The sequence below is a fragment of the Rutidosis leptorrhynchoides genome, chromosome 1 (assembly GCF_046630445.1).
Source record: "Rutidosis leptorrhynchoides isolate AG116_Rl617_1_P2 chromosome 1, CSIRO_AGI_Rlap_v1, whole genome shotgun sequence".
Lineage (NCBI taxonomy): Eukaryota > Viridiplantae > Streptophyta > Magnoliopsida > Asterales > Asteraceae > Rutidosis > Rutidosis leptorrhynchoides.
Window position 1 is genome coordinate 318,773,543 of NC_092333.1, and position 144,179 is coordinate 318,917,721.

Genomic DNA, 144,179 nt, shown 5'->3' on the forward strand with positions numbered 1-144,179 from the left:
AAAATAATTTTCTCAGAATAACAACTTTTAAATCAAAGTTTATCATAGTTTTTAATTAACAAACCCAAAACAGCCCGCGGTGTTACTACGACGGCGTAAATCCGGTTTTACGGTGTTTTTCGTGTTTCCAGGTTTTAAATCATTAAGTTAGCATATCATATAGATATATAACATGTGTTTAGTTAATTTTAAAAGTCAAGTTAGAAGGATTAACTTTTGTTTGAGAACAAGTTTAGAATTAACTAAACTATGTTCTAGTGATTACGAGTTTAAACCTTCGAATAAGATAGTTTTATATATATGAATCGAATGATGTTATGAACATCATTACTACCTCAAGTTTAGTAGTTAAACCTACTGGAAGTGACAAGAAATGATCTAGCTTCAAAGGATCTTGGATGGCTTGAAAGTTCTTGAAGTAGGATCATGACACAAAAACAAGTTCAAGTAAGATTTTTACTCGAATTAAGATAGTTTATAGTTATAGAAATTGAATCAAAGTTTGAATATGAATATTACCTTGAATAAGAAAGATAACCTACTGTATATAACAAAGGTTTCTTGATCTTAGATGATTACTTGGAATGGATTAGAAAGCTTGGAAGTAAATTAGTAAACTTGAAGGGATTTTTGAAGTGTTCTTGAAGTGTTCTTCCTATGATGATTATAGCTTGATTCTTGAAGTGATTTTTGATGAAGATGATGATTAACTACTGGAAAAATACGTTCATAATAGTGTGTGTGTTGAGAGAGAATTAGAAAGAGAATTGAAAGTGAAATGGAGTGAATGATGAGTGGTAATTGGTGAGTGGTGAGTGGGGTTAAAAGGAGTTCTAGTTAGTTGACTAGCTCATGGTAGTAGTTAAAATTGATTAGTCATACATGACATAATCAAGAGTGAAATCCCATGCTAGTTCCTATTGGTATATACCTATAGTAAGTACGTTTTGAAACTGTGTATAATACGGGTAAGAATACGACTAGAATTCTTGATGAAAGAAAAGAATGGGAAAGTAACTGTAACCATTTTCATTAAGTATGAGTGTTTTGATATATGTCTTGAAGTCTTCCAAAAGTATTTTAATACATCTAAATACACTACATGTATATACATTTTAACTGAGTCGTTAAGTCATCGTTAGTCGTTACATGTAAGTGTTGTTTTGAAACCTTTAAGTTAACGATCTCAATTAATGTTGTTAACCCATTGTTTATTATATCTAATGAGATGTTAAATTATTATATTATCATGATATTATGATATATTAATATATCTTAATATGATATATATACATTTAAATGTCGTTACAACGATAATCGTTACATATATGTCTCGTTTCGAAATCCTTAAGTTAGTAGTCTTGTTTATATGTATTTAACTCATTGTTAATATACTTATGGAGATACTTACTTATCATAATCTCATGTTAACCATATGTATATCCATATATATATCATCATGTCGTTTTTACAAGTTTTAACGTTCGTGAATCGCCGGTCAACTTGGGTGGTCAATTGTCTATATGAAATATATTTCAATTAATCAAGTCTTAACAAGTTTGATTGCTTAACATGTTGGAAACATTTAATCATGTAAATATCAATCTCAATTAATATATATAAACATGGAAAAGTTCGGGTCACTACATAACCAATCATCTGGACTCTGTGCTGCAACTGCAGAAGCATCAGGAGTCTATTCTTGCTATAGCCCGTAAAGATATAACTGAAGGTGCAAATGCTCGTAAGAGAGCTGCTGATGCTGAGCGTGCCTTGAGTGATGCTCAGAAAATAATAAAGGCTAGAGAAGTTGAGCTAAAAAGTGCTCAAGATGTCGCTGTTGTTCTGCAAGGGGAAAGGGATGCTGAGAAGAAAAGACTTGAAGAGGAGCAGGTGAAAGTAAGCGAGCTGGAGAAGCAGCTGAGTGCAGAGAGGGAAAAATCTGCTGAGCTTCTCCGGAGGGCGGAGGAAGGCAAGGGTAATTTTGCTGAGCTTAAGAAGGGGATACCACGTGGTCATGGGTTCGAGTCCCACGGATGGCGCCATTGTTAACACCTATTTCCTTATGAGGTAAGGCTTAGTGTGTCAACAAGATACTGGAAGTAATCTAGCTTTAGGAGGGCGGAGTGTTGCCGATTGATTTTTACCCTTGGGAAATAATCCCTGCAGACCCGGTTCACAAGTGTAGAAACTTGTGGGGTGGATTAATCAATCTGTCGTCCGTAGAACGTAAAAATGCTAGCCGGATGACTTCTAGTGAGAGAAAGTAGAAAGAGAAAGAGAAGTGAAGTCTCAGCTCTCAAAGTTGTCAGAATGTCTGAACTGTGTAAAATGATGACCCAAGGGGTCTATTTATAGTGTCAGATCCACCAGATTGTTCGGGGACACGTGTCAGATGATGATACGTTCTGTTATTCGTGATCCGAAATTTATGCTGAAGGTGGCATTCTCAGGCCAGGGCTTACGCGCTAGGCGGCCTTCAGGGCTTACGCATGACGGAGCAGCCTGTACAGCGGAGAACGCTGGACGGACAACTCCACAAAACTGTTGTTTCCAGCCTTCCTGATGCTACTTTTATGCAACCATTATGCCTTTTATATGTGTATACGATAGGATACACCATTAGTTACGTTGCATCAAAATACATCCGAAACCTTGGTTTGAGGCATCAAAATAGATTACAAAATTGTCAGTGCCATCAGGTAATGATAGAATCGGGGTTGTGGTTAATTTATCCTTTAGAACCTTAAAAGTAGATTCCTGTTCTTCAAACTACTCAAACTTCTTCCCCTTGTGAGTTAGCTTGGGGAGATGTTTGGCTAGAATAGAAAAGTCTTTGATAAACCTTCGATAATAACCAGCAAGTCCCAAAAAATTGGCGAATATGTTTTGCACTCTTAGGCACTTCCCAGTTCTAAATAGCAGTGATTTTCGCCTGATCGACATGTATTCCTTAACCATCAACTACATGTCCGAGAAATTGTATGGTTCGCAGACAAAATTCACACTTGGAAAACTTGGCATACAATTGTTCCTTCTTTAAGAGTTCTAGAATCAATCGTAGGTGTTGCTCATGCTCTTTCTCGCTATTGGAATAGATTAAGATATCATCTATAAAAACGATCATGAATTGGTCAAGATATGGTTTGCATACACGGTTCATAAGATCCATTAATACAGCAGGAGTATCAGTTAAACCAAAAGGCAAGACAAGAAAATCATAGTGTCTATAACGAGTTCGGAAAGCAGTCTTAGAAACATCAGCTTCCTTGACCCTCTGTTGATGATAACTCGACCTAAGATCAATCTTCGAATAGATGCTTGACCCTTGCAATTGGTCAAACAGGTCATCAATATGCGGGATTGGATAACGATTCTTGATGGTGAGCTTGTTGAGTTCTCGGTAATCAATACACATTCCCAACATTCCATCTTTATTCTTAACGAAAAGAACGGGTGCACCCAACGGAGATGGGCTAGGGCGAATGAAACCTTTTTCCAAAAGTTCTTGGAGTTGGTTGTATAATTCCTTCATCTCAGATGGAGCTAATCGGTATGGTGCCTTTGCAAAAGGTGCATCACCGGGAATTATATCAATTTGAAACTCAACCTGTCGTCGGGGAGGGAGACCAAGGAGTTCTTCAAGAAATACTTCGGGAAAGTCTCTAACCACCGGCACATCTTCAATCTGTTTCTCTTCCGATTCGACTTCTTTAACATGAGCCAAGATGGCTTGATATCCCTTCATTAGATACTTATGGGTTTTGATACAAGAGATAATATTAAGTTTAGATCCCCTCACCTCCCTTGGAACAATTAGGGTTTCACCATTCTCTAGAGGGATGTTAATGGTTTTCTCATAGCACATGATTGCAGCTCTTAATGGACGTAACCAATCCATCCCTACAACTACATCAAAGCTTCCTAACTCGACTGGTAATAGGTTGATCTTAAAGTGTTTGTCTAGTAGAATCAGATCACAGTTTTTATACACGTTGTCTACTTTCATAACCTTACCATTTGCTACTTCTACAAGACTCTTAATTTCTAAGGCTTGTGGTTTTTCAGTGAATAAGGCACAAAATTCAGTAGACACATAACTTCTATCAGCACCAGAATCGAATAAAACAGTAGCATAGAAGTTGTTAACAAGAAACGTACCCGTTATCACTTCGTCATTGTGACAACCCGGAAATTTCTGACTAAATTTAAACTTAATCTTTATATGTTTCCGACACGATAAGCAAAGTCTGTAATGTTGAAATCTTAAAAACTTTGAACTGTGTTCATGTATTCATTTACTCTTAGACTGCTCTCGATGATTCACGAACAAATATGTGTAAATAGATATATATGAATATATATATATATATATATATATATATATATATATATATATATATATATATATATATATATATATATATATATATATATATATATATATATATATGTGAATATTAAATTGAGAAATATTAATAAAACATTAAACGGTTTGATTGATATGAAAATAAGTTATGAAGTCTATTATATGACTTGAGAACGTTAACACAGTATTAGATAAAATATACTTTACATGAACGAAATTGTTTCAATATAATTATCGACGGAAGTAAAAGATAATATCAAATGATTGAATTATTAGATACATTACGATGTGACTATAAGTCTCTGTTGAGAGGTCCACTATGATTTATAAAACCTTGCCTTTTTTAACGGTATTCGGAATAATTGATAAATCAAATTACATGTAAGAACAAAAGTGTCAATTAACGAGAACTAGACAAAGGTTAGTGGAGATTCCTGTTTGATTTCAAATTCATTATTTACAATATTTTCTCGTGATTTTGTCAAGATAACTATTTTCATTTTCATTTTATTTAATGTGAATGTAAGAATGTAGAATGTAGAATGTAGATAAGTTAGATGTCGGATAGTGGCAAGTTAAGTAATCAACGTTTTACATTTAGATAATTTTATACATTTAAATAACCTTTGGACTTTATCCCATGTTTCATCAATAAATGGTAATTTAAAAACTTGAAACTTATTAAGAGTACATATAATTTTACTTTTCTAAAACGTTGTATGATATAACGAATTCCATAATTTTAACCTTTTAAAACGATTCTTATAGATATTTAGCTTTGAAAAACAAAAATTATATTATGTGTGCAAATTTATATTTTAAATGATGATATATACATATATTTTACAAAATTTAATATTAACCTAAATATAAAACGTTTTGAATTAATTGTACTTTAATAAATAACGAGACTTTGATTTAAAGAAGAAAATGACCAAAACACTCAAATGAATAAGTTATACTTCGAGTAAAATAGTTTATCAATAATTTAAGTCTAAATATTGACAAAGGTACGTATCGCAAAACGTAAAGTACCAGTTTTCTAAGCGTACAAAAATGTGTTCGAGAAACCGAAAACGGGAGATAAGTCGAGCTTCAACGAACAATTCATCGGAACAAAAATTACAAGTTAACCATGCACGCGAATATAATATAATATTTAAATAATTATATAAATTAAATAAATTATATTAAATATTATATAAACAACCACAAGCCACGTTTTTTTTAATTCATATAAGATGTAAAATTTAAGCCCGCAATTACGGAGGCATGGGGTCCAGGAATGGGTCTATATAAATGACGTGATCTAGTTTCATTTCATATATCAAATTCTCTATCTCTCTAATCTTATACTCTGTAAATATTTATTTAATTTATTTATTTTTATTATTATTATTAAAGATTATTATCTTATGGTATTATTATTATTAAGCATATACATAAAATACTACGACGAAGTTATGGGCGAGTTATTTCAAACGGGTTTTGCGAGGGGGAGAGAGAGCTAAGGAAATTATGGGTTATAGCTATGGAGGTTATGGGTATGGTTCAGGGGTATGCTCGTGAGGTCAACCTAGTGTTTATCATCTCCGTTGCGTCTATGTACTTTCCTGCAATATTGAATCACAATATTGATACGCGAGTATTTATATCTTATTTTTTTTATATTAATAGTGTATCCCTGACTAGTGCTTGAGTATATAGGATTATGCATGCTTGTATAATTAATATTGTCGTTATATAGTTTACGATAGATCATGAATTAGATACATATGCTACTGAGATAAGGTATATTATATGCATGTCGTTGGAAAGCTGGCGAATAATTAGGAACTTTTCATTTAGAACTCGTGTGATTTCGATGAACGGATTAAAAGATACAACCAATTGAATTTTAGTATTGTTATTAAAATGATTATTATTATTACTATCATCGTTATTATCGTCGTTATTATTATTATTATCTAATAATTATTATTATTATCATTATTGTTATTAATATAAGTATTATCATTAAAAATTATTATTATTATTAATCCTATCCTTATTATCACTAAGGTTAGTATTATGATTATTATGATTATTATGATTATTATTATTATTATTATTATTATTATTATTATTATTATTATTATTATTATTATTATTATTATTATTATTATTATAGTAGTTATTAGTATTATCATTAGTATTATTATAATTAGTATCATTTTCATAAAAACTAATATTAGTATCATCTAATTATTATGATTAATATTATTACCATTATTATAAATGCAATATAAAAGAGAACTAAAAGCTATTAAACAAATTGATTAGGAAATAATGAGTATAAGTATCACGATGAAATTAAAATATTGTAAGGTATTGATTTAAGAGAAAAATATCGTTTTCATTATTTTTATCGTTATTATTGTTATTAAAAGTATCATTAATATTAAAACTATTATTTTTATTAAAATTATCATTTTTAATAGAAATATCATTGTTATTATAAAATATCATTATTATCATTTTAGTATTATTTTTAAAAATTATCATTTTAATTAGAATTAATATTTTATATAAAATATTATTATTAGAAGTTAATGTTAAAAAGTATCGTTATTATTAAAATTATCATTATTAGAATTATCATTTTATTATAATTAATATCATCATTAGTAAATATAAACATTGTTATTATTATTAGTAGAATCATAATAATTATTATTACTACAAAATAATACCACTTTTACTTATTATGATTATTATCAATATTAATTTATCAATTGAATATGTGATACAAAGATAATTTACCTCATGAAATATAATTACGTTATTAATACATACCACTATACTTTTATGATATTAAGTGAACTTTATAAATTTTATTACTTAAGATATATAAAAGTATATTTTTATTATATATAAATTTTAATATATATTCCTATTTATTAATAAACGATTTATAGTATTTTACTATAATAAAATCTGTTAAATATATTTAAAACGACTATATTTAAATTATATGATAATCACGTATAGATTTTGAAAGTCATTTTGAGTCAAGTTGATTTTTGTTGACTTTGCATATCAGTCTCGAGTATTAGGATGGTGATACACTACGACTTAAACTAAATTGTTAGACAGATATTGACCAACATATAAATATATATAATTAATATAGGTTCGTCAATCCGAGGCCAACCTTACACTTGTTCGATGACGTCATATGTATTTTTACTACGAAATACAGTATTGTGAGTTTCATTTGCTCCCTTTTTAAATGCTTTTGCAATATATATTTTTGGGACTGAGAATACATGCGCTGCTTTTATAAATGTTTTACGAAATAGACACAAGTAATCTAAACTACATTCTATGGTTGGATTATCGAATCGAATATCACCCCTTTTAGCTTGGTAGCCTAAGAATTAGGGAACAGACACCCTAATTGACGCGAATCCTAAAGGTAGATCTACGGGCACTAACACCCCCCATACTGGAAAATGGTATGCTTTAGTACTTTGAGTTTATATTATACAGATGGATTTCTGTTTTGGAGATATTCTATATGCATGATGTTAATGTCTGTTGACAGGTGTTCAATCCATATGAATGATTTTTAAACACTTGCGAGTGTATGATTATTGAATAAAGGAAATCTTGTGGTTTATTAAAATTATGGAAATGATCGATATGATAAACTAATGAACTCACCAACCTGTTGGTTGACACTTTAAAGCATGTTTATTCTCAGGTATTAAAGAAATCTTCCGCTGTGCATTAGCTCATTTTAAGGATATTACTTGGAGTCATTCATGGCATATTTTGAAAGACGTTGCATTCGAGTCATTGAGTTCATCAAAATTATTATTAGGCTAATTTTAGCTGGATGTATTATGAAATGGTATGCATCCAGTCAACTTTCGATGTAAAGAAAGTTTGTCTTTTAAAAACGAATGCAATGTTTGTAAAATGTATCATATAGAGGTCAAATACCTCGCGATGTAATCATATGTTATTGAATTCGTTCTTATGGATTAGGACGGGTCGTCTCATGTGGTATCAGAGTGGTGGTCTTAGCGAACCAGGTCTTGCATTAGTGTGTCTAACTGATAGTTATTAGGATGCCTTAGTGAGTCTGGACTTCGACCGTGTCTGCATGTTAAAAGTTTTGCTTATCATTTCTAGTCGAAAATCATCTGCTTATCATCCTTAGGAAATTACCTACTTATCATTCTTAGTCTAGACACATCTTACTGCATTGATTGCATGAATAGTGTATAGACAAAATTCATATCTTAGCGTATCTGCTAATTCATATTTTAGCGTATCTGTTACCGTAAACTTTGCCTAACATATTCCGTAAATTCCTCCGTAATCTACGAAATCTCTTGCTCTATATATAAAGATATCCTACATAATTAGAATATCATCCAATAGTCGAAAATCATTTCATATCGACAAATCCTTTATTCAATCGTACGAAATGGAATTCGCCACTAGTTCAAGTTCCTCGGATTCCGACATGGAGTTTCGCTCGAGTTCCGAAAGCAGTGTGATCGGAATGGATCAACCAATCAACCATCATCTATAATGAAAGGTTCAATTCTGTTGACTTCTTAAGTGAACGACCCTAGGTCATACTGAAGGTTTTTCGTATGCCCGAGAGGCATATTAATTTAATGTGGCTAATATGTTATGATCCAAGTCGGGTTATACCCAATAACAAGCTTACCGACACCCTAAACGTATTCAAGCTTAACGATTAAATCATTAAGTAAATACGCGACACTTGGATTTTAGAAAAATCGGTTTTCTAAAATGTTATCACTTGAGATAAATTATTTGGATAATTTATATATAATTGTTTATAAGTTTTAAATTATTATATTGTGTTATATTTTATAAAAGGTTTATAAAATATGAAAGTAACATAAAAATATACATGTTTTATATATATATATATATATATATATATATATATATATATATATATATATATATATATATATATATATATATATATATGTATATCAAGTTGATATATATGTAAAGACATTATTATATAAAATATATGGTGGTAGATTTTGGGTCTCCAAGACTCATAGGCATGCCATGGTATTGTTACTTTTAAGAACATAAAAAGTCCATATAAGCATGGGGAACTCTTGGACCAAAGCTAGACTTATTCTCTCAAGTGTAACTAGTGTTTCAAAGCTTGAAAAAAAAACTGATTTCAGCATCATGCTGCTGTCCAAAACCGTGAGGTTTTATACATCAAAGGAGGTTCCAAGTTTGATTTTCAAGCTCACATTAAGTGTCTAATTAAATCCTAACTAAAGGCTAGGGTGTTGGTCATAAGTTTGGGGTATAATCTCTTGAGGTTTCATTGCTTTGAAGCTCCATTTTCGCATCATCTTCATCCACATTCTGCTGTCCATTTTCAGCCCTCAATCTATATTGAGGAGGTAAATTCTTATTCCCTCTTTTAGTTTGTAAGTATATGTTCAAGTCTTGATAACACATAATGGAATTCACTTAAAAGGGTTTAACATATACACTTGTTTATAAATAACATAATGCTTCCGCTTGTCTTAATATTCATGAAATCGGTTTTGTGATTATATACACATATGAATTTATTGTTATGTTGAATTCCATCAATGGTATCTAGAGCCGAAGTCTTGAAATATGCTTCGAGATGGTTTTTTGAACTCACCATAGCTTTGCATTTTATGTACATGCATGAAAATAGAATGCAAATATTATTGGTTTTGGGTGGGTTAATCTATGTGCCGAATTGTTTGGGGCTCCAAATATGGTTTTGGTTTGCCATTTGGTTCATATTTTGTTCATATGTTGTTGTTCACAATCATAGCCAAGACCTTGTGATTGAATGCATGTGTGTTTGAATGATTTGTATTATTCATTTGGTATGTAATAATTAATTCATTCATTTGGTTGTAATATTCATTCATTTGGTTATGTAATTTATTTTATATTTGGTATGTAAAATAGATTAGGTTGTAATTTCATTTTTAGACAAAATGTATTAGGATATTTTTTTTTTGTAAAAATGAAGATACAAGATGAAGACTTGGAAGATGCATTTGGATGCAAGATTAAGTGGGAGATTTTGAAATCTCCTACTTAGTGTTATAACCCTTAACCGGTGACATTTGTTTTTGGCTAAACAAATGTCTACCAAATCTGCTTGATTGTGAACACATTTGTTTGCATGCGTGGTTGTTTTATTTCTTGTATGATTGTGGATTGTGTATGTTACTACAACAAGTTATCACACAAGTTAACAACAAGCACAACTACAATTTAATTGGTTAAAATTATTAACGACATGCAAAACGTCAATTTAAATGGTTAAATTAAAAACGTTTATTAAGAACATGATAAGGATCATATATATAAAATGGTTTATATCAAGTAATTGGCTAAAATTACTAGACTTGAAAATGGATTTCAAATAAACCATACACTAAATGCATGTTGGTGTATGGCATATATGTTTTCTTAAACTAGAATAAAGAAAGTCGAAAATCCCTTTAAAACTAAAACAAGGCAAACAAGTTTAACGCCATCCTTTTGTGGGACACTTAAACATAGTAGGGAACTCATAACAGGATAAAGGTCACCTAACCGTTATGAGCTAACTAATATAGCTAAGGTAAAATTCGCATGCTTGTGGGATAAAGGTCACCTAACCACTTGTATGTTAATTTTACATGTTTACACAAGTAGGACGACTTGATTTGGGAATCATGAACTTAGGGTCACCGAAGCATGAGGAACAAATAGGCGTTGATGGGATAAATATGCCATGCAAAAGGATTGCATGATCCCATAATTTAGAAGTTGCAAAAGGATTGCAATTGTCATATAAATGACTACCTAGCTAAATCAAATAACGGGATAAAGGTCACCTAACCGAAATTTGATTTACCGTTGGATTCTAATATTTAATAAGTCAATTAAAATTTAAAAGGGTATTGTTTATTAAATTTAAAATCGATACTTAAATGAACTTTGTTAAATTTTGTAGATGGCCGCCAACAACAACAACATGCAAAACGCACCTATTAACTTGAACAACCTATCGTTAAGGTCTCTCCTCGAGAAAGACAAACTCAACCATACGAACTTTATGGATTGGTTCCGCAATCTTAGGATTGTCCTCAAACTTGAGGATAAGGCGTATGTGTTGGAAGACCCCATTCCCGATCAACCCGACGAGGATGATACGGAAGGCATGGCTTATTGGGATAAGTATTGCGCCGATTCGGTGCAAGTCGCTTGCCTAATGCTTGGGACTATGATACCCGAACTCCAAAAGGATTTCGAACATCATAGTGCATATGACATGATTACGCAATTGAAGGAGATGTTCCTTCAACAAGCACGTGTCGAGCGCTTCGAAACGGTTCGAGCGTTACATGCATGTCGTATGGATGACACCCAATCCGTATCCTCTTATGTCCTCAAAATGAAAAGCCTCATTAATCGCGCTAACCGTCTAAATCTCAACATATCCAATGAGCTAGCCACCGATCTTATCCTAAACTCCTTGTCAAAGAGGTTTGACCAATTTGTAATTAATTACAATATGAATGGGATGGATAAGACCATTGGTGAACTTCATGGCATGTTAAGGACGGCCGAAACTAGCATGGGTAAAAGGGCTTCACCCGTGCTAATGATCAATGATGGTGGGTCTAAAGGTAACAACACCTCTAAGCCTAAGGCGGCTAAGAGGAAAGGACCCGCTCATCAAGGCAAGGGAAAGGGAAAGATGGCTACCCCAACCAAAAACAAGAATAAGAAACAAAAGGTTGCCGGACAAGCAAACCCCAAGGAAGACCCATGTTTCGGTTGCGGTGAAATGGGTCACTGGAAACGAAACTGCCCGGTCTACCTTAAGGAGTTGAAGGAAAAGAGGGATGCGGGGCAATCCTCAGGTAATATATATATATGGTATATATAGAGCTTAGTATTACTTCTTCTAATACATGAGTATTGGACACTGGATGCGGAACTCACATTTGCAATTCATTGCAGGGGTTCAAAAGAAGTAGCAAGCAAGCGGGAACATCAAGTCTCTTTATGGGTAATGGAGCCAAAGTGCAAGTGAAGGCTCAAGGAGACTTTGTGTTAAAACTTCCAAGTGGTTTGGAACTTATTTTGAATGATGTTTTGTATGCACCCGATTTATGTCGAAACATTATTTCCGTTTCCCGTTTGAAACAATGTGGTTTTAATCTTAATTTTGTTAACGATGATATCCACATTTATTTAGATAATGTATTCTATTTTAAGGCTACGCCTTCAAATGGAATTTATGAATTGGTTCATGATGAGGCATCATCTAGTAGCTCAATATACCATACTAGCACCAAGAAACTCAAAAGGGATTTGAGTGATTCCTACTTATGGCATTGTCGCCTTGGTCATATAAACAAGAACCGAATGCATACACTTCAAAAGAATGGACTTTTGAAATCAAATGAAATGGATTCGTTTGATGTATGTGAATCTTGTTTACAAGGCAAGATGACTAAAGCACCTTTCAAAGGGACCTATGAAAGGGCTAAAGACTTATTGGGATTAATACATTCGGATGTATGTGGACCCTTTAAGCCCATGACTAGGAATGGTGAAAGATACTTTGTTACTTTCATTGATGACTTTAGTCGTTTCGGATATGTCTACTTATTAAGACACAAGGACGAAACTTTTGAAGCATTCAAAGAATATCAAAACGAAGTACAAAATCAACTCAATAAGACAATTAAGGTACTTCATACCGATAGAGGAGGTGAATACCTAAGCGATGCTTTCCAAGATCATCTTAGGAGTTGTGGGATTATCTCACAACTTACTCCACCTGGAACACCCCAACCTAATGGAGTTTCCGAAAGGAGGAACCGAACCCTAATGGATATGGTTCGATCTATGATGGCTAGAAGCACGTTACCTCTATCATTTTGGGGTTATTGTCTATGCTCCGCGGCTCGTATTTTAAATATGGCCCCAACCAAGAAAGTGGAACGAACTCCTCATGAGATGTGGTTTGGAAAACCTCCATCTCTATCATACTTAAAGGTATGGGGATGTGAAGCTTATCCTAAGCGTTATGTCCCTAATAAGTTGAATGCTCGATCCACGAAGTGTATCTTCATAGGATATCCCAAGGATGATATGGGATACTATTTCTATGATCCAACCGAGCAAAATGTATTTGTTGCTCGAAAGGCTGAATTTCTTGAAACTAAATTCCTATTGGAAGGAAATAGTGAAAGGAAGATAGATCTTGAAGAGGTTCAAGATCAAGTAGATGATACACAATTGGTTAACACTAGCACTCAACATGAAAATGTTGAGAATGATCAAATGGATGATCAAAGTATACAAGACATTCGCAGATCTGGTAGGATTAGTAATCCTCCTGAGAGATATGGGTTTCTCATGGATGGTTGCTATGTGGTTGATTTGGACGAACCAACAAACTACCAAGATGCTTTATCAAGGATTGATAAAGATAAATGGCAGGAAGCCATGAACGCTGAGATGCAATCCATGTATGACAACCAAGTTTGGGAACTAGTTGTACAACCTGCTAACTCCAAGTTAGTTGATTGTAAATGGATTTTCAAGATGAAAACCGACATGCATGGAAACTTAAATACATATAAAGCTAGACTTGTAGCAAAAGGTTTCACTCAAACTCAAGGGGTTGACTATGATGAAACCTTTTCGCCTGTGGCAATGCTAAAGTCTATTAGGATATTATTTGCCATTGCTGCTCATTATGATTATGAAATATGGCAAATGGATGTCAAGACCACTTTCCTAAATGGATATCTTGAGGAAGATGTCTATATGGTTCAGCCTGAAGGTTTTGTCGATCCGAAACATCCTAACAAAGTATGTAAGTTAAAGAAGTCAATCTACGGATTGAAACAAGCATCTAGAATGTGGAATCATCATTTTAATGAGGAAGCCAAGAAGTTTGGCTTCATTAAAAATGGTGATGAAGCTTGTGTATACAAGAAAGCTAGTGGGAGCACTATCATGTTCCTTGTATTATATGTGGATGATATATTGTTATTTGGAAACGATATTCCGACAATGCAAGGTGTTAAAACTTGGCTAAAAAGCTGCTTCTCCATTAAGGATCTTGAAGAAGCACAATACATTTTGGGGATTAGGATCTACAGGGATAGATCCAAGAAATTGATAGGTTTGAATCAAAGTGCATACATTGAAAAGATCTTGAAAAGGTTCAAGATGGAAAACTCTAAGAAAGGTTTGGTACCTATTCAAAGAGGAACGCTCCTTAGTTCATCTCAGTGCCCCACCACGAAAGATGAACAAGAGAAAATGAAGAGAGTCCCATATGCGTCTGCCATTGGGTCAATCATGTATGCAATGATATGCACTAGACCGGATGTGTCATGCGCTCTTAGCCTGACAAGCAGATACCAGAATAACCCAGGAAACAGTCATTGGATTACTGTTAAAAGTATATTGAAATACCTTAGGAGGACTAAGGATATGTTTCTAATATATGGGTCTGGTGAGGAGGAACTCGCTGTAAGAGGTTACGTGGACGCGAGTTTCCAAACTGATCGTGATGATTCTCGATCACAATCCGGTTATGTCTTCACATTAAATGGAGGTGCAGTCTCTTGGAAGAGTTCAAAACAGGATGTTGTTGCATTATCCACTACAGAGTCGGAGTACATTGCCGCCTCATTGGCAGCTCAGGAAGCTGCATGGATGAAGAAATTCATCGACGACTTAGGAGTAGTCCCTTCCATTCAGGACCCTCTTGAGATCTTTTGTGACAACGAGGGTGCGATTGCTCAAATCAAGGAACCTCGTGCTCACCAAAAGACCCGTCACATTGAGCGGAGATTCAACTACATAAGGGATGAAGTTGAAAAGGGAAAGATATGTATTCGCAAAGTTCACACAGATCTTAATATAGCGGATCCACTCACGAAGCTCTTACATGGTGCGAAACATCAAGGGCATGTTAGCGCATTAGGGCTTCGATATTCTAGTGATTGGTTGTGATATGTTTTAAGTATTGTAACGGAACGAAATTGTTCAAACTCATCAATATAATTATGGTATTAATTTATTTTGAGTCAAGTTCCTATTTTGCATATTTTATCCATGAATAAGTAATTATTCTAAATTTCGTAGTCGAACACATTTGTGGGAACAAGTGTGAGGTTTAGACTATTATGAACTTGGATTGGTATACATTCACGGGATGAATGTAGGGCAAGGTTGCAACCAAGGTTCATAGATATTTGTGGGATACAAATATTGAAAGACCCGCCCTCAAGATTTACTAAATGGAGCCTTTGTGGTTGATCACATGTAATCTTGAGTAAAGGCGAATATCATTGTATCCTCTGATCTGAGATACATATTGGGTTCGGATATTTACCAAGTATCGTGCCTTGATTCTTTCCTTCGCTATTCTGAAATATGGTAGTTCACAAGGAAGAGCTCAGGCATAATGCAAGGTACATATTTAGGACGTATGTAGTCAAGATGGAATTTGTCCCTCTTATTCGTTGAGAGTCAGATGTCTAAGGCCTGATAAAGTTAAATCTAAAAGAGAGTGATCATTCTGTGTCTCTTGGGTTTAACATGACATCTAGGACGAAAGGACATAATGAAAAGATTCACCTATTGATATTCGAGATGGGAACTCGAAAAGGATGATGTTATTGAATGGCACAAAGTCATAACATATTGGGGGTGATGGACGGTCGTTAGGTGGTATCCATCACTTGCATTAATTTCTTATGTCTCTCGTGCAAGTGGGAGATTGAAGGTTTTTCATATGCCCGAGAGGCATATTAATTTAATGTGGCTAATATGTTATGATCCAAGTTGGGTCATACCCAATAACAAGCTTACCGACACCCTAAACGTATTCAAGCTTAACGATTAAATCATTAAGTAAATACGCGACACTTGGATTTTAGAAAAATCGGTTTTCTAAAATGTTATCAGTTGAGATAAATTATTTGGATAATTTATATATAATTGTTTATAAGTTTTAAATGATTATATTGTGTTATATTTTATAAAAGGTTTATAAAATATGAAAGTAACATAAAAATATACATGTTTTATATATATATATATATATATATATCAAGTTTATATATATGTAAAGACATTATTATATAAAATATATGGTGGCAGATTTTGGGTCTCCAAGACTCATAGGCATGCCATGGTATTGTTACTTTTAAGAACATAAAAAGTCCATATAAGCATGGGGAACTCTTGGACCAAAGCTAGACTTATTCTCTCAAGTGTAACTAGTGTTTCAAAGCTTGAAAAAAAATAACTGATTTCAGCATCCTGCTGCTGTCCAAAACCGTGAGGTTTTATACATCAAAGGAGGTTCCAAGTTTGATTTTCAAGCTCACATTAAGTGTCTAATTAAATCCTAACTATAGGCTAGGGTGTTGGTCATAAGTTTGGGGTATAATCTCTTGAGGTTTCATTGCTTTGAAGCTCCATTTTCGCATCATCTTCATCCACATTCTGCTGTCCATTTTCAGCCCTCAATCTATATTGAGGAGGTAAATTCTTATTCCCTCTTTTAGTTTGTAAGTATATGTTCAAGGCTTGATAACACATAATGGAATTCACTTAAAAGGGTTTAACATATACACTTGTTTATAAATAACATAATGCTTCCGCTTGTCTTAATATTCATGAAATCGGTTTTGTGATTATATACACATATGAATTTGTTGTTATGTTGAATTCCATCAAGAGACACCATGTTCTCTCTCATTTCCAGAGTATCTCGGCACGATTATATACTATCTCACATTCTAGACCTTATTCACCCACTCGTCTGAACCACCAATCATCCCGGTGTAACAGAAGAAGTCAACGAGCTTCGCGCTCGAGTAGTGACTTTGGAAAATATGGTGCAAAGGTTACAAGCACCAGCAGCAGCATCGGCAACAACGGTACCACCATCTGCAACACCAATAGTACCATTACCACCACCAACAACAACATCCACATCCCACACCTCAACATCACAATCTATACCTCGAACATCATACGCACCGTAAATACTAAGGAGTACCAACAACACCAAACGATGAAGTATTGATTCATAACTTCATCGAGGGAATATTCTGCAGAGAATATGTAATTTCTAAAAGTTTTAGAAATTATTTATTCTAGTACTAATTGTAAACCAAATGAGTGAGCAAAATGATGAAATGACACCCTGACTGGAATGGTGCACGATTTACAAACTAGACTTGTTTTACCAGCAGCATCAGCAGTACCATCAGCATTACCAGCACCGTCAGTGCCGTCAACAACGTCAGCACCAGTAGCACCTATAACATCACAAGTTCAATCAGATCTATAATCACTACGAACAACATCACTAACCAACAACAAGTAGGTCATATCAACGAGTTATGAACTCATTTCCACTGAAGAAATTATATGTATAACTTATATATATAAATTTTGGAAACCATAATATATCTTTTCATATTAAGCTATTATGAATGAATTAATAAGGGTAGATACTACTCGGTAAATTCATATTACTAATATGCTATGATGTACATCCTTCGTTAATAACTTAACCATCGTTAGCTACAATATCCCTTTCAACTCGACAAATTTCATTTCATAATAAACGAAGTGTATTATTCAATTATAAGTTTGATTTTACACTTTTATTTTCGATATGCTCGAAATTCCCTAGAAAACATCATCGTATCTTACGAAGTTAACGAGAATTCCACGAGCATCAACATCCTTCACCGAGGAATATCAATTAGTATCGATAATGAAGTACTAATTACATTAGTGAAACACTCCGCGAAAATTATGTAATCTTTAATGTTTTAAAGATTATCCATTTCCAATTTCAGTCGAAAATCAAATGAGTTTAATATTATATTAACTCAATAAATCTGTATTACATCTGAAGAAAATATACATATATATTTTCATAAGGACTGTAATAAAAATTCTCTTGTACAAGATATTACTTGTGAAACTTTTAACGGGTAGGTAATACCCGAGAGATATATAAATTCACAATTAATATGTTACAATCCTTGATTCTGATTCAGCAAATCATCAACTATACTTACTACTTCCACAATAATATACATTCTTTATTTGAAATCAAAACAACCATACTCATTCAAAATCTAATTACATCTTTCAAAGCTATACTTTGACTTCAAAACTATGCTAAAACATCATTTCTATTCATAGAACCAAGAAAATATTTGTATCATTCAAAATCCTAGAACATTATATGTATATTAACGATTACAATCTGTGTTCAAACCCTTCGAAATTCCTGAAGACACTTCAAATAATGAACAATCCAGATGATGATCCAACCACATATTACCCACAGTCTTGTACCTGAAAAACCCTCGAAACCAAAGTCATATTTTAAAATATATCCGTGTCAGACCCTTTGGCATTTATTAGCAAAAATAACTTTGCAATTTCTTTTCAAATTAGCCAGTTTTGTCACAGCTCCAGCAAGTCAACTTCAACTTTTCAGTTGAAACAGTCTTATTATAACCTCGATATAGACGTTACCCTTTCGTCATCGTTACCAGAGAACCTTTTATATCTCATCTCCAGCAAGTCAACTTCGACTTTTCAGTTGAAACAGTCTTATTATAACCTCGATATAGACGTTGCCCTTTCGTCATCGTTACCGGAGAACCTTTTATATCTCATCACATTAGCAATAAACTTACCAACAACTTCACTGATCTTTGACTTTCTAAAAAATCATTATATTTATCGAAAGCCCATCATTTACTCATTCGCATCTTGTAACGAGAATTGTCATGAAAATTATTGGGAATCAGCAATCAGTATTTTGAAATCTTGCAGCATGTCTACGCCAACAGTTATATGTGTACATATAACGTCTATCTCCTAGACTTATATACTTTGAATGTGAAGTTTCTGAAAAACAACCCAATCTACGATTTAGTTCTCCGAATTTTTAGAAAAGCTGAATGAAGCAGCAGAAACGGAAGACGACCTTAACAGTCAAAAGTTTGATGATAAAGAATAATGTGTTGGCAAAGCTCAGAAAAAGAGAAGGTTTAGAACTGAAAAACAGATTGAGCAAATCATGAATGGGGCTGTGGATAAATCACAAAAAAAAAAAAAACTGAACCTACCTTCAAAGAATCCAAATGATTCCGTGTCTACTGAAGTCTTTAGTAAATACATTACTTCTGACTCTAAACCTTTACAAACAAATCTTATTCATCATCCATCAATGTTAGAAATTCTAAAGATATCATCGTATCTTTCATTATAAATATCCTCGATGTTTCTGAGGATATCTTCATAACTATTCTTATCTGAAATCATTTATCTCTTCGCGTTATCTGCAATGAATCATAAAGAAAACTATTTAGTTTCTAAATTATGAAACCTTCGAGTTTAAAATATGAATGTTTTTGAAGTAGTGTTGGGAATTGAAGCATGAGTTAGTATAATATAATGACACTTGATCAACGTGATTATATTACAGTAAGTCATGCTGAGTTTCTAATGGGACATGACGATTCACAGACCATACCATCATCATGTGCCATGTTACACGACTCTGGTATTCTATTTAACCTCTAAAAATATCAAGAAAATATTTTATTGATGATTCAGTCTTTTTCGGATATTCTGGTAATTTGACAAATCAAATCGTGCTATTACCTTTTCTTTCTAAATGGTATATTATGATAATTCTGAAATTCATATCTACGAATTCTGGACATTATTCGCTTGATTTAAAGTCGGGAAGAGAAAACAAAAGAATGAAGCTCCGAAATAAAAATGGGAGTATAAACTGCAGCAAATAGGAGAGAGTATTAACTGTGGATGACAATGATTATAGGAGATAGAAGCAGGGACATCGAAATATAAGGGAAGATACAAAACCGAACAACAAACCAGAAATTACAAACCGTATATATCGATGCATATAGCAATATAAAGACACGGGAGAACTAAGAACACTATAAAACCAAGAGTATAGTAGAAGTAAATAGATTCTTCTGGTGGCAAATAAAAAAGAAGAATGACAGATATGAAAGTTAGGAATATATCAAGAAGCAGAACTGGATGGAGCATATTGACAAATGCTTTAAAGTATGAATTGAGGGAGAAAGAATAGAAGGTGTGAGCTGTGGAAATAAGAAAACGAAGGGGGTGGATTTATAGTGAAATATCCAACAGAACAATCAAAACAGATTATCGCATTTAACCAAAGAAGATCCTAATTTCCTTAATTATCGAAGAACCAAATCTTATTACGAAGATTTTCTCTAAATCCATTGAAATTCGGAAATCAATCCTATCTACGTCAAAAGATATGACGAATCTACATTTAAAAAATTCACTCTTTTGTGATAACTTCACTCGTACTCTTCACATAAACGAATTGTTTTATCCAAACTACTCACTGATGATAAAACTCTAAATTTCAACTAGTATGAGTCATGAAAACATACTTATTGTCTGCCATGACCATCCCAATCAAATTTCGGGACGAAATTTTTTTAACGGGTAGGTAATGTGACAACCCGGAAATTTCTGACTAAATTTAAACTTAATCTTTATATGTTTTCGACACGATAAGCAAAGTCCGTAATGTTGAAATCTCAAAAACTTTGAACTGTGTTCATGTATTCATTTACCCTTCGACTGCTCTCGATGATTCACGAACAATTATGTGTAAATAGATATATGAATATATATATATATATATATATATATATATATATATATATATATATATATATAATATTAAATTTAGAAATATTAATAAAACATTAAACGGTTTGATTGATATGAAAATAAGTTATGAAGTCTATTATATGACTTGAGAACGTTAACACAGTATTAGATAAAATATACTTTACATGAACGAAATTGTTTCAATATAATTATCGACGGAAGTAAAAGATAATATCAAATGATTGAATTATTAGATACATTACGATGTGACTATAAGTCCCTGTTGAGAGGTCCACTATGTTTTAGAAAACCTTGCCTTTTTAAAGGTATTCGGAATAATTGATAAAGTAAATTACATGTAAGAACAAAAGTGTTAATTAATGAGAACTAGACAAAGGTTAGTGGAGATTCTTGTTTGATTTCAAATTCATGCTTTACAATATTTTCTCGTGATTTTGTCAAGATAACTATTTTCATTTTCATTTTATTTAATGTGAAGGTAAGAATTTAGAATGTAGATAAGTTAGATATCGGATAGTGGCAAGTTAAGTAATCAACGTTTTACATTAAGATGATTTTATACGTTTAAATAACCTTTAGACTTTATCCCACGTTTCATCAACAAATGGTAATTTAAAAACTTGAAACCTATTAAGAGTACATATAATTTTAATTTTCTAAAACGTTGTATGATATAACGAATTCCATAATTTTAACCTTTGTGCGAACATTTGTGCGAAAATTATAAATCAGTAGCAACATGAGGATACAAAGTTCAAAATTGAATAAGTGATGGAAAAGCCCACTTAGTGTTTGGTAATAAACATATGGAATGTGTATGCGAAAAGGTAAATATTGGAAATTTTGCCCAAAGTATTAGATTTAGCCGTACTTGGATGCTTCGCAAAAAACACAAATTTATATGCCTAAGGATCGTTTCGGCGGACTTAGAAGATTCATAATGTGCAGATTAGCACGCGCATACAGGTTGTTTCGCATAAAGTAATTGTTTATTATGTGCACAATAATAAACAGTGAACATGCAAAGGACAATGCTAGTGGTTATGAATATTAAAAAGTACTTAAAGCGCTATAAAAATTAAAAGTTGCAACTAATATGAACATTTTCTATTAAAAAACCGCATGACTGCGGTCAAGTGTTACAAACAAAAATACACGCAATCATTATTGCGGATTAACTACATCATTACAAATTAAGTTCCATAATATCTTGCATGGTAACATTTTCCTCTTGGCAAAGCGCAGAAAGCGCCGGAATGTCAATACACTCGATGCCTTTACTGGTTTCATCATAAATCTACTTCGCAACCTCTATATCGCATACTTCATTGTCGATGACCTCTGGATACGGTGGACCAATCCCATAAGCTTTTTCAATTATCGACAGAAATTCGCAACGTTCAAAGAGTTTAGCCGCATTAAGGTACTCTTGGAATTTCTGCGATACAGGTTTGGAATCCATTATCTTATGGCTAAGGGTGGGAAGATATGCGACGAGTTGTTTAAATTGCTCATCTGTAGCTTCAGCTTGCGGCTAGGACTCAAGTGCGGTAGTCAGTGTGGTCACTTGAGCTTCCGCGGATTGAAGTGCGGTTTGAGAAGATCCAAAATCTTTCATTAGTGTTGCGTTTTCCTTCTTTAGATGCGCAATCTTCTTATCAGCTTGCTTTAAAGCTTTTTCTTGAGCCATAAGCTGAAAGGACCGTCCTAATCCACCTGGACGAAGTCATCAACATTTGGTCCCATTGCGATGATCGGCTCCAAGTAATGTCCTTATATTGAGCAAATGCACAGCGAAAGACTTAATTCGTACCTGAGAATAAACATGCTTTAAAGTGTCAACCAAAAGGTTGGTGAGTTCATAGGTTTATCATAACAATCATTTCAATATGTTAATAGACCACAAGATTTCATAATCATAAACATAATACACTCGCAAGTGTATGTAAAACATTCTAAGTGGTTGAGCACTTGGTAACCATACTTAACATTTAATCAACGTCGCATATTTCCTTTATTATGAAATCTCACTACACCGTACCAAGTGTAGTCACCAAAACGAAGTACTGTGCAACCGTTGAATACTGGTCGTCCAGTCCGGTTGGGGTTGTCAGGCCCGATAGATCTATCAACAGGATTCGCGTTTACAATACCCATGTAAATAGTAGTTACCAAGCTACAAGAAAATATGCCAGTGGTATAACTCAACGTAGAATATATTTTTAAGTACTTGTGTCTATTTTGTAAACATGTATAAAAGCAGCGCATTATTCTCAGCCCAAAAATATATATTGCAAAAGCAATTAAAAAGGGAGCAAATGAAACTCACTTTTGCCTTGAAGGTATTTAATTTGACTTGGTCTCCGATAGATATCACGAACCTAACCATATATATAATATATCAACATATTTTCTTTTTAAGTAATCGTTACATATATATATACTTTTAATATTTTCTTAGTCCGTAGTTAGCAGTCCGATGTTAGTGGTCCACAATTAGTTGCTTAAATAAAATAAATAAAGACCCCATCGTATTTGTATTGATCAGAATTAATCTCGACCCATGGTACCATGTTGTCAAATGACGTATTGCGTACAATCATGAGGTCTTATGATTAATCTTCTCGTGTTGTTTACGGGTGGTCCTGAAATATATAAAATCAAATCATAAGTAATTATATATAAAATATCATATTAATTAGAAAAGATATGATTAATTTACTTTTTCTCCAAATATTTTCGTAGCTAAACTAGCTTCGGATACCCAATCTTGTTTTAGTCGTAGTTTCTTCATTACAACTCCGTTTTTGTTGGTTCAACTTGCCACTTCCTTGGATCGAGTCAAATTTTAAGAATATGAACTGAAAATACCTTAGTTTGTATTCGAAATCATAGGTTATAGGTTAAACGTTGGTGAAACTTATGAAAGCGATCATTTTCCATCATAAAAACAACATTTAATGATCATTTTTCTAAAAATACTTACACTTTGAGTTAAACCATGAAATTTTTATGTGTTAACATATTCATAAGAAATATCATTTTTCCAGAACATGAACTTCCAATTCAAAGTTCAAGATGGTTTTTAATTATCCAACCCAAAACAGCCCCCGGTTGCACTCTGACGACGTAGATTCAGTTTTTAAGATGTTCTTTGTAAAACCAAGTTATATTTTGTTAGGTTAGCATATCATTATGATATATTACAGGTCTTGAAGTGTTTTAAATGTCAAGTTAGAAGGATCTATTTAGTTTGCGAACAAGTTTGAAATCATTCAAACCATGTTCTTGTTGTTAAAATTTTATACCACAAAATAAGATAGCTATATGAATATGAATTGAATAAGATTATGAACAAGGTTACTACCTCAAGTTACTTGTACAAAGTTACTGCAAAAGATAAGAAATAATCTTGGAATCAAAGAGTGGTGGAGTTAGATCAAAAGGTTGGAAGTAAACTTCTTCAAATGGGTGGTTATTTTGATATGTTCTTGAAAGAGTTTTCTTATGGTGTTTAAGGCTTGTAATTGAAGCTAAATGATGGGGAAAATGCTTGGAGATGATCAAGTATGAAGTTAGGAGTATTTTGAGAGATAAATGAGGGTGTAGATATGAGAAAATGGAGTGAAGAAATGGTGTTCATTTATAAAAACGTTTTTAGTTTATAAAGAAAGAAAAGGATTCCTAATTTTGTTTTCTTACTAATAATTCATACTACTTGATAAATCCTAGTTACCTCATATCTAGGGCAGTAATAATGTTGATTAAGATGTTGATTTGATGTGTATATACCAATAGTAAATACGTATAGAAGCTGGGTATGATACGGTTACATATACCCTAGATATACGTATAGAAATCTTGAGGAAACGGAACGAGAATTCAAATATAGCTATCTTTTTTGAATATACTTATATTGTTTTATGTATTTAAGTCCTTAAAAAGTGATTAAATACATTATATATACGATACATGTATATCAAAGAATGTTACGTATAGTTATCGTTTTGAAAACTTAAGTTAGTAGTTTCAAAATATACTTATAACTCATTGTCATTAGTACACAATGAGATGTTAAACCATCCTTAAATCATGTTAAATATATATAAATACATATATATACACAAACGTATAATTATCGTATGTTATATAGTTCGTGATATCATCGGTCATATTGGACGGTCAAACGTTGTGTAAAACTCTTTTCAAAAACACAAGTCTCAACAATTTGGATTGCTTATCATGTTGGTATGGTTTAATTTATGTAAATATTAATCTCATAAGTATAATTTGGTCGGAAAATTCCGGGTCATTACAGTACCTACCCGTTAAAGAAATTTCGTCCCCGAAATTTGATAGAGGTTGTTATGGATAACAATAAGAAGGTTTTCATGACAAATATAAGGTGATAATGGAGTTTTATCATCATTGAGTAATGTAGATAAAACGATTCGATTATACGAAGAATATAAATGAGACTATCGTAAAAGAGTGAGATGAGTAAAATATATTCGTCTTAACCGATGACGTAGTTATGATTGATTTTCGGGATTTAAGGGATTTAAAGAGAATCTTACGTAATAAGATTTGGTTCTTTGGTGATTAAGGAAATTAGGATCTTCTTTGATTATATGCAATAATCTGTTTCGATTGCTCTGTCGGATATTTCACTATAAATTCACCCCTTCGTTTCCTTATTTTCCACGACTCACACCTTCTATTCTTTCTCCCTTGATTCTTACTTTAAAGCTGAGGGAATTCAATAAATATATATATGTAAGTTTCATAACCAAGTATGAATCAAAGTTAAAGCGGAAGCATTTTATTAAACCAATTTTTTTATGTGTTTAACCATTTAAACTTGAATTCCAAAATAGGTAAAGTCAAGAACATATGCTTAAATGTAAAAGAGCTAGATTAAGGTTATTACCTCCTCAAATCTATGAGGGTGAAGAAGCTATGTAGATGATGAAGATGAAGATGAATATGTAAGTTTCTAACTTGAAACCTCAAGCTTGTAATACCCCAAACTTGTTGCCAACACCTCCTTGTGGTTAGGATTTTTATGATACTTGAATATCCACTTGTAAACACTTAAGAACACCCTTGTTCTTCCCTCAAAACCTACGGCTTTTTAGAGGAGTATATGCCAGAATTTTTTTTTTCTTTCAAAGTGTTATTATGTGCATTTTTGTTTTTCTCACTTGATATGTATTTTTAACAAGACATTCCCTTGGTCTTTTGTGCCAAGCATGCTCCCTTGTTCTATGTGTTAACTAGTACCAAGAAAGACAAGTATGGGTGGCCTAGAAGACCACCAAAAACGTCCACCACCATGGGCAATTTTGTCAATACATAAATTTTATAAAAGCTAGCTTAAAATCCTTGTATTTGATACTAGTTTTTTTTTTTTTTTTTTTTTTTTTTTTTTTTTTTTTTTTTTTTTTTTATATTTTACAAGCCTTTTATAAAATATAACACATACTAATTATTTAAACCCATAAATAATTATATATAAATTATCCAAATAATTTATCTCAAGTGATTAACATTTTAGAAAACCTATTTTCTAAATTCAAGTGTCGCGTATTTATTTAAACGAACCAATCGTTAAAATAAAATACATATAAGGTGTCGGTAAGTTTGTTATTGGGTATGACCCGACTTGGATCATAACATATTAGCCACATTTAATTTAATATGTCTCTCGGGCATATGAAATACCTTCAATCTCCCACTTGCACGAGAGACATAAGAAATTAATGCAAGTGACGGATACCACCTAACGACCGTCCATCACCCCCAATATGTTATGACTTAGTGCCATTCAATAACATCATCCCTTTCGAGTTCCCATCTCGAATATGATTAGGTGAATCTTTCAATATATATCCTTTTGTGGTTAGATGTCATGTTAAATCCAAGAGATACAGAGTGACCACTCTCTTATAGATTTAACTTTATCAGGCCTTAGACATCTGACTCTCAACGAATAAGAGGAACAAATTCCATCTTGACTACATACGTCCTAGACACTACACCTTGTACCATACCTGAAGCCTCCCTTATGAGCTACCTTTTCAGAATAGCGAAGAAAGGAATCAAGGCACAATATTCGGTGAATATCTGAACCCAATATGTGTCTCAGGTCAGAGGATATAATGATATTCTCCTTTACTCAAGATTACATGTGATCAACCACAAAGGCTCCATATAGTAAATCTTGAGAGCGGGTCTTCCAATATTTGTGTCCCACAAATATCTATGAACCTTGGTTGCAACCTTGCCCCACATTCACCCTTTGAATGTTAACCAATCCAAGTTCATAATAGTCTAGACCTCACACTTGTTCCCACAAATGTGATCAACTACGGAATTTAGAATAATAGTTTATTCATGGATAAAATATGCAAAATTGGAACATGACTCATAATTAAATTAATACCATAATTATATTAATGAGTTTGAACTAGTTCGTTCCGTTACAATACATAAAATAGATCATGCCCAATCACTAGAATATCGAAGCCCTAACGCACAAACATGTCCCTCATGTTTTGGCCCATGTAAAAGCTTCGTGAGAGGATCCGCAACATTTTGATCTGTGTGAACTTTGAGAATACATATCTTTCCCTTTTCAACCTCATCCCTAATGTAGTTGAATCTCCGCTCAATGTGACGAGTCTTTTGATGAGCACGAGGTTCCTTGATTTGAGCAATCGCACCCTCGTTGTCACAAAAGATCTCAAGAGGGTCCTGAATGGAAGGGACCACTCCTAAGTCGTCGATGAATTTCTTCATCCATGCAGCTTCCTGAGCTGCCAGTGAGGCTGCAATGTACTCCGACTCTGTAGTGGATAACGCAACAACATCCTGTTTCGAACTCTTCCAAGAGACCGCACCACCATTTAATATGAAGACATAACCGGATTGTGATCGAGAATCATCTCGATCAGTTTGGAAGCTCGCGTCCACGTAACCTTTTACAGCGAGTTCCTCCTCACCAGACCCATATATTAGAAACATATCCTTAGTCCTCCTAAGGTATTTCAATATACTTTTGACAGCAATCCAATGACTGTTTCCTGGGTTATTCTGGTATCTACTTGTCATGCTTAGAGCGTATGACACATCCGGTCTAGTACATATCATTGCATACATGATAGACCCAATAGCAGATGCGTATGGGACTTTCTTCATTTTCTCTTGTTCATCTTTCGTGGTAGGACACTGAGATGAACTGAGAACGGTTCCTCTTTGAATAGGTACCAAACCTTTCTTAGAGCTTTCCATCTTGAACCTTTTCAAGATTTTATCAATGTATGTACTTTGACTTAAACTTATTAATCTCTTGGATCTATTCCTATAGATCCCAATCCCCAATATGTATTGTGCTTCTCCAAGATCCTTAATAGAGAAGCAACTCATTAGCCAAGTTTTGACTTCTTGCATTGTGGTAGTATCATTCCCAAATAATAATATATCATCCACATATAGCACAAGGAACATTATAGAGCTCCCACTAGCTTTCTTGTATACACAAGCTTCATCACCATTTTTAATGAAGCCAAATTTCTTTGCCTCCTCATTAAAACGATGATTCCACATTCTAGATGCTTGTTTCAATCCGTAGATTGATTTCTTTAACTTGCATACCTTTTCAGGATGTTCTGGATCAACAAAACCTTCGGGCTGTACCATATAGACATCTTCCTCAAGATATCCATTTAGGAAAGCGGTTTTGACATCCATTTGCCATATTTCATAGTCATAGTGAGCAGCAATGGCAAATAATATCCTGATAGACTTTAGCATTGCCACAGGCGAGAAAGTTTCATCATAGTCAACCCCTTGAGTTTGAGTGAAACCTTTTGCTACAAGTCTAGCTTTGTATGTATCCAAGTTTCCATGTATGTCGGTTTTCTTCTTGAAAATCCATTTGCAATCAACTGGCTTAGAGCTAGGAGGTTGCACAACAAGCTCCCAAACTTGGTTTTCATACATGGATTGCATCTCGGCGTCCATGGCTTCCTGCCATTTGTCTCTATCAATCCTTGATAAAGCATCTTCGTAGTTTGTCGGTTCATCCAAATCAACCGTATAGCAACCATCCACGAGAAAACCATATCTCTCAGGAGGATTACTAGTCCTACTAGATCTTCGAATGTCTTGTGTACTTTGATCATCCAATTGATCATTTTCAACATCCTCTTGTTGAGTGCTAGTGTCAACCATTTGTGTATCATCAACTTGATCTTGTACCTCTACAAGATCTACTTTCCTTTCACCATTACCTTCCATTAGGAATTTGGTTTCAAGGAATTCCGCCTTTCGAGCAACAAATACAGTTTGCTCGGTCGGATCATAGAAATAGTATCCCATATCATCCTTGGGGTATCCTATGAAGATACACTTTGTGGATCGAGCATGTAACTTATTAGCTACATGGCGCTTAGGATAAGCATCACATCCCCATACTTTCAAGTATGAAAGAGAAGGAGGTTTTCCAAACCACATCTCATGAGGAGTTCGTTCCACTTTCTTGGTTGGGGCCATATTTAAAATACGAGCCGCAGAGCATAGACAATAACCCCAGAATGATAGAGGTAACGAGCTTCTTGCCATCATAGATCGAACCATATCCATTAGGGTTCGGTTCCTCCTTTCGGAAACTCCATTAAGTTGGGGTGTTCCGGGTGGAGTAAGTTGTGAGATAATCCCACAACTCCTAAGATGATCTTGGAAGGCATCGCTTAGGTATTCACCTCCTCTATCGGTACGAAGTACCTTAATTGTCTTATTGAGTTGATTTTGTACTTCGTTTTGGTATTCCTTGAATGCTTCAAACGTTTCGTCCTTGTGTCTTAATAAGTAGACATATCCGAAACGACTAAAGTCATCAATGAAAGTAACAAAGTATCTTTCACCATTCCTAGTCATGGGTTTAAAGGGTCCACATACATCCGAATGTATTAATCCCAATAAATCTTTAGCCCTTTCATAAGTCCCTTTGAAAGGTGCTTTAGTCATCTTGCCTTGTAAACAAGATTCACATACATCGAATGAGTCTATCTCATTTGACTTCAAAAGTCCATTCTTTTGAAGTGTATGCATTCGATTCTTGTTTATATGGCCAAGGCGACAATGCCATAAATAGGACTCACTCAAATCCCTTTTGAGTTTCTTGGTGCTAGTATGGTATATAGAGCTCGATGATGCGTCATCATGAACCAATTCATAAATTCCATTTGAAGGCAAAGCCTTGAAATAGAATACATTATCTTTAGAAACATGAATATCATCATCAATAAAATTAACATTGTAACCACATTGTTTTAGGCGAGAAATAGAAATAATGTTTCTACACAAATCCGGAGCATACAAAACATTTTCTAAAATAAGTTCCAATCCACTTGGAAGCTTCAAAACGAAATCTCCTTGAGCTTTAACATGCACCTTTGCACCATTGCCCATATAGAGACTTGTTGTTCCCGCCATATGATCACTTCTTTTGAACCCCTGCAAAGAATTGCAAATATGAGTTCCACATCCCGTGTCTAATACCCATGTATTAGAAGAAGTAATACTAAGCTCTATATATACCATATATATATTACCTGAGGTTTGCCCTGCATCCCTCTTGTCCTTCAACTCCTTAAGATAGACCGGACAGTTTCGTTTCCAGTGACCCATTTCACCGCAACCGAAACATGGGTCTTCCTTGGGGTTTGCCTTCTCGGTGACCTTTTGCTTCTTGGCCTTGTTGATGGTTGGGGTAACCATCTTCCCCTTCCCTTTGCCTTGATAGGCGGGTCCTTTCCTCTTAGCCGCCTTAGGCTTAGAGGTGTTTCCTTTAGACCCACCTTGATCGATTGCTAATACGGGTAAAGCCCTTTTACCCATGCTTGTTTCCGCCGTTCTTAGCATACCGTGAAGCTCACCTATGCTCTTATCCATCCCATTCATATTGTAATTTATTACAAATTGATCAAACCTCTTTGATAGGGAGTTAAGGATAAGATCGGTGGCTAACTCATTAGATATGTTAAGGTTTAGACGGTTAGCACGATCGATAAGGCTTTTCATCTTAAGTACATAAGATGAAACCGATTGGGTATCGTCCATACGACAAGCATGAAGCGCCCGAACCGTTTCGAAACGCTCAACACGTGCTTGTTGGAGAAACATCTCCTTCAATTGTGTTATCATGTCGTAAGCGCTATGATGCTCGAAATCCTTTTGGAGTTCGGGTATCATAGTCCCAAGCATTAAGCATGAGACTTGAAGGGAGTCGTGGCAATACTTATCGTAAGAAGCCATTGCCTCCACATCATTCTCATCCGGTTGATCGGGAATGGGGTCCTCAAGCACATACATTTTATCCTCTTGTTTGAGGACAATCCGAAGATTGCGGAACCAATCCATAAAATTTGTATGGTTGAGTTTGTCTTTCTCGAGGAGAGACCGTAACGATAGGTTGTTAAAGTTGAGTGGTGCGTTGTTCATGTTGTTGTTGTTATTAGCGGCCATCTACAAAATTCAATCAAAGTTCATTTTAAGTATCGATTTCTATTTTAATAAACAATACCCTTTTAATTTGTTTTATTAAATATTAGAATCCAACGGTAAATCAAATTTCGGTTAGGTGACCTTTATCCCGTCATTTGATTTAGCTAGGTAGTCATAATGACAATTGCAATCCTTTTGCAACTTCTAAGTTATGGGATCATGCAATCCTTTTGCATGGCATATTAATCCCATCAACGCCTATTTGTTCCTCATGCTTCGGTGACCCTAAGTTCATGATTCCCAAATCAAGTCGTCCTACTTGTGTAAACATGTAGACTTAACATACAAGTGGTTAGGTGACCTTTATCCCACATATATGCGAAGTGTACCTTATTCATATTAGTTCACTCATGACGGTTAGGTGACCTTTATCCCATCATGAGTTCCTTAACACTCTTAAGTGTCACACAAAAGGATGGCGTTTAACTTGTTTACCTTGTTAATAAGGGATTTTAAGTTTTCCTAAATTCTAGTTTAAGAAAACACAATTTCCATACACTAACATGCATTTAGTGTGTGGTCCATTTGAAAATCCATTTTTCATGCCAAGTTTTATGTCCAATTTAAACTTGTATAAACCATTTTATATGCATTGTCATCTTGTCATTATAACCATTTATTAGTGACTATATAGTCATTTCAATTTAACCGTTTAAATTATCGTTTTGTCGTTTTTCAATTTAACCTTTTAAATTGTCGTTTTGCTTGTTGTTAATTTAACCTTTTAAATTTACATTTTGCTTGTTGTTAACTTGTACTTATAACATGCACAATCCACAATCATACAAGAATTAAAACAACCACGCATGCAAAACAAAATTGTCCACAATCAAGTCAAGGTGGTAAACACTTGTTTAGCCGAAAACAAGTGTTACCGGTTAAGGGTAAACACAATAGTAAGAGATTTACCAATCTCCCACTAGCTCTTGTATCCATATGCTCCATCTTTGTGTTCTTCATTTATCATCTTGGATCTTCATTTCTTTTTACAAAAAAATATATAACCTAATACATTTTTTTTTTTTTTTTTTTTTTTTTAGTAAAAGGAAAATACAACCTACTCTATTTTTACATGCCAAAATAGAATAAATTACATCACCAAAATAGAATAAATTACATCACCAAAATAATGAAATAATCACAAATTATTACAAACCAAATGAATGATCATAACAACCATGAATATGCAACCAAACATACATAAGGTCAAGGCTTGATTGTGAACAACATCTAACAACAAATTTGGCCAAAATTTAAAGTCCCAAACCCACTTTTGGAACCCTAAACTTTCGGCCCTAACATCACCCCCACCAAAACCCAAAATTTTTTTACATACTAGTTTCATGCATGTTTCTAGTTTGTAAAGAAAATGGGTTTTCTAGCCAAAAAAAAACAAGAAGCATATTTCTATGACCTCGGCTCTAGATACCATTGAGGGAATTCAATAAATATATATATGTAAGTTTCATAACCAAGTATGAATCAAAGTTAAAGCGGAAGCATTTTATTAAACCAATTTTTTTATGTGTTTAACCATTTAAACTTGAATTCCAAAATAGGTAAAGTCAAGAACATATGCTTAAATGTAAAAGAGCTAGATTAAGGTTATTACCTCCTCAAATCTATGAGGGTGAAGAAGCTATGTAGATGATGAAGATGAAGATGAATATGTAAGTTTCTAACTTGAAACCTCAAGCTTGTAATACCCCAAACTTGTTGCCAACACCTCCTTGTGGTTAGGATTTTTATGATACTTGAATATCCACTTGTAAACACTTAAGAACACCCTTGTTCTTCCCTCAAAACCTACGGCTTTTTAGAGGAGTATATGGCAGAATTTTTTTTTTCTTTCAAAGTGTTATTATGTGCATTTTTGTTTTTCTCACTTGATATGTATTTTTAACAAGACATTCCCTTGGTCTTTTGTGCCAAGCATGCTCCCTTGTTCTATGTGTTAACTAGTACCAAGAAAGACAAGTATGGGTGGCCTAGAAGACCACCAAAAACGTCCACCACCATGGGCAATTTTGTCAATACATAAATTTTATAAAAGCTAGCTTAAAATCCTTGTATTTGATACTAGTTTTTTTTTTTTTTTTTTTTTTTTTTTTTTTTTTTTTTATATTTTACAAGCCTTTTATAAAATATAACACATACTAATTATTTAAACCCATAAATAATTATATATAAATTATCCAAATAATTTATCTCAAGTGATTAACATTTTAGAAAACCTATTTTCTAAATTCAAGTGTCGCGTATTTATTTAAACGAACCAATCGTTAAAATAAAATACATATAAGGTGTCGGTAAGTTTGTTATTGGGTATGACCCGACTTGGATCATAACATATTAGCCACATTTAATTTAATATGTCTCTCGGGCATATGAAATACCTTCAAAAGCATTCATCAATATGCTCCATCCAGTCCCGATTCTTGATATACTCCTAACTTTTATATCTGTCATTCTTCTTTTTCATCTACCACCAGAAGAATCTATTTACTTCTATTATACTCTTGTGTTTATAGTGTTTCTAATTCTCTCGTGTCTCTATATTACTATCTGCATCGATATACACGATTTGTAATTTCGGGGTTATAATCGGAGTTTATATTCTTCCTTATTTTTCGGAGCTTCATGCTTTCGTTTTCTCTTCCCGACTTCGAGTCAAGCGAGTAATGGTCCGGAATTCGTAGATATGAAATTCAGAATGAACATAGCTAATGCTCTAAGAAGAAAATGGTAATAGAAAGATTTTGATTTGTTAAATTACCAGAATACCCTGGAGATGACCGAGTCATCCAGAAAAATATTCTCTTGATATGTTTAGAGATTAGATAGAATGTAAGAGTCGTGTAAATGGCACATGATGACGGTACTGTGAATCATCATGCTTTATTAGAAACTGAGCATGACTTACTGTAATATAATGACGTTGATCAAGTGTCATTATATTATACTAATCCATGCTTCAGTTCCCAACACTACTTCAAAATATTCATATTTTAAACTTGAAGGTTTCAGAATTTAGAAACTAACACAGTTTCTTTTATGTTGCAGATATTACGGAGAGATAAATGATCTCAGATAAGAATAGTTGTGAAAATATCGCCAGAAATATGGAGGATATTTATAATAGAACATACGAGAATATCTTAGAATTTCTAATATCAATGGATGATGAAGAAGATTTGTCTGTGAAGGTTTAGAATGAGAAATAAGATGTTTGCTAACGATTTCAGCAGGCACAGAATCATTTGGATTCTTTGAAGGCAAACTTATTCTTTGTGATTTGTCCACGGCTTTCTTCATAGTTTCGCATAATCCGCTTTTCGGTACTAAATTTTCTATCGAGCGTTCCTAACACTCCTTTCTTTATCATCAAACTTTTGGCCATTAAGATCATCTACAACATGCTGCTTCGTTAGCATTTTAAAAGTTAACTGATCTGGGTCATTGGTTATCAAACTGAGGTAGTTTTAGGAGAATTGTGTTTTTAGAATGATTAATCGCTGATGGTAATATTGTGGAATATAAAAGGTTCCCCAGTAACAATAAAGAGTACGCATATATATCGCGGTTATAATAAAGTTGTTTCGGATGAAAAGTCGAAGTTGACTTGCTGGAGCTGTGACAAAATTAGCTACTTTGGAAAGGGATTGCAAAACGATCTTCGGTAATAACAATGTCAAAGGAACTAGAACAGATACGTGTCAAACGTTTACTCAGTTTTCGAGGGTTTTTCAGGTGCATAACTATATGCATCAATCTTTTCTTCTGTAGATGAAGTGCGGTTGGTTTATCCTCTCGGTTGAGTTGTTTTTAAGAATCATGATAGATTTGAACGCTGATTGTAATCGTCGAGATACAATGAGGTTTAAGATGAAATCAAGTGGCAATCTTGAAGAAATGTTTAGTTTCCTATGTTATAATCAATATTTTAATTCATTTTAATTGTCCAATGTCATTAGTCCACAGTCGATAGTCCACAGTAACAGTCCAATAATTTATATATAGTTTAATATATAATATACGAATTAATTAATACGTGTCGTGACCCGTATACGTCTCAGACTCGATCACAACTCAAACTATATATATTATTGTAGAATCAACCTAAACCCTGTATAGAGAACTCGATCATTACTGCATATAGAGTGTCTATGGTGATTCCAAATAATATATATAGATGCGTCGATATGATATGTCAAAACATTGTATACGTGTCCCGATATTTAAAGTGCGTAAAATAATTACAGAAATTAAATGACGATAAATAAAAGTGCGATAATTAAATTGCGATAAATAAACTGCGATAAATAAAATGTAATCAGTTAGCTAGGAACAGTTAGCTGGAACAGTTAGCGTGGATTCTTAACAAAAATTTTCATAGTTAATTTGTTTGTTTCTAACAGATTTTATTTTGTCATATGTTTTCTTCATATGCCACTTGTTGAATTCTGGGAAGTCAAAATCCAAATATGAAATTGAATGAAAATGGTTATTCTGCTGTGAACGGATACGTATATCGGTGGTTGTAAGTAGGATAGTAAATGACTGTTGAATCAGCTTCGACGAATGTACAATGTAACTTATTAAGATGAAATCTAATTATTCCTCGGGTATTACCTACCCGTTAAAAAAAAAAATTTCACCATTAATATTTTGTACAAAAGAACTTTTAATTACAATCTTTATGAAAACATATATACATATATATTTTCTTCAGATGAAATCATGAATTTAATGAGTTAATATGATATTAATCTCATTTGCTTTTCGGTTTGAGCTAGAATAAGAAATCTCTAAAACTTTTTGAAACCACATATTCTTTGCAGAATATCAATGAAGTTATGGATCAATACTTCATCGTTCATTATTGTTGGTACTCCTTAGTATCAATGGTGCGTATGATGTTGATGTTTGTGGGATAGATTATGATGTCGAGACGTGTGATGCGGATGTTGTTTGTTAGTGGTGATGATGGTATTGATGGTGGTGCTGATTATGCTGCTGGTGCTGCTGCCGGTGTTTGCAACCTTTGCACCATGTTCTCCAAAGCCGTCACGCGAGCGCGAAGTTCGTTAACTTCTGCTAGTACACCGGGATGATTGGCCGTTGGAGCGAGCGAATGAACAAGATTTGTAATATGGGATAGTATATAATCGTGACGAGATACTCTAGAAATAAGAGAGAAAATGGTGTTTCGAATAGGTTCGCCGGTAAGTGCTTCAGGTTCATCGCCAAGAGGGCAATTTGGTGGATGGAATGGATCACCTTCTTCTTGTCTCCAGTGATTTAGTATATTACGAACCCATCCCCAATTCATCCAGAATAGATGATGGGAAATTGGTTGATCCATTCCGGTGACGCTGCTTTCGGAGCCCGAATGGAAATTCATATCGGCATAACTGTCGGAATCTGAAGAATTCGAACTAGTTGCGGAATCCATCTTGTATAATGGGGAAAATGAATTTTTGGTATGGAATAGATTATAGGAGTTAGATTTGGTACTCTTCCATACATAATTTACATATGTATATATAATACCAAAATCCCGTAAATTACGGAGAATCTTTGAAAAGATATCAGTCAAAGTTCGCAATAACAGATATGCTAAGATAAGAATTCGTCTATACACTATCAATGCAGTAAATGCAGTAAAACGTGTCTAGACTTATGAATGATAAACAGATAATTTCCTAACGATGATAAGCAGATGATTTTCGACTAGAAATGATAAGCAAAACTTTTGACATGTAGACACGATCGAAGTCCAGACTCATTAATGCATCCTAACAACTATTAGTTAGACACACTAATGCAAGACCTGGTTCGCTACGACCACCGCTCTGATACCAACTGAAAGGACCGTCCTAATCCACCTGGACGAAGTCATCAACATTTGGTCCCATTGCGATGATCGGCTCCAAGTAATGTCCTTATATTGAGCAAATGCACAACTAAAGACTTAATACGTACCTGAGAATAAACATGCTTTAAAGTGTCAACCAAAAGGTTGGTGAGTTCATAGGTTTATCATAACAATCATTTCAATATGTTAATAGACCACAAGATTTCATAATCATAAACATAATACACTCGCAAGTGTATGTAAAACATTCTAAGTGGTTGAGCACTTGGTAACCATACTTAACATTTAATCAACGTCGCATATTCCCTTTATTATGAAATCTCACTACACCGTACCAAGTGTAGTCACCAAAACGAAGTACTGTGCAACCGTTGAATACTGGTCGTCCAGTCCGGTTGGGGTTGTCAGGCCCGATAGATCTATCAATAGGATTCGCATTTACAATACCCATGTAAATAGTAGTTACCAAGCTACAAGAAAATATGCCAGTGGTACAACTCAACGTAGAATATATTTTTAAGTACTTGTGTCTATTTTGTAAACATGTATAAAAGCAGCGCATGTATTCTCAGCCCAAAAATATATATTGCAAAAGCAATTAAAAAGGGAGCAAATGAAACTCACTTTTGCCTTGAAGGTATTTAATTTGACTTGGTCTCCGATAGATATCACGAACCTAACCATATATATAATATATCAACATATTTTCTTTTTAAGTAATCGTTACATATATATATATACTTTTAATATTTTCTTAGTCCGTAGTTAGCAGTCTGATGTTAGTGGTCCACAATTAGTTGCTTAAATAAAATAAATAAAGACCCCATCGTATTTGTATTGATCAGAATTAATCTCGACCCATGGTACCATGTTGTCAAATGACGTGTTGCGTACAATCATGAGGTCTTATGATTAATCTTCTCGTGTTGTTTACGGGTGGTCCTGAAATATATAAAATCAAATCATAAGTAATTATATATAAAATATCATATTTCACAATTTCAGTTTTTCTTTTATAATATAAAAAGTTTTTCTTTTAAAAACGAATGCTGTAGTGACCCAAACTTTTCCATGTTTATATATATTAAATGAAATTGTTAATTACATGATTAAGTGTTTCTAACATGTTAAGCAATCAAACTTGTGCAGACTTGATTAATTGAAATAGGTTTCATATAGACAATTGACCACCCAAGTTGACCGGTGATTCACGAACGTTAAAACTTGTAAAAACTATATGATGACATATATAAGGTTATATATATAGTTAACATGATATTATGATAAGTAAACATATCATTAAGTAGATTAACAATGAACTACATATGTAAAAACAAGACTACTAACTTAATGATTTTGAAACGAGACATATATGTAACGATTATCGTTGTAACGACATTTAATGTATATATATCATATTAAGAGATATTTGTACATCATAATATCATGATAATATAATAATTTAAAATCTCTTTTGATATTATAAACATTGGGTTAACAACATTTAACAAGATCGTTAACCTAAAGGTTTCAAAACAACACTTACATGTAACGACTAACGATGACTTAACGACTCAGTTAAAATGTATATACATGTAGTGTTTTAATATGTATTCATACACATTTGAAAGTCTTCAAGACACTTATCAAAATACTTCTACTTAACAAAAATGCTTACAATTACATCCTCGTTCAGTTTCATCAACAATTCTACTCGTATGCACCCGTATTCGTACTCGTACAATAAACAACTTTTAGATGTATGTACTATTGGTATATACACTCCAATGATCAGCTCTTAGCAGCCCATGTGAGTCACCTAACACTTGTGGGAACCATCATTTGGAAACTAGCATGAAATATCTCATAAAATTACAAAAATATGAGTAATCATTCATGACTTATTTACATGAAAACAAAATTACATATCCTTTATATCTAATCCATACACCAATGACCAAAAACACCTACAAACACTTTCATTCTTTAATTTTCTTCATCTAATTGATCTCTCTCAAGTTCTATCTTCAAGTTCTAAGTGTTCTTCATAAATTCCAAAAGTTCTAGTTTCATAAAATCAAGAATACTTCCAAGATTGCAAGTTTACTTCCAAGTTTTCTAAATCCATTCCAAGTAATCATCCAAGATCAAGAAACCTTTGTTACTTACAGTAGGTTATCTTTCTAATACAAGGTAATAATCATATTCAAACTTTAATTCAATTTCTAGAACTATAACAATCTTATTTCGAGTGAAAATCTTACTTGAAATTGTTTTCGTGTCATGATTCTGCTTCAAGAACTTTCAAGCCATCCAAGGATCCTTTGATGCTAGATCCATTTTTCTCATTTCCAGTAGGTTTATCCAAGGAACTTGAGGTAGTAATGATGTTCATAACATCATTCGATTCATACATAAAAAGCTGTCTTATTCAACGTTATAAACTTGTAATCACTAGAACATAGTTTAGTTAATTCTAAACTTGTTCGCAAATAAAGTTAATCCTTCTAACTAGACTTTTAAAATCAACTAAACACATGTTCTATATCTATATGATATGCTAACTTAATGATTTAAAACCCGGAAACACGATAAACACCATAAAACTGGATATACGCCGTCGTAGTAAAATCGGGGGCTGTTTTGGTTGGGATAATTAAAAGCTAAGAAGAACTTTGATTTAAAAGCTATACTTCTGGAAAAATGATTTTTCTTATGAACATGAAACTATATTCAAAAATCATGGTTAAACTCAAAGTGAAAGTATGTTTTTCAAAATGGTCATCAAGATGTCGTTCTTTCGACGGAAATGACTACCTCTTTCAAAAACGACTTGTAACTTGTATTTCCGACTATAAACTTATACTTTTTCTGTTTAGATTCATAAAGTTAAGTTCAATACGAAATCGTGGCCACTGGAATCACTCAAAACGGATTAGAAACGAAGAAATGGCGAGTAAAACAAGATTGATAAAAACTACTCATTTTACCTACGTGAAAGTTAGTAATAAATCTATTCCAACCATAACCTAATCAACTTATATTGTATATTATGTAATCTTGAGATACCATAGACACGTATACAATGTTTCGACCTATCATGTCGACCCATCTATATATATATATATTGCGGAACAACCATAGACACTCTATATGTGAATGTTGGAGTTAGCTATACAGGGTTGAGGTTGATTCCAAAATATATATATAGTTTGAGTTGTGACCAATACTGAGATACGTATACACTGGGTCGTGGATTGATTCAAGATAATATTTATCGATTTATTTCTGTACATCTAACTGTGGACAACTAGTTGTAGGTTACTAACGAGGACAGCTGACTTAATAAACTTAAAACATCAAAATGTATTAAAAGTTTTGTAAATATATTTTGAACATACTTTGATATATATGTATATATTGTTATAGGTTTGTGAATCAACCAGTGGCCAAGTCTTATGTAACAACCCGAGTTTTTCCGTTAAATACTTGACGATCGTTAGTTAAATCATACAATTTTCATACGCCAATTTTTTTTTTCCAGAATAGTTAACAGTGGCTACGTGAAACCTTTTTGTATTTAAAGTAATTAAATGCGTACTTGATCCTTAGTGGATTACTTGAATTGATATGTTATATTAATTAGTGAACTTAATTTGGTTGACGAATTAAACTAGAAACGATACGATTAAAGTTAATCGCCTAGAAAACTTTTCAGTTAACGGAACTCAGAAAAATGATAGAATAATTATTCTTAATAATTATTGAACTTATGAAAGAAATTTAATTTATTATTTACTTAATGAATTAAACACGGTGATTTTGTTTCAACGACTAGTTAACGTTTTGGAGATTCGGTACGGTTAATGGCACTCGAAACGAACCACGCGCGAACGAGCTCTTACACAAAACGAGCCCGAGACCCGAGCCCGAGGCCACATGTCCATGACCTCATACCTCATCATTCTTGGTCCCATGAGTAGCCAATGCATGTTGACTATTAGTTTAGGCCCATGTTTGTTGACTTTTGGTTGTTTAGGACACTAACTATATTCTCTTAATTTCTAAGTAACAAGAGAACATGTCCCATTCTTTTTTCTATCATTCTTGCTCCATAATTGCAGCCCCATACACACCAAATAATCCCATACCTTCATCCCTACAATTCTCCATCAAGTTTTGATCTCTTGTTTTTGCTTCTTTGATCAATATTGTTGCTTGCATCGTTCTCTACGCGTTTGTATAAACGATTTTGTGATCAAAGGTATAAACACATAAACTCTAATCTCTAAAATCAGATTGTTATTAAGGTTTCATGGATTAGGTTGTCTATTGCTCAAGTCTTGATGTTTGATGAATACTAGATGCGCTAAATTGCTCGTCTTGATTGTTTTATGTGAAAACCGAATTTGTATTTGATGTGTACATTAATTTTAATTTTTCAATTGTATGCTATTATATTATAATTAGATTCCTTGCGAAAAACTATTGATTTTAGGCTTTGGATTCGCTTGATTTCATTTCCGGATGATCAAGTTATGGCCAATTGAAATTAACGTTGTGTTTTTGTGATTGATCAGAAATCTGGGTTTGATAGACCACGAATTGGATTGCGAAATTTATACCATTGGATAGGTAGTTTAAAAACACTCAGTTTACACTAGGATATCATGTCGTTTGCTTATGTAAAACCCGAGATATGCTTGAATTAGTGTAAAAGTAGTTTTATACAGTACTTGCATGAAAACGACCTTGTATGATAAAATGTATTAGCTTCTGTGATTAAAGCTTTGCATATTTGAAATCTACACAAAAATTACTTCATCTTTCATATAGATATCATAGGCTAATTGTATCTAGATCTTCGGCTAATCGCGTGCGAATGTGACTAGCGAAACTAGAATCGAATCTGTAAATTGCTCTCTGTTTTATACTCTGTGGATTGTGTTTATTGAATGAGCATGTAAGCTTCTGGATTATGAATTTTAACATAATATGTGACTTATTGTTAGTTTATGTCAATCTCTGAAACCTTATACATTGGGCACAATAGGGCCATACTTTATGTAAATTCTGATTTGAGCTGAAAAACTGAATGTTCAATTTGCATGAATAAGCTGTACAAATTGGCTACACCAAAATTGCTTGATTTTTGATATGTGTTAGTTTAACTTGTTTTTGAACTATGGCCACTGGTCTTGTATCGATTGCATGTTCCTAACTCCGGTTATAGCTAAAACCAAATCAGTGCGCGGTCAGAAACTGACTTGGTGAACCCCAAATGTACCCCTTCTGATTCCTGACTTTTAATTATCGTATGAGACCCTGGCTGGACTTTTTGGAATCGATTTTGAGTATACTTATGATCTGGAGTTTTCCATGTTTACTTGAATTTTGTACTATGAGATAATATGCTAAGTTTGCTACATGTACATGAACTTTGTGCACAACGATAAACTGAAATTGTGAAATTGCTACATGTACTCGGGTCATTGCTAGTATTCAGGTGCTCATAGATTATGCAAACGTTTCGCAACTTGGAGTTGTACTTGTAAAATCTCGTGGTCAAGAAAACTAAACTATATTTCTGATAACTGTTTTTCAGATACTATACAACGTTATTTAAAACTATGATTTACGAACAAATGAGATCAAACTTGACATGGTATTGTCTACGAATATTTGAAACTTGACATGGTATTGTCTACAAATGATTGAAACTTGACATGGTAGTGTCAACACACTTTTGAAATGGGACACGGAGTTGTCTAACTTTTAACATTGAACCTTGGTGGTCTTCCACTAATAACCGTTTTCGAAATGTATTTCTTAAACATACTGTATTGTTTACCTAAAACCTGTAGATTCACTCAATATTGTTGTTGATCCGTTTTGCGTGTTTTATTCTCAGGTATTAATTGTTTCCGCTGTAGAATATTGCTGTTACGTAGAAGTCAAGCCAAGCACTGGGACCATAGTTAACATTCCGTTAAAGGGATTTTTGACGGGGTGTTAAAGATGGTATCAGAGCTTTGGCTATAGGGAACTAGGATACATTAGTGTGTCTAACCGTAGAGCGCATTAGTGAAGTCTAGTCTATAGCCGTGTGTCTTGGATGACTTTTATACACCATACATGCACTATTTGCTTCACAATACGACATGTAGGGCTACACATTACATCACGTACATATACACCCTATACCCATATGATATGGACTTGAACTAAACGTTATACTACGAATCACATACGTATACGCGCCATGAGATTTAACTAAATTAAGTTGATTACGCCATCTTGAACTTATGGAGTTATGTCGAATGGAAATGTGAGATAGCGTAATGTAATGACCGGGATTACATTACGGTAACTCATATAGAAGTTCTGACATCGCAAAATAAGGAATTGGGAGCGAGTCAAGTAGGTTACTTGGATAAATACCGTTTAGAACATAAACCGTTTAATTTCAAATATGAGTATAAATTTACACCATACGATTTAATTGTTATTATAACCTATAAGGAGCGTGTAATCACGTCACAATTCATCACTACCCGACACTGTCCGTCACCCCTGATTTCTACTTGGCACTATGAAGACACTGCCTGGACATACTCATCATCTTATACCACTACTCCTTGCTATTTATCGTTGGTTACTACTACTCAACGCCGCCTCTCACCACTAGTCGCGACCGATCACTACTTCTCACTGCTTATCATTTTTGATCCACCGACATCTTACTGCAATTATTGTACCAATTACATATAGGCTAATCCTGTCGCTATCATACTTATTATATTAGATTTTGTCTGATATATTTTCTAAATTTCCTCCGTAAATTACGAAAATCTTTTTGCTATATACACGTATTCCAGGAGACAAACATAGCATCCAACACTCAATTCATATCAAACCCTATTCCAAACACATAATATGGATTTCTCATCTGATTCCTCGAGCTCCATGGACAGTGTAACCGGAACGAACGAACCTATTAGCCATCATATTTTCTGGATGAATTGGGGGTGGGTTCGTAGTCGACTTAATCAATGGAGACGAGAAGAAGGCGATCCCTTCCACCAACCGAATTCACCTCTTGGTGAAGAACCTGAAGCACTTACCGGCGAACCAATCCGAACACCATTTTCACCCTCATTTTCAGGATATCCAGTCACGAATATCTAATATCCAGAATTCTAGATCTTATTCATGCACTTGTCCGAACCGCCAATTATCCCGGAATAGTAGAAGAAGTCAACGAGCTTCGCGCTCGAGTAGTGGCTCTGGAGAATATGGTGTGAAATCTAAGAGCATCAGCAGCACCAGCAGCATAACCAGCACCACCAGTACCATCAACATCACCACCAACAGCATCAGCTTCACCAACAACAACATTCGCATCCCACACCTCAACATCACACTCGGTACTTCGGATATCACCATCATACACCCCATAGATACCAAGGAATATTAGTAATTGTGAGTTAAGATGTATTGACTCATTCTTCCTGGAAAAAAAATTATATATGTATACTTTATATATATATATGGTTTGGAACAATAATAAATCTTTTCGTACTAAACTATTACGTGTGAATCTTAACTAGTATGTACTACTTGGTTACATCATATCACTAATATGCTATGATGTACATCCTTCGTTAATGACTTAACAATCATTAATCACTGCTTCAGCACAATAAACTCCATTTCATAATAAACTAAGTGTATTATTCAAATACATGTTTGATTTTTCACTTCTATTTTCGATGTACTCGAAACTTTCTAGAAAACATTATTCGTGCCTTGTAAATTTCACAAGAACTTCACGAGCATCAATATCATATACCGAGGTATATCAATAAACAATGAACGATGAAGTATTGATTCATAACTTCATTAGCGAAATATTTCGCGACAATTATGAAATCTCTAAGGTTTTGGAGATTATCTTCAACCGTAAATCAAATGAGTTTAATATTATATTAACTCATTAAATCCATGATTACATCTGAAGAATATATACGAATATATATCTTCATAAAGATTGTAATTAAAAACTCTTCTGTACAAACTGTAAATTGAAAAAATATTTAACGGGTAGGTAAAACCCGAGAAATATTTATATCTCACATTAATATGTTACATTATACATTCTTCAAATTCTGATTCAATAATGAGTAACTATACTAATTGCACTCACAAGATATGTGTATCCGTTCACTAAAGAACAACTACTACATATTCTGATTTTGACGTATCGGAATCTAAGTAAAGCTTTAGCAAGTGTTATCTTCCTAAAGATCACTACATTCATGAATTATATTCATTTGTATTCTATGATGAATTATCACATCAAACCATCGAAATTATCATTCATTACTTTTGAAATCAACAACGCCTATTCGTCAACCATTAGATCCGTTAACGATTACAATCAGTGTTTAATCATCTAAAAATAAAATCTCTTGAAACCATCTCGGATTGATAACCAACGATTCAGATTCGTTAACCTTGAGAATGCTGACGAAGCAGCAAAAGCTATAGATGGTCTTAATGGCCAAAAGTTTGATGATAAAGAATAACGTATTGAAAAAGGCTCAGATTTGGAACTGAAAAACGGATTGAGCTAACCATGAAGGAGACCAAGGACAAATACAAGGACCAAACCCTATATTCAAAGAATCCAGGTAATTCTGGATCCGATGACATCTTTAGAGAATATCTTGCTCCGAAGTCATGCTGAATTTCTAATGGAAGATGATGATTCACAGACCTTACAATCATCATGAACCATGTTACATAACTCTTTCATTCTATTTAACTTCTAAACATATCAAGGAAATATATTTCTTGATGATTCGGTCTTTTTCGGATATTCTGGTAATTTGACAAATTAAATTGTGCTATTACCTTTCCTTTCTACTTTGTATATTATGATCATTAGAAACTCCATACCTACGAATGCTAGACCATTACTTGCTTGATTTAAAGTTGAGAAGAGAAAACAAGGTGAAAACGGATACTATGACGATGAACAGCGAATGTTTCTGCATTATCACCAGCCATTGATCCGTATTATTTGACCATGTATAGAAGAACAAGTTGAAGATCTTCTTGGATAAAAAGCATGAGTCTTCGAAAAATAGGTCAGAATATAAAAGACAACAAACATGGAAGATCATAAACCATTTATATCAATAAGTATTGAAAAACAGAGGAGTGGTAGAATTAAAAATACTGTCACCCCTAGAGCATTATAGAAGAACAGAGATTCTTCTGGTGGTAGACTAAAAAGAAGAATGACTGTATACACAGTCAAAATAGTAACGAAAATTAAGAGCGGATGAAGCATCTTCACAAAATTTTCGAAAATAGAATTTTGAAAGTAAGAAGATTGAGGTTGAGAAAATAAAGACGCAGAGATGATTAATTTATATCAAAACTTTTTACCATAGCAACGCGTCAGCCGATTAAGATAATCGTATTAAATCAAAAAGAAAAGGATTCTAATTTCCTTAATTACCGGATCCAAATCTCACAGATTTCAAACGATTATATTCAAATCCCTTAAATTTAGGAGATTCAATAGTGATTACATCGAAAAGTCAAGGCGGACAACTATTACTTCAATACATCCGTTAGTGACATATTCAGTCGTATTTTTACACGTAACCGAATCATTTCATTCATATTCTTGATGATAAGAAATTCTATACACTTAACTCGTATTCATTACGAAACCGAACGGACCTTAGAAGTCCATCCGTATAGAGATCTCGAAAGATTATTTAATCTTATCATATTATTTGATGAAACACTCGTATATGACCAAATTCTTTTATTAAAAGAATGTATGAAGGCTTACGTCTGAAAAGACAAACTATTCAAGCCCAGTATAAACTTTATTTGCAAACTTAGTTATAGAATTCAAGCTCACGTTGAAACGTGGATTTCTAATGATACGAAAATATTTTATTTTCATCAATAACTGTCATCATCCAAATTTCGGGATGAAATTTTCAATAACAGGTGGGTAATGTAACAACCCGAGTTTTTCCGTTAAAACTTCCGTTAAATACTTGACGATCGTTAGTTAAATCATACAATTTTCATACGCCAATTTTTTTTTCCAGAATAGTTAACAGTGGCTACGTGAAACTTTTTCGTATTTAAAGTAATTAAATGCGTACTTGATCCTTAGTGGATTACTTGAATTAATATGTTATATTAATTAGTGAACTTAATTCGGTTGACGAATTAAACTAGAAATGATACGATTAAAGTTAATCGCCTAGAAAACTTTTCAGTTAACGGAACTCAGAAAAACGATAGAATAATTATTCTTAATAATTATTGAACTTATGAAAGAAATTTAATTTATTATTTACTTAATGAATTAAACACGGTGATTTTGTTTCAACGACTAGTTAACGTTCTGGAGATTCGGTACGGTTAATGGCACTCGAAACGAACCACGCGTGAACGAGCTTTTACACAAAACGAGCCCGAGACCCGAGCCCGAGGCCACATGTCCATGACCTCATACCTCATCATCCTTGGTCCCATGAGTAGCCAATGCATGTTGACTATTAGTTTAGGCCCATGTTTGTTGACTTTTGATTGTTTAGGACACTAACTATATTCTCTTAATTTCTAAGTAACAAGAGAACATGTCCCATTCTTTTTTCTATCATTCTTGCTCCATGATTGCAGCCCCATACACACCAAATAATCCCATACCTTCATCCCTACAATTCTCCATCAAGTTTTGATCTCTTGTTTTTGCTTCTTTGATCAATATTGTTGCTTGCATCGTTCTCTACGCGTTTGTATAAACGATTTTGTGATCAAAGGTATAAACACATAAACTCTAATCTCTAAAATCAGATTGTTATTAAGGTTTCATGGATTAGGTTGTCTATTGCTCAAGTCTTGATGTTTGATGAATACTAGATGCGCTAAATTGCTCGTCTTGATTGTTTTAAGCGAAAACCGAATTTGTATTTGATGTGTACAGTAATTTTAATTTTTCAATTGTATGATATTATATTATAATAAGATTCCTTGCGAAAAACTATTGATTTTAGGCTTTGGATTCGCTTGATTTCATTTCCGGATGATCAAGTTATGGCCAATTGAAATTAACGTTGTGTTTTTGTGATTGATCAGAAATCTGGGTTTGATAGACCACGAATTGGATTGTGAAATTTATACCATTGGATAGGTAATTTAAAAACACTCAGTTTACACTAGGATATCATGTCGTTTGCTTATGTAAAACCCGAGATATGCTTGAATTAGTGTAAAAGTAGTTTTATACAGCACTTGCATGAAAACGACCTTGTATGATAAAATGTGTTAGCTTCTGTGATTAAATATTTGCATATTTGAAATCTACACAAAAACTACTTCATCTTTCATATAGATATCATAGGCTAATTGTATCTAGATCTTCGGCTAATCGCGTGCGAATGTGACTAGCGAAACTAAAATCGAATCTGTAAATTGCTCTCTGTTTTATACTTTGTGGATTATGTTTATTGAATGAGCAAGTAAGCTTCTGGAATATGAATTTTAACATAATATGTGATTTATTGTTAGTTTATGTCAATCTCTGAAACCTTATACATTGGGCACAATAGGGCCATACTTTATGTAAATTCTGATTTGAGCTGAAAAACTGAATGTTCAATTTGCATGAATAAGCTGTACAAATTGGCTGAACCAAAATTGCTCGATTTTTGATATGTGTTAGTTTAACTTGTTTGTGAACTATGGCCACTGGTCTTGTATCGATTTCAAGTTCTTAACTCCGGTTATAGCTAAAACCAAATCAGTGCGCGGTCAGAAACTGACTTGGTGAACCCCAAATGTACCCCTTCTGATTCCTGACTTTTAATTATCGTATGAGACCCTGGCCGGACTTTTTGGAATAGATTTTGAGTATACTTATGATCTGGAGTTTTCCATGTTTACTTGAATTTTGTACTATGAGATAATATGCTAAGTTTGCTACATGTACATGAAATTTGTGCACAACGATAAACTGAAATTGTGAAATTGACCAATTATGATCTAAAACGTGTTGTTTGACTTAGGTTTGATATGTTGACCAACATTTGACATGAATCTACTGATGTTGACTTTAGTTGACTACTTTGACCAAGTTTGACTTTCGGTTTGACTTTGGTTGACTTTGTTTGACTTGCATGAATTAGTTGACTGTATGTTGACTTCTACTTTGAAACGCGTCGATTCGAGCAATAAGACAACTTATACTATGAAACCACACTTGTTTAAGACATATTTATTGACCAACCTAAATACATATACTTAGGTTGCATTACTCGGCTATAAACCGTACAAGTAAATTGTCCACTTTTCAATCCGAGATTTATTCAAAGGTGAGTCTACAGTCCCGCTTTTTACATGTTTTCAGGGATGTGAATACACGCTCTTATACTTACATTATCAAATGCTTTTTGTATTGACACGAGTACTATATCTGCATATTGAGTTTGTACACAAAGCCTCTAGCTTGAATACTTTAAATACCATCGGTGTAGGCACAATTTAGATGGACGGATCCGTTAGGTTGACAACCTCACCCGCTATAAAAACTGTGGTGCATTTACTTTGAACATAATACATTCGTACAAGTGTATAACATTTTTATGAGGTAAAGGCGGGTATAGTGGATTCTATACTCGGGTCATTGCTAGTATTCAGGTGCTCATAGATTATGCAAACGTTTCGCAACTTGGAGTTGTACTTGTAAAATCTCGTGGTCAAGGAAACTAAACTATATTTCTGATAACTGTTTTTCAGATACTATACAACGTTATTTAAAACTGTGATTTATGAACAAATGAGATAAAACTTGACATGGTATTGTGTACGAATATTTGAAACTTGACATGGTATTGTCTACAAATGATTGAAACTTGACATGGTAGTGTCAACAAACTTTTGAAATGAGACACGGAGTTGTCTAACTTTTAACATTGAACCTTGGTGGTCTTCCACTAATAACTGTTTTCGAAATGTATTTCTTAAACATACTGTATTGTTTACCTAAAACCTGTAGATTCACTCAACATTGTTGTTGATCCGTTTTGCGTGTTTTATTCTCAGGTATTAATTGTTTCCGCTGTAGAATATTGCTGTTACGTAGAAGTCAAGCCAAGCACTGGGACCAGAGTTAACATTCCGTTAAAGGGATTTTTGACGGGGTGTTAAATCTTACTTCCCGACGAAGTAAAAATCTGTGAAAGTGAGTTATAGTCCCACTTTTAAAATCTAATATTTTTGGGATGAGAATACATGCAGGTTTTATAAATGATTTACAAAATAGACACAAGTACGTGAAACTACATTCTATGGTTGAATTATCGAAATCGAATATGCCCCTTTTTATTAAGTCTGGTAATCTAAGAATTAGGGAACAGACACCCTAATTGATGCGAATCCTAAAGATAGATCTATTGGGCCTAACAAACCCCATCCAAAGTACCGGATGCTTTAGTACTTCGAAATTTATATCATATCCGAAGGGTGTCCCGGAATGATGGAGATATTCTTATATATGCATCTTGTTAATGTCGGTTACCAGGTGTTCACCATATGAATGATTTTTATCTCTATGTATGGGATGTGTATTGAAATATGAAATCTTGTGGTCTATTGTTACGATTTGATATATATAGGTTAAACCTATAACTCACCAACATTTTTGTTGACGTTTAAAGCATGTTTATTCTCAGGTGAATACTAAGAGCTTCCGCTGTTGCATACTAAAATAAGGACAAGATTTGGAGTCCATGTTTGTATGATATTGTGTAAAAACTGCATTCAAGAAACTAATTTCGATGTAACATATTTGTATTGTAAACCATTATGTAATGGTCGTGTGTAAACAGAATATTTTAGATTATCATTATTTGATAATCTACGTAAAGCTTTTTAAACCTTTATTTATGAAATAAAGGTTATGGTTTGTTTTAAAAATGAATGCAGTCTTTGAAAAATGTCTCATATAGAGGTCAAAACCTCGCAACGAAATCAATTAATATGGAACGTTTTTAATCAATAAAAACGGGACATTTCAGTTGGTATGAGAGCGTTGGTCTTAGAGAACCAGAATTTTGCATTAGTGAGTCTGGACTTCGACCGTGTTTACTTGAAAAAAAAAATTGCTTAACAAATTTTGTTGGAAACTATATATTTTTAACATGTGAATATTATGTGATATATTAATCTCTTAACGTGTTTGATATTATGTGATAGATGTCTACCTCTAGAACTAGTCCCATTGACTCACCTAATAATAATGAAGAGTCAAATGTAAATTGGAATGATTCGTGGACTGATTCACAAGTTCCCGAAGAGGAACCGCAAGAAGAGTCGGAACCGGAAGAAGAATCGGAACCGGAAGAAGAATCGGAACCGGAAGAAGAACCAGTGGGGGAAATAATAAAACAGTTAAGTAGAAGAAAATCCTCAACCAACCGACCAAAGTTAATTATGGTCAACGGTGTTTCCGCCAAGGAAGCAAAATATTGGGAGGATTACCAATTCTCCGATGAATCGGATCCCGACGAGGATTCCGATGATGTTATAGAAATTACCCCAACTGAATTTAAAAAGGCAAAAGAGAACAATAAGGGAAAGGGCATAAAAATAGAGAAATCTGATTCTAACCCCGATGAACTTTATATGTATCGTCAACACCCGTATTTCTTAAGTTGTAACAATAACCCGGGAACCTCTAAACCACCAGGTTTTTCTAGACCAATGTGGAAAACGACGGCTCGTATTAGGGGAACATCATATATCCCTAAAAACTTAGCAAAAAGAACCAAGTTCGAAAAAGAAGAAACGAGTGAGTCGGAATAAGATAGTTGTATTTGTGTGGTGTAATATATGTAATATAGTGTGCTTATGCTTTACGATATATGTAAAAATTGCTTGTATTAATAAGTATCTTTTATGAATCTAACTCTTGTCTATTTTACAGTATAAAAACACAAAATGGATAGACAACCCAATATTTTAGAAGACTTACCTGGAGACATGATTGATGAAATCTTGTCTAGAGTCGGTCAGAATTTCTCGGCACAACTATTTATGGCAAAATCAGTTTGTAAGACATTCGAAGAACGTTCCAAGAATGCCTTGGTTTATAAAAGGCTTTCGTTTGAAAGATGGGGGATATCACATTGGGAAACCCATAAGTTACGATGTGTTTACTTTGACGCATATATTGCGGGGAACCCAAATGCTATTTTACGCAACGGGTTAAGAAATTATTTTGACTCAATGTATCCGAATATAGGACTTCATGATTTAGAAAAAACGGCTAACATGCAACATAAAGAAGCATGTTATGCTTATGGGTTAGTAATGTTCGCTTCTCACCAAAGTGAGAAAAAGAACATCGGGCTACAACTATTAAACAAAACGTTTCCACAAGTGACGAATTCGATAATTGGGGTAAGAAATGAGGTTTTTAGGTTATTACGAGACTGTTGGTCATTACGTAACCTTCGCCCTTTTGACGACGTTACAACACGTTGTCATACTATCGGTTACAACGGTTACGTTCCGCAAGACCAAGGATGGGAAGTGGTATTAGTAAAACCAGAATGCATGACTTGTTTCTGGACGTATGAATTACGTGTCTTTGTTGCCTTTGCTGAACGCCTTATTTATTAACTAGAATTATCTTCGCAACTACTTTGTATCAAAGTTTTATGTGCTATATTTCATGCTATATGTAAAATAGCGGTATTGTAAGTTTGCAAGTTATTGTATAAAGGTTTGAATATGAAATTTTTTTTTTTTTTTTTTTGTGATTAGTTTTTCATATAGAATTGTAGTAGTTGAAATGGTATGTTAGCTACTAAGTATGAACTTAACGGGTAGGTACTACCCGAATTAAAGAGTATAAAATGCTAATATGAAGAAAGAGCTTTTATAAATAAGTTCATATTACGCTACGAAATACTATTGACTACTCTTGATATTCTATATGATTAACTCGTTTCATTTGACTATTTTGAAGGAAATGGCATAGACTACTCGACACACCTTGAATATGAGTGAAGAGGAATTTCGTGCCTTTCTTGCTTCAAACATAGCCACAGTACAGGCTGCGCTACATACCAACAATAACCTTGGATCTAGCAGTACAGGAAATCGTGTAGGATGCACCTACAAAGAATTCACTGCCTGCAAACCTTTGGAATTTGATGGAACCGAAGGACCGATCGGATTAAAACGGTGGACCGAGAAGGTCGAATCGGTGTTTGCCATAAGTAAGTGTACTGAAGAGGACAAAGTGAAGTACGCTACGCATACCTTCACAGGTTCTGCGTTAACATGGTGGAATACCTATCTAGAGCAAGTGGGACAAGATGATGCTTACGCACTATCGTGGTCAGCATTCAAGCACTTGATGAACGAGAAGTACCGTCCCAGAACCAAGGTCAATAAGCTCAAGACAGAACTTAGAGGGTTACAAACCCAAGGATTTGATATTACCACGTACGAAAGACGATTCACAGAATTGTGCTTATTGTGTCCGGGAGCGTTCGAAGATGAGGAAGAGAAGATCGACGCGTTTGTGAAAGGATTACCGGAAAGAATCCAAGAAGATATAAGTTCACACGAGCCCGCCTCCATACAACAGGCATGTAGAATGGCTCACAAACTAGTGAACCAGATTGAAGAAAGAATTAAAGAACAGACTGCTGAAGAGGCCAATGTGAAGCAAGTCAAAAGAAAGTGGGAGAAAAATGGTGATAAGAATCACCAATACAACAACAACAGCAATTACAACAATAATCGCAACAACTATCCCAACAATCGCAACTACAACAAACGGCCCAACAATAACAACAACAACAACAACAACAACAACAGCAACTACAATAATCATCCCAACAACAATAATAACCGCAACAACAGAAACAATCAGAAGCAGCTATGCCAAAGGTGTGAAAAGTATCACTCGGGGTTCTGCACCAAATTTTGCAACAAGTGTAAAAGAAATGGTCATAGCGCGGCGAAGTGTGAGGTCTACGGACCAGGGGTTAACAGAATGAAAGGAACAAATGGTGTCGGAACGAGTAATGGCGGAGCAAGTAGTGTTGGAGCAAGTTATGCCAATGTAGTTTGTTATAAATGTGGAAAACCGGGCCACATTATTAGAAATTGCCCGAACCAGGAGAACACGAATGGACAAGTCCGCGGAAGAGTTTTCAATATTAATGCGGCAGAGGCACAGGAAGACCCGGAGCTTGTTACGGGTACGTTTCTTATTGACAATAAATCTGCTTACGTTTTATTTGATTCGGGTGCGGATAGAAGCTATATGAGTAGAGATTTTTGTGCTAAATTAAGTTGCCCATTGACACCTTTGGATAGTAAATTTTTACTCGAATTAGCAAATGGTAAAATAATTTCAGCAGATAATATATGTCGGAATCGAGAAATTAAACTGGTTAGCGAAACATTTAAGATTGACTTGATACCAGTAGAGTTAGGGAGTTTTGATGTGATAATCGGTATGGACTGGTTGAAAGAAGTGAAAGCAGAGATCGTTTGTTACAAAAATGCAATTCGCATTATACGAGAAAAAGGAAAACCCTTAATGGTGTACGGAGAAAAGGGCAACACGAAGCTACATCTTATTATTAATTTGAAGGCACAAAAACTAATAAGAAAAGGTTGCTATGCTGTTCTAGCACACGTCCAGAAAGTACAAACTGAAGAAAAGAGCATCAATGATGTTCCCGTCGCAAAAGAATTTCCCGATGTATTTCCGAAAGAATTACCGGGATTACCCCCACATCGATCCGTTGAATTTCAAATAGATCTTGTACCAGGAGCTACACCAATAGCTCGTGCTCCTTACAGACTCGCACCCAGCGAGATGAAAGAACTGCAAAGTCAATTACAAGAACTTTTAGAACGTGGTTTCATTCGACCAAGCACATCACCGTGGGGAGCTCCTATTTGGTTTGTCAAGAAGAAAGATGGTACATTCAGGTTGTGTATCGACTACCGAGAGTTGAACAAACTTACCATCAAGAACCGCTACCCACTACCGAGAATCGATGACTTATTTGATCAACTACAAGCCTCGTCTGTTTATTCAAAGATTGACTTATGTTCCGGGTATCATCAAATGCGGGTGAAAGAAGATGATATTCCAAAGACTGCTTTTAGGACGCGTTATGGTCATTACGAGTTTATGGTTATGCCGTTTGGATTGACTAACGCACCAGCTGTGTTCATGGACCTTATGAACCGAGTGTGTGGACCATACCTTGACAAGTTTGTCATTGTTTTCATTGATGACATACTTATTTACTCAAAGAATGACCAAGAACACGGTGAACATTTGAGAAAGGTGTTAGAAGTATTGAGGAAGGAAGAATTGTACGCTAAGTTTTCAAAGTGTGCATTTTGGTTGGAAGAAGTTCAATTCCTCGGTCACATAGTGAACAAAGAAGGTATTAAGGTGGATCCGGCAAAGATAGAAACTGTTAAAAAGTGGGAAATACCAAAAACTCCGAAACACATACGCCAGTTTTTAGGACTAGCTGGTTACTACAGAAGGTTCATCCAAGACTTTTCCATAATAGCAAAACCCTTGACTGCATTAACGCATAAAGGGAAGAAATTTGAATGGAAGGATGAACAAGAGAAAGCGTTCCAGTTATTGAAGAAAAAGCTAACTACGGCACCTATATTGTCATTGCCTGAAGGGAATGATGATTTTGTGATTTATTGTGATGCATCAAAGCAAGGTCTCGGTTGTGTATTAATGTAACGAACAAAGGTGATTGCTTATGCGTCTAGACAATTGAAGATTCACGAACAAAATTATACGACACATGATTTGGAATTAGGCGCAGTTGTTTTTGCATTAAAGACTTGGAGGCACTACTTATATGGGGTCAAAAGTATTATATATACCGACCTCAAAAGTCTTCAACACATATTTAATCAGAAACAACTGAATATGAGGCAGCGTAGGTGGATTGAATTGTTGAATGATTACGAATTTGAGATTCGTTACCACTCGGGGAAGGCAAATGTGGTAGCCGACGCCTTGAGCAGGAAGGACAGAGAACCCATTCGAGTAAAATCTATGAATATAATGATTCACAATAACCTTACTACTCAAATAAAGGAGGCACAACAAGGAGTTTTAAAAGAGGGAAATTTAAAGGATGAAATACCCAAAGGATCGGAGAAGCATCTTAATATTCAGGAAGACGTAACTCGGTATAGGGCTGAAAGGATTTGGGTACTAAAATTTGGAGATATGAGAGACATGGTACTTAGAGAAGCTCATAAAACCAGATACTCAATACATCCTGGAACGGGGAAGATGTACAAGGATCTCAAGAAACATTTTTGGTGGCCGGGTACGAAAGTCGATGTTGCTAAATACGTAGGAGAATGTTTGACGTGTTCTAAGGTCAAAGCTGAGCATCAGAAACCATCAGGTCTACTTCAACAACCCGAAATCCCGGAATGGAAATGGGAAAACATTACCATGGATTTCATCACTAAATTGCCAAGGACTGCAAGTGGTTTTGATACTATTTGGGTAATAGTTGATCGTCTCACCAAATCAGCACACTTCCTACCAAAAAGAGAAGATGACAAGATGGAGAAGTTAGCACGACTGTATTTGAAGGAAGTCATCTCCAGACATGGAATAACAATCTCTATTATCTTTGATAGGGATGGCAGATTTATTTCAAGATTCTGGCAGACATTACAGCAAGCATTAGGAACTCGTATAGACATGAGTACTGCCTATCATCCACAAACTGATGGGCAGAGCGAAAGGATGATACAAACGCTTGAATACATGCTACGAGCATATGTTATTGATTTCGGAAACAGTTGGGATCGACATCTACCGTTAGCAGAATTTTCCTACAACAACAGCTACCATTCAAGCATTGAGATGGCGCCGTTTGAAGCACTTTATGGTAGAAAGTGCAGGTCTCCGATTTGTTGGAGTGAAGTGGGGGATAGACAGATTACGGGTCCGGAGATAATACAAGAAACTATCAAGAAGATCATCCAAATTCAACAACGGTTGAAAACCGTCCAAAGTCGACAAAAGAGCTACGCTGACATTAAAAGAAAAGATATAGAATTTGAAATTGGAGAGATGGTCATGCTTAAAGTTGCACCTTGGGAAGGCGTTGTTCGATTTGGTAAACGAGGGAAATTAAATCCAAGGTATATTGGACCATTCAAGATTATTGATCGTGTCGGACCAGTAGCTTACCGACTTGAGTTACCTCAACAACTCGCGGCTGTACATAACACTTTCCACATCTCGAATTTGAAGAAATGTTTTGCTAAAGAAAATCTCACTATTCCGTTAGATGAAATCCAAATCAACGAAAAACTTCAATTTATCGAAGAACCCGTCGAAATAATGGATCGTGAGGTTAAAAGACTTAAGCAAAACAAGATACCAATTGTTAAGGTTCGATGGAATGCTCGTAGAGGACCCGAGTTCACCTGGGAACGAGAAGATCAGATAAAGAAGAAATACCCGCACTTATTTCCAGAAGATACGTCAACACCTCCAACTGCTTAAAATTTCGGGACGCAATTTATTTAACGGGTAGGTACTATAGTGACCCGAACTTTTCCATGTTTATATATATTAAATGAAATTGTTATTTATATGATTAAGTGTTTCCAACATGTTAAGCAATCAAACTTGTGCAGACTTGATTAATTGAAATAGGTTTCATATAGACAATTGACCACCCAAGTTGACCGGTGATTCACGAACGTTAAAACTTGTAAAAACTATATGATGACATATATATGGTTATATATATAGTTAACATGATATTATGATAAGTAAACATATCATTAAGTAGATTAACAATGAACTACATATGTAAAAACAAGACTACTAACTTAATGATTTTGAAACGAGACATATATGTAACAATTATCGTTGTAACGACATTTAATGTATATATATCATATTAAGAGATATTCGTACATTATAATATCATGATAATATAATAATTTAAAATATCTTTTGATATTATAAACATTGGGTTAACAACATTTAACAAGATCGTTAACCTAAAGGTTTCAAAACAACACTTACATGTAACGACTAACGATGACTTAACGACTCAGTTAAAATGTATATACATGTAGTGTTTTAATATGTATTCATACACTTTTGAAAGACTTCAAGACACTTATCAAAATACTTCTACTTAACAAAAATGCTTACAATTACATCCTCGTTCAGTTTCATCAACAATTCTACTCGTATGCACCCGTATTCGTACTCGTACAATACACAACTTTTAGATGTATGTACTATTGGTATATACACTCCAATGATCAGCTCTTAGCAGCCCATGTGAGTCACCTAACACATGTGGGAACCATCATTTGGCAACTAGCATGAAATATCTCATAAAATTACAAAAATATGAGTAATCATTCATGACATATTTACATGAAAACAAAATTACATATCCTTTATATCTAATCCATACACCAACGACCAAAAACACCTAAAAACACTTTCATTCATCAATTTTCTTCATCTAATTGATCTCTCTCAAGTTCTATCTTCAAGTTCTAAGTGTTCTTCATAAATTCCAAAAGTTCTAGTTTCATAAAATCAAGAATACTTCCAAGATTGCAAGTTTACTTCCAAGTTTTATAAATCCATTCCAAGTAATCATCCAAGATCAAGAAACCTTTGTTACTTACAGTAGGTTATCTTTCTAATACAAGGTAATAATCATATTCAAACTTTAATTCAATTTCTATAACTATAACAATCTTATTTCGAGTGGAAATCTTACTTGAAATTGTTTTCGTGTCATGATTCTGCTTCAAGAACTTTCAAGCCATCCAAGGATCCTTTGAAGCTAGATCCATTTTTCTCATTTTCAGTAGGTTTATCCAAGGAACTTGAGGTAGTAATGATGTTCATAACATCATTCGATTCATACATAAAAAGCTGTCTTATTCAACGTTATAAACTTGTAATCACTAGAACATAGTTTAGTTAATTCTAAACTTGTTCGCAAAAAAGTTAATCCTTCCAACTAGACTTTTAAAATCAACTAAACACATGTTCTATATCTATATGATATGCTAACTTAATGATTTAAAACCCGGAAACACGATAAACACCATAAAACTGGATATACGCCGTCGTAGTAAAACCGGGGGCTGTTCCAAGATAATTAAAAGCTAAGAAGAACTTTGATTTAAAAGCTATACTTCTGGAAAAATGATTTTTCTTATGAACATGAAACTATATCCAAAAATCATGGTTAAACTCAAAGTGAAAGTATGTTTTTCAAAATGGTCATCAAGATGTCGTTCTTTCGATGGAAATGACTACCTCTTTCAAAAATGACTTGTAACTTGTATTTCCGACCATAAACTTATTCATTTTCTGTTTAGATTCATAAAGTTAAGTTCAATACGAAACCGTGGCCACTGGAATCACTCAAAACGGATTAGAAACGAAGAAATGGCGAGTAAAACAAGATTGATAAAAACTACTCATTTTACCTACGTGAAAGTTAGTAATAAATCTATTCCAAGCATAACCTAATCAACTTATATTGTATATTATGTAATCTTGAGATACCATAGACACGTATACAATGTTTCGACCTATCATGTCGACCCATCTATATATATATTGCGGAACAACCATAGACACTCTATATGTGAATTTTGGAGTTAGCTATACAGGGTTGAGGTTGATTCCAAAATATATATAGTTTGAGTTGTGATCAATACTGAGATACGTATACACTGAGTCGTGGATTGATTCAAGATAATATTTATCGATTTATTTCTATACATCTAACTGTGGACAACTAGTTGTAGGTTATTCACGAGGACAGCTGACTTAATAAACTTAAAACATCAAAATGTATTAAAAGTTTTGTAAATATATTTTGAACATACTTTGATATATATGTATATATTGTTATAGGTTTGTGAATCAACCAGTGGCCAAGTCTTACTTCCCGACGAAGTAAAAATCTGTGAAAGTGAGTTATAGTCCCACTTTTAAAATCTAATATTTTTGGGATGAGAATACATGCAGGTTTTATAAATGATTTACAAAATAGACACAAGTACGTGAAACTACATTCTATGGTTGAATTATCGAAATCGAATATGCCCCTTTTTATTAAGTCTGGTAATCTAAGAATTAGGGAACAGACACCCTAATTGACGTGAATCCTAAAGATAGATCTATTGGGCCTAACAAACCCCATCCAAAGTACCGGATGCTTTAGTACTTCGAAATTTATATCATATCCGAAGGGTGTCTCGGAATGATGGGGATATTCTTATATATGCATCTTGTTAATGTCGGTTACCAGGTGTTCACCATATGAATGATTTTTATCTCTATGTATGGGATGTGTATTGAAATATGAAATCTTGTGGTCTATTGTTACGATTTGATATATATAGGTTAAACCTATAACTCACCAACATTTTTGTTGACGTTTAATGCATGTTTATTCTCAGGTGAATACTAAGAGCTTCCGCTGTTGCATACTAAAATAAGAACAAGATTTGGAGTCCATGTTTGTATGATATTGTGTAAAAACTGCATTCAAGAAACTGATTTCGATGTAACATATTTGTATTGTAAACCATTATGTAATGGTCGTGTGTAAACAGGATATTTTAGATTATCATTATTTGATAATCTACGTAAAGCTTTTTAAACCTTTATTTATGAAATAAAGGTTATGGTTTGTTTTAAAAATGAATGCAGTCTTTCAAAAACGTCTCATATAGAGGTCAAAACCTCGCAACGAAATCAATTAATATGGAACGTTTTTAATCAATAAGAACGGGACATTTCAAATGCAATGTTTGTAAAATGTATCATATAGAGGTCAAGTACCTCGCGATGTAACCAAATGTAATGTATTTGTCCAGATGGATTAGGACGGGTCTCTAAAACTACGGTGAGATCATAGTCCCACCTTTTCAACAACTTTTATACTTTTAAATCGTGGGCTGAGAAACATATGCATTACATACTTATATACATTTCATATGTATATATACTTTTCATACTTTTATACTTTAAACACAAATACGAATACAAAGATACAGACGAGTTTTAACAAATACTCTCAATTCAGTTATCATTAGTTACACCTGATGGTGTAAGTGAGACTATGTTGTGTGGATCCATACGGGTTTGACTAACCCTCATTCGGACGGTTCGGTACCGTTAAGCAAATGAAATATATTCTGTTACGGTGTATGTTCTAACACTTTTATGCTGAGGTAAATGATACAGTTAAGCTTTGATAATTGGGTGCTCGGTAAACAACAATATTTATGGAATTCAAACGATTGGAATAATCGACTTATACTAAACTTCTTAAACCTATGATTTCACCAACGTTTTCGTTGACAGATTTCTATGTTATTCTCAGGTCTTTGAACGATATGTGATACATGCTTCCGCTCATTATTTTGATACTTGCATTGGATGTCGAGTATATATGCATACATGGAGCGTCTTTTGACTTTATTTTAAACTGTGTCGCATAGGTTTCATTTGTACTTATAACTTTATGACGTAACTAATGGTTGAACTATTCTTGTTAACTTTGAAACAATCTTTACATTTGAAATAAATGCGACATATTTTGGTCAAACGTTATTTTAAAGACTTATGACCACGTAACGGGACCTAAGTAGACTGCGTCGTCAATGACAATTTTGTCGGGTTGCTACAATAAGCAAAACTATTGACATGCAGACACTGTCGAAGTCCAGACTCACTAATGCATCCTAACATCTATCAGTTAGACACACTAATGCAAGACCTGGTTCGCTAAGACCCCTGTACTGATGCCAACTAAAACGACCCGTCCATATTACTATAAACACAGTACGTTATTCATTGGTCCTATATCGAGGTATTTGACCTCTATATGATACGTTTTAGAAAATATTGCATTCGTTTCATAAAAAGCACACCATTATTATACATAATGCATGTTTTAAATAATTGGGCGATTATTTAAGGAATAACCCTCATAATAAATCGGTTTTCAAATACTACACACTTGACATAATAGTCAAATATGATACTTGACAAAGGTTTTATTGAATGCAAGACTTCATTTAATTAAAAGCATGAGACTCCATGCACAACTTACTCAGGTTATGCAACAGCGGAAGACTTTCTTAAGGACCTAAGAATAAACATGCTTAAACAGTCAACACAAAGGTTGGTGAGATATATAGGTTTAGCATCGATATAAATATAGACCACAAGATTTCATAGTTATAAATATATGTACACTAGCAAGTGTATAAAAGTATTCTATAAGTTGTTGAGCGCTTCGGTAACCATACTTAACCATTAATATAGCATATTCCCTTTATTATGAAATCTCCCTACACTGTACCAAGTGTAGTAAAAACGAAGTACTATGCAACCGTTTACGATAATAGAGCGACTAGCCCGGTGGGGGTTGTCAAACCCGATAGATCTATCAATAGGATTCGCGCTTACATGTTCTTACAATATGTAATATTAGTTACCAAGCTATTAGGGAAGATATGCAATGTGGTATAACTCAACGTAGAATATATTTGAAGTACTTGTGTCCATGGCGTAAAACATAAAATGCATGTATTCTCATCCCAAAATATTTTTAGAGTTTAAAAATGGGACTATATACTCACGGTACTAAAAGTATATTAATAATAAGTTTTCAACTTATTAAAAATATGGCCGTCGTCCTTGGATTCACGAACCTATAACAATAATAACGATTCAGATAATAATACATGTGAACAAAATTAATATAGCAAGTTCATATCATATCGTCAATCACATGTGATTGTTTAAGTTCATACTTTCAATCACGTGTGATTGTATAAGTTCATATTTTCAATCACGTGTGATTGTTTAAGTTCATACTTTCAATCACATGTGATTGTTTAAGTTTATATTTTCAATCACGTGTGATTGTTTAACTTGTCAAATTAGCAGTCCAACGTTAGTAGTCCACAATTAATAGTCCACAATTAGTAGTACATAGTATTCACATGTTGTATAAGACTCAATCATGACCCACAATACCGCTATTGTAGTTACACGTATTGTGTATGTGGTGTCTTTTGATTTATCCACCGTATTGTGTAACCATGACATGTTAGAATACATGTGTGACAACCCGGAAATTTCCTACCAAATTTAAACTTTAATCTTTATATATTCCCGACACGATAAGAAAAGTTTGTAAGTTGAATCTCAAGAATTTTAAACTGTGTTCATACACTCATTTAACCTCGACCAAATTCCAATGATTTACGAACCATTATATGAACGAATATGATTAGATATGGTTATGTGTAAATATTATAACTTGAAAACATCAACAAAGTATTAATCGTATAATACTTTACATAAACGTGATTGTTTCAAAATATATATTCAAATAGTTATCGATGGAATTAGAAGATGTTATCAAATGAGTGATTTAACAGTTACATTGAATTTTGATTACGAGTCTCTATTAAGAGGTCCACTTTGATTTAGAAAACCTTTCTTTTTTTAACGGCATTCGGAATATCTGGTAGAAGTAATTTACAAAAATATCATTAACGAGAGTTAGTCAAAAGTTAGTAATCATTTCCGTTTAAATTTCAAAGGTGTACTTTACTATGATTAACTCGCGTCCTTTGATAAATCAACTAGTTAGTTTTCGTATTAAAAACATTATTTGGTAAAATAACTACTATTATATAAAACGAGTTAAATTATATAAAACGGACTTTGAAATGTAATTGGTTTTGAAAGACTAAATACTATATCATTAGATAAATATTTCAAACATATATATATTGTACAAATTTATAATAAAAATATATATATATTTTAACTTAGTCATAAAACGTCCTGATTTAAAATAATATATTTTGATATACAACGAGTCACTGATTTATAGAAGCAAATGACCACAACGCTCAATTTTATAAGCTACATTTTTATTAAAGTGATTTATTGACAAGTAAGTCAAAGTATTAATAAGGGTACATGTCGCGTAACGTAAAAGGCTAGTTTTCTAACGTACGAAAGTGCGCTCGAAAAACAGAAAGTGGTACATGAGTCGAGTGACAACGTACGAGTCATTTGAACAAAAATTACATTTTTACTATGCACGTAAATAAAATATAATATTTAATTAATTATAATGATTAAATATATTATAAATTAATTAAACTAAAACGTGCGTGTCAGCAGGTTAGAAAAATCGATTGTGGCCACAATTCTTTATCCATGCGATTATAACTTACAAACCCAATGCGATTGCATGGGGTGTTAAGTGGGCAAAAATTCATAAAGACTCGATCGTATTCGGTTCCTGATTCATTTGTTACTTCACATCTCTCAATCTCTCTATATTTATATTTATAATTATTATTATTATTATTATTATTATTATTATTATTATTATTATTATTATTATTATTATTATTATTATTATTATTAATATTAAGATTTTAAATATTAATTTTATTATTACTATTATTATTAGTATTATTAGGAGCGATATTATTAGTATTATACATAAAATACTACGACGAGGTTCTGCTCGCATGATTTCAAAATGAGTTTCTCGAGTGGGATAGGGCTAAGGAAATTATGGGTTATAGACATGGAGGTGATGGGTATGGTTCATGGGTATGCTCGTGAGGTCAATCTAGTACTTATCGTCTCTGTTGCGTCTACGTACCTTTTCTGCAATATTGAATCTCAATATTGATACGTGAGTACTCGTATATTAATTTTTATATATTAATTATGTATCCCTGACTAGTGCTCGAGTATATAGGACTATGCATGCTTGTACTTTTGATATTGCCCTTAGATAGGTTATGTTAAATCTTAAATTAGTTACCTATGCGGTTGAGATAAGGTATAAGATATGCATGTCTTTGGGAAGCTAGCAAAAAATTAAGAACTTTTTCTTTATATATCGAATGGTTTCGATGAACGGATTAGAAGTTATAATCAATTGAATTTTTGATATTATTATTAAAAATGATTATTACTATCGTCATTATTATCGTCGTTACTAATTTTATCTATTAATTATTATTATTATTATGATTATTAATATTATCATTTTTAAAATAAGTATAACTATTAAAAGAATTTTTATTGTTATTATTATTATTATTGTTATCATTATTAATATTATCATTATTATTATTAATTTTATTATTATTATCATTAAAATAGTTATTAGTATTATCATTAATGTTATTATAATAATTATTATTATTAGTATTATTATCATTAAAAATTGATATTAGTATCATCTAACTATTATGACTAATATTATTATCATTTTTATGAATACGATATAAAAGACGACTAAAAGATATTAAACAAATCAATTAGGAAATAATGAGTATGAGTATCATGATGAAATTAAAATGTTGAATTAGATAAAATTATTGTTCTGATTATTTTTATCATTGTATTATTATTAAAAGTATTATTAATATTAAAACTATCTTTTTTACTAAAATTATCATTTTTAATAAAAATGTCATTTTTATTATAAAATATCATTATTTTTATCATTTTAAATAAAATTATTATTTTAAAGTTAATATTAAAAAGTATCGTAAATACTAAAGTTATCATAATTAGAATTATCGTTTTATCATAATATCACTTTTAATAAATATAAATATTGATATTTTTATTAATAGAATAATAATTATTATTATTACAAAATAATACAACTTTTACTTATTATTATTATCAATGTTATTTTATTAAATAAATATGTAATACAAAGATATTTTATTATACGTAATATATTTACATTAATAATACCTATCATTATATTAAATGAACTTTATAAATTTATTTACTTAAGATATATAAAAGTATATCTTTATCATATACAAATTTTAAATATAAATTTTATTAAAAAATGACTTATAAAAATATTAAATATATAAATGACGATATTCAGGTTATATAATAATCATTTATATATTTTGGAAATCATTTTGAGTCAAATTGACTTTTGTTGACCTTTGCATATTAGTCTCGAGCATTAGGATTGTGGTACACTATGACTTGACCTAAATTGATAGACAAATATTGACCAACATATAAAAAATATATAATTAATATAGGTTCGTGAATTCGAGGCCAACCTTGCACTTGTTCAATGACGTTATATGTATTTTTACTACGAAATACAATAGGTGAGTTTCATTTGCCTTTTTACCCTTTATATTTTTGGGCTGAGAATACATGCGAAATTTTTATAATTGTTTTACGAAATAGACACAAGTAATTGAAACTACATTATATGGGTGAATGATCGAAGCCGAATATGCCCCTTTTGCTTGGTAACCTAAGAATTAGTAAACCGATCTACTAATTGGCGTGAATCCTAAAGATAGATCTATTGGGATTAACGAACCCCATCCATGGTTGCGGATGCTTTAGTACTTCGATGTTGTTTTTATCATGTCCGAAGGATTTCCCGGAATGATAGGGGATATTCTTATATGCATCTTGTTAATGTCGGTTACCAGGTGTTCACCATATGAATGATTTTTGTCTCTATGCATGGGACGTATATTTATGAGAACTGGAAATGAAATTCTTGTGGTATATTAAAATGATGGAAACGAATGATTATGATAAACTAATGAACTCACCAACCTTTTGGTTGACACTTTAAAGCATGTTTATTCTCAGGTGTTAAAGAAATCTTCCGCTGTGCATTTACTCATTTTAAAGATATTACTTGGAGTAATTCATGGCATATTTCAAAATACGTTGCATTCAAGTCATTGAGTTCAGTAAAGATTATGATTAAGTAAATGACAGATTAGATCATTTATAGATGGATATTATGAAATGGTATGCATGCTTGTCAACTTTCGTGGTAAAGAAAGTTTGTCTTTTAGAAACGAATGCAATGTTTGTAAAATGTATCATATAGAGGTCAAATACCTCGCGATGTAATCAACTATTGTGAATCGTTTATAATGTATATGAATGGGTCCTTTCAGTTGGTATCATAGCGGTGGTCTTAGCGAACCATGTCTGCATTAGTGTGTCTAACTGATAAGTCGTTAGGATGCATTAGTAAGTCTGGACTTCGACCGTGTCTGCATGTCAAAAATTTTGCTTATCATTTCTAGTCGGAAATCATCTGCTTATCATCCTTAGGAAATTACCTGCTTATCATTATTAGTCTAGACACGTCTTGCTACATTAATTGCATGAGTAGTGTATAAACAAAATTCATATCTTAGCATATCTGCTAAATCATATCTTATCGTATTTGTTACTTTAAATTTTGCCTGACATATCCCGCAAATTCCTCTGTAATCTATGAAATCTTTTGATCTATATATATATAGATATCCTATGTAAATAGAATATCACCCGATAGCCGAAAAATCATTTTATATCGAAAAATCCTTTATCCAATCGTACGAAATGGAATTTGTCATCAGTTCAAGTCACTCGAATTCCGAAATGGAATCTCACTCAAGCTCCGAAAGCAGTGTGACCCGAATGGATTAACCAATCAGTCATCACCTATTCTGGATGAGTTAGGGATGGGTTCGTAGCCTCCTCAATCATTGAAGACAAGAAGAAGACGATCATTTCCATCCACCACATTGCCATCTTGACGAAGAACCTGAAGCACTTACCGGCGAACCTGTCCGAAACACCATTTTCTCTCTCATTTCCAGAGTATCTCGTCACGATTATTAATTACATCAAATTTTAGATTTTATTTATCCGCTCGTCCGAACCGACAATCACCTCGGTGTAATAGAAGAAGTCAACAAGCTTCGCGCTCGGGTAGTGGCTTTGGAGAATATGGTGCAAAGATTACATACACCAGCAGTAGCACCAGCAGCATAACCAGTACCACCATCATCAACGCCAACAGTACCATTACCACCTCCAACCACAACCGCATTGTAAACCTCAACTTCACAATCTGTCCCATGAGCATCAACGTCATACGTAACCATGGATACCAAGGAGTACCAACAACAATAACTGACGAAGTATTAATTCATAACTTCATTGGAGAAACATTCCGCGACGATTATGTAATCTCTAAAGTCTTAGAGATTATCTAATCTAACCCTAACCATAAATCAGTTAAGCGAACCAAAATGATAGAAGGAAGAGTAGAAACCCTGACAAAAAATGGTGTGTGGTTAAAAAGCTAAACTTGTTTTACCAACAGCATCATCAGTACCGTCAGCGTCACCAGCATCGTCAAGTGCAGTCAGCATCAGAATCAACAACACCTATAACATCACAAAATCCGTCAGTTCAAGAATCACTGTGGACATCATTACGAATCAATAACGCGTATATTGTATCAACGAGTTATGATGAATTAACTCATTCCCTCTGAAGAAATTATATGTATATTTTAAATATATATTTTTTGAAATAAAAATAAATCTTTTCGTGCTAAGCTATTGTGTGTGAATCTTAACTACTCGGTTAATTCATACTACAAATATGCAATAATGTACGTCCTTCGCCCGCAACTTAACCATCATTAACTACAATCTCTGTCTCAATTCAACAAATTCCAATTCATAATAAATCAAGTATATATTTGATTTTACACCTTCATCATCGATGTACCCGAAACTTTTCAGATAACATCATTCGTACTTTGCGAAGTTCACAAGAATTTAATGAAAACCAACATCACGCCTCAACAAATAATGAAGTATTGATTCATAATTTCAATATTATTGAAGAAATACTTATGTAATCTCTAAAGCCTTCAAGGGATTATTCAATTCTAGTTCCAACCGTAAATCGAATGAGTTTAATTTAGTATTAACTCATTAAAATCTATGTTATATCTGAAGAGAATATATACATATATATTTTCATAAACACTGTGATAAAATTCTTTTGTATAAAATATTAATTGTGAAATTTTTTAAACGGGTAGGTAATACCCGAGATATATATATATATATATATATATATATATATATATATATATATATATATATATATATATATATATATATATATATATATATATATATATATATATATATATTCACAATTAATATGTTACATTCTTCGAATCTGATTAAGCAAATTATCAACTATACTCCCTACTTTCACAATAATATACATTCTTTCATAGAAATCAAAACAACCATACTCATTCAAAATCAATTACATATTCTGATTTTGAAACCTCAGAATTTAATTCGAGATATAACCGATACCATCACTTTTAGATTCCTACATCTTTCGAAGCTATACTCATACTTCAAAACTGTGTTAGAACATCAAATGTATATTAACAATTACAATCGGTGTTCAAACCCTTCGAAAATTTCTGAAGACACGTCAATTAATGAGCAATCAAGATGATGATCCAACCACATAGTACCCACAGTTATGTACTTAAAAAGCTCTCGAAACCAAAGTCATAGTTCAACAGATATCTGTGTCAGATCCTTTGGCATTTATTAGCAAAAATAACTTTGCAATTTCTTTTCAAAGTAGCAAATTCTATCACAGCTCCAGCAAGACAACTTCGATTTTTCATTTGGAGTAGCCTTATCATAATCTTGATATATATGATTATCCTTTTATTACCGGAGAACCTTTCATGTTCCCCCACATTAGCAATAAACTTATTCACAACTTCACTGATCTTTGACCTTCCGAAGAATCATTATATTTACCGAAACCCCATCATGTACTCATTCGCATCTTGTAACGAGAATTGCCATACGAATCATCGGGAATCAGCAATTAGTACTTTGAAATCTCACAGCATGTCTACGACAACAGTTATATGTGTATGTATAACGTCTATCTTCTGGACTTAATTTGAATGTGAAGTTTCTGAAAAATACTCCGAACTATGAATTGGTTCTCCGAAAATAGAAAAATGCTGATGAAGCAACAAAAACTATAAACGACTTTAACAGTAAAAGTTTGATGATGATAAAGATTAGTGTGTTGGCAAAGCGCAGAAAAAGAGAAGTTTTGGAACTGGAAAATGGATTGAGAAAAGTATGAAGGAGGCTGTGGACAAATCACAAAGACTGAACCTGCCTTCAAAGAATCTAAATGATTCAGTATCTACTGAAGTCATTAACAAATACCTTACTCCTGACTCTAAACCCCTGCGAACAATATCCGTCATCATCCTCTGATATTAGAAATTCTAAGATATCATCGTATCTTTCATTATAAATATCCTCCATATTTCTGAAGATATTTCCATAATTATTCTTATCTAAAATCATTTATCTTCTCGTGTTATCTGTGTTACATCATAAAAGAAACTATTTTAGTTTCTAAATTCTGAAACATTCGAGTTTAAAATAGGAATATTTTTGAAATAGTGTTGGGAGCTGAAGCATGAGTTAGTATAATATAATGATACTTGATCAACGTAACTATATTAAAGTAAGTCATGCTGAGTTTCTAATGAAACATGATGATTAACAGATCATACCGTCATCATGTGCCATGTTACACGACTCTTGTATTCTTCTTAATCTCTAAAAAATATCAAGAAAATATTTTCTTGATGATTCGATCTTTTTCGAGGTATTCTAGTAATTTGACAAGTCAAGATCGTGCCATTACAGTTTCCTTCTTAGAACATTAACAATGTTCATTCCGAAATTCATATCTGCGAATTATGGACCATTATAAGTGGTACTTACTCGCAAGAAGAAGAAACGAAAGGACAAAGCTCCGAAACAGAAATTGGGGTATAAATTGCAGCAAATAGAAGAAAGCATTAACTGGAGATGACAATGATTATGGGAGACAGAAGCAGGGACATCAAAATATAAGAGAAGATATAAAACCCAACAACCACCCAGAAATTATAAACCGTATATATCAATACATATAGCAATATAAAGACACGGGAGAACTAAAAACACTATAAAACCAAGTGTATAGTAGAAGTAAATAGATTCTTTCGGTGGTAGATGGAAAAGAAGAATGACCGATATGAAGGTTAGGAATATATCGAGAATCAGAACTGGATGGAGCATATTGATGAATACTTTAAAATAAGAGTTGAGGGGGAAAGAATAGAAGGTGTGAGTAGTAAGGAAACGGAGGAGGTGAATTTATAGGAAAATCTCTGACAGAGCAAATCAAAATGGATGATCGCATTTAAAGCGGATCCTAAATTTCCTTAATCAGATCCTATTACGAAGATTTTCTCCAAATCTCTTGAACTTAGAAAATTAACCTGTCTATGTCATAAGATATGACGAAACTTTACCTTTCTCATTTCACTCTTTTGGTAATAGCTTCACTCGTAGTCTTCACAAAATCAAATGGTTTTATCTATATTACTCAATAATGATAAAACCCTAATCTTCAGCTTATATGCGTCATGAAAACATACTTATTGCCAGCCATGACCATCCCAATCAAATTTCGAGACGAAATTTATTTAACGGGTTGGTACTGTGACAACCCGGAAATTTCCGACCAAATTTAAACTTTAATCTTTATATATTCCCGACACGATAAGCAAAGTTTGTAAGTTGAACCTCAAGAATTTTAAACTGTGTTCATACACTCATTTAACCTCGACCAAATTCCAATGATTTACGAACCATTATATGAACGAATATGATTAGATATGGTTATGTGTAAATATTATAACTTGAAAACATCAACAAAGTATTAACCGTATAATACTTTACATAAACGTGATTGTTTGAAAATATATATTCAAATAGTTATCGATGGAATTAGAAGATGTTATCAAATGAGTGATTTAACAGTTACATTGAATTATGATTACGAGTCTCTATTAAGAGGTCCACTTTGATTTAGAAAACCTTTCTTTTTTTAACGGGATTCGGAATATCTGGTAGAAGTAATTTACAAAAATATAATTAACGAGAGTTAGTCAAAAGTTAGTAATCATTTCTGTTTAAATTTCAAAGGTGTACTTTACTATGATTAACTCGCGTCCTTTGATAAATCAACTAGTTAGTTTTCGTATTTAAAACATTATTTGGTAAAATAACTACTATTATATAAAACGAGTTAAATTATATAAAACGGACTTTGAAATGTAATTGGTTTTGAAAGACTAAATACTATATCATTAGATAAATATTTCAAACATATATATATTGTACAAATTTATAATAAAAATATATATATATATTTTAACTTAGTCATAAAACGTCCTGATTTAAAATAATATATTTTGATATACAACGAGTCACTGATTTATAGAAGCAAATGACCACAACGCTTAATTTTATAAGTTACATTTTTATTAAAGTGATTTATTGACAAGTAAGTCAAATTATTAATAAGGGTACACGTTGCGTAACGTAAAAGGCTAGTTTTCTAAACGTACAAAAGTGCGCTCGAAAAATAGAAAGTAGTACATGAGTCGAGTGACAACGTACGAGTCATTTGAACAAAAATTACATTTTTACTAAGCACGTAAATATAATATAATATTTAATTAATTATAATGATTAAATATATTATAAATTAATTAAACTAAAACTTGTGTGTCAGCAGGTTAGAAAAATCGATTGTGGCCACAATTCTTTATCCATGCAATCGCATGGTTATAACTTACAAACCCCATGCGATTGGATGGGGTGTTAGGTGGGCAATAATGCATAAAGACTCGATCGTACTCGGTTCCTGATTCATTTGTTACTTCACATCTCTCAATCTCTCTATATTTATATTTATAATTATTAATATTATTATTATTATTATTATTATTATTATTATTTTTATTATTATTATTATTATTATTATTAAGATTATAAATATTAATTTTATTATTATTATTATTAGTATTATTAGGAGCGATATTATTAGTATTATACATAAAATACTACGACGAGGTTTTGCTCGCTTGATTTCAAAATGAGTTTCTCGAGTGGGATAGGGCTAAGGAAATTATGGGTTATAGCTATAGAGGTGATGGGTATGGTTCACGGGTATGATCGTGAGGTCAATCTAGTACTTATCATCTCCGTTGCGTCTACGTACCTTTTCTGCAATATTGAATCTCAATATTGATACGTGAGTACTCGTAAATTAATTTTTATATATTAATAGTGTATCCCTGACTAGTGCTCGAATATATAGGATTATGCATGCTTGTACTTTTGATATTGCCCTAAGATAGGTTATGTTAAATCTTAAATTAGTTACCTATGCGGTTGAGATAAGGTATAAGATATGCATGTCTTTGGGAAGCTTGCGAAAAATTAAGAACTTTTCCTTTACATATCGAATGGTTTCAGTGAACGGATTGGAAGTTATAATCAATTGAATTTTTGATATTATTATTAAAAATGATTATTACTATCGTCATTATTATCGTCGTTACTTTTTTATCTATTAATTATTATTATTATTATTATGATTATTAATATTATCATTTTTAAAATAAGTATAACTATTAAAAGAATTTTTATTGTTATTATTATTATTATTATCATTATTAATATTATCATTATTATTATTATTTTTATTATTATTATCATTAAAATAGTTATTAGTATTATCATTAATGTTATTATAATAATAATTATTATTACTATTATTATCATTAAAAATTGATATTAGTATCATCTAACTATTGTGACTAATATTATTATCATTTTTATGAATACGATATAAAAGACGACTAAAAGATATTAAACAAATCAATTAGGAAATAATGAGTATGAGTATCATGATGAAATTAAAATATTGAATTAGATAAAATTATCGTTCTGGTTATTTTTATCATTGTATTATTATTAAAAGTATTATTAATATTAAAACTATCTTTTTTACTAAAATTATCATTTTTAATAGAAATGTCATTGTTATTATAAAATATCATTATTTTTATCATTTTAAATAAAATTATTATTTTAAAGTTAATATTAAACAGTATCGTAAATACTAAAGTTATCATAATTAGAATTATCGTTTTATCATAATATCACTTTTAGTAAATATAAATATTGATATTTTTATTAATAGAATAATAATAATTATTATTACAAAATAATACAACTTTTACTTATTATTATTATCAATGTTATTTTATCAAATAAATATGTAATACAAAGATATTTTATTATACGTAATATATTTACATTAATAATACCTATCATTATATTAAATGAACTTTATAAATTTATTTACTTAAGATATATAAAAGTATATCTTTATCATATACAAATTTTAAATATAAATTTTATTCACAAATGACTTATAAAAATATTAAATATATAAACGACGATATTCAAGTTATATAATAATCATGTATAAATTTTGGAAATCATTTTGAGTCAAATTGACTTTTGTTGACCTTTGCATATTAGTCTCGAGCATTAGGATTGTGGTACACTATGACTTGACCTAAATTGATAGACAAATATTGACCAACATATAAAAATATATAATTAATATAGGTTCGTGAATCCGAGGCCAACCTTGCACTTGTTCAATGACGTTATATGTATTTTTACTACGAAACACAATAGGTGAGTTTCATTTGCCAATTTACCCTTTATATTTTTGGGATGAGAATACATGCGAAATTTTTATAAATGTTTTACGAAATAGACACAAGTAATTGAAACAACATTATATGGGTGAATGATCGAAGTCGAATATGCCCCTTTTGCTTGGTAACCTAAGAATTAATAAACCGATCTACTAATTGACGCGAATCCTAAAGATAGATCTATTGGGCTTAACGAACCCCATCCATGGTTGCGGATGCTTTAGTACTTCGATGTTATTTTTATCATGTCCGAAGGATTTCTCGGAATGATAGGGGATATTCTTATATGCATCTTGTTAATGTCGGTTACTAGGTGTTCACCATATGAATGATTTTTGTCTCTATGCATGAGACGTATATTTATGAGAACTGGAAATGAAATTCTTGTGGTCTATTAAAATGATGGAAACGAATGATTATGATTAACTAATGAACTCACCAACCTTTTGGTTGACACTTTAAAGAATGTTTATTCTCAGGTGTTAAAGAAATCTTCCGCTGTGCATTTACTCATTTTAAAGATATTACTTGGAGTCATTCATGGCATATTTCAAAAGACGTTGCATTCAAGTCGTTAAGTTCAGTAAAGATTATGATTAAGTAAATGACAGATTAGATCATTTATAGATGGATATTATAACACGGTATGCATGCCTGTCAACTTTCGTGGTAAAGAAAGTTTGTCTTTTAGAAACGAATGCAATGTTTATAAAATGCATCATATAGAAGTCAAATACCTTACGATGTAATCAACTATTGTGAATCGTTTATAATGTATATGAACGGGTCCTTTCAACATGTATAATAAAAGAAAAGTTAGCTAGGATATGGTTAATATAGATTTTAATGAATTAATCCCGTAATCAAATTATCCATTTCTAACCAATATTGTTTTGCCCATAATTTCTTCGTTATAAATCCATTTTGAGTGAATCAAATTGCTATGGATTCTTAACGAACTGTAATTTGTGAAACTAAACTGAAAAAGTGGTGGTTTATAGTCGGAGTTACAAATTATAATCCATATTTGAAAGAGGTAGTCATTTCCGTCGAAAGAATGACATCTTGATGACCATTTTGAAAGACATACTTCAATTTTGAGTTTAATCATGATTTTTGGATATAGTATCATGTGTAGTGACCCGAACTTTTCCATGTTTATATATATTAATTGAGATTGATATTTACATGATTAAATGTTTCCAACATGTTAAGCAATCAAACTTGTTAAGACTTGATTAATTGAAATATGTTTCATATAGACAATTGACCACACAAGTTGACCGGTGATTCACGAACGTTAAAACTTGTAAAAACTATATGATGACATATATATGGATATATATATATATATATATATATATATATATATATATATATATATATATATATATATATATATATATATATAGTTAACATGATACTATGATAAGTAAACATATCATTAAGTATATTAACAATGAACTACATATGTAAAAACAAGACTACTAACTTAATGATTTTTAAACGAGACATATATGTAACGATTATCGTTGTAAAGACATTTAATGTATATATATCATATTAAGAGATATTCATACATGATAATATCATGATAATATAATAATTTAAAATCTCATTTGATATTATAAACATTGGGTTAACAACATTTAACAAGATCGTTAACCTAAAGGTTACAAAACAACACTTACATGTAACAACTAACGATGACTTAACGACTCAGTTAAAATGTATATACATGTAGTGTTTTAATATGTATTTATACACTTTTGAAAGACTTCAATACACTTATCAAAATACTTCTACTTAACAAAAATGCTTACAATTACATCCTCGTTCAGTTTCATCAACAATTCTACTCGTATGCACCCGTATTCGTACTCGTACAATACACAGCTTTTAGATGTATGTACTATTGGTATATACACTCCAATGATCAGCTCTTAGCAGCCCATGTGAGTCACCTAACACATGTGGGAACCATCATTTGGAAACTAGCATGAAATATCTCATAAAATTACAAAAATATGAGTAATCATTCATGACTTATTTACATGAAAACAAAATAACATATCCTTTATATCTAATCCATACACCAACGACCAAAAACACCTACAAACACTTTCATTCTTCAATTTTCTTCATCTAATTGATCTCTCTCAAGTTCTATCTTCAAGTTCTAAGTGTTCTTCATAAATTCCAAAAGTTCTAGTTTCATAAAATCAAGAATACTTTCAAGTTTGCTAGCTCACTTCCAATCTTGTAAGGTGATCATCCAACCTCAAGAAATCTTTGTTTCTTACAGTAGGTTATCATTCTAATACAAGGTAATAATCATATTCAAACTTTGATTCAATTTCTATAACTATAACAATCTTATTTCAAGTGATGATCTTACTTGAACTTGTTTTCGTGTCATGATTCTGCTTCAAGAACTTCGAGCCATCCAAGGATCCATTGAAGCTAGATCCATTTTTCTCTTTTCCAGTAGGTTTATCCAAGGAACTTAAGGTAGTAATGATGTTCATAACATCATTCGATTCATACATATAAAGCTATCTTATTCGAAGGTTTAAACTTGTAATCACTAGAACATAGTTTAGTTAATTCTAAACTTGTTCGCAAACAAAAGTTAATCCTTCTAACTTGACTTTTAAAATCAACTAAACACATGTTATATATCTATATGATATGCTAACTTAATGATTTAAAACCTGGAAACACGAAAAACACCGTAAAACCGGATTTACGCCGTCGTAGTAACACCGCGGGCTGTTTTGGGTTAGTTAATTAAAAACTATGATAAACTTTGATTTAAAAGTTGTTATTCTGAGAAAATGATTTTTATTATGAACATGAAACTATATCCAAAAATTATGGTTAAACTCAAAGTGGAAGTATGTTTTCTAAAATGGTCATCTAGACGTCGTTCTTTCGACTGAAATGACTACCTTTACAAAAACGAATTGTAACTTATTTTTCTGACTATAAACCTATACTTTTTCTGTTTAGATTCATAAAATAGAGTTCAATATGAAACCATAGCAATTTTATTCACTCAAAACGGATTTAAAATGAAGAAGTTATGGGTAAAACAAGATTGGATAATTTTTCTCATTTTAGCTACGTCAAAATTGGTAACAAATCTATTCCAACCATAACTTAATCAACTTGTATTGTATATTATGTAATCTTGAGATACCATAGACACGTATACAATGTTTCGACCTATCATGTCGACACATCTATATATATTTCGGAACAACCATAGACACTCTATATGTGAATGTTAGAGTTAGCTATACAGGGTTGAGGTTGATTCCAAAATATATATAGTTTGAGTTGTGATCAATACTGAGATACGTATACACTGGGTCGTGGATTGATTCAAGATAATATTTATCGATTTATTTCTGTACATCTAACTGTGGACAACTAGTTGTAGGTTACTAACGAGGACAGCTGACTTAATAAACTTAAAACATCAAAATATATTAAAAGTGTTGTAAATATATTTTGAACATACTTTGATATATATGTATATATTGTTATAGGTTCGTGAATCAACCAGTGGCCAAGTCTTACTTCCTGACGAAGTAAAAAATCTGTGAAAGTGAGTTATAGTCCCACTTTTAAAATCTAATATTTTTGGGATGAGAATACATGCAGGTTTTATAAATGATTTACAAAATAGACACAAGTACGTGAAACTACATTCTATGGTTGAATTATCGAAATCGAATATGCCCCTTTTTATTAAGTCTGGTAATCTAAGAATTAGGGAACAGACACCCTAATTGACGCGAATCCTAAAGATAGATCTATCGAGCCCAACAAGCCCCATCCAAAGTACCGGATGCTTTAGTACTTCGAAATTTATATCATATCCGAAGGGTGTCCCGGAATGATGGGGATATTCTTATATATGCATCTTGTTAATGTCGGTTACCAGGTGTTCACCATATGAATGATTTTTATCTCTATGTATGGGATGTGTATTGAAATATGAAATCTTGTGGTCTATTATTATGATTTGATATATATAGGTTAAACCTATAACTCACCAACATTTTTGTTGACGTTTTAAGCATGTTTATTCTCAGGTGATTATTAAGAGCTTCCGCTGTCGCATACTTAAATAAGGACGAGATTTGGAGTCCATGCTTGTATGATATTGTGTAAAAACTGCATTCAAGAAACTTATTTTGTTGTAACATATTTGTATTGTAAACCATTATGTAATGGTCGTGTGTAAACAAGATATTTTAGATTATCATTATTTGATAATCTACGTAAAGCTTTTTAAACCTTTATTGATGAAATAAAGGTTATGGTTTGTTTTAAAATGAATGCAGTCTTTGAAAAACGTCTCATATAGAGGTCAAAACCTCGCAACGAAATCAATTAATATGGAACGTTTTTAATCAATAAGAACGGGACATTTCAGTTGGTATCCGAGCGTTGGTCTTAGAGAACCAGAATTTTCCATTAGTGTGTCTTATCGAGTTTGTTAGGATGCATTAGTGAGTCTGGACTTCGATCGTGTTTACTTGAAAAATGATTGCTTAACAAATTTTGTTGGAAACTATATATTTTTAACATGTGAATATTATGTGATATATTAATCTCTTAACGCGTTTGGTATTATGTGATAGATGTCTACCTCTAGAACAAGTCCTATTGACTCACCTAATAATAATGAAGAGTCAAATGTAAATTGGAATGATTCGTGGACTGATTCACAAGTTCCCGAAGAGGAACCGGAAGAAGAGTCGGAACCGGAAGAAGAATCGGAACCGGAAGAAGAATCGGAACCGGATGAAGAAATAGAACCGGTGGGGGAAATAATAAAACGGTTAAGTAAAAGAAAATCCTCAACCAACCGACCAAGGTTAATTATGGTCAATGGTGTTTCCGCTAAGGAAGCAAAATATTGGGAGGATTACCAATTCTCCGATGAATCGGATTCCGACGAGAATTCCGATGATGTTATAGAAATTACCCCAACTGAATTTAAAAAGGCAAAAGAAAATAATAAGGGAAAGGGCATAAAAATAGAGAAATCTAATTCCAACCCCGATGAACTTTATATGTATCGTCAACCCCCGAAGTCCTTAAGTTGTAACAATGACCCGGGAACCTCTAAACCACCAGGTTTTTCTAAACCAATGTGGATAACGACGGCTCGTATTAGGGGAACATCATATATCCCTAGAAACTTGGCAAAACGAACCAAAACCGAAGAAGAAGAAACAAGCGAGTCGGAATAAGATAGTTGTATTCGTGTGGTGTAATATATGTAATATAGTGTGCTTATGCTTTATGATATATGTAAAAATTGCTTGTATTAATAAGTATTTTTTTTATGAATCTAACTTTTGTCTATTTTACAGTATAAAAACACAAAATGGATAGACAACCCAATATTTTAAGAGATCTACCCGGAGACATGATTGATGAAATCTTGTCTAGAGTCGGTCAGAATTCTTCGGCACAACTATTTAAGGCGAGATCAGTTTGTAAGACATTCGAAGAACGTTCCAAGAATGCCTTGGTTTATAAAAGGCTTTCGTTCGAAAGATGGGGGATATCACATTGGGAAATTCATAAGTTACGATGTGTTTACTTTGACGCATATATTGCGGGGAACCCAAGTGCTATTTTACGCAATGGGTTAAGAAATTATTTTGACTCAATATATCCGAATATTGGACTTCGTGATTTAGAAAAAGCAGCTAACATGCAACATAAAGAAGCATGTTATGCTTACGGATTAGTAATGTTCGCTTCTCACCAAAGTGAGAACAAGAACATCGGGCTACAACTATTAAACAAAACGTTCCCACAAGTGACGGAGTCGGTAATTGGGGTAAGAAATGAGGTTTTTAGATTGTTACGGGACTGTTGAACATTACGTAACCCTCGTCCCTTTGACGACGTTACAATACGCTGTCTTATCAACGGCCATAACGGTTATGTTCCACAAGACCAAGGATGGGAAGTAATCCTAGTAAAACCAGAATGCATGACTTGTTTCTGGACGTATGAATTACGTGTCTTTATTGCCTTTGCTGAACGACTTGTGTACTAGCCAGAATTATCTTCACAACCATCTTGTATCAAATTTATTGTGTGCTATATTTCATGCTATATGTAAAATAAGCGGTATTGTAAGTTTGTAAAATATTGTGTAAAAGTTTGAACGCGAAATATTATTATAATCAGTTTTTCATATAGAATTGTAGTAGTTGAATTGTATATTAGCTACTAAGTATGAACTTAACGGGTAGGTACTACCCGAATTTAAACTTATAAAATGCTAATATGAAGAAAAAGCTTTTATAAATGAGTTCATATTATGCTACGAAATACTATTAACTACTCTTAATATTCTGTATGATTAACTTGTTCCATTTGACTATTTTGAAGGAAATGGCACCGACTACTCGACACACCGTGAATATGAATGAAGAGGAATTTCGTACTTTTCTAGCTTCAAACATAGCCGCAGTACAGGCTGCGCTACATACCAACAATAACCTTGGATCTAGCAGTACAGGAAATCGTGTAGGATGCACCTATAAAGAATTCACTGCCTGCAAACCTTTGGAATTTGATGGAACCGAAGGACCGATCGGATTGAAACGGTGGACCGAGAAGGTCGAATCGGTGTTTGCCATAAGTAAGTGTACTGAAGAGGACAATGTGAAGTACGCTACGCATACCTTCACAGGTTCTGCGTTAACATGGTGGAATACCTATCTAGAGCAAGTGGGACAAGACGATGCGTACGCACTACCGTGGTCAGCATTCAAGCACTTGATGAACGAGAAGTACCGTCCCAGAACCGAGGTCAATAAGCTCAAGACAGAACTTAGAGGGTTACGAACCCAAGGATTTGATATTACCACGTACGAAAGACGATTCACAGAATTGTGCCTATCGTGTCCGGGAGCATTCGAAGATGAGGAAGAGAAGATCGACGCGTTTGTGAAAGGATTACCGGAAAGAATCCAAGAAGATATAAGTTCACACGAGCCCGCCTCCATACAACAGGCATGTAGAATGGCTCACAAACTAGTGAACCATATTGAAGAAAGAATTAAAGAACAGACTGCTGAAGAGGCCAATGTGAAGCAAGTCAAAAGAAAGTGGGAGGAAAACGGTGATAAGAATCACCAATACAACAACAACAGCAATTACAACAATAATTGCAACAATTATCCCAACAATCGCAACATCAATCGCAACTACAACAAACGGCCCAACAACAACAACAACAACAACAACAACAACAACAACAACAACAGCAACTACAACAATCATCCCAACAACAATAATAACCGCAATAACAACAACAATATGAAGCAGCTATGCCAAAGGTGTGAAAAGTATCATTCGGGGTTCTGCACCAAATTTTGCAACAAGTGTAAAAGAAATGGTCATAGCACGGCGAAGTGTGAGGTCTACGGACTAGGGGTTAATAGAACGAAAGGAACAAATGGTGTCGGAACGAGTAATGGTGGAGCAAGTAGTGTCGGAGCAAGTTATGCCAATGTAGTTTGTTATAAATGTGGAAAACCGGGCCACATTATTAGAAATTGCCCGAACCAGGAGAACACGAATGGACAAGGCCGCGGAAGAGTTTTCAATATTAATGCGGCAGAGGCACAAGAAGACCCGGAGCTTGTTACGGGTACGTTTCTTATTGACAATAAATCTGCTTACGTTTTATTTGATTCGGGTGCGGATAGAAGCTATATGAGTAGAGATTTTTGTGCTAAATTAAGTTGTCCATTGACGCCTTTGGATAGTAAATTTTTACTCGAATTAGCAAATGGTAAATTAATTTCAGCAGATAATATATGTCGGAATCGAGAAATTAAACTGGTTAGCGAAACATTTAAGATTGATTTGATACCAGTAGAGTTAGGGAGTTTTGATGTGATAATCGGTATGGACTGGTTGAAAGAAGTGAAAGCAGAGATCGTCTGTTACAAAAATGCAATTCGCATTATACGAGAAAAAGGAAAACCCTTAATGGTGTACGGAGAAAAGGGCAACACGAAGCTACATCTTATTAGTAATTTGAAGGCACAAAAACTAATAAGAAAAGGTTGCTATGCTGTTCTAGCACACGTCGAGAAAGTACAAACTGAAGAAAAGAGCATCAATGATGTTCCCATTGCAAAAGAATTTCCTGATGTATTTCCGAAAGAATTACCGGGATTACCCCACATCGATCCGTTGAATTTCAAATAGATCTTGTACCAGGAGCTGCACCAATAGCTCGTGCTCCTTACAGACTCGCACCCAGCGAGATGAAAGAACTGCAAAGCCAATTACAAGAACTTTTAGAGCGTGGTTTCATTCGACCAAGCACATCACCGTGGGGAGCTCCTGTTTTGTTTGTCAAGAAGAAATATGGTACATTCAGGTTGTGTATCGACTACCGAGAGTTGAACAAACTTACCATCAAGAACCGCTACCCACTACCGAGAATCGACGACTTATTTGATCAACTAAAAGGCTCGTCTGTTTATTCAAAGATTGACTTACGTTCCGGGTATCATCAAATGCGGGTGAAAGAAGATGATATTCCAAAGACTGCTTTCAGAACACGTTACGGTCATTACGAGTTTATGGTCATGCCGTTTGGTTTAACTAATGCACCAGCTGTGTTCATGGACCTTATGAACCGAGTGTGTGGACCATACCTTGACAAGTTTGTCATTGTTTTCATTGATGACATACTTATTTACTCAAAGAATGACCAAGAACACGGTGAACATTTGAGAAAGGTGTTAGAAGTATTGAGGAAGGAAGAATTGTACGCTAAGTTTTCAAAGTGTGCATTTTGGTTGGAAGAAGTTCAATTCCTCAGTCACATAGTGAACAAAGAAGGTATTAAGGTGGATTCGGCAAAGATAGAAACTGTTGAAAAGTGGGAAACCCCGAAAACTCCGAAACACATACGCCAGTTTTTAGGACTAGCTGGTTACTACAGAAGGTTCATCCAAGACTTTTCCAGAATAGCAAAACCCTTGACTGCATTAACGCATAAAGGGAAGAAATTTGAATGGAATAATGAACAAGAGAAAGCGTTTCAGTTATTGAAGAAAAAGCTAACTACGGCACCTATATTGTCATTGCCTGAAGGGAATGATGATTTTGTGATTTATTGTGACTCATCAAAGCAAGGTCTAGGTTGTGTATTAATGCAACAAACGAAGGTGATTGCTTATGCGTCTAGACAATTGAAGATTCACGAACAAAATTATACGACGCATGATTTGGAATTAGGCGCGGTTGTTTTTGCATTAAAGACTTGGAGGCACTACTTATATGGGGTCAAAAGTATTATATATACCGACCACAAAAGTCTTCAACACATATTTAATCAGAAACAACTGAATATGAGGCAGCGTAGGTGGATTGAATTGTTGAATGATTACGACTTTGAGATTCGTTACCACCCGGGGAAGGCAAATGTGGTAGCCGATGCCTTGAGCAGGAAGGACAGAGAACCCATTCGAGTAAAATCTATGAATATAATGATTCATAATAACCTTACTACTCAAATAAAGGAGGCGCAACAAGGAGTTTTAAAAGAGGGAAATTTAAAGGATGAAATACCCAAAGGATCGGAGAAGCATCTTAATATTCGGGAAGACGGAACCCGGTATAGGGCTGAAAGGATTTGGGTACCAAAATTTGGAGATATGAGAGAAATGGTACTTAGAGAAGCTCATAAAACCAGATACTCAATACATCCTGGAACGGGGAAGATGTACAAGGATCTCAAGAAACATTTTTGGTGGCCGGGTATGAAAGCCGATGTTGCTAAATACGTAGGAGAATGTTTGACGTGTTCTAAGGTCAAAGCTGAGCATAAGAAACCATCAGGTCTACTTCAACAACCCGAAATCCCGGAATGGAAATGGGAAAACATTACCATGGATTTCATCACTAAATTGCCAAGGACTGCAAGTGGTTTTAATACTATTTGGGTAATAGTTGATCGTCTCACCAAATCAGCACACTTCCTGCCAATAAGAGAAGATGACAAGATGGAGAAGTTAGCACGACTGTATTGTAGTGACCCGAACTTTTCCATGTTTATATATATTAATTGAGATTGATATTTACATGATTAAATGTTTCCAACATGTTAAGCAATCAAACTTGTTAAGACTTGATTAATTGAAATATGTTTCATATAGACAATTGACCACCCAAGTTGACCGGTGATTCACGAACGTTAAAACTTGTAAAAACTATACAATGACATATATATGGTTATATATATAGTTAACATGTTTTTATTATAAGTATGTATCTCATTAGGTATTTTAACAATGAGTTATATACATAAAAATGAGACTATTAATTTAAGAAACTCGAAAACGATATATATAACGATTATCGTTATAACAACGTCTTACTAGGTACATATGAATCATATTAAGATATTGATACACTTGGTTAATTATGTTAAATGATAAGTAAATATATTATTAAGTGTATTAACAATGAAATACATATGTAAAAATAAGACTACTAACTTAATGATTTCGAAACGAGACATATATGTAACGATTATCGTTGTAACGACATTTAACTGTATATACATCATACTAAGATATATTATATATCATAATATCATGATAATATAATAATTTAACATCTCATTTGTTATAATAAACAATGGGTTAACAACATTCAACAAGATCGTTAACCTAAAGGTTTCAAAACAACATTTACATGTAACGACTAACGATGACTTAACGACTCAGTTAAAATGTATATACATGTAGTGTTTTAATATGTATTCATACACTTTTGAAAGACTTCAAGACACTTATCAAAATACTTCTACTTAACAAAAATGCTTACAATTACATCCTCGTTCAGTTTCATCAACAATTCTACTCGTATGCACCCGTATTCGTACTCGTACAATACACAGCTTTTAGATGTATGTAATATTGGTATATACACTCCAATGATCAGCTCTTAGCAGCCCATGTGAGTCACCTAACACATGTGGGAACCATCATTTGGCAACTAGCATGAAATATCTCATAAAATTACAAAAATATGAGTAATCATTCATGACTTATTTACATGAAAACAAAATTACATATCCTTTATATCTAATCCATACACCAACGACCAAAAACACCTACAAACACTTTCATTCTTCAATTTTCTTCATCTAATTGATCTCTCTCAAGTTCTATCTTCAAGTTCTAAGTGTTCTTCATATATTTTACAAGTTCTAGTTACATAAAATCAAGAATACTTTCAAGTTTGCTAGCTCACTTCCAATCTTGTAAGGTGATCATCCAACCTCAAGAAATCTTTGTTTCTTATAGTAAGTTATCATTCTAATACAAGGTAATAATCATATTCAAACTTTGGTTCAATTTCTATAACTATAACAATCTTATTTCAAGTGATGATCTTACTTGAACTTGTTTTCGTGTCATGATTCTGCTTCAAGAACTTCGAGCCATCCAAGGATCCATTGAAGCTGGATCCATTTTTCTCTTTTCCAGTAGGTTTATCCAAGGAACTTAAGGTAGTAATGATGTTCATAACATCATTCAATTCATACATATAAAGCTATCTTATTCGAAGGTTTAAACTTGTAATCACTAGAACATAGTTTAGTTAATTTTAAACTTGTTCGCAAACAAAAGTTAATCCTTCTAACTTGACTTTTAAAATCAACTAAACACATGTTCTATATCTATATGATATGCTAACTTAATGATTTAAAACCTGGAAACACGAAAAACACCGTAAAACCGGATTTACGCCGTCGTAGTAACACCGCGGGCTGTTTTGGATTAGTTAATTAAAAACTATGATAAACTTTGATTTAAAATTTGTTATTCTGAGAAGATGATTTTTATTATGAACATGAAACTATATCCAAAAATTATGGTTAAACTCAAAGTGGAAGTATGTTTTCTAAAATGGTCATCTAGACGTCGTTCTTTCGATTGAAATGACTACCTTTACAAAAACGACTTGTAACTTATTTTTCCGACTATAAACCTATACTTTTTCTGTTTAGATTCATAAAATAGAGTTCAATATGAAACCATAGCAATTGGATTCACTCAAAACGAATTTAAAATGAAGAAGTTATGGGTAAAACAAGATTGGATAATTTTTCTCATTTTAGCTACGTGAAAATTGGTAACAAATCTATTCCAACCATAACTTAATCAACTTGTATTGTATATTATGTAATCTTGAGATACCATAGACACGTATACAATGTTTCGACCTATCATGTCGACACATCTATATATATTTCGGAACAACCATAGACACTCTATATGTGAATGTTGGAGTTAGCTATACAGGGTTGAGGTTGATTCCAAAATATATATAGTTTGAGTTGTGATCAATACTGAGATACGTATACACTGGGTCGTGGATTGATTCAAGATAATATTTATCGATTTATTTCTGTACATCTAATTGTGGACAACTAGTTGTAGGTTACTAACGAGGACAGCTGACTTAATAAACTTAAAACATCAAAATATATTAAAAGTGTTGTAAATATATTTTGAACATACTTTGATATATATGTATATATTGTTATAGGTTCGTGAATCAACCAGTGGCCAAGTCTTACTTCCCAACGAAGTAAAAAATCTGTGAAAGTGAGTTATAGTCCCACTTTTAAAATCTAATATTTTTGGGATGAGAATACATGCAGGTTTTATAAATGATTTACAAAATAGACACAAGTACGTGAAACTACATTCTATGGTTGAATTATCGAAATCGAATATGCCCCTTTATATTAAGTCTGGTAATCTAAGAATTAGGGAACAGACACCCTAATTGACGCGAATCCTAAAGATAGATCTATCGGGCCCAACAAGCCCCATCCAAAGTACCGGATGCTTTAGTACTTCGAAATTTATATCATATCCGAAGGGTGTCCCGGAATGATGGGGATATTCTTATATATGCATCTTGTTAATGTCGGTTACCAGGTGTTCACCATATGAATGATTTTTATCTCTATGTATGGGATGTGTATTGAAATATGAAATCTTGTGGTCTATTATTATGATTTGATATATATAGGTTAAACCTATAACTCACCAACATTTTTGTTGAGGTTTTAAGCATGTTTATTCTCAGGTGATTATTAAGAGCTTCCGCTGTCGCATACTTAAATAAGGACGAGATTTGGAGTCCATGCTTGTATGATATTGTGTAAAAACTGCATTCAAGAAACTTATTTTGTTGTAACATATTTGTATTGTAAACCATTATGTAATGGTCGTGTGTAAACAGGATAATTTAGATTATCATTATTTGATAATCTACGTAAAGCTTTTTAAACCTTTATTGATGAAATAAAGGTTATGGTTTGTTTTAAAATGAATGCAGTCTTTGAAAAACGTCTCATATAGAGGTCAAAACCTCGCAACGAAATCAATTAATATGGAACGTTTTTAATCAATAAGAACGAGACATTTCAGTTGGTATCCGAGCGTTGGTCTTAGAGAACCAGAATTTTGCATTAGTGTGTCTTATCGAGTTTGTTAGGATGCATTAGTGAGTCTGGACTTCGACCGTGTTTACTTGAAAAATTATTGCTTAACAAATTTTGTTGGAAACTATATATTTTTAACATGTTAATATTATGTGATATATTAATCTCTTAACGCGTTTGATATTATGTGATAGATGTCTACCTCTAGAACAAGTCCCATTGACTCACCTAATAATAATGAAGAGTCAAATGTAAATTGGAATGATTCGTGGACTGATTCACAAGTTCCCGAAGAGGAACCGGAAGAAGAGTCGGAACCGGAAGAAGAATCGGAACCGGAAGAAGAATCGGAACCGGATGAAGAAATAGAACCGGTGGGGGAAATAATAAAACGGTTAAGTAAAAGAAAATCCTCAACCAACCGACCAAGGTTAATTATGGTCAATGGTGTTTCCACCAAGGAATCAAAATATTGGGAGGATTACCAATTCTCCGATGAATCGGATTCCGACGAGAATTCCGATGATGTTATAGAAATTACCCCAACTGAATTTAAAAAGGCAAAAGAAAATAATAAGGGAAAGGGCATAAAAATAGAGAAATCTAATTCCAACCCCGATGAACTTTATATGTATCGTCAACCCTCGAAATCCTTAAGTTGTAACAATGACCCGGGAACCTCTAAACCACCAGGTTTTTCTAAACCAATGTGGAAAACGACGGATCATATTAGGGGAACATCATATATCCCTAGAAACCTGGCAAAACGAACCAAAACCGAAGAAGAAGAAACAAGCGAGTCGGAATAAGATAGTTGTATTCGTGTGGTGTAATATATGTAATATAGTGTGCTTATGCTTTATGATATATGTAAAAATTGCTTGTATTAATAAGTATTTTTTTATGAATCTAACTCTTGTCTATTTTACAGTATAAAAACACAAAATGGATAGACAACCCAATATTTTAAGAGACCTACCCGGAGACATGATTGATGAAATCTTGTCTAGAGTCGGTCAGAATTCTTCGGCACAACTATTTAAGGCGAGATCAGTTTGTAAGACATTCGAAGAACGTTCCAAGAATGCCTTGGTTTATAAAAGGCTTTCGTTCGAAAGATGGGGGATATCACATTGGGAAATCCATAAGTTACGATGTGTTTACTTTGACGCATATATTGCGGGGAACCCAAATGCTATTTTACGCAATGGGTTAAGAAATTATTTTGACTCAATATATCCGAATATTGGACTTCGTGATTTAGAAAAAGCGGCTAACATGCAACATAAAGAAGCATGTTATGCTTACGGATTAGTAATGTTCGCTTCTCACCAAAGTGAGAACAAGAACATCGGGCTACAACTATTAAACAAAACGTTCCCACAAGTGACGGAGTCGGTAATTGGGGTAAGAAATGAGGTTTTTAGATTGTTACGGGACTGTTGGACATTATGTAACCGTCGTCCCTTTGACGACGTTACTACACGCTGTCTTATCAACGGCCATAACGGTTATGTTCCACAAGACCAAGGATGGGAAGTAATCCTAGTAAAACCAGAATGCATGACTTGTTTCTGGACGTATGAATTACGTGTCTTTATTGCCTTTGCTGAACGACTTGTGTACTAGCTAGAATTATCTTCACAATCATTTTGTATCAAATTTATTGTGTGCTATATTTCATGCTATATGTAAAATAAGCGGTATTGTAAGTTTGTAAAATATTGTGTAAAAGTTTGAACGCGAAATATTATTATAATCAGTTTTTCATATAGAATTGTAGTAGTTGAATTGTATATTAGCTACTAAGTATGAACTTAACGGGTAGGTACTACCCGAATTTAAACTTATAAAACGCTAATATGAAGAAAAAGCTTTTATAAATGAGTTCATATTATGCTACGAAATACTATTAACTACTCTTAATATTCTGTATGATTAACTTGTTCCATTTGAATATTTTGAAGGAAATGGCACCGACTACTCGACACACCGTGAATATGAATGAAGAGGAATTCTATACTTTTCTAGCTTCAAACATAGCCGCAGTACAGGCTGCGCTACATACCAACAATAACCTTGGATCTAGCAGTACAGGAAATCGTGTAGGATGCACCTACAAAGAATTTACTGCCTGCAAACCTTTGGAATTTGATGGAACCGAAGGACCGATCGGATTGAAACGGTGGACCGAGAAGGTCGAATCGGTGTTTGCCATAAGTAAGTGTACTGAAGAGGACAAAGTGAAGTACGCTACGCATACCTTCACAGGTTCTGCGTTAACATGGTGGAATACCTATCTAGAGTAAGTGGGACAAGATGATGCGTACGCACTACCGTGGTCAGCATTCAAGCACTTGATGAACGAGAAGTTCCGTCCCAGAACCGAGGTCAATAAGCTCAAGACAGAACTTAGAGGGTTACGAACCCAAGGATTTGATATTACCACGTACGAAAGATGATTCACAGAATTGTGCCTATTGTGTCCGGGAGCATTCGAAGATGAGGAAGAGAAGATCGACGCGTTTGTGAAAGGATTACCGGAAAGAATCCAAGAAGATATAAGTTCACACGAGCCCGCCTCTATACAACAGGCATGTAGAATGGCTCACAAACTAGTGAACCAGATTGAAGAAAGAATTAAAGAACGGACTGCTGAAGAGGCCAATGTGAAGCAAGTCAAAAGAAAGTGGGAGGAAAACGGTGATAAGAATCACCAATACAACAACAACAGCAATTACAACAATAATCGCAACAATTATCCCAACAATCGCAACATCAATCGCAACTACAACAAACGACCCAACAACAACAACAACAACAACAGCAACTACAACAATCATCCCAACAACAATAATAACCGCAACAACAACAACAACAATCAGAAGCAGCTATGCCAAAGGTGTGAAAAGTATCACTCGGGGTTCTGCACCAAATTTTGCAACAAGTGTAAAAGAAATGGTCATAGCGCGGAGAAGTGTGAGGTCTACGGACCAGGGGTTAATAGAACGAAAGGAACAAATGGTGTCAGAACGAGTAATGGCGGAGCAAGTAGTGTCGGAGCAAGTTATGCCAATGTAGTTTGTTATAAATGTGGAAAACCGGGCCACATTATTAGAAATTGCCCGAACCAGGAGAACACGAATGGACAAGGCCGCGGAAGAGTTTTCAATATTAATGCGGCAGAGGCACAGGAAGACCCGGAGCTTGTTACGGGTACGTTTCTTATTGACAATAAATCTGCTTACGTTTTATTTGATTCGGGTGCGAATAGAAGCTATATGAGTAGAGATTTTTGTGATAGATTAAGTTGTCCATTGACGCCTTTGGATAGTAAATTTTTACTCGAATTAGCAAATGGTAAATTAATTTCAGCAGATAATATATGTCGGAATCGAGAAATTAAACTGGTTAGCGAAACATTTAAGATTGATTTGATACCAGTAGAGTTAGGGAGTTTTGATGTGATAATCGGTATGGACTGGTTGAAAGGAGTGAAAGCAGAGATCGTCTGTTACAAAAATGCAATTCGCATTATACGAGAAAAAGGAAAACCCTTAATGGTGTACGGAGAAAAGGGCAACACAAAGCTACATCTTATTAGTAATTTGAAGGCACAAAAACTAATAAGAAAAGGTTGCTATGCTGTTCTAGCACACGTCGAGAAAGTACAAACTGAAGAAAAGAGCATCAATGATGTTCCCGTCGCAAAAGAATTTCCCGATGTATTTTCGAAAGAATTACCGGGATTACCCCCACATCGATCCGTTGAATTTCAAATAGATCTTGTACCAGGAGCTGCACCAATAGCTCGTGCTCCTTACAGACTCGCACCCAGCGAGATGAAAGAACTGCAAAGCCAATTACAAGAACTTTTAGAGCGTGGTTTCATTCGACCAAGCACATCACCGTGGGGAGCTCCTGTTTTGTTTGTCAAGAAGAAAGATGGTACATTCAGGTTGTGTATCGACTACCGAGAGTTGAACAAACTTACCATCAAGAACCGCTACCCACTACCGAGAATCGACGACTTATTTGATCAACTACAAGGCTCGTCTGTTTATTCAAAGATTGACTTACGTTCCGGGTATCATCAAATGCGGGTGAAAGAAGTTGATATTCCAAAGACTGCTTTCAGAACACGTTACGGTCATTACGAGTTTATGGTCATGCCGTTTGGTTTAACTAATGCACCAGCTGTGTTCATGGACCTTATGAACCGAGTGTGTGGACCATACCTTGACAAGTTTGTCATTGTTTTCATTGATGACATACTTATTTACTCAAAGAATGACCAAGAACAAGGTGAACATTTGAGAAAGGTGTTAGAAGTATTGAGGAAGGAAGAATTGTACGCTAAGTTTTCAAAGTGTGCATTTTGGTTGGAAGAAGTTCAATTCCTCGGTCACATAGTGAACAAAGAAGGTATTAAGGTGGATCCGGTAAAGATAGAAACTGTTGAAAAGTGGGAAATCCCGAAAACTCCGAAACACATACGCCAGTTTTTAGGACTAGCTGGTTACTACAGAAGGTTCATCCAAGATTTTTCCAGAATAGCAAAACCCTTGACTGCATTAACGCATAAAGGGAAGAAATTTGAATGGAATGATGAACAAGAGAAAGCGTTTCAGTTATTGAAGAAAAAGCTAACTACGGCACCTATATTGTCATTGCCTGAAGGGAATGATGATTTTGTGATTTATTGTGACGCATCAAAGCAAGGTCTCGGTTGTGTATTAATGCAACGAACGAAGGTGATTGCTTATGCGTCTAGACAATTGAAGATTCACGAACAAAATTATACGACGCATGATTTGGAATTAGGAGCGGTTGTTTTTGCATTAAAGACTTGGAGGCACTACTTATATGGGGTCAAAAGTATTATATATACCGACCACAAAAGTCTTCAACACATATTTAATCAGAAACAACTGAATATGAGGCAGCGTAGGTGGATTGAATTGTTGAATGATTACGACTTTGAGATTCGTTACCACCCGGGGAAGGCAAATGTGGTAGCCGATGCCTTGAGCAGGAAGGACAGAGAACCCATTCAAGTAAAATCTATGAATATAATGATTCATAATAACCTTACTACTCAAATAAAGGAGGCGCAACAAGGAGTTTTAAAAGAGGGAAATTTAAAGGATGAAATACCCAAAGGATCGGAGAAGCATCTTAATATTCAGGAAGACGGAACCCGGTATAGGGCTGAAAGGATTTGGGTACCAAAATTTGGAGATATGAGAGAAATGGTACTTAGAGAAGCTCATAAAACCAGATACTCAATACATCCTGGAACGGGGAAGATGTACAAGGATCTCAAGAAACATTTTTGGTGGCCGGGTATGAAAGACGATGTTGCTAAATACGTAGGAGAATGTTTGACGTGTTCTAAGGTCAAAGCTGAGCATCAGAAACCATCAGGTCTACTTCAACAACCCGAAATCCCGGAATGGAAATGGGAAAACATTACCATGGATTTCATCACTAAATTGCCAAGGACTGCAAGTGGTTTTGATACTATTTGGGTAATAGTTGATCGTCTCACCAAATCAGCACACTTCCTGCCAATAAGAGAAGATGACAAGATGGAGAAGTTAGCACGACTGTATTTGAAGGAAGTCGTCTCCAGACATGGAATACCAATCTCTATTATCTCTGATAGGGATGGCAGATTTATTTCAAGATTCTGGCAGACATTACAGCAAGCATTAGGAACTCGTCTAGACATGAGTACTGCCTATCATCCACAAACTGATGGGCAGAGCGAAAGGACGATACAAACGCTTGAAGACATGCTATGAGCATGTGTTATTGATTTCGGAAACAGTTGGGATCGACATCTACCGTTAGCAGAATTTTCCTACAACAACAGCTACCATTCAAGCATTGAGATGGCGCCGTTTGAAGCACTTTATGGTAGAGAGTGCAGGTCTCCGATTTGTTGGAGTGAAGTGGGGGATAGACAGATTACGGGTCCGGAGATTATACAAGAAACTACCGAGAAGATCATCCAAATTCAACAACGGTTGAAAACCGCCCAAAGTCGACAAAAGAGCTACGCTGACATTAAAAGAAAAGATATAGAATTTGAAATTGGAGAGATGGTCATGCTTAAAGTTGCACCTTGGAAAGGCGTTGTTCGATTTGGTAAACGAGGGAAATTAAATCCAAGGTATATTGGACCATTCAAGATTATTGATCGTGTCGGACCAGTAGCTTACCGACTTGAGTTACCTCAACAACTCGAGACTGTACATAACACTTTCCACGTCTCGAATTTGAAGAAATGTTTTGCTAAAGAAGATCTCACTATTCCGTTAGATGAAATCCAAATCAACGAAAAACTTCAATTCATCGAAGAACCCGTCGAAATAATGGATCGTGAGGTTAAAAGACTTAAGCAAAACAAGATACCAATTGTTAAGGTTTAATGGAATGCTCGTAGAGGACCCGAGTTCACCTGGGAGCGTGAAGATCAGATGAAGAAGAAATACCCGCATCTATTTACAGAATATTCGTCAACACCTTCAACAGCTTAAAATTTCGGGACGAAATTTATTTAACGGGTAGGTACTGTAGTGACCCGAACTTTTCCATGTTTATATATATTAATTGAGATTGATATTTACATGATTAAATGTTTCCAACATGTTAAGCAATCAAACTTGTTAAGACTTGATTAATTGAAATATGTTTCATATAGACAATTGACCACCCAAGTTGACCGGTGATTCACGAACGTTAAAACTTGTAAAAATTATACAATGACATATATATGGTTATATATATAGTTAACATGTTTTTATTATAAGTATGTATCTCATTAGGTATTTTAACAATGAGTTATATACATAAAAATGAGAATATTAATTTAAGAAACTCGAAAACGATATATATATATATATAACGATTATCGTTATAACAACGTCTTACTAGGTACATATGAATCATATTAAGATATTGATACACTTGGTTAATTATGTTAAATGATAAGTAAATATATTTTTAAGTGTATTAACAATGAAATACATATGTAAAAATAAGACTACTAACTTAATGATTTCGAAACGAGACATATATGTAACGATTATCGTTGTAACGACATTTAACTGTATATACATCATACTAAGATATATTATATATCATAATATCATGATAATATAATAATTTAACATCTCATTTGTTATAATAAACAATGGGTTAACAACATTCAACAAGATCGTTAACCTAAAGGTTTCAAAACAACATTTACATGTAACGACTAACGATGACTTAACGACTCAGTTAAAATGTATATACATGTAGTGTTTTAATATGTATTCATACACTTTTGAAAGACTTCAAGACACTTATCAAAATACTTCTACTTAACAAAAATGCTTACAATTACATCCTCGTTCAGTTTCATCAACAATTCTACTCGTATGCACCCGTATTCGTACTCGTACAATACACAGCTTTTAGATGTATGTACTATTGGTATATACACTCCAATGATCAGCTCTTAGCAGCCCATGTGAGTCACCTAACACATGTGGGAACCATCATTTGGCAACTAGCATGAAATATCTCATAAAATTACAAAAATATGAGTAATCATTCATGACTTATTTACATGAAAACAAAATTACATATCCTTTATATCTAATCCATACACCAACGACCAAAAACACCTACAAACACTTTCATTCTTCAATTTTCTTCATCTAATTGATCTCTCTCAAGTTCTATCTTCAAGTTCTAAGTGTTCTTCATATATTTTACAAGTTCTAGTTACATAAAATCAAGAATACTTTCAAGTTTGCTAGCTCACTTCCAATCTTGTAAGGTGATCATCCAACCTCAAGAAATCTTTATTTATTATAGTAAGTTATCATTCTAATACAAGGTAATAATCATATTCAAACTTTGGTTCAATTTCTATAACTATAACAATCTTATTTCAAGTGATGATCTTACTTGAACTTGTTTTCGTGTCATGATTCTGCTTCAAGAACTTCGAGCCATCCAAGGATCCGTTGAAGCTAGATCCATTTTTGTCTTTTCCGGTAGGTTTATCCAAGGAACTTAAGGTAGTAATGATGTTCATAACATCATTCGATTCATACATATAAAGCTATCTTATTCGAAGGTTTAAACTTGTAATCACTAGAACATAGTTTAGTTAATTTTAAACTTGTTCGCAAACAAAAGTTAATCCTTCTAACTTGACTTTTAAAATCAACTAAACACATGTTCTATATCTATATGATATGCTAACTTAATGATTTAAAACCTGGAAACACGAAAAACACCGTAAAACCGGATTTACGCCGTCGTAGTAACATCGCGGGCTGTTTTGGGTTAGTTAATTAAAAACTATGATAAACTTTGATTTAAAAGTTGTTATTCTGAGAAGATGATTTTTATTATGAACATGAAACTATATCCAAAAATTATGGTTAAACTCAAAGTGGAAGTATGTTTTCTAAAATGGTCATCTAGACGTCGTTCTTTCGATTGAAATGACTACCTTTACAAAAACGACTTGTAACTTATTTTTCCGACTATAAACCTATACTTTTTCTGTTTAGATTCATAAAATAGAGTTCAATATGAAACCATAGCAATTGGATTTACTCAAAACGAATTTAAAATGAAGAAGTTATGGGTAAAACAAGATTGGATAATTTTTCTCATTTTAGCTACGTGAAAATTGGTAACAAATCTATTCCAACCATAACTTAATCAACTTGTATTGTATATTATGTAATCTTGAGATACCATAGACACGTATACAATGTTTCGACCTATCATGTCGACACATCTATATATATTTCGGAACAACCATAGACACTCTATATGTGAATGTTGGAGTTAGCTATACAGGGTTGAGGTTGATTCCAAAATATATATAGTTTGAGTTGTGATCAATACTGAGATACGTATACACTGGGTCGTGGATTGATTCAAGATAATATTTATCGATTTATTTCTGTACATCTAATTGTGGACAACTAGTTGTAGGTTACTAACGAGGACAGCTGACTTAATAAACTTAAAACATCAAAATATATTAAAAGTGTTGTAAATATATTTTGAACATACTTTGATATATATGTATATATTGTTATAGGTTCGTGAATCAACCAGTGGCCAAGTCTTACTTTCCAACGAAGTAAAAAATCTGTAAAAGTGAGTTACAGTCCCACTTTTAAAATCTAATATTTTTGGGATGAGAATACATGCAGGTTTTATAAATGATTTACAAAATAGACACAAGTACGTGAAACTACATTCTATGGTTGAATTATCGAAATCGAATATGCCCCTTTATATTAAGTCTGGTAATCTAAGAATTAGGGAACAGACACCCTAATTGATGCGAATCCTAAAGATAGATCTATCGGGCCCAACAAGCCCCATCCAAAGTACCGGATGCTTTAGTACTTCGAAATTTATATCATATCCGAAGGGTGTCCCGGAATGATGGGGATATTCTTATATATGCATCTTGTTAATGTCGGTTACCAGGTGTTCACCATATGAATGATTTTTATCTCTATGTATGGGATGTGTATTGAAATATGAAATCTTGTGGTCTATTATTATGATTTGATATATATAGGTTAAACCTATAACTCACCAACATTTTTGTTGACGTTTTAAGCATATTTATTCTCAGGTGATTATTAAGAGCTTCCGCTGTCGCATACTTAAATAAGGACGAGATTTGGAGTCCATGCTTGTATGATATTGTGTAAAAACTGCATTCAAGAAACTTATTTTGTTGTAACATATTTGTATTGTAAACCATTATGTAATGGTCGTGTGTAAACAGGATAATTTAGATTATCATTATTTGATAATCTACGTAAAGCTTTTTAAACCTTTATTGATGAAATAAAGGTTATGGTTTGTTTTAAGATGAATGCAGTCTTTGAAAAACGTCTCATATAGAGGTCAAAACCTCGCAACGAAATCAATTAATATGGAACGTTTTTAATCAATAAGAACGGGACATTTCATGTATTTGAAGGAAGTCGTCTCCAGACATGGAATACCAATCTCTATTATCTCTGATAGGGATGGCAGATTTATTTCAAGATTCTGGCAGACATTACAGCAAGCATTAGGAACTCGTCTAGACATGAGTACTGCCTATCATCCACAAACTGATGGGCAGAGCGAAAGGACGATACAAACGCTTGAAGACATGCTACGAGCATGTGTTATTGATTTCGGAAACAGTTGGGATCGACATCTACGATTAGCAGAATTTTCCTACAACAACAGCTACCATTCAAGCATTAAGATGGCGCCGTTTGAAGCACTTTATGGTAGAAAGTGCAGGTCTCCGATTTGTTGGAGTGAAGTGGGGGATAGACAGATTACGGGTCCGGAGATTATACAAGAAACTACCGAGAAGATCATCCAAATTCAACAACGGTTGAAAACCGCCCAAAGTCGACAAAAGAGCTACGCTGACATTAAAAGAAAAGATATAGAATTTGAAATTGGAGAGATGGTCATGCTTAGAGTTGCACCTTGGAAAGGCGTTGTTCGATTTGGTAAACGAGGGAAATTAAATCCAAGGTATATTGGACCATTCAAGATTATTGATCGTGTCGGACCAGTAGCTTACCGACTTGAGTTACCTCAACAACTCGCGGCTGTACATAACACTTTCCACGTCTCGAATTTGAAGAAATGTTTTTCTAAAGAAGATCTCACTATTCCGTTAGATGAAATCCAAATCAACGAAAAACTTCAATTCATCGAAGAACCCGTCGAAATAATGGATCGTGAGGTTAAAAGACTTAAGCAAAACAAGATACCAATTGTTAAGGTTCAATGGAATGGTCGTAGAGGACCTGAGTTCACCTGGGAGCGTGAAGATCAGATGAAGAAGAAATACCCGCATCTATTTCCAGAAGATTCGTCAACACCTTCAACAGCTTAAAATTTCGGGACGAAATTTATTTAACGGGTAGGTATTGTAGCGACCCGAACTTTTCCATGTTTATATATATTAATTGAGATTGATATTTATATGATTAAATGTTTCCAACATGTTAAGCAATCAAACTTGTTAAGACTTGATTAATTGAAATATGTTTCATATAGACAATTGACCACCCAAGTTGACCGGTGATTCACGAACGTTAAAACTTGTAAAAACTATATGATGACATATATATGGATATATATATAGTTAACATGATACTATGATAAGTAAACATATAATTAAGTATATTAACAATGAACTACATATGTAAAAACAAGACTACTAACTTAATGATTTTTAAACGAGACATATATGTAACGATTATCGTTGTAAAGACATTTAATGTATATATATCATATTAAGAGATATTCATACATGATAATATCATGATAATATAATAATTTAAAATCTCATTTGATATTATAAACATTGGGTTAACAACATTTAACAAGATCGTTATCCTAAAGGTTTCAAAACAACACTTACATGTAACGACTAACGATGACTTAACGACTCAGTTAAAATGTATATACATGTAGTGTTTTAATATGTATTTATACACTTTTGAAAGACTTCAATAGACTTATCAAAATACTTCTACTTAACAAAAATGCTTACAATTACATCCTCGTTCAGTTTCATCAACAATTCTACTCGTATGCACCCGTATTCGTACTCGTACAATACACAGCTTTTAGATGTATGTACTATTGGTATATACACTCCAATGATCAGCTCTTAGCAGCCCATGTGAGTCACCTAACACATGTGGGAACCATCATTTAGAAACTAGCATGAAATATCTCATAAAATTACAAAAATATGAGTAATCATTCATGACTTATTTACATGAAAACAAAATAACATATCCTTTATATCTAATCCATACACCAACGACCAAAAACACCTACAAACACTTTCATTCTTCAATTTTCTTCATCTAATTGATCTCTCTCAAGTTCTATCTTCAAGTTCTAAGTGTTCTTCATAAATTCCAAAAGTTCTAGTTTCATAAAATCAAGAATACTTTCAAGTTTGCTAGCTCACTTCCAATCTTGTAAGGTGATCATCCAACCTCAAGAAATCTTTGTTTCTTACAGTAGGTTATCATTCTAATACAAGGTAATAATCATATTCAAACTTTGATTCAATTTCTATAACTATAACAATCTTATTTCAAGTGATGATCTTACTTGAACTTGTTTTCGTGTCATGATTCTGCTTCAAGAACTTCGAGCCATCCAAGGATCCATTGAAGCTAGATCCATTTTTCTCTTTTCCAGTAGGTTTATCCAAGGAACTTAAGGTAGTAATGATGTTCATAACATCATTCGATTCATACATATAAAGCTATCTTATTCGAAGGTTTAAACTTGTAATCACTAGAACATAGTTTAGTTAATTCTAAACTTGTTCGCAAACAAAAGTTAATCCTTCTAACTTGACTTTTAAAATCAACTAAACACATGTTCTATATCTATATGATATGCTAACTTAATGATTTAAAACCTGGAAACACGAAAAACACCGTAAAACCGGATTTACGCCGTCGTAGTAACACCGCGGGCTGTTTTGGGTTAGTTAATTAAAAACTATGATAAACTTTGATTTAAAAGTTGTTATTCTGAGAAAATGATTTTTATTATGAACATGAAACTATATCCAAAAATTATGGTTAAACTCAAAGTGGAAGTATGTTTTCTAAAATGGTCATCTAGACGTCGTTCTTTCGACTGAAATGACTACCTTTACAAAAATGAATTGTAACTTATTTTTCTGACTATAAACCTATACTTTTTCTGTTTAGATTCATAAAATAGAGTTTAATATGAAACCATAGCAATTTTATTCACTCAAAACGGATTTAAAATGAAGAAGTTATGGGTAAAACAAGATTGGATAATTTTTCTCATTTTAGCTACGTCAAAATTGGTAACAAATCTATTCCAACCATAACTTAATCAACTTGTATTGTATATTATGTAATCTTGAGATACCATAGACACGTATACAATGTTTCGACCTATCATGTCGACACATCTATATATATTTCAGAACAACCATAGACACTCTATATGTGAATGTTGGAGTTAGCTATACAGGGTTGAGGTTGATTCCAAAATATATATAGTTTGAGTTGTGATCAATACTGAGATACGTATACACTGGGTCGTGGATTGATTCAAGATAATATTTATCGATTTATTTCTGTACATCTAACTGTGGACAACTAGTTGTAGGTTACTAACGAGGACAGCTGACTTAATAAACTTAAAACATCAAAATATATTAAAAGTGTTGTAAATATATTTTGAACATACTTTGATATATATGTATATATTGTTATAGGTTCGTGAATCAACCAGTGGCCAAGTCTTACTTCCCGACGAAGTAAAAAATCTGTGAAAGTGAGTTATAGTCCCACTTTTAAAATCTAATATTTTTGGGATGAGAATACATGCAGGTTTTATAAATGATTTACAAAATAGACACAAGTACGTGAAACTACATTCTATGGTTGAATTATCGAAATCGAATATGCCCCTTTTTATTAAGTCTGGTAATCTAAGAATTAGGGAACAGACACCCTAATTGACGCGAATCCTAAAGATAGATCTATCGGGCCCAACAAGCCCCATCCAAAGTACCGGATGCTTTAGTACTTCGAAATTTATATCATATCCGAAGGGTGTCCCGGAATGATGGGGATATTCTTATACATGCATCTTGTTAATGTCAGTTACCAGGTGTTCACCATATGAATGATTTTTATCTCTATGTATGGGATGTGTATTGAAATATGAAATCTTGTGGTCTATTATTATGATTTGATATATATAGGTTAAACCTATAACTCACCAACATTTTGAAGGTATTTCGTATGCCCGAGAGACATATTAAATTAATGTGGCTGACGTGTTATGATCCAAGTCGGGTCATACCCAATAACAAACTTACCGACACCTTATTTGTATTTGATTTTAACGATTGGTTCATTGATCAAATACGCGACACTTGAACTTTAAGAAAAATGGTTTTCTTAAATATTACTTGATGTGTATTATATAAATTATGGAATAATTTATATATTATGGATTTAATTATTTATAGGTTAAATAATTAATTTATTTATGTTACATTTTATATATATAAATTGGTTTTATATAATAAAATGTATATAATAATATGGAAGTTTTATAAAACTAGTTTTATAAAATTCAAATTTTATAAAAACTATTCTTTATAAAATATAATGGGAGTGACATGGGAGTTAGAGTACACATGCTCTTTGATTCCTTCTTGGTAAAAGACACTTCTCTTTTCCATATACATGCAAGCATCTTGACTCCTAGAGACTTACACTTGCAAAATAAACACATCAAGCAAAAAAAAATCTGCTCCAAGAAGGTGCTGCTGCCGTGGGCTTTCAAGGCTCAAAGGGAGTTCATTTTCAAGTTTTGCAAGTTCATTTTAAGTGTCTAATAAATCCTAACCAAAAGCTAGGGTGTTGGTGCAAAGTTTGGGGTATAACAACTTGAGGTTTCACACTTTTGGAGCTCCATTCATCATCATCATCTTCATCATTTACTAACAAGCTTGGAGTAGGTATAATCTCTTTACTTGCTTGTAGTTTGTAAGTATATATCACAACTTGATCCTAATTGGGATTTAACTTTAATTGTTTAAAGTTTAACAAGTCTTAAATTGGTAATTAACATGCTTCCGCTTTCTTGATTCTTAAATGGTTTTAAGTATAATGGAACTTGTTAAATCCCAACAATGGTATCTAGAGCCGAAGTTGTTGAAATATGCTTCGAGATGGTTATTAAACCCACTATAATTTTGCATTCTATGAACATGCATGAAGTAGAATGTAAAATTTTCGGTTTTGGGTGGTTGTCATTTTGGCCAAAATCACTTGTGATTCTGCATTCTGTACTGCAAATCACTTGTGATTCTGTACTGCAAATCACTTGTGATTCTGTACTGCCAATCACTTGTGATTCTGTGTTGCCGATCACTTGTGATTCTGTGTTGCCGATCACTTGTGATTCTGTGTTGCAGATCACTTGTGATTCTGTGTTTCCAATCACTTGTGATTCTGTATTGCCTATCACTTATGTTGATGATGTTCACAATCTAAGCCTTGACCTTGTGTTTGGTTGCATGCATGGTTGATTGATATTTATTCAATTGGTTTGTAATAATATTTATTCATTTGGCATGTAATAATTCATTTGGTTATGTAATTTATTTTATATTTGGTATGTAAAATAGATTAGGTTGTAATTTCATTTTTTAGACAAAATGTATTAGGATATATTTTGTAAAATGATGAAGAATGATGAAGACTTGAAGAACACATGAAGAAGCATTTGGATGCAAGGTTAAGTGGGAGATTTGAAATCTCCTACTTTGTGTAATTACCCTTAACCGGTGGCATTTGTTTTCGGCTAAACAAATGTCTACCAAAAATGGCTTGATTGTGAACATATGATTTTGCATGCGTGGTTGTTTTGTATGATTATGTGGATTGTATGTTTGTATGCTACAAGTTAATCACACAAGTTAACAACAATCTAAAATGGCAATTTAAATTGGTTAAAATTGACATTATTAACGACATGCAAAACGTCAATTTAAATGGTTAAATTAAAAATGGCTAAAAGGACATTAATAAACGGTTATTAAGATCATGATTAGGATCATATATATATAAAATGGTTTATAGACATGAAATTGGCTTTTCATAATGAACTATACACCAAATGCATGTTGGTGTATGGCAAATGTTTTCTTAAACTAGAATTTATGAAAACTTAAAATCCCTTAACTAAAACAAGGTAAACAAGTTAAACGCCATCCTTTTGTGGAAACACTTAGACGTATTAGGAAACTCTTGATGGGATAAAGGTCACCTAACCGTCATGAGCGAACTAATATGAATAAGGTGCACTTCGCATACATGTGGGATAAAGGTCACCTAACCACTTGTATGTTAAGTCTACATGTTTACACAAGTAGGACGACTTGATTTGGGAATCATGAACTTAGGGTCACCGAAGCATGATGAACAAATAGGCGTTGATGGGATAAATATGCCATGCAAAAGGATTGCATGATCCCATAACTTAGAAGTTGCAAAAGGATTGCAATTGTCACATAAATGACTACCTAGCTAAATCAAATAACGGGATAAAGGTCACCTAAGCGAAATTTGATTTACCGTTGGATTCTAAGATTTAATAAAACAATTAAAAATAAAAGGGTATTGTTTATTAAATTTAAAATCGATACTTAAAAGGACTTTGTTAAATTTTGTAGATGGCCGCAAATAACAACAACATGCAAAATGCACCACTTAACCTAAACAACCTATCATTAAGGTCTCTCCTCGAGAAAGACAAACTCAACCATACGAACTTTATGGATTGGTTCCGTAATCTTAGGATTGTCCTCAAACTTGAGGACAAAGCGTATGTGTTGGAGGACCCTATTCCCGACCAACCGGATGAGGAAGATATAGAGGGCATGGCTTATTATGACAAGTATTGCGCCGATTCGGTGCAAGTCGCTTGTCTAATGCTTGGGACTATGATTCCCGAACTCCAAAAGGATTTCGAACATCATAGTGCATATGACATGATTACGCAATTGAAGGAGATGTTCCTTCAACAAGCACGTGTCGAGCGCTTCGAAACGGTTCGAGCGCTACATGCATGTCGTATGGATGACACCCAATCCGTCTCCTCTTATGTCCTCAAAATGAAGAGCCTTATTGATCGTGCTAACCGTCTTAACCTAAACATATCAAATGAGTTAGCCACCGATCTTATCCTTAATTCCCTATCAAAAAGGTTTGATCAATTTGTAATTAATTACAATATGAATGGGATGGATAAGAGCATAGGTGAGCTTCACGGTATGCTTAGAACGGCGGAAACTAGCATGGGTAAAAGGGCTTTACCCGTGTTAGCAATCGATCAAGGTGGGTCCAAGGGTAACACCTCTAAGCCAAAGGTGGCTAAGAGAAAAGGACCCGCCTATCAAGGCAAAGGGAAGGGGAAGATGGTTACCCCAACCATCAACAAGGCCAAGAAGCAAAAGGTCACCGAGAAGGCAAACCCCAAGGAAGACCCATGTTTCGGTTGCGGTGAGATGGGTCATTGGAAACGAAACTGTCCGGTCTACCTTAAGGAGTTGAAGGACAAGAGGAATGCAGGGCAAACCTCAGGTAATATATATATGGTATATATAGAGCTAAGTATTACTTCTTCTAATACATGGGTATTAGACACTGGATGTGGAACTCATATTTGCAATTCTTTGCAGGGGTTCAAAAGAAGTGATCATAAGGCGGGAACATCAAGTCTCTATATGGGCAATGGTGCAAAGGTGCATGTTAAAGCTCAAGGAGATTTTATTTTGAAGCTTCCAAGCGGATTGGAACTTATTTTAGAAAATGTTTTGTATGCTCCGGATTTGTGTAGAAACATTATTTCTATTTCTCGCTTAAAACAATGTGGTTACGTTGTTAATTTTATTGATGATGATATTCATGTTTCTAAAGATAATGTATTCTATTTCAAGGCTTCGCCTTCAAATGGAATTTATGAATTGGTTCATGATGACACATCATCTAGTAGCTCAATGTACCATACAAGCACCAAGAAACTCAAAAGGGATTTGAGTGATTCCTACTTATGGCATTGTCGCCTTGGTCACATAAACAAGAACCGAATACATACACTTCAAAAGAATGGACTTTTGAAATCAAATGAAATGGATTCGTTTGAAGTATGTGAATCTTGTTTACAAGGCAAGATGACTAAAGCACCTTTCAAAGGGACCTATGAAAGGGCTAAAGATTTATTGGGATTAATACATTCGGATGTATGTGGACCCTTTAAACCCATGACTAGGAAAGGTGAAAGATACTTTGTTACTTTCATTGATGACTTTAGTCGTTTCGGATATGTCTACTTATTAAGACACAAGGACGAAACGTTTGAAGCATTCAAAGAATATCAAAACGAAGTACAAAATCAACTCAATAAGACAATTAAGGTACTACGTACCGATAGAGGAGGTGAATACCTAAGCGATGCCTTCCAAGATCATCTTAGGAGTTGTGGGATTATCTCACAACTTACTCCACCCGGAACACCCCAACTTAATGGAGTTTCCGAAAGGAGAAACCGAACCCTAATGGATATGGTTCGATCTATGATGGCAAGAAGCTCGTTGCCTCTATCATTTTGGGGTTATTGTCTAAGCTCCGCGGCTCGTATTTTAAATATGGCCCCAACCAAGAAAGTGGAACGAACTCCTCATGAGATGTGGTTTGGAAAACCTCCTTCTCTTTCATACTTGAAAGTATGGGGATGTGAAGCTTATCCTAAGCGTTATGTAGCAAATAAGCTACATGCTCGATCCACAAAGTGTATCTTCATAGGATATCCCAAAGATGACATGGGATATTACTTCTATGATCCATCCGAGCAAACCGTATTTGTTGCTCGGAAAGCGGAATTCCTTGAAACCAAATTCCTTATGGAAGGTGATGGTGAAAGGAAGATAGATCTTGTAGAGGTACAAGATCAAGCCGATGATACACAATTGGTTGGCACTAGTACTCAACATGAGGATGTTGAAAATGATCAAGTGGATGATCAAGGTACACAAGACGTTCGAAGATCTAGTAGGATTAGTAATCCTCCCGAGAGATATGGGTTTCTCGTGAAAGGTTGCTATACGGTTGATTTGGATGAACCGACAAACTACAAAGATGCTTTATCAAGAATTGATAAAGATAAATGGCAGGAAGCCATGAACGCCGAGATGCAATCCATGTATGAAAACCAAGTTTGGGAACTTGTTGTGCAACCTCCTAGCTCCAAGCTAGTTGATTGCAAATGGCTTTTCAAGAAGAAAACTGACATACATGGAAACTTGGATACATACAAAGCTAGACTTGTAGCAAAAGGTTTCACTCAAACTCAAGGGGTTGATTATGATGAAACTTTCTCGCCAGTAGCAATGCTAAAGTCTATTAGGATATTATTTGCCATTGCTGCTCACTATGACTATGAAATATGGCAAATGGATGTCAAAACCGCTTTCCTAAATGGATATCTTATGGAAGATGTCTATATGGTCCAGCCTGAAGGTTTTGTTGATCCAAAATATCCTAAAAAGGTATGCAAGTTAAAGAAGTCAATCTACGGATTGAAACAAGCATCTAGAATGTGGAATCATCGTTTTAATGAGGAAGCCGAGAAATTTGGCTTCATTAAAAATGGTGATGAAGCTTGTGTATATAAGAAAGCTAGTGGGAGCACTATCATGTTCCTTGTACTATATGTGGATGATATATTATTATTTGGGAATGATATTACCACAATGCAAGGAGTCAAAACTTGGCTAAAGAGTTGCTTCTCCATTAAGGATCTTGGAGATGCACAATACATATTGGGGATAGGGATCTATAGGAATAGATCCAAGAGATTGATAGGTTTAAGTCAAAGTACATACATTGATAAAATCTTGAAAAGGTTCAAGATGGAAAACTCTAAGGGAGGTTTGGTACCTATTCAAAGAGGAACCGTTCTCAATTCATCTCAGTGTCCTACCACGAAAGATGAACAAGAGAGAATGAAGAAAGTCCCATACGCATCTGCCATTGGGTCTATCATGTATGCGATGATATGTACTAGACCGGATGTGTCATGCGCTCTAAGCTTGACAAGTAGATACCAGAATAACCCAGGAAACAGTCATTGGATTGCTGTTAAAAGTATATTGAAATACCTTAGGAGAACTAAGGATATGTTTCTAATATATGGGTCTGGTGAGGAGGAACTCGCCGTAAAAGGTTACGTGGACGCGAGTTTCCAAACTGATCGAGATGACTCTCGATCACAATCCGGTTATGTCTTCATGTTAAATGGTGGTGCGGTCTCTTGGAAGAGTTCGAAACAGGAGGTTGTTGCGTTATCCACTACAGAGTCGGAGTACATTGCCGCCTCACTGGCAGCTCAGGAAGCTGCATGGATGAAGAAATTCATCGACGACTTAGGAGTGGTCCCTTCCATTCAGGACCCTCTTGAGATCTTTTGTGACAACGAGGGTGCGATTGCTCAAATCAAGGAACCTCGTGCTCATCAAAAGACTCGTCACATTGAGCGGAGATTCAACTACATCAGGGATGAGGTTGAAAAGGGAAAGATATGTATTCACAAAGTTCACACAGATCATAATGTTGCGGATCCACTCACGAAGCTTTTACATGGGCCAAAACATGAGGGACATGTTTGTGCGTTAGGGCTTCGATATTCTAGTGATTGGAATTGATCTACTTTATGTATTGTAATGGAACGAATTAGTTCAAACTCATTAATATAATTATGGTATTAATTTAATTATGAGTCATGTTCCAATTTAGCATATTTCATCCATGAATAAACTATTATTCTAAATTCCGTAGTTGATCACATTTGTGGGAACAAGTGTGAGGTTTAGACTATTATGAACTCGGATTGGTATACATTCATAGGTTGAATGTGGGGCAAGGTTGCAACCAAGGTTCATAGATATTTGTGGGAAACAAATATTGGAAGACCCGCTCTCAAGAATTACTGTATAGAGCCTTTGTGGTTGATCACATGTAATCTTGAGTAAAGGCGAATATCATTGTATCCTCTGACCTGAGATACATATTGGGTTCGGATATTCACCTAGTACTGTGCCTTGATTCTTTTCTTCGCTATTCTGAAACATGGTAGTACATAAGGAAGAACTCAGGTATATTACAAAGTGTATATCTAGGACATATGTAGTCAAGATGGAATTTGTCCCTCTTATTTGTTGAGAGTAAGATGTCTAAGGCCTGAAAAGTTAAATCTATAAGAGAGTGATCACTCTGTATCTCTTGGATTTAACATGACGTCTAGGACGAAAGGAAATAATGAAAGATTCACCTAATCATATTCGAGATGGGAACTCGAAAGGGATGATGTTATTGAATGGCACAAAGTCATAACATATTAGTGGTGATGGACGGTGTGTTAGGCTGTATCCATCACTTGCATTAATTTCTTATGTTTCTCGTGCAAGTGGGAGATTGAAGGTATTTCGTATGCCCGAGAGACATATTAAATTAATGTGGCTGACGTGTTATGATCCAAGTCGGGTCATACCCAATAACAAACTTACCGACACCTTATTTGTATTTGATTTTAACGATTGGTTCATTGATCAAATACGCGACACTTGAACTTTAAGAAAAATGGTTTTCTTAAATATTACTTGATGTGTATTATATAAATTATGGAATAATTTATATATTATGGATTTAATTATTTATAGGTTAAATAATTAATTTATTTATGTTACATTTTATATATATAAATTGGTTTTATATAATAAAATGTATATAATAATATGGAAGTTTTATAAAACTAGTTTTATAAAATTCAAATTTTATAAAAACTATTCTTTATAAAATATAATGGGAGTGACATGGGAGTTAGAGTACACATGCTCTTTGATTCCTTCTTGGTAAAAGACACTTCTCTTTTCCATATACATGCAAGCATCTTGACTCCTAGAGACTTACACTTGCAAAATAAACACATCAAGCAAAAAAAAATCTGCTCCAAGAAGGTGCTGCTGCCGTGGGCTTTCAAGGCTCAAAGGGAGTTCATTTTCAAGTTTTGCAAGTTCATTTTAAGTGTCTAATAAATCCTAACCAAAAGCTAGGGTGTTGGTGCAAAGTTTGGGGTATAACAACTTGAGGTTTCACACTTTTGGAGCTCCATTCATCATCATCATCTTCATCATTTACTAACAAGCTTGGAGTAGGTATAATCTCTTTACTTGCTTGTAGTTTGTAAGTATATATCACAACTTGATCCTAATTGGGATTTAACTTTAATTGTTTAAAGTTTAACAAGTCTTAAATTGGTAATTAACATGCTTCCGCTTTCTTGATTCTTAAATGGTTTTAAGTATAATGGAACTTGTTAAATCCCAACACATTTTTGTTGACGTTTTAAGCATGTTTATTCTCAGGTGATTATTAAGAGCTTCCGCTGTCGCATACTTAAATAAGGACGAGATTTGGAGTCCATGCTTGTATGATATTGTGTAAAAACTGCATTCAAGAAACTTATTTTGTTGTAACATATTTGTATTGTAAACCATTATGTAAAGGTCGTGTGTAAACAGGATATTTTAGATTATCATTATTTGATAATCTACGTAAAGCTTTTTAAACCTTTATTGATGAAATAAAGGTTATGGTTTGTTTTAAAATGAATGCAGTCTTTGAAAAACGTCTCATATAGAGGTCAAAACCTCGCAACGAAATCAATTAATATGGAACATTTTTAATCAATAAGAACGGGACATTTCATCATGTTCATATGAAATATCATTTTTCCAGAAGAACAACTTTTAAATCAGAGATTATGATGGTTTTTAATTATTCAACCCAAAACAGCCCCCGGTTTTACTACGAGGCGTATGCCCGGTTTTACGGTGTTCTTCGTGTTTCCAAGTTTTAAATCATTAAGTTAGTATATCATATAGATATAAAACATGTGTTAAGTTTTTTTTTAAAAGTCAAGTTAGAAGGATTAACTTTGTTTGCGAATAAGTTTAGAATTAACTAAACTATGTTCTAGTTTATAAACTCTTATATAGATAGCTATAGACATATGAATTGAACAAGGGTTGAAGTAGAGTTTTTACCTCAAGTTTAGAATGTAAATTTGCTGGAAAGAAGTAGTAGAATAAAAGTTGAGAGAGTTCTTGCAAGTGTGTGTGAAAATTGGAAGTAAAATTTGGAAAATGAATGTGTAAAAATGAGTTAGAAATGGTGCTTATTTATAGGCTTGAAAATTTGGTTTTTAGTAAAAATATCTAGTATAAGTTAAAATGTATTAAGTTATGGATGAAATATTAAATTGATTAGGTCATGGATGACATATTACATAAATAATTGCAGATTTCTATTGGTATATACCAATAGTAAATACTTCTAGAAGCTGTGTATAATACGGGTAAAAATACCGTATGGATGCGGTAGAATTCTTGAGGAAATTGAATGGAAATACGAGTATAGCTATCCTTTATATGTATTGGTATATTATAAAGTGTATTTAATACTTGTAAGGATGTATTTACACTCGTAATACATTATATGTAAATACATTTTAACATAAGTTAATTACGTCATTTAAATAGCAACATATATATTGTTCAAAAACTCTTTAAATTAATAGTATGAAAATATATATATAATACTTTGTTAATATAATTAATGAGATATTTAATTATCATATTTTCAAGTTAAATATATATAAATCCATATATACACAATAATTAAACAATTAAACAATTAAATCAAGTTATGACGTTCGTGAATCGTCGGAATAAAAGGGTGACCAAAAGCTTGTGTAAAACTATTTCCGGAGGTTCAAGACTTATTAAAATTCATTTCTTATCAAGTCGGAATTATTAAATCATATAAATAGTATAATCAAACCCATCAAACCTTTGATTGGATTCGAAACCATTTGTATTTTCACCACCATGATCATCTTGTGAGACCACCACCTATGTAACCGATGCTAAACTACTACTATATATTCTTCTTTTCTATTCTAAACGACCTAAACCAAAAATCGTGAAACCTATTTAGATAAGTCACTGCTGCTGCAGTCCCTTATCTGTTTCCATTACTTGCAAACAGACCCAATCAACCAAAACTATACCATCTGTTTAACTGCTGTATTTCAATCCGAATTAAATCGCTATTATGTGTTGCTACGCTTCTGTTTCCTTTAATCATTGCTGCTGTGGCAGCCTATATATCGCCACCAATATAATCACGAACCAACTATCAATATGGGCTGCTGGCTACAGCTAATTACCATTGTGGTTTGATCAGTTAACACGCAAACACAACCCAACATTCGACAAGGTATTCTACTGTAAGTATTACATGCTTATTGTTTCCTATTTGCAGCTGAACCCACCATTGAACCCACGAAACCAGATTCTCTCTATTTCTTCTACCATTCGAAATTCACTGTCCATCTACGGCGATATATGTTTACTACATCTATATTTTTTTTCTGTTTCAGACGTGTACCACAAACCACCACCTATTTTTCTCTCTTCTCATTCGGTTTTAGATATTAACCGTGCTCCTTAAAACAACCCAATAATTCAACTAACATTTATCAATCACTCGTCTTTTAACTTCCATGATTGATTTGCTTTAGTGGGTCACTTTTTCATTATGGACGACAAGTTGCATGTAGGGACATTAGTTTATTAAGCAAAGAATATAATCAAACTATGATGATGAGTGATAGTGGGATTAGTTAATGATAAATATGATTTAGATAGGGACAGCTCAACAATACTATTTCAAAATTTAAATCAAAACATATTGGGTCATCTCTGATGGGGTCGAATAATACGTGTAATAATGAAGGATGTAAGACGACGAATATGATGCTAAGGAAACGTGAATGATGATGACGGTGATGTTTGATGATGATGATAATCATGTGATAATGATGATCATTAAGATGAGTATGATAGATTTTATGATGATGATGATGAAGATGACGAGAGGAGATTGAAGAATATGTTTGATGATCATGATGAGTATGATACGCGTATGATAAATAATGATGATGATAACGATGAAGAAGAAAACGAATACAGTATAGGATAAATAAATTTAAGGTATGAACTATAACAGAAAGGAAATGGCAGAGGGGTGGTAAGGAGTGTGGTTTCCAAGCGAGAGGTCCTAGGTTCGAAACCAGGCAGTGGCATTTTATATTTTTTTTTACAATAGACAGATGGGCCGAATTATATTAAGTAATTACTATTGGGCCGAGATTTAAGTTAGATAGATGGGTTTATTTAATTGCGTTATAGTTGGATCGTATTAAATATAGGTGGGCTGTGTTTATTCGTTGGCCCAAGAAGCCATCATATGTGTACGAAGAGTAATACCATGATGAAGATATAGGTGGATGTTGTATTATGAAGACAGCAGAAATATAGGTTAAATAATTTAAGATGCAAATTAACACAGAAAAGTATCAACATGGGGACGGTTGGGTGTGTTTGGGTAGAATGAGAGGTTGCGGGTTCGAGCCTGGGCGGAGACAATTTATTTTCTGTTTGGAAGCTTTTTCTTTTAAAGGTAGTGTTATGATTATTAATATTATTATTACAATTATTATTATTATTAACATAAGTATCATTATTAACAATATCATTTTTATTATTGACATTATCATTATTAATAAAGTTATTATTATTAGTAAATAATTATTTTCAAAATTATCATTTTAACAAATAAACGTTTGATATATATAAATATACTAACTACATATACTATAACTACATTAATAATACATATACATTACATATTAAACATAATAACATTATTTACATAAATATTTACATATAACAAATTTTTAATTTAACAATATAATACTAAGTATATAGATATATATGTACTAGTATAACTATATGTATGAATATTGATTATTTTACAAAATAACTGTATATAAAATATAACTGGAATATAAATAAAGATATATAATTATATAACTACAACATTTAATATATATATATATATATATATATATATATATATATATATATATATATATATATATATATATATATATATATATAGAAGGAATTATGTGATTATATGTGTTAATATACATACTTGATTTAGGTTCGTGAATTCAAGACCAACCCTGCATTGTTCAATATAGTCATATGAATTTTTACTACAAAATACATTAGGTGAGTTCATTTGATTCCCTTTTACTCTTTACATTTTTGGGACTGAGAATACATGCGCTACTTTTACAACTGCTTTATTAAATGCTTTTGAAATACATTTTGAACTACGAATACATGAAATGCTTTTATAAATGTTTGACGAGATAGACACAAGCAAAACATTCCTCGAATGAATTATTATGCAGACAGAAGTTCTGCGGATTATTATTAAATTATGTGGACATGATAATTGCCACCGTTGAATTATGTGGACATGATAATTGCCACCGTTAAATTATGTGGATATGATAATTGCCACCATTGAATTATGTGGACATGATAATTGCCACAAATTGATATGAATGTTATGTATCGAGAGAATGATTTTATACACAAATTATGTGTATGTTATTTTTGTGCACGAGATATGTGTACGGTTACTAAGAGTTATGAAAGATGATTTCGTACACGAGAAAGGTGTACTGTATTTAAAAGATATAGCATGTACATTACAGGTGGGTATAGGATTCGGGCCCATTTGTACCATGCAACATTTAAATCTTGTGGTCTATCAAAATGATAAATTTTATTATTTTATGATAAACCTATGAACTCACCAACCTTTTGGTTGACACTTGAAATCATGTTTATTCTCAGGTGTGAAAGAAATCTTCCGCTGTGCATTTGCTCATTTTAAGGACATTACTTGGAGTCAATCATCGCTCTAGGATCAAATGTTGATGACTTCGTCCAGATGGATTAGGACGGGGCATTTCAGTTGGTATCAGAGCGATGGTCTTAGTGAACCAGGTCTTGCATTAGTGTGTCTAACTGATAGTCGTTAGGATGCATTAGTGAGTCTGGACTTTGACCGCTTCTGCATGTCAAAAGTTTTGCTTATCGTTTTTGTCGAAAATCATCTGCTTATCATCCTTAGGAAATTACCTGCTAATTATTCTTAGTCTAGACACGTTTTACTGCATTGACTGCATGAATAGTGTATAGACAAAAATTCATATCTTAGCATATCTAATAATCCATATCTTAGCGTATCTGTCACTGTAGACTTTATCTGACACGTTTCCTTAATTTTCTCCGTAATTCACGGGATCTTTGGAAGTATGTATAGATATTCTATATATAATTAGAATATCATTCGATATTCAAAAATCATTTCATATCAAAACCCTTTAACTAATCGTGAGAGATGGATCCTACACCTAGCTTGGATTCCATTAGTTCCGGAAGCGATTTCGAGATGTATATTGAAGCAGACTCCGAAGTCAATGAACCAGAAGTGCCTCAACCATTTAGTTATTTTTCTTTCTGCAGGAGATGGGGGTGGGTCCGAGACTTACTCACTCGATGGAGAAATGAAGAAGGCGAGCCCTACCGCGAACCAAACTTACCTCCTAACATCGGAGAAAACGATGTACTCACCGGTGAACCTATGCGCAACACTGTATTCACCCTTCTTGCTAAAGTTTTCCACCTCGAAGATCGTATTACTACAATCTCAGAAAATATTCAACCTCTACTTCCGAATACCAATCGAAGGGGAATATTAGAAGAAGTTAGGGAACTTCGAATTGATAATCAAGATCTATCGAATCTGATGAGTGGATGGATAGAAATGATAGAGGGTAGGATAGAAACCCTGACAAGAATGGTGCGTGATCTACAAGCTATACTTACTACATCAACATCATCACCAACCTCAGCACCAACAACACTTGTAGCACCGATAGCAACTGTACCACCATCAGCAGCACTAGCAGCATAACCAGTACCAACAACAACAACATCGTCACACGTCTCAACATCGCAATCTATACCTCAAGCATAATAGTCGTTCTACGAATCGTTCTACATAAACTATCTTTCGTCCTTCATGATGGTTATGTAATCTTTAATGTTTTAGAGATTATGTACTCTAGTTCTAGCCATAAATCTGATGAGTTTAATATCACATTGACTCATTAAATCCATGATTACGTCTGAAGAAAATATATATGTATATATGTTTTCATAAAGATTGTAATTAAAATCTTCATTGTACAAACTGTTAATGGTGAAAATATTTTAACGGGTAGGTAATACCCGAGGAATATTTAGATTTCGCATTAATAAGTTACACTGTACATTCTTCAAATCTGATTCAACAGTCATTTACTATCCTACTTACATCCACAGATATACGTAACCATTCACCACAGAATAATTATTTTCATTCAATTTCATATTTGGATTTTGATTTATCAGAATTCAACAAGTGGCATAATGAAGAAAACATTTGACAAAATAAAATTTGTTAGAAACAAACAAATTAACTATGAGAAATTTTGTTAAGAATCCATGCTAACAAAATCCTAGCTAACTGTTCCTAGCTAACTGTTAATTCAGTATTACATTTTATTTATCGAAATTTAATTATCGCAATTTATTTATCGCGATTTATATTCTCGTAATTTAATTTATCATCATTTAATTTCTGTTATTTATTTTACGCACTTTAAATATCGGGACACGTATACAAGGTTTTGACATATCATATCGACGCATCTATATATATTTTTTTGAATCTCTATAGACACTCTATATGCAGTAATGATCGAGTTCTCTATACAGGGTTGAGGTTGATTCCATAATAATATATATATTTTGAGTTGTGATCGAGTCTGAGACATGTACACGGGTCACGATACGTATTAATTAATTCGAATATTATATATTAAATTATATATGAATATGAATTATTGGACTGTCAACTGTGAACTACCGACTGTGGACTAATAACATTGGACAATTAAAATGAATTAAAATATTGACTATAACATATGAAACTAAACAATTCTTCAAGTTTGCCACTTGATTTCATCTTAAACCTCATTTGTATCTTAACGATTACAATCTGCGTTCAAACCTTTCGTAATTCTTGAAAACACCTCAATCGAGAGGATGAACCAACAGTACTTCATCTACGTAACAAGAGATTGATGCATATACTTATGCACTTGAAAACTCTCGGAACCTGAGTAAACGTTTAACAAGTATCTGTGCTAGCTCCTTTGGGCATTGTTATTACCGAAAATAACTTTACAATCCCTCTTCAAAGTAGTCAATTTTGTCACAGCTTCAGCAAATCAACTTCGACTTTCATTCGGATTAGCCTTATTATAATCTTGATTATATAAGTTACCTTTCGTCATCGTTACCTGAGAATCGTTTATATTTCATGACCTTAGCCGTAAATTTACCAGCAATTTCATTGATCTCTGACCATCCGAAGAATCATTATGTTCATTGAAACCCTATCATATACTCATCCGTATCTTGTAACGAAAATTGCCATACCAATTACCAGGGATTAGCAATCAGTATTTTGAAATCTCGCAGCATGTCTACATCAACAGTTATATGTATACATATAACAATTATCTCCTAGAATTACGATCTTCAATTCTAAAATTTTGAAAAGCACTCAGCCTACAACTCAATACATTGAACTTTGAAAAAGCTGAATGAAGCAGCAGAAACTGTAGGCAATCGTAAACGACCTTAATCGTCGAAAGTTTGATGATAAAGAATGGAGTATTGGAAGCACTCAATAGAAAATTTAGTACCAAAAGGCGGATTATGTGAAACTATGAAAGAAGCCGTGGACAAATCACAAAGAATAAGTTTGACTTCAAAGAATCTACATGATTCAATGTCTGCTGAAGTCTTTAGCGAATATCTTGCTCCTTACTCAAAACCCTTGCAGACAATATACCCCATCATCCTATGCTCTTAAATATTCAAAGATATTATCGTATCTTTCATTATAAATATCCTCCATATTCCTGAAGATATTTTCATAACTATTCTTATCTGAAATCACTAATCTCTTAGTGCTATCAGTGTTACATCATATAGAAATTGTTAGTTTCTATATTCTGTAAACTTTCAAGCTTAAAATAAGAATGTTATTGAAGTAATGTTGGGAACTGATGCATGAGTTAGTATAATATAATGACACTTGATCAACGTGATTATATTACATTAAGTCATGCTGAGTTTCTAAATGGGACATGATGATTCACAGATTATAACGTCATCATGTGCCATGTTACACGACTCTTACATTTTATCTGATATATAAACATATCAAGAATATATTTTCTTGATAGTTCTATTTTTCCCAGATATTCTGGTAATTTGACGAATCAAGATCGTGCTATTACCATTTCTTTCTTAGAACATTAACTATGTTCATTTCGAAATTCATATCTATGAATTCTGGACCGTTGCTCGCTTTACTAAAGGTCGAGAGGATAATAAAAAGGCAAGGAAATTCAAAATATAAGAGAAAATATAAAGTCCAATGACAACACCGAAATTACAAACCGTGGATACCAGTACGTATGGCAATATAAAGACACGGGAGGATTATAAATACAATAATCCCTAGAGCATAATAGAAATAAACAGATTCTTCAGGTGGGAGTCGAAAAAGAAGAACGATCATTACGATAGTTAGAATAAGAACAAGGATCAGAACAGGGTTAAGCATTTTCATAAATCTTTTGAATTTGAGAATTGAGTATAGAAATGGTGAAAACTAATGGAACGGAAAAGGTAAATTTATAATGGAAAATCAGACGTAGTAATCGAGGCAGATCACCGTATTTAATTATAGAGATCTTAATTCTCTTATTCGCCGAAGAATTAAATCTTTTAGATTTCGGAGATTTTCTTTAAATCCCTTAAATTCCGAAATTCAACCTGACTCTGTCAAAAAGTTAAGACGAATTTTTACTTTTCTTATTTCAATCTTTTGTGATAGCTTCACTCGTACGCTTCGAGTAATCGAATTGTTTTATCCATATTACTCAATGATGATAAAACTTTATTTATCAACTCATATTTGTCATGAAAACATTTTTATTGTTAACCATGACCACCTCACTCAAATTTCGGGACGAAATTTCTTTAATGGGTAGGTACTGTGACGACCCGGGAATACCGACCAAATTTAAACTTAATCTTTATATATTTTCCAAGACGATAAGCAAAGTCTGTTAACTTAAATCTCAAAATTCTTGGAACAGTTTACATAATTTTATTCAACCTCAACCAACTTCCGACGATTCACGAATCATTTTATAATTTGACATGAATATATATATATATGTGTATGTACATGTAACAATTATAAACTTATAAAATATAATTTAAACATTAGAATTTAATATGCAAAATAGGATATAAAATAATTAAGTTATAATTAAAATAAAATGATATGTAAATATATAATTCCTATATTATTATTATTATATGTAAAATATGTTAAAATTTAATATTCAACATAAGTATTATATGATGTATATTATATAGTCATATTACATAAACAGTAATATGTAATACAGATATATTCAATTTAATTATAAATATACTTGTTATAATAATGTTGATATTACTTTCAATGTAATAACAATACTAGTATTTTTAATATTATTTTAAATATAAAACCTATAGATACGAATCGATTATATATAAAATTGTTATAGTATTATTATTATTAATTATAATACTATTGTTATAAAATTTATAAATATTATTATTTTTATCGTTAAGGATATTACTATTACTATTATCATTATTACTATAACTATGGTATTATTCTTATTTTTATTTATTATTATTATTTAAAGTAATGAAAGTTTTATTAAAATATTTATTAAGATCAATTATAAAGTATAACTATATAGATATATACGTGTAAAACTATGGTTATTTCATTATCATCTATTTTCCCCTTTATCTATTCCTATTCTGCTCGTGACTACTGGGAACCCTACAAGTCAAATTGAGATCTTTTACTTTTTGCTACCATCATTCAATTAATCATATAAACCACTTGGATGGCTACCATTCGAAGGAGAGAAAACAGATAAGAAGAAAAGAACACATAACCGATATTTATAAACTCAAACCCATCAAACCTTTGATTGGATTCGAAACCATTTGTATTTTCACCACCATGATCATCTTGTGAGACCACCACCTATGTAACCGATGCTAAACTACTACTATATATTCTTCTTTTCTATTCTAAACGACCTAAACCAAAAATCGTGAAACATATTTAGATAAGTCACTGCTGCTGCAGTCCCTTATCTGTTTCCATTACTTGCAAACAGACCCAATCAACCAAAACTATACCATCTGTTTAACTGCTGTATTTCAACCCGAATTAAATCGCTATTATGTGTTGCTACGCTTCTGTTTCCTTTAATCATTGTTGCTGTGGCAGCCTATATATCGCCACCAATACAATCACGAACCAACTATCCATATGGGCTGCTGGCTACAGCTAATTACCATTGTGGTTTGATCAGTTAACACGCAAACACAACCCAACATTCGACAAGGTATTCTACTGTAAGTATTACATGCTTATTGTTTCCTATTTGCAGCTGAACCCACCATTGAACCCACGAAACCAGATTCTCTCTATTTCTTCTACCATTCGAAATTCACTTTCCATCTACGGCGATATATGTTTACTACATCTATATTTTTTTTCTGTTTCAGACGTGTACCACAAACCACCACCTATTTTTCTCTCTTCTCATTCAGTTTTAGATATTAACCGTGCTCCTTAAAACAACCCAATAATTCAACTAACATTTATCAATCACTCGTCTTTTAACTTCCATGATTGATTTGCTTTAGTGGGTCACTTTTTCATTATGGACGACAAGTTGCATGTAGGGACATTAGTTTATTAAGCAAAGAATATAATCAAACTATGATGATGAGTGATAGTGGGATTAGTTAATGATAAATATGATTTAGATAGGGACAGCTCAACAATACTATTTCAAAATTTAAATCAAAACATATTGGGTCGTCTCTGATGGGGTCGAATAATACGTGTAATAATGAAGGATGTAAGATGAGGAATATGATGCTAAGGAAACGTGAATGATGATGACGGTGATGTTTGATGATGATGATAATCATGTGATAATGATGATCATTAAGATGAGTATGATATATTTTATGATGATGATGATGAAGATGACGAGAGGAGATTGAAGAATATGTTTGATGATCATGATGAGTATGATACGCGTATGATAAATAATGATGATGATAACGATGAAGAAGAAAACGAATATAGTATAGGATAAATAAATTTAAGGTATGAACTATAACAGAAAGGAAATGGCAGAGGGGTGGTAAGGAGTGTGGTTTCCAAGCGAGAGGTCCTAGGTTCGAAACCAGGCAGCGGCGTTTTATATTTTTTTTTTTACAATAGACAGATGGGCCGAATTATATTAAGTAATTACTATTGGGCCGAGATTTAAGTTAGATAGATGGGTTTATTTAATTGCGTTATAGTTGGATCGTATTAAATATAGGTGGGCTGTGTTTATTCGTTGGCCCAAGAAGCCATCATATGTGTACGAAGAGTAATACCATGATGAAGATATAGGTGGATGTTGTATTATGAAGACAGCAGAAATATAGGTTAAATAATTTAAGATGCAAATTAACACAGAAAAGTATCAACAGGGGGACGGTTGGGTGTGTTTGGGTAGAATGAGAGGTTGCGGGTTCGAGCCTGGGCGGAGACAATTTATTTTCTGTTTGGAAGCTTTTTCTTTTAAAGGTAGTTTTATGATTATTAATATTATTATTGCAATTATTATTATTATTAACATAAGTATCATTATTAACAATATCATTTTTATTATTGACATTATCATTATTAATAAAGTTATTATTATTAGTAAATAATTATTTTCAAAATTATCATTTTAACAAATAAACGTTTGATATATATAAATATACTAACTACATATACTATAACTACATTAATAATACATATACATTACATATTAAACATAATAACATTATTTACATAAATATTTACATATAACAAATTTTTAATTTAACAATATAATACTAAGTATATAGATATATATGTACTAGTATAACTATATGTATGAATATTGATTATTTTACAAAATAACTGTATATAAAATATAACTGGAAAATAAATAAAGATATATAATTATATAACTACAACATTTAATATATATATATATATATATATATATATATATATATATATATATATATATATATATATATATATATATATATATATATATATAGAAGGAATTATGTGATTATATGTGTTAATATACATACTTGATTTAGGTTCGTGAATTCAAGACCAACCCTGCATTGTTCAATATAGTCATATGTATTTTTACTACAAAATACATTAGGTGAGTTCATTTGATTCCCTTTTACTCTTTACATTTTTGGGACTGAGAATACATGCGCTACTTTTACAACTGCTTTATTAAATGCTTTTGAAATACATTTTGAACTACGAATACATGAAATACTTTTATAAATGTTTGACGAGATAGACACAAGCAAAACATTCCTCGAATGAATTATTATGCAGACAGAAGTTCTGCGGATTATTATTAAATTATGTGGACATGATAATTGCCACCGTTGAATTATGTGGACATGATAATTGCCACCGTTAAATTATGTGGATATGATAATTGCCACCATTGAATTATGTGGACATGATAATTGCCACAAATTGATATGAATGTTATGTATCGAGAGAATGATTTTATACACAAATTATGTGTATGTTATTTTTGTGCACGAGATATGTGTACGGTTACTAAGAGTTATGAAAGATGATTTCGTACACGAGAAAGGTGTACTGTATTTAAAAGATATAGCATGTACATTACAGGTGGGTATAGGATTCGGGCCTATTTGTACCATGCAACATTTAAATCTTGTGGTCTATCAAAATGATGAATTTTATTATTTTATGATAAACCTATGAACTCACCAACATTTTGGTTGACACTTGAAATCATGTTTATTCTCAGGTGTGAAAGAAATCTTCCGCTGTGCATTTGCTCATTTTAAGGACATTACTTGGAGTCAATCATCGCTCTGGGATCAAATGTTGATGACTTCGTCCAGATGGATTAGGACGGGGCATTTCACTGGCCATGGTGCGAAAAAGTGTGAGGTCTACGGACCAAAGTTTAACAGAACTAAAGGAACAAATAGTGGCGAAACAAGTAATTCTGCCTTTGTTTGTTATGGATGTGGAAAAACGGGCCACACTAGAAGTAATTGCCTGAATCAAGGGAATACTAATGGATAGGGCCGCGGAAGAGTTTTCAATATTAATACGGCAGAAGCGCAGGAAGACCCGGAGCTTGTTACGGGTACATTTCTTATTGATAATAAATATGCTTATGTTTTATTTCATTCGGGTGTGGATAGAAGCTATATGAGTAAAGATTTTTGTACTAAATTAAGTTGCCCATTGACGCCTTTGGATAGTAAATTTTTACTCAAATTAGCAAACGGTAAATTAATTTTAGCAGATAATATATGTCGGGATAGAGAAATTAAACTGGTGGGATGAAACGTTTAAAATTGATTTAATACCAGTCGAGTTAGGGAGTTTTGATGTAATAATTGGTATGGACTGGTTGAAAAAGGTGAGAGCAGAGGTCGTTTGTTACAAAAATGCGATTCACATTGTGCATGAAAAAGGAAAACCTTTAATGGTGTACGGAGAAAAGAACAACGCAAAATTAAATCTTATTAGTAGTTTGAAGACGCAGAAACTAATAAGAAAAGGTTGTTACGTCATTCTAGCACACATCAAGGAAGTTAAACCTGAAGAAAAGAACATCAGTGATGTTCCCATCGCAAAAGAATTTCCCGATGTATTTTTAAAAGAATTACCAGGATCACCCCCACATCGATCCGTTGAATTTCAAATAGACCTTGTACCAGGAGCTGCACCAATAGCTCGTGCTCCATACAGACTCGCACCCAGCGAAATGAAAGAATTACAAAGTCAATTACAGGAACTTTTAGAGCATGGTTTCATTCGACCAAGTACATCACCATGGGGAGCTCCTGTTCTGTTTGTCAAGAAGAAAGATGGTACATTCAGGTTGTGTATCGACTACCGAGAGTTGAACAAACTTACCATCAAGAACCGTTACCCATTACTGAGAATCGACGATTTATTTGATCAACTACAAGGCTCGTCGGTTTATTCGAAGATTGATTTACATTCTGGGTATCAACAAATGCGGGTGAAGGAGGATGACATTTTGAAGACTGCTTTTAGGACGCGTTACGGTCATTACGAGTTTATGGTTACGCCGTTTGGATTGACTAACGCACCAGCTGTGTTCATGGACCTCATGAACCGAGTGTGTGGGCCATATATTGACAAGTTTGTCATTGTCTTCATCGATGACATACTTATTTACTCGAAGAATGATCAAGAGCACGAAGAACATTTGAGAAAAGTGCTAGAGTTGCTAAGAAAAGAAAAACTGTACGATAAGTTTTCAAAGTGTGCATTTTGGTTAGAAGAAGTTCAATTCCTCGGTCATATAGTGAATAAAGAAGGTATTTGAAATGTCCCGTTCTTATTGATTAAAAACGTTCCATATTAATTGATTTCGTTGCGAGGTTTTGACCTCTATATGAGACGTTTTTCAAAGACTGCATTCATTTTTAAAACAAACCATAACCTTTATTTCATAAATAAAGGTTTAAAAAGCTTTACGTAGATTATCAAATAATGATAATCTAAAATATCCTGTTTACACACGACCATTACATAATGGTTTACAATACAAATATGTTACATCGAAATCAGTTTCTTGAATGCAGTTTTTACACAATATCATACAAACATGGACTCCAAATCTTGTCCTTATTTTAGTATGCAACAGCGGAAGCTCTTAATATTCACCTGAGAATAAACATGCTTTAAACATCAACAAAAATGTTGGTGAGTTATAGGTTTAACCTATATATATCAAATCGTAACAATAGACCACAAGATTTCATATTTCAATACACATCCCATACATAGAGATAAAAATCATTCATATGGTGAACACCTGGTAACCGACAATAACAAGATGCATATATAAGAATATCCCCATCATTCCGGGACACCCTTCGGATATGATATAAATTTCGAAGTACTAAAGCATCCGGTACTTTGGATGGGGTTTGTTAGGCCCAATAGATCTATCTTTAGGATTCGCGTCAATTAGGGTGTCTGTTCCCTAATTCTTAGATTACCAGACTTAATAAAAAGGGGCATATTCGATTTCGATAATTCAACCATAGAATGTAGTTTCACGTACTTGTGTCTATTTTGTAAATCATTTATAAAACCTGCATGTATTCTCATCCCAAAAATATTAGATTTTAAAAGTGGGACTATAACTCACTTTCACAGATTTTTACTTCGTCGGGAAGTAAGACTTGGCCACTGGTTGATTCACGAACCTATAACAATATATACATATATATCAAAGTATGTTCAAAATATATTTACAACACTTTTAATATATTTTGATGTTTTAAGTTTATTAAGTCAGCTGTCCTCGTTAGTAACCTACAACTAGTTGTCCACAGTTAGATGTACAGAAATAAATCGATAAATATTATCTTGAATCAATCCACGACCCAGTGTATACGTATCTCAGTATTGATCACAACTCAAACTATATATATTTTGGAATCAACCTCAACCCTGTATAGCTAACTCCAACATTCACATATAGAGTGTCTATGGTTGTTCCGAAATATATATAGATGTGTCGACATGATAGGTCGAAACATTGTATACGTGTCTATGGTATCTCAAGATTACATAATATATAATACAAGTTGATTAAGTTATGGTTGGAATAGATTTGTTACCAATTTTCACGTAGCTAAAATGAGAAAAATTATCCAATCTTGTTTTACCCATAACTTCTTCATTTTAAATCCGTTTTGAGTGAATCAAATTGCTATGGTTTCATATTGAACTCTATTTTATGAATCTAAACAAAAAAAGTATAGGTTTCTAGTCGGAAAAATAAGTTACAAGTCGTTTTTGTAAAGGTAGTCATTTCAGTCGAAAGAACGACGTCTAGATGACCATTTTAGAAAACATACTTCCACTTTGAGTTTAACCATAATTTTTGGATATAGTTTCATTTTCATAATAAAAATCATTTTCTCAGAATAACAACTTTTAAATCAAATTTTATCATAGTTTTTAATTAACTAACCCAAAACAGCCCGCGGTGTTACTACGACGGCGTAAATCCGGTTTTACGGTGTTTTTCGTGTTTCCAGGTTTTAAATCATTAAGTTAGCATATCATATAGATATAGAACATGTGTTTAGTTGATTTTAAAAGTCAAGTTAGAAGGATTAACTTTTGTTTGCGAACAAGTTTAGAATTAACTAAACTATGTTCTAGTGATTACAAGTTTAAACCTTCGAATAAGATAGCTTTATATGTATGAATCGAATGATGTTATGAACATCATTACTACCTTAAGTTCCTTGGATGAACCTACTGGAAAAGAGAAAAATGGATCTAGCTTCAATGGATCCTTGGATGGCTCAAAGTTCTTGAAGCAAAATCATGACACGAAAACAAGTTCAAGTAAGATCATCACTTGAAATAAGATTGTTATAGTTATAGAAATTGAACCAAAGTTTGAATATGATTATTACCTTGTATTAGAATGATAACCTACTGTAAGAAACAAAGATTTCTTGAGGTTGGATGATCACCTTACAAGATTGGAAGTGAGCTAGCAAACTTGAAAGTATTCTTGATTTTATGAAACTAGAACTTTTGGAATTTATGAAGAACACTTAGAACTTGAAGATAGAACTTGAGAGAGTTCAATTAGATGAAGAAAATTGAAGAATGAAAGTGTTTGTAGGTGTTTTTGGTCGTTGGTGTATGGATTAGATATAAAGGATATGTAATTTTGTTTTCATGTAAATAAGTCATGAATGATTACTCATATTTTTGTAATCTTATGAGATATTTCATGCTAGTTGCCAAATGATGGTTCCCACATGTGTTAGGTGACTCACATGGTCTGCTAAGAGCTGATCATTGGAGTGTATATACCAATAGTACATACATCTAAAAGCTGTGTATTGTACGAGTACGAATACGGGTGCATACGAGTAGAATTGTTGATGAAACTGAACGAGAATGTAATTGTAAGCATTTTTGTTAAGTAGAAGTATTTTGATAAGTGTATTGAAGTCTTTCAAAAGTGTATAAATACATATTAAAACACTACATGTATATACATTTTAACTGAGTCGTTAAGTCATCGTTAGTCGTTACATGTAAGTGTTGTTTTGAAACCTTTAGGTTAACGATCTTGTTAAATATTGTTAACCCAATGTTTATAATATCAAAAGAGATTTTAAATTATTATATTATCATGATATTATGATGTACGAATATCTCTTAATATGATATATATACATTAAATGTCGTTACAACGATAAACGTTACATATATGTCTCGTTTCAAAATCATTAAGTTAGTAGTCTTGTTTTTACATATGTAGTTCATTGTTAATATAATTAATGATATGTTTACTTATCATAATATCATGTTAACTATATATATAACCATATATATGTCATCATATAGTTTTTTACAAGTTTTAACGTTCGTGAATCACCGGTCAACTTGGGTGGTCAATTGTCTATATGAAACATATTTCAATTAATCAAGTCTTAACAAGTTTGATTGCTTAACATGTTGGAAACATTTAATCATGTAAACATCAATCTCAATTAATATATATAAACATGGAAAAGTTCGGGTCACTACAGTACCTACCCGTTAAATAAATTTCGTCCCGAAATTTTAAGCTGTTGAAGGTGTTGACGAATCTTCTGGAAATAGATGCGGGTATTTCTTCTTCATCTGATCTTCACGCTCCCAGGTGAACTCGGGTCCTCTACGAGCATTCCATCGAACCTTAACAATTGGTATCTTGTTTTGCTTAAGTCTTTTAACCTCACGATCCATTATTTCGACGGGTTCTTCGATGAATTGAAGTTTTTCGTTGATTTGGATTTCATCTAACGGAATAGTGAGATCTTCTTTAGCAAAACATTTCTTTAAATTCGAGACGTGGAAAGTGTTATGTACAGCCGCGAGTTGTTGAGGTAACTCTAGTCGGTAAGCTACTGGTCCGACACGATCAATAATCTTGAATGGTCCAATATACCTTGGATTTAATTTCCCTCGTTTACCAAATCGAACAACGCCTTTCCAAGGTGCAACTTTAAGCATGACCATCTCTCCAATTTCAAATTCTATATCTTTTCTTTTAATGTCAGCGTAGCTCTTTTGTCGACTTTGGGCGGTTTTCAACCGTTGTTGAATTTGGATGATCTTCTCGGTAGTTTCTTGTATAATCTCCGGACCCGTAATCTGTCTATCCCCCACTTCACTCCAACAAATCGGAGACCTGCACTTTCTACCATAAAGTGCTTCAAACGGCGCCATCTCAATGCTTGAATGGTAGCTGTTGTTGTAGGAAAATTCTGCTAACGGTAGATGTCGATCCCAACTGTTTCCGAAATCAATAACACATGCTCGTAGCATGTCTTCAAGCGTTTGTATCGTCCTTTCGCTCTGCCCATCAGTTTGTGGATGATAGGCAGTACTCATGTCTAGACGAGTTCCTAATGCTTGCTGTAATGTCTGCCAGAATCTTGAAATAAATCTGCCATCCCTATCAGAGATAATAGAGATTGGTATTCCATGTCTGGAGATGACTTCCTTCAAATACAGTCGTGCTAACTTCTCCATCTTGTCATCTTCTCTTATTGGCAAGAAGTGTGCTGATTTGGTGAGTCGGTCAACTATTACCCAAATAGTATCAAAACCACTTGCAGTCCTTGGCAATTTAGTGATGAAATCCATGGTAATGTTTTCCCATTTCCATTCCGGGATTTCGGGTTGTTGAAGTAGACCTGATGGTTTTTGATGCTCAGCTTTGACCTTAGAACACGTCAAACATTCTCCTACGTATTTAGCAACATCGGCTTTCATACCCGGCCACCAAAAATGTTTCTTGAGATCCTTGTACATCTTCCCCGTTCCAGGATGTATTGAGTATCTGGTTTTATGAGCTTCTCTAAGTACCATTTCTCTCATATCTCCAAATTTTGGTACCCAAATCCTTTCAGCCCTATACCTGGTTCCGTCTTCCCGAATATTAAGATGCTTCTCCGATCCTTTGGGTATTTCATCCTTTAAATTTCCCTCTTTTAAAACTCCTTGTTGCGCCTCCTTTATTTGAGTAGTAATGTTATTATGAATCATTATATTCATAGATTTTACTCGAATGGGTTCTCTATCCTTCCTGCTCAAGGCATCGGCTACCACATTTGCCTTCCCCGGGTGGTAACGAATCTCAAAATCGTAATCATTCAATAATTCAATCCACCTACGCTGCCTCATATTCAGTTGTTTCTGATTAAATATGTGTTGAAGACTTTTGTGGTCGGTATATATAATACTTTTGACCCCATATAAGTAGTGCCTCCAAGTCTTTAATGCAAAAACAACCGCGCCTAATTCCAAATCATGCGTCGTATAATTTTGTTCGTGAATCTTCAATTGTCTAGACGCATAAGCAATCACCTTCGTTCGTTGCATTAATACACAACCGAGACCTTGCTTTGATGCATCACAATAAATCACAAAATCATCATTCCCTTCAGGCAATGACAATATAGGTGCCGTAGTTAGCTTTTTCTTCAATAACTGAAACGCTTTCTCTTGTTCATCATTCCATTCAAATTTCTTCCCTTTATGCGTTAATGCAGTCAAGGGTTTTGCTATTCTGGAAAAGTCTTGGATGAACCTTCTGTAGTAACCAGCTAGTCCTAAAAACTGGCGTATGTGTTTCGGAGTTTTCGGGGTTTCCCACTTTTCAACAGTTTCTATCTTTGCCGGATCCACCTTAATACCTTCTTTGTTCACTATGTGACCGAGGAATTGAACTTCTTCCAACCAAAATGCACACTTTGAAAACTTAGCGTACAATTCTTCCTTCCTTAATACTTCTAACACCTTTCTCAAATGTTCACCGTGTTCTTGGTCATTCTTTGAGTAAATAAGTATGTCATCAATGAAAACAATGACAAACTTGTCAAGGTATGGTCCACACACTCGGTTCATAAGGTCCATGAACACAGCTGGTGCATTAGTTAAACCAAACGGCATGACCATAAACTCGTAATGACCGTAACGTGTTCTGAAAGCAGTCTTTGGAATATCATCTTCTTTCACCCGCATTTGATGATACCCGGAACGTAAGTCAATCTTTGAATAAACAGACGAGCCTTGTAGTTGATCAAATAAGTCGTCGATTCTCGGTAGTGGGTAGCGGTTCTTGATGGTAAGTTTGTTCAACTCTCGGTAGTCGATACACAACCTGAATGTACCATCTTTCTTCTTGACAAACAAAACAGGAGCTCCCCACGGTGATGTGCTTGGTCGAATGAAACCACGCTCTAAAAGTTCTTGTAATTGGCTTTGCAGTTCTTTCATCTCGCTGGGTGCGAGTCTGTAAGGAGCACGAGCTATTGGTGCAGCTCCTGGTACAAGATCTATTTGAAATTCAACGGATCGATGTGGGGGTAATCCCGGTAATTCTTTCGGAAATACATCAGGAAATTCTTTTGCGACGGGAACATCATTGATGCTCTTTTCTTCAGTTTGTACTTTCTCGACGTGTGCTAGAACAGCATAGCAACCTTTTCTTATTAGTTTTTGTGCCTTCAAATTACTAATAAGATGTAGCTTCGTGTTGCCCTTTTCTCCGTACACCATTAAGGGTTTTCCTTTTTCTCGTATAATGCGAATTGCATTTTTGTAACAAACGATCTCCGCTTTCACTTCTTTCAACCAGTCCATACCGATTATCACATCAAAACTCCCTAACTCTACTGGTATCAAATCAATCTTAAATGTTTCGTTAACCAGTTTAATTTCTCGATTCCGACATATATTATCTGCTGAAATTAATTTACCATTTGCTAATTCGAGTAAAAATTTACTATCCAAAGGCGTCAATGGACAACTTAATTTAGCACAAAAATCTCTACTCATATAGCTTCTATCCGCACCCGAATCAAATAAAACGTAAGCAGATTTATTGTCAATAAGAAACGTACCCGTAACAAGCTCCGGGTCTTCCTGTGCCTCTACCGCATTAATATTGAAAACTCTTCCACGGCCTTGTCCATTCGTGTTCTCCTGGTTCGGGCAATTTCTAATAATGTGGCCTGGTTTTCCACATTTATAACAAACTACATTGGCATAACTTGCTCCGACACTACTTGCTCCGCCATTACTCGTTCCGACACCATTTGTTCCTTTCGTTCTATTAACCCCTGGTCCGTAGACCTCACACTTCGCCGCGCTATGACCATTTCTTTTACACTTGTTGCAAAATTTGGTGCAGAACCCCGAGTGATTCTTTTCACACCTTTGGCATAGCTGCTTCTGATTGTTGTTGTTGTTGCGGTTATTATTGTTGTTGGGATGATTGTTGTAGTTGCTGTTGTTGTTGTTGTTGTTGGGCCGTTTGTTGTAGTTGCGATTGATGTTGCGATTGTTGGGATAATTGTTGCGATTATTGTTGTAATTGCTGTTGTTGTTGTATTGGTGATTCTTATCACCGTTTTCCTCCCACTTTCTTTTGACTTGCTTCACATTGGCCTCTTCAGCAGTCTGTTCTTTAATTCTTTCTTCAATCTGGTTCACTAGTTTGTGAGCCATTCTACATGCCTGTTGTATGGAGGCGGGCTCGTGTGAACTTATATCTTCTTGGATTCTTTCCGGTAATCCTTTCACAAACGCGTCGATCTTCTCTTCCTCATCTTCGAATGCTCCCGGACACAATAGGCACAATTCTGTGAATCGTCTTTCGTACGTGGTAATATCAAATCCTTGGGTTCGTAACCCTCTAAGTTCTGTCTTGAGCTTATTGACCTCGGTTCTGGGACGGTACTTCTCGTTCATCAAGTGCTTGAATGCTGACCACGGTAGTGCGTACGCATCATCTTGTCCCACTTGCTCTAGATAGGTATTCCACCATGTTAACGCAGAACCTGTGAAGGTATGCGTAGCGTACTTCACTTTGTCCTCTTCCGTACACTTACTTATGGCAAACACCGATTCAACCTTCTCGGTCCACCGTTTCAATCCGATCGGTCCTTCGGTTCCATCAAATTCCAAAGGTTTGCAGGCAGTGAATTCTTTGTAGGTGCATCCTACACGATTTCCTGTACTGCTAGATCCAAGGTTATTGTTGGTATGTAGCGCAGCCTGTACTGCGGCTATGTTTGAAGCTAGAAAAGTACGGAATTCCTCTTCATTCATATTCACGGTGTGTCGAGTAGTCGGTGCCATTTCCTTCAAAATAGTTAAATGGAACAAGTTAATCATACAGAATATTAAGAGTAGTTAATAGTATTTCGTAGCATAATATGAACTCATTTATAAAAGCTTTTTCTTCATATTAGCGTTTTATAAGTTTAAATTCGGGTAGTACCTACCCGTTAAGTTCATACTTAGTAGCTAATATACAATTCAACTACTACAATTCTATATGAAAAACTGATTATAATAATATTTCGCGTTCAAACTTTTATACAATATTTTACAAACTTACAATACCGCTTATTTTACATAAAGCATGAAATATAGCACACAATAACTTTGATACAAGATAGTTGTGAAGACAATTCTAGCTAGTACACAAGTCGTTCAGCAAAGGCAATAAAGACACGTAATTCATACGTCCAGAAACAAGTCATGCATTCTGGTTTTACTAGGACTACTTCCCATCCTTGGTCTTGTGCAACATAACCGTTATGGCCGTTGATAAGACAGCGTGTTGTAACGTCATCAAAGGGACGAGGGTTACGTAATGTCCAACAGTCCCGTAATAATCTAAAAACCTCATTTCTTACCCCAATTACCGACTCCGTCACTTGTGGAAACGTTTTGTTTAATAGTTGTAGCCCGATGTTCTTGTTCTCACTTTGGTGAGAAGCGAACATTACTAATCCGTAAGCATAACATGCTTCTTTATGTTGCATGTTAGCCGCTTTTTCTAAATCACGAAGTCCAATATTCGGATATATTGAGTCAAAATAATTTCTTAACCCGTTGCGTAAAATAGCATTTGGGTTCCCCGCAATATATGCGTCAAAGTAAACACATCGTAACTTATGGGTTTCCCAATGTGATATCCCCCATCTTTCAAACGAAAGTCTCTTATAAACCAAGACATTCTTGGAACGTTCTTCGAATGTCTTACAAACTGATCTCGCCTTAAATAGTTGTGCCGAAGAATTCTGGCCGACTCTAGACAAGATTTCATCAATCATGTCTCCGGGTAGGTCTCTTAAAATATTGGGTTGTCTATCCATTTTGTGTTTTTAAACTGTAAAATAGACAAGAGTTAGATTCATAAAAAAATACTTATTAATACAAGCAATTTTTACATATATCATAAAGCATACGAACACTATATTACATATATTACACCACACGAATACAACTATCTTATTCCGACTCGCTCGTTTCTTCTTCTTCGGTTTTGGTTCGTTTTGCCAAGTTTCTAGGGATATATGATGTTCCCCTAATACGAGCCGTCGTTGTCCACATTGGTTTAGAAAAACCTGGTGGTTTAGAGGTTCCCGGGTCATTGTTACAACTTAAGGACTTCGGGGGTTGACGATACATATAAAGTTCATCGGGGTTGGAATTAGATTTCTCTATTTTTATGCCCTTTCCCTTATTATTTTCTTTTGCCTTTTTAAATTCAGTTGGGGTAATTTCTATAACATCATCGGAATTCGCGTCGGAATCCGATTCATCGGAGAATTGGTAATCCTCCCAATATTTTGCTTCCTTGGCGGAAACACCATTGACCATAATTAACTTTGGTCGGTTGGTTGAGGATTTTCTTTTACTTAACCGTTTTATTATTTCCCCCACCGGTTCTATTTCTTCATCCGGTTCCGATTCTTCTTCCGGTTCCGATTCTTCTTCCGGTTCCGACTCTTCTTCCGGTTCCTCTTCGGGAACTTGTGAATCAGTCCACGAATCATTCCAATTTACATTTGACTCTTCATTATTATTAGGTGAGTCAATGGGACTTGTTCTAGAGGTAGACATCTATCACATAATATCAAACGCGTTAAGAGATTAATATATCACATAATATTCACATGTTAAAAATATATAGTTTCCAACAAAATTTGTTAAGCAATCATTTTTCAAGTAAACACGGTCGAAGTCCAGACTCACTAATGCATCCTAACAAACTCGATAAGACACACTAATGAAAAATTCTGGTTCTCTAAGACCAACGCTCTGATACCAACTGAAATGTCCCGTTCTTATTGATTAAAAACGTTCCATATTAATTGATTTCGTTGCGAGGTTTTGACCTCTATATGAGACGTTTTTCAAAGACTGCATTCATTTTTAAAACAAACCATAACCTTTATTTCATAAATAAAGGTTTAAAAAGCTTTACGTAGATTATCAAATAATGATAATCTAAAATATCCTGTTTACACACGACCATTACATAATGGTTTACAATACAAATATGTTACATCGAAATCAGTTTCTTGAATGCAGTTTTTACACAATATCATACAAACATGGACTCCAAATCTTGTCCTTATTTTAGTATGCAACAGCGGAAGCTCTTAATATTCACCTGAGAATAAACATGCTTTAAACATCAACAAAAATGTTGGTGAGTTATAGGTTTAACCTATATATATCAAATCGTAACAATAGACCACAAGATTTCATATTTCAATACACATCCCATACATAGAGATAAAAATCATTCATATGGTGAACACCTGGTAACCGACAATAACAAGATGCATATATAAGAATATCCCCATCATTCCGGGACACCCTTCGGATATGATATAAATTTCGAAGTACTAAAGCATCCGGTACTTTGGATGGGGTTTGTTAGGCCCAATAGATCTATCTTTAGGATTCGCGTCAATTAGGGTGTCTGTTCCCTAATTCTTAGATTACCAGACTTAATAAAAAGGGGCATATTCGATTTCGATAATTCAACCATAGAATGTAGTTTCACGTACTTGTGTCTATTTTGTAAATCATTTATAAAACCTGCATGTATTCTCATCCCAAAAATATTAGATTTTAAAAGTGGGACTATAACTCACTTTCACAGATTTTTACTTCGTCGGGAAGTAAGACTTGGCCACTGGTTGATTCACGAACCTATAACAATATATACATATATATCAAAGTATGTTCAAAATATATTTACAACACTTTTAATATATTTTGATGTTTTAAGTTTATTAAGTCAGCTGTCCTCGTTAGTAACCTACAACTAGTTGTCCACAGTTAGATGTACAGAAATAAATCGATAAATATTATCTTGAATCAATCCACGACCCAGTGTATACGTATCTCAGTATTGATCACAACTCAAACTATATATATTTTGGAATCAACCTCAACCCTGTATAGCTAACTCCAACATTCACATATAGAGTGTCTATGGTTGTTCCGAAATATATATAGATGTGTCGACATGATAGGTCGAAACATTGTATACGTGTCTATGGTATCTCAAGATTACATAATATATAATACAAGTTGATTAAGTTATGGTTGGAATAGATTTGTTACCAATTTTCACGTAGCTAAAATGAGAAAAATTATCCAATCTTGTTTTACCCATAACTTCTTCATTTTAAATCCGTTTTGAGTGAATCAAATTGCTATGGTTTCATATTGAACTCTATTTTATGAATCTAAACAAAAAAAGTATAGGTTTCTAGTCGGAAAAATAAGTTACAAGTCGTTTTTGTAAAGGTAGTCATTTCAGTCGAAAGAACGACGTCTAGATGACCATTTTAGAAAACATACTTCCACTTTGAGTTTAACCATAATTTTTGGATATAGTTTCATTTTCATAATAAAAATCATTTTCTCAGAATAACAACTTTTAAATCAAATTTTATCATAGTTTTTAATTAACTAACCCAAAACAGCCCGCGGTGTTACTACGACGGCGTAAATCCGGTTTTACGGTGTTTTTCGTGTTTCCAGGTTTTAAATCATTAAGTTAGCATATCATATAGATATAGAACATGTGTTTAGTTGATTTTAAAAGTCAAGTTAGAAGGATTAACTTTTGTTTGCGAACAAGTTTAGAATTAACTAAACTATGTTCTAGTGATTACAAGTTTAAACCTTCGAATAAGATAGCTTTATATGTATGAATCGAATGATGTTATGAACATCATTACTACCTTAAGTTCCTTGGATGAACCTACTGGAAAAGAGAAAAATGGATCTAGCTTCAATGGATCCTTGGATGGCTCAAAGTTCTTGAAGCAAAATCATGACACGAAAACAAGTTCAAGTAAGATCATCACTTGAAATAAGATTGTTATAGTTATAGAAATTGAACCAAAGTTTGAATATGATTATTACCTTGTATTAGAATGATAACCTACTGTAAGAAACAAAGATTTCTTGAGGTTGGATGATCACCTTACAAGATTGGAAGTGAGCTAGCAAACTTGAAAGTATTCTTGATTTTATGAAACTAGAACTTTTGGAATTTATGAAGAACACTTAGAACTTGAAGATAGAACTTGAGAGAGTTCAATTAGATGAAGAAAATTGAAGAATGAAAGTGTTTGTAGGTGTTTTTGGTCGTTGGTGTATGGATTAGATATAAAGGATATGTAATTTTGTTTTCATGTAAATAAGTCATGAATGATTACTCATATTTTTGTAATCTTATGAGATATTTCATGCTAGTTGCCAAATGATGGTTCCCACATGTGTTAGGTGACTCACATGGTCTGCTAAGAGCTGATCATTGGAGTGTATATACCAATAGTACATACATCTAAAAGCTGTGTATTGTACGAGTACGAATACGGGTGCATACGAGTAGAATTGTTGATGAAACTGAACGAGAATGTAATTGTAAGCATTTTTGTTAAGTAGAAGTATTTTGATAAGTGTATTGAAGTCTTTCAAAAGTGTATAAATACATATTAAAACACTACATGTATATACATTTTAACTGAGTCGTTAAGTCATCGTTAGTCGTTACATGTAAGTGTTGTTTTGAAACCTTTAGGTTAACGATCTTGTTAAATATTGTTAACCCAATGTTTATAATATCAAAAGAGATTTTAAATTATTATATTATCATGATATTATGATGTACGAATATCTCTTAATATGATATATATACATTAAATGTCGTTACAACGATAAACGTTACATATATGTCTCGTTTCAAAATCATTAAGTTAGTAGTCTTGTTTTTACATATGTAGTTCATTGTTAATATAATTAATGATATGTTTACTTATCATAATATCATGTTAACTATATATATAACCATATATATGTCATCATATAGTTTTTTACAAGTTTTAACGTTCGTGAATCACCGGTCAACTTGGGTGGTCAATTGTCTATATGAAACATATTTCAATTAATCAAGTCTTAACAAGTTTGATTGCTTAACATGTTGGAAACATTTAATCATGTAAACATCAATCTCAATTAATATATATAAACATGGAAAAGTTCGGGTCACTACAGTATTCAGGTGGATCCATCAAAGATTGAAACCGTTGAAAAGTGGGAAACCACAAAAACTCCGAAACACATACGCCAATTTTTAGGACTAGCTGGTTACTACAGAAGGTTCATCCAAGATTTTTTCAAAATAGCAAAACCCTTGACTGCATTAACGCATAAAGGGAAGAAATTTGAATGGAAGGATGAACAAGAAAAAGCGTTTCAATTATTGAAGAAAAGTTAACTACGGCACCTATATTGTCATTACTTGAAGGGAATGATGATTTTGTGATATATTGTGATGCCTCAAAGCAAGGTCTCAGTTGTGTATTAATGCAACGAACGAAGGTAATTGCTTATGCGCGTAGACAATTGAAGATTCACAAGCAGAATTATACGACGCATGATTTGGAATTAGACGCGGTTGTTTTTGCATTAAATACTTGGAGGCATTAATTATATGGGGTTAAAAGTATTATATATACCGACCACAAAAGTCTTCAACACATATTTAATCAGAAACAACTGAACATGAGGCAGCGCAGGTGGATTGAATTGCTGAATGATTATGACTTTGAGATTCGTTACCACCCAGGAAAGGCAAATGTGGTAACCGACGCCTTGAGTAGAAAGGACAGAGAACCTATTCGAGTAAAAGCTATGAATATAATGATTCACACTAACCTTACTACTCAAATAAAGGAGGCGCAACAAGGAGTTTTAAAAGAGGGAAATTTAAAGGATGAAATACCCAAAGGATCGAAGAAGCATCTTAATATTTGGGCAGACGGAACCCGGTATAGGGCTGAAAGGATTTGGGTAACAAAATTTTGAGATATGAGAGAAATGGTACTTAGAGAAGCTCATAAAACCAGATACTCAATACATCCTGGAACGGGGAAGATGTACAAAGATCTCAAGAAACATTTTTGGTGGCCAGGTATGAAAGCCGAGCATCAGAAACCATCAGGTCTACTTCAACAACCCGAAATCTCGAAATGGAAATGGGAAAACATTACCATGGATTTCATCACTAAATTACCAAGGACTGCAAGTGGTTTTGATACTATTTGGGTAATAGTTGATCGTCTCACTAAATCAGCACACTTCCTGCCAATAAGAGAAGATGACAAGATGGAGAAGTTAGCACGACTGTATTTGAAGGAAGTCATCTCCAGACATGGAATACCAATCTCTATTATCTCTGATAGGGATGGCAGATTTATTTTAAGATTCTGGAAGACATTACAACAAGCATTAGGAACTCGTCTAGACATGAGTACTGCCTATCATCCACAAACTGATGGGCAGAGCGAAAGGACGATACAAACGCTTGAAGACGTGCTACGAGCATGTGTTATTGATTTCGGAAACAGTTGGGATCGATACCTTCTGTGAAGACCCGTCCTAATCCATCCGGACGAAGTCCATATCGATTATAAACGATTCATAATAGTTGATTTCATCGCGAGGTACTTGACCTCTAAATGATACATTTTACAAACATTGCATTCGTTTTTAAAAGACAAACTTTCATTACATCGAAAGTTGACAGGTATGCATACCATTTCATAATATCCAACTATAAATGACCTAATCTGTCATTTACTTAATAATAATTTCTAATGAACTTCAACGACTCGAATGCAACGTCTTTTGAAATATGTCATGAATGACTCCAAGTAATATCCTTAAAATGAGCTAATGCACAGCGGAAGATTTCTTTCAATCCTGAGAATAAACATGCTTTCAAGTGTCAACCAAAAGATTGGTGAGTTCATCAGTTTTTAGCAATCATTTCATTTTCATAATTTTAATAGACCACAAGATTTTAAATATTATAAAACATGCAGAAGTCCCATTCCAACTGCACAAAAAATATCTTTCATATGAAGAACACCTGGTGAGGATTCAAAATATCATAGTAACCATCTGTGCCGGTCTTTCACCCCACGGCTGAATACATGTGCCTTCAAAATATAGAACCTCTGTGCCGGTCTTTACACCCCATGGCTGAACACATGTTTATAAAATATAGGACAACCGGTGCCAAAATGTCATAAATAATAAACCATCCACCCCGCTCGGGAGCTCATACTCTCTAACGGAAACCGGGGGCTAATGCGTGTCATAATAATCAACCCCAATCCCAGATAATTCTATCATAGAATGCAGTTAAGGTACTTGTGTCTATTTCGTAAAACAGTTATAAAAGTTGCGCTTGTATTCTCAGCCCAAAAATGTAAAGGGTAAAAAGGCAAATGAAACTCACCTAATGTATTTTGTAGTAAAAATACATATGACGTCATTTATCAAGTGTAGGGTTGGCCTCGGATTCACGAACCTATATCAATCGTGTATTTATTAATACGCATAATGTAAATCACAAAATTTCATTTATTAATATGTATTATTTATATATTTATAGTTTTGTAGAATTTATTCTAATTTCCATTTTAAAACGTATACTTATATTATGTCTTAAATTATATTTTATATATATCGATTTTATGTATATATATTTATAATGATTAACATTTATACAATTGGTGATATTAATATATCTATATACATATATTTGTGATTAGTATTGTATTTATGAAATTTTATTAGTTTGTATGTGAATTATTAATACAATTCTAGTATATACCATAAGTATATATATATTGTACAAAAGATTTATTTGTTAAAATAATAATTTAGATAATAATGATTTACTAATAATAATAATAATTTTATTAATAATGATAATACTTAATAGCAAAAAATGAAATGATAAATGTTAATGATAATAATAATCATAGCTCTATAATATTATTAATAATAATAATATACTTATGTTAATAATAAGGGTTCTAATATTTATAAAATGATAAATGATAATCATAATAATGATAATAATTCTTAAAATGATGAACTTGATGATAATAGTGTTAACATTATTTATACTAATGCTACTTGATAGTATTATGAATAATATTACTTAATAATAATACTACAGATGATAATATAACTATATTAAGGTTAATCATCTTATTAATCATGTTATTGTTAATAATAGTGATACTAATTAATAATACCATAATACCAATCAATAATAATAATAATACTAGTAATTATATTTGATAGCGATAATAATATTAGTAATAACATTAATGATAATAATAATTGTAATTATAATCATGTTAGTAATAATAAATAATAACTAGTACATATAACAATAACAATATCAATAATATTAATACTATTAATAATAATAATAACAATAACAATAACAATAATAATAATAATAATAATAATAATAATAATAATAATAATAATAATAATAATAATAATAATAATAATAATAATAATAATAATAATAATAATAATAAAAATGGTTAGAAGACTACCTCTCAAAAATAAAACCCTTCATAAAAAGAAATGCCTCGAGCCAGGCTCGAACCCGAGACCACTTGCTACCCATCACCTCCCTTAACCATTTTTCCAGTGCTACTTATCTGATTATTATCCCGTAATAAATATATATATACGTTATCTATCTGTTTCCAAAACTCCTCTTCATCTTCTTCAATTTCCACATCACAAACCCAGTTTAAATCAACTTCTAACGAATTGCAATATAATTTTAGGACCCTTAATCGATATACAATCATCCTATATCATTCCTTGAATAAATTAAAAGTGAAAATAAAATAAATATAATTACCTGCTGTTCGAAGGATACAAAAAAAAAATAAAAAATGATTTCGAAATTTAGAGTGTTATAGATAAAAGTTATAATACGAAATATGTTTCAAATCACTTTTAGAAACTACTGGATTCGTTAATTTGAATTGAAACATCACAACGAATCCGAATTTCTTGATGAACACTCGGGTTGACTTTTTGAAAATAAATCTTTGACCTTCAAATTCGAACTCAATAAGGAAAATTGAAGTGTGAAAGTTTACAGAAAGATTGTTTAGCAGATTTCTAACGTAATAGCATTAATACATCTTGTAAATTCGTTTGAAATTGATATTTGACCAAAAAGTAAAAGAACAGAGATAAACGACTTGTTTTCTTGTTTTTCTATTTTAATTTAATCGAATGGGAGTTGTTAAGGATTTCTGTGATTCGTAATAGATAATGTAAGATTGTATCATATCAATTATCGCTGGCCTCGTTTGTTTTGTATCACAACTTGGTCGACAGGCTTAATCACCTAGTACAGAAATATATATAAAAAAATAAAAAGAAGAAATTGATTGATAATCAGTTTTGGTGTTATCTGTTAATTCGATCTGGTTTGTTATCACATTAAGGACAGATAACGAATTTTTAAACTAGTAGGATTTTGATAGGAAACATAATACACATTTATTTGTTTTCATTTATGTATATACATCCGTATTATATCTATATATCTTGTATATGTATTTATAAAATATATAATTGTATTTATCAGTATATTATATCTGTATTTGTATACTGAGTATATTAGTGTTTTTCATATATATACGGTGTACCTCTGTATTACTTATATATACGGGGTATTATATTAAATTCTATAACATACATTACTAATATAAATTTATTATTAAAATCGATTATTATTGTAAATTTTAGTAGGATACTTAATAATAGAATTAATAATAATAACAATAATATAAATGATCAAAATAATACCTAAAAATAATAAGTATAATAATAATGATGAGAGTAATAATAAATCATAATAATTTTTAGTGAAATTGACAATAATAATATTATTAATGATATTTATAATAATAATAATAATACTAGTTATATTAACATTGATGAAAATATTACTATATCAATTATATTTAAACTTGTAATTACATTATATTAATCTTACATTTTGTTAACTATGTAATATTTATTTTATACATTAACGTACTTGACTATTCAATATTTATATTTTATATATCTATATACAGTTTTGTTCTAATAACAGTTTTAGTTATTTTGTATAGTACTTTATATTTTCAATTCAAATGATTTATAATGTGTCATATTAATTCCATTTATTATATATATACTTTTGTTTGTATATATACATATACATATACACATATATATATATATATACATTTAATTATTTACAACCAAAAGTTCGTGAATTGTCGGCACAGTCAAAGGTCGAATGTTATACCTGTAAATAGTTCAAAAAATACTGAGACTTTTCATTACAGACTTTACTTATCGTGTCGAAATCATACAAAGATTAAGTTTAAATTTGGTCAGAAATTCCTGGGTCATCACAGTACCTACCCGTTAAAGAAATTTCGTCCCGAAATTTGAGTGAGGTGGTCATGGCTAACAATAAAAAATGTTTTCATGACGAATATGAGTTGATAAGTAGAGTTTTATCGTCCTTAAGTAATATGAATGAAACAATTCGATTACTCGAAATGTACGAGTGAAGCTACCACAAAAGAGTGAAATGAGAAAAGTAAAGTTTCGTCAGACAGGGTTGATTTCCGGAATTCAAGGGATTTAAAGAAAATCTTCGAAATTTAAAATATTTGATTCTTCGGCGAATAAGAAAATTAAGATCTCTATAATTAAATACGGTGATCTATCTCGATTACTCTGTCTGATATTTCCATTATAAATTAAACTCTTCCGTTCCATTATTCTCACCATTCCTATACTTTCTTTCTTAGTTCGTACATCCAAAAGATTATAAAAATGTTTAATTCAGTTCTAATCCTTGATATTTCCCTAATTATCATTTCTGTCATCCTTCTTTTCAATCTTCCACCAGAAAAATCTGTTTACTTCTACTATTACCTTGGGGGGATACTATTCTTAATTCTACCGTGTCTTTATATTGCTATTCGTATTAATATCCACGGTTTGAAACCTCCGTGTTGTTATTGAGCTTTATATTTTCTCTTATATTTTGGAGTACCTGTTTCTGTCCTCT